The following is a 121896-nucleotide window of genomic DNA, read 5'->3' as shown; positions in this document are numbered from 1 at the left end:
TCTCCTCTTCACCATCTTGTTTAGCCGCAGAGGCTTGGCCAATACAGAAGAAAAGGCTCCCATATTGCTGCAGAGTTCTCACGGGGCCCTGGAGAAACACATAGCAGTAGACACGCAGGCAGCACGCTTTCCACGCGGGGCAGTCCACCACACACAGAAGTGGCCGTGGAGTCCCCCCTCCTTCCACGCGGGGCTGTCCACCGCAGGACAGAAGCGGCCCTGGAGTCCTCCCCTCCTGGCATCCCCTCTACCCCATGTGCAAATAAAAATCTCTCTTAAGACCATCTTCTGACGGCTGGGTATGCTGGCACTCGCCTTAATCCCAGCACTCTGGAGGCTGAGGCAGGACTGCTGGGAGGTCTAGGCCAGCCCAGGGCTACAGTGAATTGCAGGGGAGCCTGGGCGAGAGAGCGCTTCTGCCCGAGGGGGAATAAACAGGGCCAGGGCTCAGCTTACAGTTAGACCCCAGCCACAGTATTGCTTCTCTATGGCGGTCTCTGCCCTCTGGAACACCATGTGATTGATGTGTGGCCCCAGTGAGTCATGCAGGACATCTAAAGGACTTAATAATTTTTGTTACTGCCACATCAAGGACATTTGAGGTGAAATCACACAGAAGAACTTGTTGGTGTCCTGGGGCGACATGAAAACAAATGAGTACAGCTGGGTGAGAGCCACCATTGGCTTTGACTACCGATCATCTAGGCAAGTCTCAACAGTTGCTTCAGAATAAACCAGGAGATGTAAAAAAAAAAGGGGGGGGGGATAGGGGGTGGTGCTAGAGAGATGGCTTTGTAGTTAAGTGCTTGCTTGTGAAGCCTGAAGACCCTGGTTCAAGGCTCAATTTACCAGGACCCACGTAGTTGGCACACACATCTGGAGTTCATTTGCAGTGACTGGAGGCCCTGGTCTGACCATTCCCTCTCTTTCTCTGTTGTTCTCAAGTAAATAAATGCTTTATAAGCAATTTGTGTGTCTGCTTATATGTGGGTGTGCATGCACGTGTGCCTGTGGAAGCCAGAAATCAATGCCTGGTGTCTTCCTCAATTGCTCATGTCATGTTTTTCCTTTTCTAAAAAAATAAATAAATAAATAAAAGATCTAGCCGGGCGTGGTGGCGCATGCCTTTAATCCCAGCACTCGGGAGGCAGAGGTAGGAGGATCGCCGAGAGTTCGAGGCCACCCTGAGACTACAGAGTGAATTCCAGGTCAGCCTGAGCCAGAGTGAGAGCCTACCTCGAAAAACCAAAAAAAAAAAAATAAATAAAAAATAAAAAAAAATGATCTATACTTCTAAAAAATTTATTTGAAAATTTTATTGACAACTTCCATAGACAATAAACCGAGGATTGCCCCCCCCCATATCATTTTTTTGAGACAGGTCTCACTAATCTGAGCTCACCAATTTGGCTAGAATAGCTAGACCTCTGCTCCTCTGGCATGCTGTTTACAGAGGCACACCGTCTGGCTTTCACGAGGGCGCAGGGGGTCTGCGGTCAGGCCCTCGTGCTTGCGTGGCGGTGTCGGGCTGAGCCCCCGCCCCCACTGGACACCTGCAGCGCGCGCGTTGCCAGGCGCCACACAGAACGTCAAGCGCTCCTGACGAGGTTCCAGCAGCACGGGCCCGAGCAGCGCTGGGAGCCCGGGGCCCGGGGCAGCCCGCCCTCCAGCCCGGCAAGCGAGGGCGGGGGGCTTCTCCACCAGCTGGGCTCTGGGGGCAGCAAGGCGAGCTCCAGCTGGTGTTCCCGAACATCTCTGCCCGCATGTTCATGAAGCATGGCTATGGAATGCTGTGCTTACACTGAGCTGTGACGTGTGGGAATCCTGCATGTGAACAAGTCGGATGCCACACCCCTGACTCAAGGGCACTGCAGATGCCACCACTGCTTCCCTTGCTCTGGGGGTGGCTGCCCTCACAGGGGAAAATAGTGCATAGGTGGGCATGATCCCCAAATGCACCTTTCCAGTCCCAGCTTGGGGTCAGCAGGCCAGGTGGGGACAAACAAGCGCACGTCCCAGAGCTCAAACCCTGACACGTGTAAGGACCATGTAGACCGGGCTGGGCAGGTGGGTCTGAGGGCCGTGAAATCCTTGAGGCCTGGATAGGAAGTGGGGAAGGACCATCCCAAACCCCATGAACCCTATCTACAGCCTTAACTCAGCCTTTCCTGAGGAGGTTACAGAGCCTGGTGGATGTCAAGGATGCAGCGGAGGCCACGGAACTCCAGGAACAGAGCTGGGCATCAGACTTAAGGCTGGCAGCGCTATCTGCTGGCCATCAACTTCCAGCTCCAGGCAGCCTGCGGCCTCTAAGGGTCTCTGAGCTCACTCAGCTTAGCCCCAGGGCAGGGAGTGCACACACCAAGCACTCCTAGGGGTGGCTCTGCGCCTGGCCTCCCCACAACCTCAAGATGCTACCACCAGAGCAGTGACCATCTGCAGCTGTGAGCTGGGGACAGGCTGCATTAGCTGCTGCTGCCCTATGCAGATGACAGGGGAGGAAGGGAGCCTGGGAGGGCGCAGGAGGCCCGTGCGGAGCGCACACCATTTAAAGGGTCGTTACTGTGTGTCCCCCTGCCACCAAGCTGTCAGAAACAAGGACGAATGGAAACAGAGCAAGCGGCTTCTGTCCATCCCAGGACGACGCTTGTGGCCACGTAGCAGCTGTTCCAGGTTGAAGACTGCCGGCCACTGGGACAAGAGGAGACAAAATTCCAAAAGGCTGGGTGACCACAACCTCAGGGCCACGCGCACCCTCCACCTGGCCTCTCCTCCCACTTGTCTCTCATCACCTAAGCCTGTGCTCAGCCATAATGCTGAGCTGACACCTGAGCTCTTAATCCCCAACCAGTGTCCATGTGGTCACTGTCCCTTTAGCTGGGCAGAACACCGTCCTCCTTCTCCACCAGCTGGCTGACCATGCGCAGGGCCAGGGGCAGGGCTGTGTTGGTGTCACGGTGATAGCGAGGCTGGCACATGTCGGCACTGGATGTGAACACAAACTGGGCCACACTGGGCATCCTTAGCAGGGTCAGCAGCTCTGTGGCCCGGGAGCGGATGGCTCCTGCATCCTCCTCACTGTACACAGGGCTGGCGGCTGGACTCTGGCCCAGGGTCCTCAGCTTTGACAGGAAGAGGGAGACCCTGGGGATATGAAAGTCCCAGCTGGTGAGCTGCCAAGCACCAGCTCCCCGAAGCCCCTATCTAGTGTGGCTTTAGCTCAGGGTGGCGCCCACCCTGGGGGGACTCAGGCTCTGCGCTGTCGTGCTGGGTACCTGGGGATCAGGTCTTGGCTCCGAGAGGCAAGCTTGGTCAGTGTGGTCATGAGGGCAGTGACGAGCTGCGGGGGACACCTGGGCAGGTTGGCTGAGGGGCGGGACTGGGTGACTTCGAAGAGCAGAGCCTCCAGTGCTTCGAAGAACTTGTTGATCTGCTCCACGGTGCACCTCCGGTCGCAGGTCACCGACAGGTACTCGCCGATGGCCCATACCTGGGCCCAGAGCACAGGCTCAGTACATGCTGGGCTGCCTGCTGGGACCACGGAAGAAGAGGGCGTCCACTTACCACACAGGTGAACATGCTTGCTCCGCTGTGGACGCCACTCACACTGCCCATGAACTCCAGCAGCTCCCGGGACAGCTCCACCACCAGCGAGGGCTTCTGCTTACACAGGGCCAGGAACTGGGCGCTCAGCACCCTGCCGGAGAGCAGAGGCCGGGGCTGCGCACGTGCTGCAGGCCCTACCTCAGGCCACCCCATCTCGCCCCAGAGCCAGGAGCAGCTGGCTGAGGGCTGCACCCACACCAAATCAAAATGCTGTCCTGTCCCTAGAGGGGACAAGGCCAGGCCTATGCTGTCGCTGGTCTCTGAGTGGAAGAAAAGCCTGTGTGTGTGTCTTGCCTTTCAAAAGGATGGCTGGACATGGTGGCTCACGCCTTTAATCCCAGCATTCTGGTGGCAGATGTGGAAGGATCACTGGGACTACAGAGTGAATTCCAGGTCAGCCTGGGCTAGAATGAGGTTCTACCTCACAAAAACAAAAAGAATGACTCCAAGCCAGCCCAACTGCAGTCCTGAAGTCCTGTATGGCTGGAGCAGAAGGAGGACTTCAAGTCTCAGACCTGCCTGTACCTGGTCTGGAAGTTCATCTCAGCCACCTGAAGCTGTCTGCTACGTAACTTGGTACCAAGAGTGGGGTGAGATGAACCCGACCATGTGGATGCTGATCTTTTGGAACTTTTGTTTTGAAAGAATGGGCTTGGACTTGGTGCTTGCAACTGAAGATGTCTTCTGGAGTGGTAAGCCAAGTTTTATGGACTGTTCTGATGAGAGTTTGAGAATGCTAAGTACAGACACTATTGGAAATCGAGGCTTGGCCTATGAGCTTTCTAAGGGGAAGAAAAAACTACAGAGGACTTTGCTGGAACCGGGCTACTGGCATAAGGGCTAGCTGTGTTCTGCTGCTGAAGCCCAGAGTTTGATCAAGGTTAAATGTGTTATGGACTGATGTGCTTGGCTAGAGATATTTTACTGATAGATTTAAGATTTTTAAGCTGAAAACTTCACAACAAGTTACATTTATTGGCAGAGAGACTGGTTTTAGGTTACTAAAGCTGCTATTGTCAACACATTAGCAATCTTAAGGAAGATGGTCCAATTGGTTTACATTAAAACAATGAAAAGGATGCCTGAGGAAAAACTATCATAGAAATGCAAACTCTTTTGGAAAGAGTTGATTGGAGAAGGAGCCTACTTTTCAAGACTATGATTTTTGTCCCTGAATTAAGAATATGGCTGTGTCCTGCACAACTGGTATTGGTTTCAGAAGCATAAAAGATGTGAGGAGTGGTCGTGAATTGCACGTAGTTCCAGGAGCTGCTGCTGAGATGTGGCATGAGGGGGGGCATGAAGCCCTGATAGGCTGAAGGAGCCTCTGGAAGATGGACCATGGTTTGCATGGAGACCTGAAGACATTCTGGATATACCAGGAATGTACAAGGGCTACCATGGAGCGCACTGTTGGACTGGGATGGAAGTGTTCTCTGGCTACTCTGCCCAGCTAGAGGGGTGGAATTGGAAAATCTGGAGACTGTCAGTCTCTGGTTGTATTGAACTTGAACTGTAGAAGTTTGATGTTTGTTTGATGGTTGCTGAGTTTGCATTTTTTTAGTCTCTCCTTGCTATGCATTACAGCAGTTGAAAACGTTTACTCGGTGCCTTTATATGTTGGAAGTATTTAACTTGTTTGATTCTACAGGACTTACTATCTTAAATTGGTCAAGACTGTGGGGACCTTTGATACTGAACTGAGTACAATTTACAATGTGTGAAGGTTATAAATCTATTGGGAGCCAGTGGTGGAATGTGGTGGTTTCAGAATAGATGGCCCCCAATATATTCAGTGTTTTATTAGTTTGTAGTTTGCATCTGCAGCCAGTTGGCTGGAGGCAGTACCACTGGGCGGATCTTAAGGTGTGGTGGTGGGTTTCATATTTCAGGGTAAAGATATGCAAAGTGTGCCTAGCTGGAGTTCTTGAGGTGTGCTGTGGCGTTTGGCTTTTAGGCTTGTGCTTCTCTCTGCTTAGACTGTGAAGGCAGGCCAGCTTCTTCTACCATTATGAAACTTCCCCTGGATCTGTAAGCTTCAATATATCCCTTCCTACATAACTGTACCTGGTCTGGAAGTTCATCTCAGCAACATGAAGCTGTCCACTACAGGCAGTTTCAGTTAGAGGTTGAGGCCCAGAGAGAACCAGGAGATGACACCCCACATGCCAACTCACCCTGGCACAAGAACAGAACTCTCAGCAGAAATGGAACTCCTGTCTTATCAGACTGACCTACAGCAACCCCTGCTGCCCAGTCTAGCATGCTTCTAAGACAGACAGCCCAAGTGAGAGGGCTCTGGGATCCACCCTCCAAGTCTACAAACCAATCCCGTCTTCCGCTTGCCTATAAAGGCTGCTGTCTTCTTCCTGAGAATAGCTCCGCCTTGTTCTTATTTATATCTCTGAGAGAGAATTGGCATGCCAGGGCCTCTAGCCACTGCAATCCAACTCCAGACACGTGCACTTGCATGAACTTGTGTGCATGTGTCACCTTGTGCGTCTGGCTTACACAGGTTCTGGGGAGAGCAGCCTGGGTGCTTAGGCTTTGCAGGCAAGTGCCTTAACCACTAAGCCATCTCTCCAGCCCTCAGCTCTGCTTTGCGGGCTCCGCTGCACTCTGCCTGCCTCTCTTCACTCAGGCTGGGTGAGAGGGAGTTTTTTGGTCTGGGAGAACTTTTCCGCTTGCCTCTGCTTTATAGTTTGGGGTGACTTCTCACTTTGATTACGGGTCTGACTTTCCTCTGGTCTCTGAATCTACCACGTGTGTGTTTCCTTTACGCTGTAGACCTACCATGTGGGCACTTGTACTAACTCAAGGCCTGCTGCCGAGAAGATCAAATTTGCTCCAGTTTTATACCTAGGCCTAAGCTTTAGTTTCCCGGAGAGGCAGGCAAGACTTCTGGGAGAAACCACAAAGGACACCTCTGGGGGCTGAGTCACTTTCTAGAGACATGTCCCTTTCGCAACCCTTCGTGCCTTCTGCCCCAACCAGTCAGAGATGTACTGCTGCTGCTGGCCTAGCCAATCATTTTAAAAGACCACCTAACCCGCCTAAAATTCCCCTACTTGTGCTTAAAAGGGGCCTGCATGCTCCTCTTGGGGTCACCATTTTGTATGAATGGTTGACCCCGCATGCTGGCTGATTCTGCAGAATAAACGCTCTTTGTTTTTCCATACTATTTGAGTGTGGGGTCTTTCTCCAACGATATAATGTCTCTAAACTCAGGGTAACCATGAGTGTAACTCTCTTCATTACTCATTTCTCCTCTGAATTTCTTGGTCTGTTTTGATATTTTCCCTCGAGCTTTACTATTTGCCCTCTTAACTTTCCTCTGTAAGAAAGCACACAGTAGATGCCATGTGTATTCCTTACACAAGCTCCTAATTCCTACCCCCCATGTGCCTGGGGCTCTGCTCCTACGAGTCTACTCCAGTCTTCCCTTGAAAGCCTCGATTCCTCTTCAGTGAGCTTCACGAGCTGTCCTCCACGTGTTCAGGCTCCACTCGTCTGTTTTGTGAAACCCTCATCTTCTCTGAAGTGGACTTTATGAATTCCCTCCACCTGCTTGAGACTCTACCCCAGTCTTTCCCTTAAAAAAAAAAACAACCTATTTTTTGTTGTTTTGTTTTTCAAGGTAGGGTTTTCACTCTAGCCTAGGCTGATCTAGAATTCACTATGTAGTCTCAGGGTGGCCTTGAACTCACGGCAATCCTCCTACCTCTGCCTCCTGGGATTAAAGGCGTGTGCCACCACACCCGACTTGTTTTGTTTTCTGAGGTAGGGTGTCACCCTAGCTCAGGCTGACCTGGAATTCACTATGTAGTCTCAGGGTGGCCTTGAATGCACGGTGATCCACCTACCTCTCTGCCTGCTAAGTGCTCAGATTAAAGGCGTGTGCCAACACACCTGACTTTTAAAACTTCAATTTTTATTAAAAGGAACCTTATAAACTATGCAGTGTTTTCCACATGAGAGTCTGTTTCCTACTTCCAGCATGTTTATGACTGTTCCAGCCTTCCTTTCTAGATCCCAATCTCCTTTAAATAAACCCCGTAATTTGTGATTTCTCTCCTAAATAAACTTAATAATTCATAAGTTATCCTTTTTGAGTCTACCTTTATCAATTTTTGTTAAAGGTAGAACAGAACCCTAACTTGGGGTTCAGAAATTTGGAGGACCCCTCCTGAACCCCAAATCCTTCATCACTAGGTTTAATTCTGAGATAGAGGATAGGAACAACCCCTAAAATAGAGAAAACAATCTCAAGGGACAGCAGCCCTTGCAAGAGGGACTTGAGCCACCCCTGGAAAGAAGCTTAGGAGGAGGGAGGGACAAAGTGAGGTGGGATTCAGGCTGGGTACTGGCTGTGGGGCTCAAGTGACCGTGGCAGGATCCTAATCCTAGAGTGGGCTGGCTGGAGAAGGGACAGTGCTGAAGGCCCCAGCCTGTGGGCAGAGCAAGAACAGCGAAAGGCAGGGGTCTGAGCTGTTGGCATGGGCATGGTGACAAGTGCCAGGGCTGCACCCACCTGTGCACACGGGCCTCATACTGAGGGACCTGGAAGAGGGAGTCACTTCTTTCCAGGAACAGCAGCGCCAACTGATTGATCAGAGCCCCGTCAGCAAACTGGAGTCAAGGGCGAGAGACAGGCTCAGTCCACCCCATGCTGCCTGCGGCCGTCTATCACCCTCTGGGAGGTGAGGCCTCCAGGGGGGTGTCTGAAGGGGGTGGCGAGACCACCATGGTGGAGGGGGTGGGATGTTGAAAGATGAATTCCCGTATCTACTGCTACCTGACAGGCCTTCTGCGGTCCTTGGGGTAGTGAGGACGGTGGCAGGAGGGGAAAGGTCCCTGGTAGGGCAGCCCCATATTCCCTTGGCCTACTTCTGCCCCGTGGCTTCCCTGCTGTAGCTGGCTTTGCCAGGCCAGAGCAGTCTTGCCCAGCCCAGGGTGGCCAGATTGCTCTTCTGTCAGGGCCTAGAAATAGGGAACCGCTGCCCCATGGGAACTCTGGGGTACGGGGGTCCCACTGTCCTGGCTCTGGTTTGTGCTGCTGTCCTCGGGGCCACAGGCCCACCCTTGTGCTGATGACTGGAGTGTGAACAGCCCTTTCCCCGCCCCTGACTTTCAGAGCAACCATGCAGGAGGGTGCAGTGGGACGAGGTGCTCGAGGGAAGTCCACGTCTCACCTGAGTCACAGCCGAGAAGAACGCGTGGAGCAGGGTGGGCACTGCCTCAGCGCACTGGGCCACACGGGCGCAGCTGGCCATGGGCTGCAGCAGCTGGTGGAGAGATGTCAGCCTGGAGACACAGCGAGGCTACTGAGTACCTGCCCACTGGTCTCACCTGTGACTATCCACAACGGCTACCAGGAGGGGCCAGCCACAAAGACCACTGCTCACTGGCTCCTTGGGACTACATGGTCCGTGGGCTCGGTGAGGTGCGGAGACGTCAGCGGCAGGCCAGGCCTGTGTGAGCGGATCCTGATCTCCACCTCCCCACAGCCTGACAGGCCTGTTTCTCCGTCTGTAACACGTGCTCCCAGGGCCAGCTGAGGGGCACGCGAATGAACTGATCCTGGGCCCTGGGCCCAAGAAACCCTCCATACTTAACTCTAGGCCCCGGCACAGAAACGGACCAGGGCTGTCTTCCTATGCCTGGTGCACACACAGCCCTGTCTTGGACACAGGACACCCAGACCTCACCCTAGAGCCCCTTCCCTGGACTGTGCCTGGCTCACCGAGCCCCTGGAGATTCCTGGCCAAGGACCCTGACCTCTCGGCGGAGCCTCGGGCCTTGGTGCGCAGCAGGTACTGGAAGAGGTCCTGGAAGTGGGGGTCACGGAAGGCCTCCAGGCAGCTGGGGATCCTGAGGGAGACGTCCCAGAGCGGCCGTTCAGATGGGGTCTGTGAAGACCTGAAAGGACAAAGGCCAGGCTGGGGTGCAGCTGCTGGCACAGGCCAGCCACAGTCTGCTTTGGCCTCTGACACCAGGGACACCTGCTTGAACACCCCAGGGAAGGACTCAGTGGGCAAAATGGGAGGTTCTCCCTGCTGAACACACGCTCAGGCTGCAGAGCCCTGGGGTCCGGACTGCCCTGCAGTCTCCTCAGAGGCAAGGTTCCAAGGGGCGCCAGTCCTGGAAACTGGGTGTGGGAAAGAGACAGGAGGGGGTGCCTGGCGGGGCTGGAGCGAGCTCACCTGAGCTGCAGGTCCAGGGTGGCGGTCAGGCAGGGCAGGTCCAGCAGCGTGTGCAGCATCTCCACAGCGGTGCCCACATCCAGCAGAGCTGGGAGAAGCGTCACAAACTCGGCAGTAAGGGGAGGGCTGTTCCAGGCCAGAAACTGTGGGGGCATGTGGCAGCTCAGGCAGGGCAGGACAAAGTGCCCTGGCCACAAAGGTGTCCCCCCCCCCCCAGGAGGGGCGCCTGGCCGCTCCCCTTACGCTGTCATTTGTTCTTATGTTGGATTCGGCAGCCACTTTTGTGTCATCCAAGAAACTGATCATTTCCCAGTACTGAGTTTCCAAATGGATGCCTGTGTCTGTGTGCATGTGCAGGACAGAGGACAACCTGGGTACTGTTGCTCAGGAACACTGAGACAGGGTCTCTCACTGGCCTGGAGCTCACCAGTTAGGCTAGGCTGGCTGGCCAGTGATCTCCAGGGGTCTTCCTGTCTGCCTCCCCAGTGCTGGGTTACAAGCACATGCTACCATGCCTGTCTTTATACATGGGTTGTGAGGACTGAACTTAGGTCTTCATGCTAGCCTCTGAGACCCTGTCAGTGATTTGAAGAGGAACTGCCATGAAGTACCTGTTAAGATAAGAAGCATCAGGCTGGAGAGATGGCTTAGCAGTTAAGGCACTTGCTTGCAAAGCCTAAGGACCCAGATTCAATTCCCTAGAAGCCACGTAGGCCAGATGCACGCATTTGGAGTTCATTTGCAGTGGCTACAGGCCCATTCTCTCTCTCTCTGATAAGTAAATAAATAAAATGTAAAATACAAAAAAAGAGAAGCAGCATTGGATTGGTATGAATGGACTGAATGAAGCACATGTTCTGAGAAGTGTCGTGGACAATCCCAGCATTGCACACCCACCTGCAATCTCAGCAACAGCACCCAGGAGCCTGAGCCTGAGCCATGAGGCCAGGCATCTCACAAAGCCAGGCACACAGCTTCCTGCCTGCACAGGGTGTTTTCTGAGGTAACACTGTTTTTACGTTGTGATGTGTGGGCACTGCCGATCCTCACATCTCACCCTGCACCCTGACTAGGGATTGGGGAGCCCCTGGTCTCTCGCCCGAGGATGGCCACACATGCCTTGAAGAGGTTAGGGAAGCATGACTTGAGAAGGCGGAGGAAGTGGGAGTCGAACAGGGCCAGGTTGCTCGTGCAGAAGCGGAGGACCTCGACGGCCAGCACAGGGCTGTGGAAGTGCTCGGAGGGGAGCCTGGTCAACAGGTGCTGGTAGACAGTGTCTGAGTCCACAGCGGCCGCCTCTCCTGAAAGATACCAGAACCACCGGGCTCCCCAGCAGAGCTCTCTTGGTGATGTTCTGCCATGACAGGTCAAGGCCCGACATCTCTGCCAAGCTGGCAGGCTTGTATAAGTCTTCAGGATGCCACAGAGCTCTGGAGCGGTTCTGTGTGGGAACAGCTCATTGACCTCCCTGAGACCACAGAGCTCCCCAGGCACACAAACCACAAGCAACACTGCCAGGGAGGTACTGGTTCTCAACTGCTGGGTCTCATGGGCCCCAAACACAGCAAACAGGGCTCTGAGCTTGGCACAAGGTTTTCCCTCACTGTTTAAAGACGTCAAGGTGTGCTGAGCAGACCTGTAAAATTCTAGCTACTCAGGAAGTTGAAGGAGGACGACCACGATTAAGGCCTGCATGAGCCAAAGAGAAAGCTCAAGGCCATCCTGAGCAAATTTAGTAAGAGGCTCTCTCAAAGCAGTAAGAGGGCTAGAGACACAGCTCAGTGCTTGAGTGCCTGCCTAGAATCCCGTGAGGGATTGGGGGTAAGGTTCAGTGGTAGAGCTCCTGCCTAGAATCCCCCAGTGAGGGGCTGGGGGCGTGGCTCAGTGGTAGAGCTCCTGCCTAGAATCCCCAGTGAGGAGCTGGAGGCATGGCTCAGTGGTACAGCTCCTGCCTAGAATCCCCCAGTGAGGGGCTGGGGGCGTGGCTCAGTGGTAGAGCTCCTGCCTAGAATCCCCCAGTGAGGGGCTGGGGCGTGGCTCAGTGGTAGAGCTCCTGCCTAGAATCCCCCAGTGAGGGGCTGGGGCGTGGCTCAGTGGTAGAGCTCCTGCCTAGAATCCCCCAGTGAGGGGCTGGGGCGTGGCTCAGTGGTAGAGCTCCTGCCTAGAATCCCCCAGCGAGGGGCTGGGGCGTGGCTCAGTGGTAGAGCTCCTGCCTAGAATCCCCCAGTGAGGGGCTGGGGTGTGACTCAGTGGTAGAGCTCCTGCCTAGAATCCCCCAGTGAGGGGCTGGGGGCGTGGCTCAGTGGTAGAGCTCCTGCCTAGAATCCCCCAGTGAGGGGCTGGGGTGTGGCTCAGTGGTAGAGCTCCTGCCTAGAATCCCCCAGTGAGGGGCTGGGGGCATGGCTCAGTGGTAGAGCTCCTGCCTAGAATCCCCCAGTGAGGGGCTGGGGTGTGACTCAGTGGTAGAGCTCCTGCCTAGAATCCCCCAGTGAGGGGCTGGGGGCGTGGCTCAGTGGTAGAGCTCCTGCCTAGAATCCCCCAGTGAGGGGCTGGGTGTGGCTCAGTGGTAGAGCTCCTGCCTAGAATCCCCCAGTGAGGGGCTGGGGGCATGGCTCAGTGGTAGAGCTCCTGCCTAGAATCCCCCAGTGAGGGGCCGGGGGCGTGGCTCAGTGCTTATTTGGCACATGAAGGGTCTGGCTCACCTGCCAGTATTGCTAATTAACAAAGCAAATGATAATGCAAAGGCAACATCAACTAGCACAGACAATGCCAAAAAACAACACTCTGACCAGCGGGGTGACAGCTGCCTTTCATATGGTGAGCCTCCTCCATGCCTAAACTCACCATGGTTCAGGAAGAACTGGGCAAGGGGCACCAGCACACGCACACTGCCTGGGTCAGCACCCAGACGCGCCAGCACGGCCTTCAGGCAGGAAAGTGTGCGGTACAGGAGGGAGGGGTCCTGCAGGCACAGCACGTCCAGCAGGAGCACGGCTTCCACCAGGCACTGCGGGGACACTGGGGCTTGTCCAGGAGCCAGGCAGCGCCCAGCCCCAGCCCGCCGGCCCACCACTTACAGCTTTCTGCAGGTCGGAATCCCCCTTCCTCAGGGCTCCTGAGAAGGAAGAAAGTCCACCTGTTGTCTATGCGCTGCCTCCCAACCGCCTCCCGAGAGGGCAGCCTGTGTTCTGCAAGCTGCAGGCCAGGAGAGTGGGCGGTCACGTGAGAGGACATGAGGGGCAGACCTGTGCCGACTGGCGTGCAAAATGCGAAGGGGACGTACTAGGAGCACAGCGCTGGACTTGTCCTCAGATACAGAAAGGCTCCTGACACAACAGCCGGCTGGGACGTCTGGCTCCTCTAGGTGGCTACTCAGTGTGATCTGGGACCGCAACCCCACCCACAGGAGGGCTGTGCCTGGGGACCCAGGGGCCAGTCAGCCTGGGGACTTACGCCGGTTGCTCTGCTCAATGAGGCGCTGACAGTATTCGAAGGCCACCTCCCGGAGCCGCTCCCGAGGGGGCAGCAGGTGGCTGGCCATGGAGGCCGCGGAGAGCACGGACAGGGTAGAGCCCTCCAGCTCTGACTTGTCATCTGCAGGACAGAGTGGGCATGCTCAGTATCCTCATGTGGACAGGCAAGAGGGGCAGGGGACATGCTCCAACAGCCTCCCAGAGGCTAGGCGGCCTACTCAGTGTCTGAACCTTCCCCTGCAAAGGATGCACACAGTCTAGGATGCACTCAGTTTCTTGGTTTTACTTTTTGTTTATGAAGACAGGGTCTTAGTGCAGGTTGGTCTCAAAGTCACAGTGCTCCTGCCCCAAGTGCTAGCTGGCTGTTAGTTAATTTTACTGTCTTGTTGCTGGTTTCTTTTTCTCTTTTTTTTTTTTGGAGGTAGGGTCTCACTCTAGTGGAATTCACTGTGTAGTCTCAGGGTGGCCTCGAATTCACGGCAATCCTCCTACCTCTGCCTCCTGAGTGCTGGGATTAAAGGAATGCACCACCACGCCTGGCCATTTTTTTTGTTTTGTTTTGTTTTTGGTGTTTCCAAGGTAGTGTCTCACTCTAGCCCAAGCTGACCTAGAACTCACTCTATAAACCCAGGTTGGCCTCGAACTCACAGAAATCCCACCTCTGCCTCCTGAGAGCTATGATTAAAGGTGTGTGCCACCATAGCCTGACTACTGCCTTGTTCTGTGTGCTTTTGAGACAGAGCCTCAGACATCCCAGCCTGGCCTTTTAACATCTGATTTTCCAGCCTCTACACTCCAAGCGCTGGGATCACAAGCAGGCACCACCATGCTTGGCTCCATTTTAACTGTCTATAAGCCAACGTATACAGACAAGACAGAATGCAGTGAGGCTGCCTCCCATGGAGAGCTGTTTTGCACAGTCCCTCTGGCTTCTCTGGAAATGTGTGTGTGTGTTGTAGGGAGAAGGAGATGACATGACCTAAGGGCCACCAGAGCTAACTGAGCTCAGCCAAATCGCCCAAAAATGCCAGCCGTGTCTCAGCTCCGACCCAGGGCACCTGTGCCCGGCCCACGGCACCCTGCGCTGTGCATCTGGGGCACACCTGCCTCCCACCTGCCCCACCCTGGGCGCACCGGCCTCTGGGCTGCTTGGGTGTTCAGGGCCACTGTGTGACAGCCATGCCCGCAGCATGGAGAAGGCGTGCACGTTCAACCACTGGTCCTCTGTGAAGTGCTGGCACGTGCAGAGCACTGTGAAGAAGTCTGAAGCCACTGCTCCGTCCACCTCTGTGATGGGGCCAGGCTGTGGGGACAAGGACAGGGCTGGCGGGCTCTCGAGCTACTCAAGAGGGCAGGTAGAGAGGTCCCTCCACACGACCCTGAGCCCCGGCGTGGCCCGAGGACATGCACCACCCACCATGACCTGCAGAGACATGGCTCAGAACCCAGGTCACATACACGTCCTGTGTCCTTCACAGGCCTTGGACAATGGCCACACAAGCCGAGAACTGTGGCTGGACTGCCCAGAAGACCTCCTGATCTGGAGGCAGCAACTAAAGATGCTATTGGAACAAAGGTAACGACAGGCAGTGCAGTGACCCAAGGAACCTGCCTGCTAAGGCTGGTGGTGGTGGGGGAGGAGGCAGAAGCACGGCAGCTGGAACTCACCTGCCGGGTCCTCGGTGTGGAGAAGAAACCCCCCGAGTGTGGGAGCCCCTGCTGGACACTGGCGTAGCGTAGCCAGTCCACCAGCCTCTTGCTGAGCAGGTTGGTCTGGTCTGCAGGGAGGGGCTTCTGGTGAGGGATGTTAAGTCCTATGCACTCCTGCGCCCCACCTGATGCTCACTGAGCAGCGCTCGCTCAGAGCACAGGACTCTACAAAACCCCACGGCCCGGACACGAGCTATGCAAGCTGTGGAGGGCTCAGTAGGCAACCTGAGCCCCCCACCCCCAGCTCCCGCACCCCAGCCCATCTGTGAAGAAGGGCCTTTTGGGAAGGGGCTCCCCTTACCTTCCTGGAGAGCGCCCGGGGCAAGGCTCAGGACCTTGGACAGGACAGGGAGGAGGTGCCTGAGACTAGACCCCTCAGGTGGCCGGCTCTCAAGCACCGTGAAGATATGCTGGCCCACGCTTCTGACCTCTTCTCTTCTGTCACCCTTCAGAGCAAAACAGGGTCCATGCTGAAGCAAAGACTTGCCCCGGGTGGGAGTGAGACCCCAACATCAGAAGCTTGCAGGAAACTCCCTGGGAAACAGTCACTGTCTCCTTAAGAAAAACTTTTGCCGCTGGGTGTGGTGGTGCACACCTTTAAACCTAGCACTCTGGAGGTACAGGTAGGAGGATAGCTGAGAGTTCAAGGCCAGCCTGGAGCTAAAGAGTGAATTCTAGGTCAGCCTGAGCTACAGTGAGATGCTACCTCGAAAAGCCAAAAAAACACATTTTTTTTTTTTTTGGTCTATTCATTTGTTCATTCATTTACGAGACAGATGGGGTCCTGTGTAACCCAGGCTGACCTCAAAATCCTGACCCTCCGGCCAGTCTCCCTGGGATTGCACATATGGACTGTGACACTGGTTTTACGTGGAGTTAGAGAAACTTATCCTGGGCTTTGTGCATGCTAGGCAGGCACTTGACCCACTGAACCTCATTGCCAACCTGGAGACATTCATTCTCCAGACACCAGAGGGAGCTGTCCGTGTGCGGTGGTTTGAAAAATGTTCCCACAGGCTCCTAAGTTTTGAATCCATGGTCCCCAGCAGGTGGCAACTCAGCCTGGGCAAGTTCTCAGGCCTTCGGGAAGGGAAGCTTTTCTGGAGAAGGTGTGTTACTGATGGCTGACTTTGGGGTCACATAGCTCAGCCCCATACCCAGTACTCAGACCACTTCCTTCCCGTGATGTGCAGAAGTGACCCGGCTTCCTGCTCTGGCCTGTCACCATGCAACTTCCCAAATCGGAAAGCAGAAATCAACCCTTTCCTTCCAGCAGCTGCTGCTTCTGTTTGGGTGTTTTATCCTAGGGACGAGAACCACACCCTGTAGTTCAGGGGGGGCACTACCAGGTTGCTAATGTGACAATGAGTGAGCACCAGGCTGCTGAGGAGGAATCCGGGCCGGGCTGCCTCTCTTCTTTCAGGGCACCGCCCTCATGTGATACCTGCCTGCTTGACCAGATGTGCCCAGGCTTTGCGCCAGGTGTGCCCATCCTGGGATGAGTCCAGGTCCTAACGTTCTCCTTTCCCACCCAGAGGGTAGGGCCTGCGGCTCCATGAGTCTGTGTGTGAGGTTGTCAGAGCATTTTTAAAGTTGAGCAGATAAAATGGAGCTTTAGTCACAGGTGAAAGGCTAGTCTTTTTTTTTTTTTTTTAAACGAAAGAAAGAATTAGTGTACAAGGGCCTCCAGCCACTGCAATCAAACTCCAGACACGTGCACCACCTAGTGCACATGTGCAAATTTGCACACTTGACTCACCTTGTGCATCTGGCTTACATGGGACCTGAACAGACATAGGTCCTCAGGCTTCACAGGTAAGCACCTTCTTAACCACTAAAGGCTAGTCTTTATAAGGCAACAGATTACTGCACAAACTCAGCAAGGTATGTAATGCACATGCAGGTCCTCTCCACAGCGACAGGAGCTGCAGTCACTGAGGGAGGGGCATAGGTAGGCACAATGAGGAACACCATTATCTCTTCCAGGAAACATATATTTACAGATATCTTCTAGTGGATCTTTGTAGTTACTGAGGATTGATTGAATCTAGGGTCTTGAGTACTGTAGGCAAGCTCTCTTAAAAGCCATGTCCCCAGCACCTCACTGGGCGGTTCTAGGCAGGAGCTCTACCACTGGGCCATGCCCCCAACCCCTCACTGGAAGATTCTAAGCAGGTGGTCTACCACTGAGCCATGCCCCAGCCCCTCACTGGGGGGTTCTAGACAAGCACTCTATCACTGAGCCATATACCAGTTATCTCTGAGCCAACAGCTCATGAAGTTCCCAAGCTGGTCTTGAACACACTATGTGGTCCAGGCAAGCTTTGCACTTGGGACCTCCTGCCTCAGATTCCCAAGTAGCTGGGATTCACAGGCCTGCAATCCCAGGCCTGGAAGGCTGCTGGTTCTAGGCCAGAGCAGGAAGTGACAGGGTCACCTTGCACAGGAGCATCATTCATTGCCAGGTCATGCAAGGGCCCGGCTGTGCAGCCTGCAGGGCTTCGGAAGACCCAGAAGCACAGAACCAATATGTTGCCAGTGCAGGCTCCTCCTGTTCCCAAACCACAGCAACCACGGGCACCTGGAACCCAGAACTGTGGAGTGGCTGAGTCACCAGGTGTTAAGCTTCCTTCTGCCCTTGCTGCACCACTGGGTGCCCAAAAAGTAGTAACACCTCCTCTTTGAGGTCGAGGGACCAGTCCTGGAGATATTCAGTTCCCACAGGCACAAGCTCCACCTGTCACAGAGGCAAGGGTCAATGCAGAAACCCTCATTGCAGACTTGGAGAGTCCACCTGGCCAGGATGTGACGCAGCCCCTCCAGTAAGGATGGAGGGGGCTGGAGAGATGCTGCGCAGCTAAAGCTTGCCTGCACAGTTCAAGGGACCCAGGGTCAATTCCTCATAACCCACATAAGCCAGATGCACAAGGTGACACATGCATCTGGAGTTCTTTCGCCATGTTTGGAGACCCTGTTATGCCCATTTTCTCTCCCTCTAATAAGTAAATAATAATAATGATGATGATGATAAAAGGATGGAGGGATGGGTGTGGTGGTGCATACCTTTAATCCCAGCACTCGGGAGGCAGAAGTAGGAGGATCGTTGAGAGTTCAAGGCCACCCTGAGACTACATAGTGAATTCCAGGTCAGCCTGGACGAGAGTGAGACCCTCAAGAAACAAAACAAAACAAAACAAAAAGGCTGGAGGAACTGATGTCTCCACACTAAGGCCATCCAATCAGCCCAGGACTTGGGAACCACAGGAAGTGGACCCAATTTTTTCCCTAAGTATACTTCTGGGAAAGTAGAATAATCTTCTTGTCTTTGAGATTAATGCAGTGCTGCACTGACCCTCTCATTGGCGGGACAAAACCACCGACCAGAAGCAACGTGCGAGAGGAAAGGGCTTAGTTGTTTCATTCAGCCTACAGCTCTGAGAGGAAGTAGCAGCATGGCAGAGAAGGCATGGCAGGCCTGAGCAGGAAGCCTGGGTCACACTCCACATCAGCAGAAAAGAACCAGTCATCTATGGGGCTGGAAGCTGGCCTGTATTATAGCAAAGCCACTCAGCAAGATCCCACCGCTCTCTCAGGGAGCAGCTGGAGATCAAGCACTCAAAGCACAGGAGCCTATAGGGGACACTTCCTTCAAACAACCACACAGAGTGTTAAGCAGGTGAGAAAGTCCTATGCCTGCAATTTAACCTTAAATAACGGGGGGGGGGGGGGGAGGGAGGGAGGGAGGTTCCTTGTGCTGCTGTCCACTGCTAACAGGGGTGATGGCAAGTGTGGCAGAATCCAGAGCTGAAGGCAGGTAAGGCGCGTGGTGTGTATGACTGCTCTTGGTTATGGACCCGTCAGCCAGTGGCCTCCTAGTCACCAAATCACAAGGCTCCCTGGGTCTTCTGGCAGGTACAGCACAGGCCCAGTGGAAGCCCAGCTCTGGCCTGCTTGCCAACAGGGTTTTCTCTCTGGTGAGTCCCTCTTACAGTAGCAAGGGGTGGTGTGGAAACATGTGGAAGGCACACTGCTGTTGCTCTCTAAGAGTCACTGGCCCCGCCCTGGGGTATGTCTAGGAATGTCAGCCATGCAGCCCAGACCCCAGCACACCTGACTTAGCTGTCAGCAGGGGACTGGGGTGGATGGGTGTTCATTTAGATGTATCCCAGACCCCAGGCAGCAATTGGAACTGTCAGAAGGAATGGCCACCAAACATTCCCCAGATCCCTGAAGCATATGTACATGTGCAGGGGACCCAGGTCAGCCTGCCATACTCCCCAGACACCCCAGAACCACCCAGGACAGAACAGTCACTCTGAGTGGTGACCACTGTGTTACCTGGGCCAGGAGCACAGATGCCACGAGGCTGAGCTGCTGGGTGTTCTGAGCACGATCACAGGACAGGGCCAGGCTGTCTAAGGGTGACATCTCTCTCAGAATGGCAGCGCAGAGGACCTGGAGCTGCTCGGGGCACATGGGCAAGCAGAGGGTGGTTTGCAGCAGGTCCACACATGTCTTCTCCAGCCTGGAGAGTGAGGACCCAAGTAGAGGACATGTGAGGCCCATGGGAAGGGCACTGGCACCCCAGGAACGCCAGCCAGGGCTCATCTGGCAGGAGGACAAGGTTGTAGGTAGCAAGAGTACTGGCATTAACCTGCCACTGAAGAGGAGCCGTACCCATGGTCCACTGTACCCAGGCAGCCCAAAGCCCGCTTACCTGCGGGGGTACTTGGTGGCTGAGACAATCAGGAAGAGCCTCTGCAGGGCATCCACAGCTGCTGGACCCGGGTCCTCCTGCAGCAGCTTGCTGACCCGGAAGCAGAACCGCTGCAGCTCCTCGTCTTGGATCCCCCTGAGTAAGGGAAAGGTGTCGGCAACCAGCGGCGGTGCTGCCCTGAGCTGGCAGGACTGCCCAAGGCTGGGGGACTGTCCCTAGCCAGTAAAAGAAAGCTGGGAGCTGGAGAGAAGGGGATGCAATCCCCTCGACTTGCAAGGCCTTAAGGTGAATGCCAGAAGCGTCCAGGCAGGTTCCTCCAGAAGGATGAGCTGCACCTCCCCGTTTCCTACACCGGCACTTACGTGGGTCCGGGGGAACCGAACCTGGCAAGTGCCCTAAGCGCTGAGACATCTCTCCAGCACCACAAGTGTTTCCTGAGCCTGGGCAGGCACCACGGCCAAGACGATCTCCCCACATCACACACCCGAGCTGAGCTCCCCGAACCCTGGGAGCCGGGGGTCGACTTCAGCTGGGGGGACCAGCTCCCGGCCACCCCATCTCGCGCCACACGACGGGTCCTTTCGGCAGAGCGGACCTCCCCCCGTCCTCCCCCCACGCAACCCTGCCCGGGCCGCACCTGGCCTGCAGGATCAGACTCTCCGCGCCCGCGGGCCACATCCCGCGCGGGAGACCCGGCCGCCGAGCGCCCCGCCGCGACCAGGCACTTCCGGGAGCGAGCGCGTCCCGCGGCACGGCCACGCCTCCGAGACGCGTCACGTGGGAGAGCCCGGCCTCACGGGTGAGCAGCGGGCTTCCGGGTCGTCGTGACGCGCGAGGGGCGTGAGCAACGTGCTGCGTCACGTGGGAGGGCTCGCGTGATTAACGTGACACATCACGTGGGAGGGAGGCGGAGCCACTGCCTGCATCACGTGGTAGGGGCGTGACCATAGTGTTTGCGTCACGTGGGGCGGAACCGCCGCGCATGCGTCACACGGGAGGGGCGTGGCTACCGTGTTGCATCACGTGAGGGGCGGGCCACTGTCTGTGTCACGTGAGAGGGGCGTGGCCGCCGTGCCTCCGTCGCCTGCTGCGTCACGTGGGAGGCGTGGCCTCGCGGGCTGTTGGCGGGCTGGCGGCGCCGTGTCGCGGAGACCGATGGCGTGTGGCCCGTGGGCGGCGGACTCACCGTCTGCCCGGCCGGCTTCCTGCGTGGTACCAGGCCTGGGATCCTCGGACCGCGGCCCTAGCCACTTCTTCGCCCCCGCGCCTCCCCCGGGGCAGGTCACTGTGGACCTCGGCACCCGGCCAGGCGTCTCATGACCGCGAAGGGATCGTGCTTAAGTATGGCCCGGCTCGGAGCACAATCTAGGGTTTCTCCCTGGGAACCGCGTGGTAGTCGGTTTTTTTTTTTTGCTCTGGAAATCGAGCTTCGCCTGGTGCACGCTAGACAAGCGCTGTGCAAACCCACCTCCAAGCCCTTGAGGTTTTGAGACAAGATGAAGTCCAGACTGGCCGCAAATCCTTTGCGTCAAGGGCCTTTCTTTTTTTTTTTTTTTAAGTTATTTATGTGTGTTTAGCACCTATCATTTGTTATCATGCACTGCTTTAAAAAAAACAAATCTTGACTTAATCCTTACCATAATCGTAGACCGTCACTGTCTGGCAGACGGAGCAACTGGCTGAATCATTAACGAATTGTAGGTTGGGTGCCAAGGTTGTGCTGGACCCTGGTGATAGGACTGCGGACAGGTGGCGCTGACACTTCCAACCGTGAGGATCCCGTATGATAACGCGCTGTGCAGCCTACATTGGGCCTGAACCTACAGGAGTGAGACAATATGCAATCCTGTCTTCTGTTAGGGGCATGTACTTGCTTCTGTGGTACAGACCTCAGTTCCCAGGACAGCTCACAGAAGAGCACCTGCCTGGAATCCTCTGGTGAGGGGCTGGGGGTGAGGTTCAGTGGTAAAGCTGCCTAGAATCCCCCAGTGAGGGCTGGGGGTGTGGCTCAGTGGTAGAGCTCCTGCCTAGAACCCCCTAGTGAGGTGCTGGGGGCATGGCTAGGTGTTAAGAGAACCTACCTTGCCAGGCGTGGTGGCACACACCTTTAATCCCAGCACTCGGGAGGCAGATGTAGGAAGATCGCTGTGAGTTCGAGGCCACCCTGAGAATGCAGAGTGAATTCCAGGTCAGCCTGAGCTAGAGTGAGACCCTACCTTGAAAAACCAAAAAAAAAAAAAAAAACAGAGAGAGAAAAAGAGAACTTGCTTAGAATCCCCCAGTGAGGGGCTGGGGGGTGTGGCTCAGTGGTAGAGCTCCTGCCTAGAATCCCCCAGTGAGGGGCTGGGGGCGTGCTCAGTGGTAGAGCTCCTGCCTAGAATCCCCCAGTGAGGGGCTGGGGGGTGTGGCTCAGTGGTCGAGCTCCTGCCTAGAACATCCCAGTGAGGGGCTGGGGGCGTGGCTCAGTGGTAGAGCTCCTGCCTAGAATCCCCCAGTGAGGAGAAGGGGGTGTGGCTCAGTGGTAGAGCTCCTGCCTAGAATCCCCCAGTGAAGGGCTGGGGGTGTGGCTCACTGGTAGAGCTCCTGTCTAGAATCCCCCAATGAGGGGCTGGGGGCCATGGCTCAGTGGTAGAGCTCCTGCCTAGAATCCCCAGTGAGGGGCTGGGGTTGTGGCTCAGTGGTAGAGCTCCTGCCTAGAATCCCCCAGTGAGGGGCTGGGGGCGTGGTTAGTGGTAGAGTATCTGCTTATGGTGTGGGAGGTCTGGTTTCATCCCCAGGGCTGGGATTAAAGGTGTGTGCCACCATGCCTGGCCAATCTCCCTTTTTCTACACGTACACACACAAAGAAATTTTACCTGCAGTAATATTTGGCCCACTTCTTAAATGTTATCTGGAGGTCTCAAGCAAAAGCAAAAGCAGGGACTGGAGAGCTAGCTTAGCAGTTAAGGCGCTTTCCTTACGAAGCCTATGGACCCAGGTTGAGGCTATATTTCAGTGGCAAAGTGCTTGGCTAGCATGTAAGAGGCTCTGATCCAATTCCTAGCACTCCAGGGGGAAAACAAAAACAAAAAACAATCAAAACCAAAAAACAAAAGGATCTGTATCCCCTATCAGCTGGGGATGTTGACCAACACCCGGAGGTCTAGCACGCAGGAGGCAGGGCACAGGCAAGGAAGTTCCAGGCCACCCTCGGCTACAGAACGAGATCCAGGCCAGCCTGAGCGAAGTAGCAACAGCAGGGATTCTTACAGCAGACACGGAGTGGCCGGAGGAAGGCAAGGAAATGCACAAGCCTCGGCTGTGACTGCAGACCACGGTGAGGCTGGGAAACCGGGCGCGACCCGTCCGAATGTATGGCAAACGTGGGTGGGAAAGAGATGGCTCAGTTGTTAAAGGTACTTGCTTGCAAAGTCTGCAGGTTTGGGTTCGATTTCTCCAGTCCCTATGTAAAAGCCAGATGCACAAAGTGGCACATGCAGCTAGGGTTCGTTTACAGTGGCAAGAGGCCCTGGTGTGCCCATACTCACTCTAGCTGTCTGAATCTCTAAAATTTTTAAAAAGTATTTTTTATTTTTACTTATTTATTGAGAGGAGAGGGAGAAAAAGAGTGAGAATGGGCACGCCAGAGCCTCTAGCTACTGCAAATGAACTACAGATGCATGTGCCATCTTGTGTATCTGGCTTTTACATGGGGACTGGAGAACTGGAGTGCCTCAACTGCTAAGCCCTCTCCAGCCCAAAAAATCGTTTTCAAACTGGGCATGGGGGCTGGAGGGAATGGTTTAGCAGTTAAGGCATTTGCCTGCAAAGCTAAAGGACCCAGGTTCGATTCCCCAGGACCCATATTAGCCAGATACACAAGGGAGCGCATGCATCTGGAGTTCACTTACGGTGACTAGAGGTCCTGGCTTGCCCATTCTCTCTCTCTCTTCCCCTCTTTTTCTGTCAAATGAATAAATAAAATATTTTTTAAAAACCAGGCATGGTGGTACACACGTTTAATCCCAGCACTCAAGAGGCAGAGATAGGAGGATTGCTGTGAGTTTGAGGTCAGCCTGGGCTAGAGTGATAGCCTACCTTGAAAACCAAAAAAGAGAGTTAAATGTGTGAAGGACTTTTTAAAAATATTTTTTGTTCATTTTTATTTATTTATTTGAGAGTGACACAGAGAGAGGCAGATAGACAGAAAGAGAATGGGCGCGCCAGGGCTTCCAGCCACTGCAAACAAACTCCAGACGCATGCGCCCCCTTGTGCATCTGGCTAACGTGGGTCCTGGGGAATCGAGCCTCGAACCGGGGTCCTTAGGCTTCACAGGCAAGTGCATAACCGCTAAGCCATCTCTCCAGCCCATTTTTAAAAAATAAATCCTGTCAGAGGAAGTCTGCTGTAAAAATTGTCTTGTTGTCAAGGAGGGGTCCAGCTTCCTGCCAGGACCTGGCAACCCACACCCATCCTCATTGGGAGGTGGGTCCCACTTCTACATGCTGGGAAAAGTTGATGGCATCCTGGGGCTCTGCAGCTGGAAAGTTCCAGGGTGGGAACTCAGACCCAGGTCTGTCTGGCTTTGATCAGCATCTGCACACATGACCATTGATTACCTAGGACAAGCAAGGGCTCCTGCATACATACCCTGGCCCACCTGTGCCCAAGTAGGAAGAGGTCGGCTCCTTCCTGGCCTGATCTGAATCTATCCTCAGAGCTGCAAATATGGGCTTGGACATGGATGTGAACTTCCAAAACTTCTGGGGGCTGGCAGTCTCAAAAATCACAGACACCCACACAAGTTTCTTCCTTTGTCTGCCGAGGAAAAATAGGGCTGACCAAGCATGAGGCCTTGAGTTTGATCCTTAACACCCATGGAAAAAACAAAAAACAAACAAACAGAAAACCAGGAATGGGCTGAAGAGACGGCCCAGTGGTTAAGGCGCTTGCCCGCAAAGCCTAAGTACTGGAGTGCGTTCGATTCCCCAGGACCCACGTAAAGCCAGACACACAAGGTGGTGCGTGTGTCTGGAGTTCATTTGCGGTGGCTGGAGGCCCTGGTGCACCCATTCTCTCTCTCAAATGAATAAATATTTTAAAAAATCAAACCAGTCACCTAAAAAACTGTAACCCTAGTGTTGGGGGAAGGGCAGAGACTGAGACTTCCTGGCCAGCCAGACTGAGAAATGGGGAGTCCCAGGTTTGGGGAGATGTTGTCTTGGGGAAAGAAGGTGTACAGTTGATGAGGGTACACGCGTGCTCGCACAGGTGCCATGCACCAAGCAAGGAGAAAGAAGGCGGAAGCACAGCCCTCCAACTAGCTGCCTCTCACCATCCAGAGCACCGGGGGTCAGGTACCCTCATTCTAGGAAGCAGGGAGACGGTCTCAGCCACCTGTTGGCTCCTCTGCCTTCTGCTGTTGCCCACTTACAAGGACCACACAGCCCCTGGTGTCATTTCTTTAATATATAATTTTTATTTCTGGTTATAGAAACAAATGCTAAGAGGAGAAACAAAACTTTCCCATCAACATACAACAATTTGATAGATAAAGGAACAGTTAAAATAAATGAAAAAAAAAGTAGAAATTTTCAACTTTGTGATAGCTTTGAAGCATTTACGTCTGGTACAGTTAAAAATCACATTCAGATCGCAAACTTAAAAAAAGTATGGCTCCGTTATAAAAAAAAAAAATACTGTATCCCATTTGAAATGAAAACCCAGGTGGGGCTGCTTTTTTGATGTGGGTCGGTTGGTTTTTCTGATCCCAGAGCTTGCCCTTGTCCCCAGATGGGACCATCACCCACTGATGTGGGGCAAGCCCCACACCACAGAACCCAAATTCCCACTTTATAGGATACCACTGCTTTTTAAAGCACTGATGATTAAACATAATGTGAAAACACTTTAGACAGCCACTGTAAAAAAAAAAAAAAAAAAACACTCACCCACGCACACATACTCCCCAAGCAACACCCGCCCCCCTCCCCAAAATATTTTTACAGGAGAATTATCGTTCAGATAAGAAAATCTCAGTATTGGCTTTAGCCCCTCCCTCATGCGTGCAGAGCCACTGGCCTTCAGGGATGTGGCAACATTCAAGGCAAGACCTACTACATAGCTCGGCTCTCTCCTGTCCTCCCCACCACCTTTTCCTGGATCAGGAGTCAAGCTAAGGTATTCCAGACATCCAAAATGCCTCCCTGGAAAGGAAGTTAGGAAGGGAAAAAGTGAGAGAAGCCAAACTTAAAATATTAGACTTTAAATCCCCATGTTTTGAACCAATTCAAAAACAGATCTGGTCATCTAATCCAGACTTGAGCCACAGGCGCCGTCTGCAGCTGCAGGAGGTGGAGAGTCTGACAGGAGGCGACGAATACTGCTGAGCGGGGAGGGTCCTGGACAGGGCTGCAGGCTGCTCTGCTCGCGGCAAGTGCTTTGGGTGCAGGGGAAACCGTGAGGGAGCTGAGGCCCGGCCGAGGGCCACTGTCCTGACTCAGACGGCCCAGGGTCCCTGTGTGCTGTTTAATTTTGACACGTAAAGGGCAAATCAAATGAGCAAGTGATTTCAGAAACAAGATTCCAGACCAAAAGCAAAAGAAGGGTTCTTTCAGGCTCTCTGGTTTTCCTAGGGTACGTAGGGTAGAGGTGGAGGGTTCCTTGGAGGCCCCCAAATATTGCTGGATTATAAAGATCTTATTGTGGGAAGGGGTCCTGGGGTTCCTCCAGTTGCTAGTGACACGCAGGCAGAGTCAAGGAAGTCATCTGAGTGAGATGGCCACACATCAAATGTCTGCCCTTCAGGCCTTCCTACAACATGGAGAAGCCACCAGCCTCTAGGTGCTGAGGCTAGGAACATCCTGTGACTCCCAGTGGGAAGGAGAAAGCTTCGTTTCAGGCCTGCCTCAGTCTCCCACGAGTACCTGTCTCATCCTCTGGTCTTCCATTCCCCCCTCCAAGAACCTTTCTGCCACCTCCGGGGGAACCCTATGCCCGACTCGTGCCCAGATGGCAGAGGCCTGGGAGAAGGGAGCTCACAGCAGTGGGAAAGCAGAACAGAAAGCCTGAAAAGCAGCCTCCAGGGCCACGGAGGAGCCATTTTGCTTAACGTGAGTGTAGGACTATTCTCCCTAAGCAGGGTCAGCGAGTGGGTGTGCTTTTTCACTTCACGAGAAACGTCTGTGGTCATGTCGCAACACTCCGCTCTGCCAAGCAGCTGTGGCTTCAGGGACTGGCAACAGGGAGGACAGAGGGAAAGAAGCAGCAGTTTCCAAACAGGACCGTCCCTTCTACAGTCCCACACTCGGGTTGTTGCAACCGTGGGACGTTCGAGCCTAGCCTGGGCACATAAACAAGACCCTGTCTCAAAATACAAAGTCCAAAGACGGCTGGCGCTGTAACTCAGCAGCAGTGCTTGCCTAGCATGGCTCAAGGCCCTGGGTTCCATCCCCAGTACTGCACACAACTGAAACAAACCACTCGGGGCAGATGCGTTGGCCCAGACCGCAGTGTGAGCAGCAAGCACGTGGATGGCAGGCAGCGAGTCCTGAGCATTAAAGACCTACATGAGGACAAGCTCTGGGGAGGAACTGAGAAGGCAGGAGAACTGTACGGAGCAGGGTGTGAAATGGCAGGTGGAGACCAGTTATGCCCGCAACCTTGAGAGCCAAAGCACGTGTGAGGGAGCCTCCAAAGCTGAGCCCCGTCGAAAGGGCGACCCTGTCTTTGTAGCAGCGACTGGAACAACTTGAATTGTTCTTACAAATAAAATAATATTGCTTCTGAGCAGAGGTATTCTGAGCAGCCCCAGGCGAGGCTGTGGGTGAAATTTTGTTATCCTAAGCCACAAGGGTCTCCCCTGGCAGCATCTGTGGTGACGGCTCACTACCTGTGATGGCGATGCTCCCGTGCACCATGTAAGGTTCTTTTTTCCAGAAGAGAGACTCAGAGCTGCTTTCTGGCTTATTATAGAACACACAGTAAGCTAGCTATTCGAGGGGCAAGGGAAGGCCAGGGTCAAGTCAGGGTGCCCATCCTAGAGACAACTATGTCCCTTGGGCCAGTTAAGTCTTTCGGGTATAAAGGGGAAATTTGAGGGTTTCAGGGAAAGCAGAGTATTCCACCACCTATATTGGTTTGTATGAGAAAATCCTTTTCTAACAGTTTTCCAAATTGAATTAAGTTCTCCCCATCCCCATAGGAGGCCTGCCCTCTGTCTCTACAAAGGAGGCTGGCTGACCCCACCACCTGGTTTTGACCACTTCCAGCTCTCTGGAAACATTCTGAGGAGCTAGCTGAATGGCTCTTCAAACTAGCCTTTCGGCAGTGAGCGGGAGGCGGGGGGTTGGGAGGGTCGCAGCAGGGAGTGGTGAGGTGGTGAGGTCGTTAAAGGCTAAGACAGGGGTGCATCCAACAGAGTGACAAACTCAAGGTGCCACAGCTTCCGATGGCTACACTCTGTCCTCTGGATGTCAGGCTGGAAGCTGGAGAGAGCGAGAAAGGTCAGTTCACAGGATGTCTTCACCTCCCACATCAGCATCATCATGCCAACGTTGTGACTTACTTCCTAGCCAGGGGCACCAGCTGCCTCCGTGAGTCTTCAGTACCAACCAAGCAGAAGGAACGGATACATGGACAGCCAGGTCTCTGGTCTGCCAGGGGAGTGCAGGCCAGAACAGGGAAAGGCAGCAGCCATCGGCTGGGCCGTGAGCTACAACCGAGCCGGGAGACCCCGTGTGACCGAGGAGCAGGGCCCCCAGGCTCCGTATCTGTGCCGTTACTGGACCCCTAGGCCCGGGGTGGGGGTCAGCCCACCCACAGCAAGCCCATCCACACAGTGGAAATAACAGCCACCCTGGACCTTGTGCCCAGACTCTGGCTTCCATCAACAGCTTGGCTGAAACCACTGGTGACTCAGAACTCGTGGGGTGTTCTGGCTAGCTGAGTGTCCTCTCTGGGGGTTGGCCATTCTGAGTCTCTGGCTAAAGGTTCCAGCTCTGCTCCCTTCCCTTAGGCCCATGCTCATCCCAGGGACACGGGAGGTTCAAGTTAACACCAGGCACAAGGAATGGGGACACTGGACATAGCTCTTTGTCTCACTCCACGGGGCAGGCCAGCTCCACTTGGCATGAGTCAGATGTGCCACCCTGGCAGATAACAAACTGCTTTCCCAGCTCCTGGCCAGCCCACACTGCCTTAACCTGGGGCCACAAATTGTCCCCACAGCAGGAACGATGTGGGGGTCACGTCTCTGTCCTCCTCGCCTCCTGCTCTCTCCTCCCACTTCCTTCCACCTTTTTTCTTGGGCCAGTGTTAGCAGTGAGGACCCCTGACAGAGAGGAGAGCAGCTCAGGAGCCACGGCAAATGCGTCAGAGCTAGAGTGCTGGGACAGTGGCTCCACGCGGGGGGCCTCGCTGTGGCTCCTGTGGCCCACTAGGACAGTCAACGATCTTAATCCATCGTGACGATGGACCAAGGAGAAGAGTGACAGGTGACCCTTGCCAGGCAGGACTCTGGCCTGGGTGGCCTCTGCACAGGGGAGTAACTCAGACAGCAGCTCTGTTGCCATTCCCCAGGCCCATGCTCACACCAGGTACGGAGGCTGGGGATGTGGGAATAGAGCCCTTACCTCACTCCATGGGGCAGCTCTAACTGCAAAGGACCCCCAGCCTCTGAAACCTCCCAGGCAGAAGACAGGACTTCAAAAACAGAGCTTACTTTCTACTAGTATAGTGCTCTAGAAATGATCGGCTGCAGGGCTTGAAAACAACGCAAGAGGGCCGGCAGACACTCTGCCCTTGTCCCTGGTGCAAGGGACTTTAGTGACTGCAGATGGGGGACACGGCAGTGGAAGAATGGAGTGTGGGCTCATCGTATCTGACCGTCAACTCTGCTCACGAGCCTGGAGGCAGCCTCCAGGCCAATGAATGGAGTCCACTCCAGGGAAAAGCTGCGAGACTGGCCGCTCTCCCCTCATACACTGTCCAGGACCCCAGATCTCTGCGCTTCTCCACGGGGACCACACGGAGGAAGCTTCTGGCAGTGGGAGGACAGGCCATCCCTCCTGGGACTCTGTGTCCAAGGTGCTGTTGTTTCCTGTGGCCCACCCCCAGGAGGCCCAATACCTAGTGACTGGCCATCTTGAAGCCCATCTGCACCCGGCTGCCGTGTGTGGCTGCTTCCGGAAAGCCGTCTCCGGTGGGCACTAGGGCTCACGTCTCATGCCCAAACTAAGCTGAGCATTCAATGGCTGGGGCTTAGCTCCTGTGACTTGGCAAGTGTCCAAGTGACACAGGTAGGCTTCTCTGGGCATGTGAAGGGCTGTCCCTGGACACTCAGGTCGTGACTGGAGCAAACTGTCATTTTCTTCCCACTTTTGCAATCAAAGCTGGTGGAGCTGGCACGGCCCATCCATCGACTGCTGCCTGGGGAGGTAGTGTCCTTTCCATTAAATGGCTTCGGGCTGAAGAAACGGTTCCAATTTCAAACACTGGGCAGATTTTAGGGTGGTCAGGACACTGGAATGTGAAAGGGGGCAGTGCAAGTGCATGGCATCCCACGGACGTACCAGTGGCTGGGAACACAAGGCTTGTCCCGTCTTTCTTCAAGAGGCACGCTCACCGCAATGTCCTGCTTGCCAACCAAGCAGCTGACTTCCACCTGGGGCCACCCGGAGTTCTCTGGTCACGTGGGTGGAGGCTCTAGGCTGAGCTTCCCCTCAAAGCCTTTTGCACCATAGGAGCCACCGATTCTTCTTGCAGTTACCAGGCAGAGCAGCATGTCGGTTTGAGGCCAACTCGGGTGAGCGACCATCCTGTGGCTGCCCAAATGTCTACGGAAGGAAACCCCAAAGACACACGGCTCCTTTGGCGTTTGTCTTGGACGTCTGATGAGCCTGAATCCCACTTTTAAACATGACAAGACATACTTGAGGTCGAAAGCCAGACTAGATCTCCCTGATCCCAGTCACTGTCAAGACCTGACATGTCATTCTGAGGACAAAACCCTGCAAACACCAGCCTGCCTCCTGGAAGTTTCTGCCTTGCACCTGACCACTTCCGATCAGTTACAAACAGGAAGCTGTCCCCAGTCCTGGCTCCGGTGGGAAGTGTCACGGCTCCACACTGCTGCGCTTCTGCCCAGTGCTGGGGCGTGGACTCGTCCTCGTGGGGCCTGGTGGGGATGGGTTCCTGAGGTGCTGGGCTACACTTTCTCCCGATGCCCTCGTCCTAAGGGCCAAGGAGGGGCGATGGTGTGACAGAGGGGGAAATAAACACACAGAATCCCCAGAATCATACAATCAAGTTGTCTGAACGTGTTTATGTGTTTTGTTTCAAACCACGGGAGGACAGGAGATAAAAATGGAAAGTGTCCACATGTGGCGGCCACTCGCAAGGCGCGCGTGTTGCAGGCGGCGGCGAGCTTCTTGACTGGGTCCGCAAGTGCAGTGCGGCTGCTGGCTGCCTGGGCCCCTGGTGGCACGAGTCCCATTCCACCTTCCTACGCGTGAATTCACTCCCCTGTGCCCGGGCCCTGGGGGCCAGTGGCTGCCATTGGTGTGGCCTGTGTGGTCCCCGTCCCACTGGGCTCCTCTACCCGGGACCTCTTGACTTCAGGCTCCCCAGTGGAAGAGGCGGAGGCGGCGGTGGTGGTGCAGGAGGAGGTGGCTGGGCTGGGCGTGGAGCTGGCTGCCACTGAGATCGCTGCGGTTGACTCCTCGGGCCCCACCTCACACACGCGCGTGACGACCACCGGCGTGGATGAACTTGCCTGGGCCGCCAGAAGCTGCAGGGGGCTGGTGAGGGCTGGGAGGAGGAAGAGGAGGGTGCTTAAGGACTGCCACTGGTTCATCCGAGCAGTAAGGGCAGAGCCACAGGCCTGTCTCTATTCCTCCTTTGTCCAACACGAGCTGCTTGCCTGGCTCCTACTGAACTCAGCCCCCGCCCGCCTGCTGCTTCTGTCACTCTAGAGACACACCAGGGCCTCCTCTCTCTCTCCGGAAACACACAGAGGCCCACCCACCAGCACCCTGCCCTCCACGCCTGACTTAGTCCTCTGCCCTCTGCTATCACTCCAGGTGAGGGCAAGCTCTATAGCTGTTTCCCTACATGGCCACAGGGCTGCCTGGAGCTGACTGAACTGACCAGAGGAGATAGGTCTTTCATGGGCTACACTGCCCGTGGTTGGAGCCCCAGTGGCCAGGGCTGGGGCTGAGAATAAGCTGGAGCCTCACCGTAAGCGTTGCCAGTTAAGCTATTTGTGGGTACAGCATGCTTTCCATTCTGAGTGACGGCCCGGACCGGAAGATGGTGTTGCCCGATGGACACTGGTGTGGCAGGCTGTAAGATGGTGACTGTATGTCCAGGGACCCCTGGGGCCATCTGGCTGGCTACCGTCTGGATGACTCGGCTGGCTGCGGGGATCGTGGCAAATGCAATAGTGGGCTTTTCTTCCAAACCTGCAGAGAAAGCCCTGAGTCAGAGGCCACTGTCCCCCAAGCCTCGGCACAACTGCTTCTCAGGCCCAAACCCCACCACGGAAAACTGTTTCAAAAGAAAACCAGTCTGGGGCTCGAGAGATGGCTTAGCGGTTAAGGTGCTTGCCTGCAAAGCCAAAGAACCTCGGTTTGATTCCCCAGGATCCATGTAAGCCAGATGTGCAAGGAGGCACACGCATCTGGAGTTCGTTTACAGTGGCTGGAGGCCCTGGTGTGCCCATTCTCTTTCTCCCTCTCTTAAATAAATAAAACAAATATTTAAATAGAAGAAAACCAATTAGGGCTACAATCCTGGCAAGCCAAGCTCAGATCCCTGGAACCCACGTAGAGCTGGACTCGCAGCACGTCTGTATCCCAGCGTGCCTATGGTGAGAAGGGAGGCTGGACGGGAGCTGCAGGAAGCCTGCAGGCCAGCCAGCAAGGCACGTGCAGTGTGGTCACTAAGAAACACCGGGACTCAAGGTCGGACAGAAGTTGTCTGATGTCATTACACATGCCATGGCACGTCTGTGCCCACTCACATTAACACACACATTCATACCAGTACACACTGTATTTTTAAAAATATTTTATTTACTTATTTGAGAGAGAGAATAGGTGTACCAGGGACTCCAGCCACTGCAAACAAACTCCAGACACATGTGCCACCTTGTGCATCTAGCTTTATATGGGTACTGGGTAATCAAATCTGGGTCCTCAGGCTTCACAGGCCAGTGCCTTAGCTGCTAAGCCATCTCTCTAGGCCCCCCGCATACAATATTTTTTTTTTAAAAAGAAGGGACTATCCATTCCCCAGTACCCACATAAAGCCAGACACACAAAATGGCACCTGAAGCTGGACTTTGTTTGCAGTGGGTAGAGGCCCTGGCATGCCCATTCCCCCCCCCCTTTCCTCTGACTTTCTTCTCTATCTTTGCAAATAAAATAAAATGAAAAGAAAATTTAAAAAGAAGGTGCTATGAAGACGGCTCAGCAGTTAAGGCACGTGTATGGAAAGCCTGCGTGCCTGGGTTCAATTTCCAAGCCACTCACATAAGCCAGACGCAGAGTGGCGCAAGCATCTGGTGTGTCTGTAGCATCAAGAGAACACACACACCGCAAAAATAAATAAATAAATAAATAAAGGGAAGGAAGAAAACCCCAAAACTTTAGAAAAATGTAAAGCACGGCAGTGCACACACGAGGCCGCTTCTGTGATCATTTTGTTGTTTGTGGTAGTAGGAATCGAACCTAAGACCTTAGACAGGTGAGGCGAGCAACTCTAACACTGCGCTATATCCTTAGCTCTTTCATTTTTAAAAATATTTTTTAGTTATTTTTATTTATTTGAGAGCGAGAGAGAATGGGCACGCCATCCACTGCAAACAAACTCCAGACGCATGCACCGCCTTGTGTGTCCGGCTTATGCAGGTCCTAGGGAATTGAACCTGGGTCCATTAGCTTTGCAGGCAAATGCCTTACCTGTTAAGCCATCTCTCTAGCCCCTTTTAAAGACAAAGTCTTAATAAGTTATCTAGGCTGACCTTGAAGTTGTTCTGCAACCCTGGCAGGCCTCAAACTTGGAATCTTCCTATCTCTACTTCTTTAGCAGTTGCGATGACAGGCCTGGACCGAGCCCCCAACCCTTTTCAGTATGACGACTTTAAAACTTAAAGTCACTGCTGAGTATTGTCATAGAAGTAATTAGGTGTACTGTCCACCTTCAAGCTCCCCAGGGTCAGGTTCCTTTTAGGAGCTGGGTATGGTGGCTCATGCATATAATCCTGGTACTGATAAGGCCAGCCAGCCTAGATAACTTAGTAAGATTTTATTTATTTATTTATTATTTAAAAAAAAATTTTTTTTATTTATTTGAGAGCGACAGACATAGAGAGAAAGACAGATAGAGGGAGAGAGAGAGAATGGGCGCGCCAGGGCTTCCAGCCTCTGCAAACGAACTCCAGACGCGTGCGCCCCCTTGTGCATCTGGCTAATGTGGGACCTGGGGAAGCGAGCCTCGAACCAGGGTCCTTAGGCTTCACAGGCAAGCACTTAACTGCCAAGCCATCTCTCCAGCCCAAGATTTTATTTTAAAAAGAAAAAGGAACACATACCTGGGGACAGCCCTTGCTGGCCTTCAAAGGCCATGACCCAAGGAACAGTAGTACAAGACCCAAAACCCATGTCCCTTGACCCTCTGCCCTGTAAGGTGGCCTCTGAACCCACAGCCAAGGCTCACGGTACCCAGCGGTGACCTGTGTACTGGGTCCCAGCAGCCTGTGGCCACGTTACCTCTTGCATCGCTGCCCAGATCCAGCACAGCTGTGCCTCCTGCATCGTGGGAGCTGGCAGCAGAGCCCTGGCTGGCAAGGATGTACCCGTTGGCGGAGTTGGCAGAGGTGGTGACCACCCTCACCATGGTGACAGTGGGGGCTTGCTGCACCACGTGGATTGCGTGGCCCGAGGGCTGCTGTGAGGTTACTATGGAGGCCGGCATGTAGGCGACAGGCTTGGCCACTAAATTGGAAGGCCGGGGAGGCACAGCCATGATCACCGGCTGGGCACTGACAGGGGAGCCTGCAGGGAGGACATAGAGAGGATCGTGACTCAGGTGGCACAGTCTCAGTTCTGCCATGCTCAGGGAGGAAGGGTGGGATGCACCTTACCAGGGGCGCTCTGGGAATATCGGTACTCTGGAACAGAGGCTAACTTTGACCCCAAGTCGGGGTCATGTGGAATGGGGGAGCCCTCCCGAGACAGGCACTCTGGCGTCTGTAGGCCACTGGAACGAGGGGACATCAGCCCAGGGTGGGTGGGTGAAGCTGGAGCACTCCTGAAACAGACAAAGGGAAGGGACATACCATGGTGGCAAGTCACCACGCCGCACACGGAAGAGGACCTTAACCACGAGCAACACTCTCCATGTCCACCCCACATCCCTGTCCCACCCTTCCTGGGCTTCTCTGTCACCCCCCTCCCCCGCAGTCCCCCGAGGGTTTCCCAGCTTTAACATACTCGGCGACAAAGACCCAGCACGGCCAGCTGTGCTCGGTGTGGACTAGGAAGGGGAGCGGTGGCCACTTAAGCAGGGAGGGGCACACTACATCAGTTGCGCCTCCGCCTCCCAGCAAGTGCACACGGGGAGTCCGGCCAGCCTCCGCCAATGGCTTGGCCTGTGTTAAAAGGCAAAGCTAGTGGGCCACGGTGGCGCACTCCTTTAATCCCAGCACTCGGGATGCTGAAGGAGGAGGACTGATGTGAGTTCAGGGCCAGCCTGAGCTACACAGTGAGTTCCAGGCCAGCCTGGACTAGAGGGAGAACCTGCCTCAACACAGTAACAACAAGACAAAGCTTTTAGCCAGGCTCGATGGCAAAGGGTTGTTTGTCACCCTCATTACTCAGGAGGCTGAAACAGGAGGATTAAAAGTTAAGGGACTTCCTGGGCTACAGAATAAACGCAAGGCCAGCCTGAGTAATGTGACCCCAGCTAAAAATGAGAAGTAGGCCCAGGTTCAAAACCCCAACACACATGTAAAAGGCAGATGCACAAAAGTGGCACATGTGTCTGAAGTGTGTTGGCAATGGCAGGAGGTCGTGGCACACCCATACTCATTACTCATTCTCTCTTTTGTCTGCCCCTTTCTCTTTGTTTATCTGTCTCAAGTAAATACATAATTAATTAATAAATTAAAATTTTAAAAAATAAAAATGAATAGTAAAAAGGTCTGAAGATTTAGCACAGTGGTAGAGCTCCTGCCTAGAATCCCCAGTGAGGGGCGGGGGGCGTGGCTCAGTGGTAGCACCTGCCTAGAATCCCCCAGTGAGGGGCTGGGGCGTGGCTCAGTGGTAGAGCTCCTGCCTAGAATCCCCCAGTGAGGGGCTGGGGTGTGGCTCAGTGGTAGAGCTCCTGTCTAGAATGCCCCAGTGAGGGGCTGGGGCGTGGCTCAGTGGTAGAGCTCCTGTCTAGAATCCCCCAGTGAGGGGCTGGGGCGTGGCTCAGTGGTAGAGCCCCTGCCTAGAATCCCCCAGTGAGGGGCTGGGGTGTGGCTCAGTGGTAGAGCTCCTGCCTAGAATCCCCCAGTGAGGGGCGGGGGGGGCGTGGCTCAGTGGTAGAGCTCCTGCCTAGAATCCCCCAGTGAGGGGCTGGGGTGTGGCTCAGTGGTAGAGCGCCTGCCTAGAATCCCCCAGTGAGGGGCGGGGGGCGTGGCTCAGTGGTAGAGCGCCTGCCTAGAATCCCCCAGTGATGGGCTGGGGTTGTGGCTCAGTGGTAGAGCGCCTGCCTAGAATCCCCCAGTGAGGGGCTAGAAGTGTGTGTGGCTAAAGGGTAGAGGGTCTGCCTAGAGTCAGGAGTTGAAGGAAGAGGGCTAACCTAAAATCTGCAGGTAAGGGATTGGGCTTTAGCTCAGCAATATAGCATTTGCCTAGCATTCCCCAATGAGGGGACAGGGACATGGCTCAATGCTAGAATGCTCACCTAGAATCTGCAGGTGAGAAGTTGGGGATTTAGTCAGTGGTACAGTCTGTGTAGTAAGCGTGAGGGCCTTAGTCTGACCTCTAAGATTAACAACAACAAATAAGAGCAAGAACACAACCTTCTGTTGGCCCTTGTGACTGGGCGGGGGACGAGCTGAGTGCAGATGCAGTCGTCGCTCACAGCTCCTCCCCCGGCCCGGCTCAGTGCGACACGAGCTCCGAGACCACAGGCGTCAGGGCCCGGCTCAGTGCGACACGAGCTCCGAGACCACAGGCGTCAGGGCCCGGCTCAGTGCGACACGAGCTCCGAGACCACAGGCGTCAGGGCCAGGCTCAGTGTGACACGAGCTCTGAGACCACAGGCGTCAGGGCCCGGCTCAGTGCGACACGGAGCTCTGAGACCACAGGCGTCAGGGCCAGGCTCAGTGCGACACGAGCTCTGAGACCACAGGCGTCAGGGCCCGGCTCAGTGTGACACGAGCGTCAGGGCCCGGCTCAGTGCGACACGAGCTCTGAGACCACAGGCGTCAGGGCCCGGCTCAGTGCGACACGAGCTCTGAGACCACAGGCGTCAGGGCCAGGCTCAGTGCGACACGAGCTCTGAGACCACAGGCGTCAGGGCCCGGCTCAGTGCGACACGAGCTCTGAGACCACAGGCGTCAGGGCCAGGCTCAGTGCGACACGAGCTCTGAGACCACAGGCGTCAGGGCCAGGCTCAGTGCGACACGAGCTCTGAGACCACAGGCGTCAGGGCCCGGCTCAGTGCGACACGAGCTCTGAGACCACAGGCGTCAGGGCCCGGCTCAGTGTGACACGAGCTCTGAGACCACAGGCGTCAGGGCCCGGCTCAGTGTGACACGAGCTCTGAGACCACAGGCGTCAGGGCCCGGCTCAGTGCGACACGAGCTCTGAGACCACAGGCGTCAGGGCCCGGCTCAGTGCGACACGAGCTCTGAGACCACAGGCGTCAGGGCCCGGCTCAGTGCGACACGAGCTCTGAGACCACAGGCGTCAGGGCCCGGCTCAGTGCGACACGAGCTCTGAGACCACAGGCGTCAGGGCCCGGCTCAGTGCGACACGAGCTCTGAGACCACAGGCGTCAGGGCCCGGCTCAGTGTGACACCAGCTCTGAGACCACAGGCGTCAGGGCCCGGCTCAGTGTGACACCAGCTCTGAGACCACAGGCGTCAGGGCCCGGCTCAGTGTGACACGAGCTCTGAGACCACAGGCGTCAGGGCCCGGGACACGAGCTCCGAGACCACAGGCGTCAGGGCCCGGCTCAGTGCGACACGAGCTCCGAGACCACAGGCGTCAGGGCCCGGCTCAGTGCGACACGAGCTCCGAGACCACAGGCGTCAGGGCCCGGCTCAGTGCGACACGAGCTCCGAGACCACAGGCGTCAGGGCCCGGCTCAGTGCGACACGAGCTCCGAGACCACAGGCGTCAGGGCCAGGCTCAGTGCGACACGAGCTCTGAGACCACAGGCGTCAGGGCCCGGTTCTGCAGGTGCAGGGACTCCGGGGAGCTATGCATCCGACAGCCTGTAGCCAGGCTTCTATTTCTGGGAAGAAACCAGTGGTGGTCCAGGGCAGTACCTACGCCCCAGGACTACCTGTGGCAATGCAGGCCTCCCCCAGCTGTTGTTGCTCGTGGAGCCACCATGCTCCTAACCCCACCGCCAGCGGATGCCGGGCACCGCAACATCACTTTGTTACCAGTAGAGGTGGCTTTCAGCTCTGCCAGCGCCACTCCTTGCCTGCCCTTCAAGGCGCTGACATTTAGAGGAGCAGTGGGCTAGTCAACGGAAAGCTTAGGACCCTAGTATGTGCCATCACCTCGAAGGCCATGCCCATTGTGGAAGGCACCAGAGGAACAGTTGGCATCCTGCTCATTAACAACTCATGGTCTGAGAGCTAGGTGTGGTGGTTCACACCTGCAAGCCCAGCCCTGGGGAGGCTGAGGCAGGAGAATGGCCAAGAGTGTCCAGTTGGCTAGGTCTACCGAGTGAGATCTTGTCTCAAAAACCAAAACCTAAACCAGAAAAAGTTTAAGGGAAGGAAGCATTCTCCCAGAAAACAGGTGGCAAGGCCGATCCCGTGAGCCCGCGTCACCTGGGGCTTACCGTGAGGACAGAGGCCCGAAGGGGGTGCGGAAGCAGGAGACACCCCTTTGCCTCCGTTTCCGGAAGGCCTGCTCCACGAGCTTGGCTTCGGAGGCGGGGTCTATTCTCCAGAAAGAGCCTTTCCCAGGTTCCTCCTGGGACCGGGGGACTTTGATAAAGTAACGGTTCAGAGAGAGGTTGTGTCGGATAGAGTTCTGCAGGGAGAGAGAGAGAGACACGTGGGTCATGGCCCATCAGAGGCAGGGCCCAGCCCACAACCTGAGCGCCACAGTAGAAATGGCTGGCACCAATGATGGGCACCATGGCTGTGAGGTGTCTGTGCTTCACTGTGTGTGTGGGGGGGCATGGGGCATGAAGGGACTTCTATGAAAATGCTGCGGAGAAAACCCCAGCCTGCTACTTACAGCAAAGGACACAGCGCACAGGACGTGGCGCACAGAAAAGATGGAGGCTCACGGAGGGAGCTGAAGAGATGGCTCAACATGACCACCCAACTTCAATTCCCTAGCACCCATATAAACATCTGGCTGTGACCATGCATGTCTGTGACTCCAGTCCTGTGGGGAGGTGCGAGTAATGCTGGGGATCCCCAAAATCACTAGCTCTGGAATCAGAGAGAAACTCTGCCTTCAGAGAACATGGTGAAAAATGGAGCAAGACACCCGAAGCTCTCCTCTGACCTCTGCACACGTGTAAGTCTGCACATGCACATGACCTCTGCACACACGTGACCTCCACACATGTGTGAATATGCACATGAATGTGTGCATGACCTCTGCATGCACATGAATCTGCACACATGTCCATGTATTACACCTCATATATTACACATGCAAAAAAAAAAGTCTTGAAAGCTGGGTGTAATGGTGCACACCTCTAATCCCAGCACTTGGGAGACTAAGCCAGGAAGACTGCAAGTTCAAGGCAGCCTAGGCTACATGGAACACCCTGTCCTGCGTGGGGCTGTACAGCTCAGTGGCAGAGTGCCTGCTTAGCATACTTGATGCCCTGGGTTCAATGACCAGCACCAGCTATACACAACAAAACCCACAAAAATGGACCTCTTCTGAATAAACTAGCCACCAGAAAACAGTAACAACCGAGAGAAGAAAATGGAACAATGCTTGCCAGATATATACCAGAAGCTCTACAATCCTCGAAAGGACAAAATGCACGCCACTCATGAACGTGAACTGCTGCATGTAAGGATATATACAGGGTGTTACTGAAGACACGTGGGATTACTGCACCCAGTTAGCATTAAAAAAGTAAAAACCAGCATGGTGGGGCTGGAGAGCTGGCTCAGCAGTTAAGGCACTTGCCTAGACAGCCTAAGGACCCAGGTTTGATTCCCGAGTACCCATGTAAAGCCTGATGCACAAAGTGGCACATGTGTCTGGAGTTCACCTGCAGTGGCTAGAGGCCCTGGTGAGCCGATTCTCTCTCTCTCACTCTCTCTCAAATAAATAAACATTAAAAACAAAACAAGTCAGGTGTGGTGGTGCACACCTTTAATCCCAGCACTCAGGAGGCAGAGGCAGGAAGACTGCCATGGGTTTGAGGCCACCCTGAGACTACGTAGTAAATTCCAGGTCAGCCTGGGCCAGAGTGAGACCCTACCTCCAATAACCAAAACACTACCACCACCACCACCGCCGCCGCCCAGTGTGGTGCTCATGCCTGATATCCAAGCATGCCGGAAGCCGAGGCAGGACAATTTCCTTGAGTTCTAATCAGGATGGGATATAGTGAGAGACCTTGTCTCAGAACAAATGGAAAAAAATAAAAAAATAAAAAGACCATTTTAAAGCAGGGCAAGGTAGCACACACCTTTAATCCCAGCACTCTGGGGGTGGAGGTAGGAAGATGGCCATGAGTTCAAGGCTGGCCCGGACCTACAGAGCAAGCTCCAAGCCAGCCTGAGCTAGAGTGAAAGCCTACCTCAAAAGAGAGCTGGAGAGTTGGCTTAGTGGTTAAGGTGCTTGCTTGCAAAGCCAAAGGACCCAGGTTCGATTCCCCAGGACCCACATAAGCCATACACACATGGTGGCGCATACATGGAGTTTGTATACAGTGGCTGGAGGTCCTGGCATACCCATTCTTTCTCTCTCTCTCTCTCTCAAAGAAATAAAAATAAAATATTTTTTAAAACTGAGCCAGGCACAGTGGCACACACCTTTAATCCTGGCACTTGTGTGAGGATTGCTGTAAGTTTGAGGCCTACATCGTGAATTCCAGGTCAGCCTGGGCTAGAGTGAAGCCCTACCTCGAAAAACAACAACAACAACAAAACAACACAATAGGGCCTGGAGAGATGTCCCTTCTCTGTATCTGCTTCTTCTTGCCCTTTCTCTTAAATAAACAAACAAATAAAAATAAAACAAAACAGTGAGACGGCGTTGTGGACCTGACTTTGCCGAGGATCTGTAGGCTGTGTGTGCAAACGCTCTGTATCCCTTCCCGGCTTGTGTCCTGTGAGGTGCCAAGTCAGCCGAGTGCTACTCCTTCTGGTCACCAGTGCCTCACCTGCCAGCCCTTGTCAGCAGTCCTGTAGTAAGGGTAATGCTTGGTGATGTGGGCGTAGATGCCACTTAGCGTGAGCTGCCTGTCCTGGGCCGAGGAGATGGCCTGCACGATCAGCTGCGCGTAGGAGTATGGCGGCTTTGACTCGTCCTGGGGAGACGGGGCGCAGGGTGAGTGGGAGGCCCGGGCTCGAATCCTACCGCCCATGCCGCCTGGTCCCAACACAAGTGCCCATGCCTAGATTAAACCCATCCTGTGACCCGGCCTGGTCCATCCGGGGTGTGGCAGTACACGCTGGAATCCTAGCACCCTGCACTCAAGAGGCTGAGGCGGAAGGACTGTGGCCAGCCTGGGCTGCAGGGTGAGATCCTGTCTTGAACAACGCAGCGTGGGGCTGGAGAGATGGCTCAGCAGTTAAAGCTCTTGCCTGCAGAGCCTGAAGGCCAGGTTTCGGTTCCCCAGTACCCTTGTCAAACCACATCCACAAAGCAGCATGTGCATCTGGAGCTCATCTGCAGTGGCACAAGGCCCCAGCATAGCAATTCTCCCTTTCTCTTCTTGAAATAAGTAATTTTTTTTTTAAAGTAAAGCAGGGGCTGGAGAGATGGCTTAGCAGCTGAGCGCTTGCCTGTGAAGCCTAAGGACCCCAGTTTGAGGCTCGATTCCCCAGGACCCACATTAGCCAGATGCATAAGGAGGCGCATGCACCTGGAGTTCTTTTGCAGTGGCTGGAGGCCCTGGTGCACCCATTCTCTTTCTCTCTCTGTCTCTTTCTCTCTGTCTGTCGCTCTCAAATAAATAAAAATAAACAAAAATTAAAAAAAAAAAAAGCAAAGCAGCTGAGCATGGTGGCACACATCTTTAATCGCAGCAGAGGTAGGAAAATCGCTGTGAGCTCAAGGCTAACCTGAGACTACATGGTGAATTCCAGGTCAGCCAGGGCTAGAGTGAGACCCTGCCTCAGAAAAAAACAGAAACAAAAAACAACCAACCAACCAAAAAAACCCCAAGAGCTAAAAACCAAAAAACAAAAACAAAAACCAAAAAAAAAAAAAAAAAAAACCCACCAAAAACCAAAAAAACACAACAGCGAAGCATAACAGCAAAAAATAATTCAAGGGCTGGAGAGAGATAGCTCAGTGGTTAAGGCACTTGCCTGTGAAGTCTAAAGACCCAGGTTTGATTCCCCAGTGCCCTCATAATCAGGATAAACAAGGTGGCACAATCATCTGGAGTTCATATGCAGTAGTTAGAGGCCCTGATGCACCCATTCTCTCTCTCTCCTCTTCTCAAATAAATAAAATTATTTTTAAAATGATAATTCAGAGTAGCCACTTGTGGCCAGGTGTGATGGTGCATGCTTTATTCTTAAGACTTGGGAGGTTGAGGGACAAGGATAAAGAGTTCAAGATGTTTGAGGCCAGCCTGCGCTACAAACAAAACACACCTTATGCCTCATGGGAAGGGAAAATTTGTTCCTTTCTTTACTGTAATTCTGAAACTTCTTACTTCTCAACATATGAAGTCAGTTATCAGATGAAATGAGCAATGATACAAAATTACAAGAAAAACGTGGCTAGGCTGGGTGGTACAGGTCCATAATCAAAAGCGCTTCAGGAGGCAAGCGGGGAGGGGGTGTTCCAGTTTAGGGCCACCCTTGTGAGACCTTGTCTCCAAAAAAGTAACAAGAGGGCTGGGGTCATCAAAACTCTCATGTGGCTTCAGCAACAGCAGACAGAGTGAGGAGAAGCAAGGCCCATGACATGGCCGCAAGCCATGCTGAGAGTGGCCAAGCCCGTTCCCAGGGCAGGGAAGGAATGCAAAGCGGGAGTGCGGGAGGGTTGGTGGGGGTGGAGGGGAGGGGCGGGGAAGACTGACGAAGGGTCTCGGTCTCCACACGCGTGCTCATGAAGAAGCTCAGACCTTGGGGCTGTCCCCGCCAGACGTGTCTGCCTGCTGTTCAGAGGCGGCCTTCGCTGCAAACTCCGCGGCCAGCTGCAGGTCCGATGTCACGTTCTGGACCAATCGGTAACCCGAAGACCCAGCTCCACGGGGACTGGCTGGGCAGGAGTTGGGGACGCTAGGGAGAGGGAAGAATACACATCATCAGCTGGAGGACCAAGGGACACCCTGGGTGATGAGGGGAGGCGGTCTCGCCCCTCCCCCACTGGAGACATCGTCATCGCCCTGTGTGACCCTCTGTAAGACTGAGAAATATGCCAAGTTGTATTCCAGTGGTACCCTCTTCCCCAAGGCCAAGGCCAGGTGCCGAGTAGGGAGGAGTGCCACAGCCCCTTCGGCTCCAGCCAGGCAGCTCCCACCGGCCATCCCCACCCCATGAGCAGGGCCTGAGGACAGCACCTCAGCTCAGGCAAGAGAAGGAGTGTCGTCTCCATCTGTAGGTGCTGCTGGCTAGTGAGAAGGTGTCCACCAGATGGCACCCCAAGAACAGGCTTCAGCAATTAACTAACCACACAATAAGACCTCCAAGACAGGAAGTGATGCGGAGCACCAGGGCCCAAGCAGTGGGCTGGGAAATTCCAGCACAGTTGTGGAGGGAGCACCCAGCCAGCCCTTGTGGATGATGATAGGCCCTGGGTCACCCAACCAAAGATTTTTAGTGTTCTTGTTTCGGTTTTTCGAGGTAGAGTCTCACTCGAGCCACAGCTGACCTGGAATTCAGTGATCCTCCTACCTCTGCCTCCAGAGTGCTGGAAATAAAGGTGTGCACCACCATGCCCGGCTTTTTAAAATTTGAGAGAGAGAGAAAAAGAGGGAGAGAGAGAGAGAATATGAATATGGGAGTGCCAGGGTCTTCAGCTACTGCAAACAAACTCCAGATGCACGTGCCACTTTGTATATCTGGCTTGCGTGGCTCCTAGGGAATTGAACCTGGGTCCTTTGGCTTTGCAGGCAAACACCTTACCGTCTTACCATCTCTCCAGCCCACCCAACCACAGTTTTGTTTGAGAAATGATTTCTATTCAAAACCTTCAGAACATTGTAATGGCTGTGGGACTGACAACAAAAGCATTCCTGGTCTGAAGAGATGGCTCAGTGATTCAACGTGCTTGCCTGCAAAACATGAGCAGCTAGGTACCCATGTTAAAAGCCAGATGTACAAAGTGGCACATGCACCTAGAGTTTGCAGCAGCAAGAAGCCCTGGCATGCCCATTCATACTCTCTCTCTTTTTCTCCCTCCCTCCTTGTAATTAAATAAATAATATTCTTTTAAAGGAGGTGGGTATGCTGGTACAATCTTTAATCCAAGTACTCAGAGAGAGTAGAGGTAGGAGAACTGCTGTGAGTTCCAGGCCAGCCTGGAACTACAGAATAAATACCAGGCCAGAGTGAGATCGTGCCTCAAAAAACAAAATAAACGCATTCCTGTTGGTGTCCAGTCCACTGGGAGTCCAGACCAGACGTCACTACCTGGCCAGCCTGTGATGTCACCCTTGGCAAAGCCTGTGGTAGCAGGAGGCCCAGTCTTGGAGTGATCTTCCACCACCCTGAGGAACCATCTGGAAGGTTGCAGTATTCCATTCCTGCTGCACATGCTCCCCGCCCCTCCTCATCATGGAGCTGTCTCCCCTGCAGGGATGTCTCATGAAGCTCCAAAACTCAACCCTCAGGCCTAGGATGGAACCCAGGGGTTGCTGGCCTGTCTCCTTCCTGGGAGCTGCCTACAGTCATTGCTCAGGAAACTTGCACATGGGAGGAGCCAGGAACTACTCAACGGATGCACGGAAGGTGGATGAATTGCATCCTGGGTCATGACCGCTTTGTAGGATGGTGCCAGCCTAAACCACACAGAATTCTAAGAACTGCAGCCTGAGAATTCCTGTTACTTTTTCCACTGGACCCCTCCAGATGTGGTAGACATGGATAAGTTCTATGCATGTAGAATTTCTTCTCTGGCTGGCACATTCCAGTCCTTCCTTGTCCTGTGTCTGTAAGACCCAGATAAAGTCTAATTACATGCAAGATTTCTTTTTTTCTCTTTCTTTTTCTTTTTCAGTTTTTTCAAGTTAGGGCCTCACCCAGGCTGACCGTGAACTCACAGCAATCCTCCTACCTCTGCCTCCCAAATCCTGGGACTAACGGCATACACCACTATGCCTGGCTAGAAATTTATTTTTTAAAATTATTTTTTAATATTTTATTTGTTTATTTGCAAGGAGAGAGAGAATGAGAATATGAATGAGTGAGGGAATGGGTGGCCTTTTGCCACTCCAAATGAACTCCAGATGCATGCGCCACTTTGTGCCTGTGGCTTCATGGGGGTGCTGGGGAATGGAACCTGGTCCACTGCACTTTGCAAACAAGCACCTTTTTAAAAAAAATTCTTATTTTTTCTCAATTTTTAAAGACATTTTCCATGATTATAAAAAATATCCCATGGTAATACCCTCCCTCCCCCCACTTTCCCCTTTGAAATTCCATTCTCCATCATATTCCCTCCCCATCTCAATCAGTCTTTTATTTTGATGTCGTGATCTTTCCCTCCTCTTATGATGGTCTGCAAACAAGCACCTTTAACCACTGAGTCATTTCTCCAGCCAAATACATGAAGAAATTTTATTTCTTTTTATTCTTTTTATTTATTTCTTTTGGTTTTTTGAGGTAGGGTCTCACTCTAGCTCAGGCCAACCTGGAATTCCCTATGTAGTCTCAGGGTGGCCTCGAACTCATGGCAATCCTCCTACCTCTGCCTCCCAAGTGCTGGGATTAAAGGTGTGTGCCACCACGCCCGGCATGCAGAAATTTTAATCAGCAACCTGAATGAGGTTATGAGAGGAAAGAAACAACAATAACCTTTCCCTATCATTATTTTTTGTTCTCTCTCCTTCTGAGACAGCGTCACTATGCAATCCAAACTTGTCTTAAACTCACAGTACCCCTCCTGCTTCAGCCTCCCAAGTGCTGGGATTACAGGTGTAAACCACCATGCCTGCCTAAACTTAGTTCTGAGCCTAAAATACAAACTCAAGGGGGGAGGGAGATAGCTCAGTGTGTCAAGTGCTTGAAGGTGGTGGGGCATCTGACACCCTGTGATGTCTACAGAGGGTGTGTCCCCAGCAGCTTTGATGGCACGGGTGGCAAGGGAGGGCGGCAGAGGCCATGCTGCTGGCTCCCAGCAGGTATTGTGTAAGTGATGCCAGGAAACACTTGTTTTTGTTCCAGAGGGTGAAACCTAAAGCCGAGGTCATCCCGCCCTGCCGGACAGTTTATGCAGAAGTGAGACACAGGACTTGGGCAAAGGCAGACTTGGAATCAGGGAAGAGGCAAGAGCAAGGCCCAGCAGTGCAAGACTGTCCTGACAGCCGCTCGGGCAGTTAGGTGCGATCATGGTTCAAGGCCTGCCTGGGCTACAGAATGAGTTCAAAGCCAACTTGAGCACTTAAAATCAAAAAGTAAACAGAGGGCTGGAGATGGCTTGGTGGTTAAGGCGTTTGCCTGCAAAGTCAAAGGACCCAGGTTTGATTCCCCAGGTCCCACATTAACTAGATGTACAAGGGGGCGCATGCATCTGGAGTTCATTTGCAGTGGCTGGAGGTCCTGGAACAACCATTTTCTCTCTCTCTTTCCTTTTTTCTCTGTCAAATAAATAAATAGAGAGCTAGGGACATAGCTCAGCACTAGACAGCCTGCCTAGAATCCCCCAGTGAGGGGCTGGGGCGTGGCTCAGGGGTAGAGCTCCTGCCTAGAATCCCCCAGTGAGGGGCTGCAGTGTGGCTCAGTGGTAGAGCTCCTGCCTAGAATCCCCCAGTGAGGGGCTGGGGTGTGGCTCAGTGGTAGAGCTCCTGCCTAGAATCCCCCAGTGAGGGGCTGGGGCGTGGCTCAGTGGTAGAGCTCCTGCCTAGAATCCCCCAGTGAGGGGCTGGGGTGTGGCTCAGTGGTAGAGCTCCTGCCTAGAATCCCCCAGTGAGGGGCTGGGGGTGTGGCTCAGTGGTAGAGCTCCTGCCTAGAATCCCCCAGTGAGGAGCTGGGGTGCATGGCTCAGCGGTAGAGCTCCTGCCTAGAATCCCCCAGTGAGGAGCTGGGGGTGGGGCTCAGTGGTAGAGCTCCTGCCTAGAATCCCCCAGTGAGGGGCTGGGGGCGTGGCTCAGTGGTAGAGCTCCTGCCTAGAATCCCCCAGTGAGGGGCTGGGGGCGTGGCTCAGTGGTAGAGCTCCTGCCTAGAATCCCCCAGTGAGGGGCTGGGGGCGTGGCTCAGTGGTAGAGCTCCTGCCTAGAATCCCCCAGTGAGGAGCTGGGGCGTGGCTCAGTGGTAGAGCTCCTGCCTAGAATCCCCCAGTGAGGAGCTGGGGGCGTGGCTCCATGACAGAGCATCTGCCTAGAGTCCTTTGATGTGCCCACAGCCAGGACATGTACAATGCTACGGCCACCACTGCCCTAATGGCAAGGTTTCCCAGCAGCACATGGTCGGGGACAACAGGCCTCAACTCACTCAGCTTTTGAGTCCTGCAAGCATCTCATTTCTCAGTAAACCTTTCACCTGTCTTCCTGTGAGCTGGCAGGTGCAGGTGTGTGCCTGCCATCTGCCACTCTGCTTTCACCCAGGAAAGACTGCAGGCCTGCGCTCTGGAGGGCTCAGGGCTCTAAAATGGCCCAGGGGTAGTTAGGTAGAATGTCCTGGGCCAGCATGGGCTATAAAGTGAGTTCCAGGCCAGCTTGGGCTCGAGTGAGACCCTACTTCAGAAACAAAACAAACAGGCCAGGCATGGTGGCGCCCACTTTTAATCCCAGTACTTAATCTGAGAGGCAGAGGTAGGAGAATTGCCATGAGTTTGAGGCCGCCCTGAGATTACATAGTGAATTCCAGGTCAGGCTGGGTGAGAGTAAAATCCTACCTCACATGTACATGGTGGGGGGAGACAGGGCTGGAGAGATGGCTCAGTGGTTAAGGCACTTGTCTACAAAGCCTAAGGACCTGGGTTCCATTCCCAGTACCCACATAAAACCAGATGCACAAGGTGGCACAAGTGTCTGGAATTTGCAGTGTCTGGAGGCCCTGGTGTGTCCATTCTGTCTGTCTGCCCTTCCCTCTCTCTCTCTCTCTCTCTCTCAAATAAATAAATAAAATATTCAAATGACAGCAATAACAAAATAATAAACACATACACACCTAGTATCTGGAGGGGACCTCTGCTCCCAGCAGAGGCAGCCCTGGCTCTTCAGAGGCCCTGGGCATTGTGGGACATAGAGACCTGCTTCATCTTGGAGGCGCCCTAGGACTTGGCAGAGCGCAGGCTCTCCGCTGCCCACGTGTGTTGGAGCACGTTGTGTGGGGGGGGGAGGGGGCGAGCTGAAGAACGTATGGCAGTGCCCTTCTTGTGCAGGTGAATCCTGTCACTCCCGATTTACGGATGAGCGGGACTGGGATGCCACAGTCTTCCAGTCGCCTGGGAAGCAGCCTGGATCAGCGAGAGCTTGAAGACCTGAGCATCGGCTCCTGGAGGCTGGCTTGTCCCGGGCCTGTTTTGCTGCCACTTGAGCCAGGATAACACCGTGTTGGCCCCACGACAGCGTGGTCACACCCTAGAGCCAGGCCCTGGTGCTGCCTGTGTCTGCTCAGCCTGGTGCAGGTGTCCCGGGCTCCTGACAAGTATGGACAGCCCGTTAGCGCCCGTTTCACCATGAACTGAAGAAAACCAATCTGACTGGGGGCCCTGGCGCTCAAGATACGCCTTCTTGGAGCTGCAGGATGGCTGTTTCTCAGAACAGCTGTGCACAGGGCCCTGAGTGGTCACGCTGGATGGAAATCACCTTCCTCCATGCTGGCTCCGGTGGTCAAAGTGGAGCCCCTCAGACTGCAGCTTCAGGAGAACAGCCCTGACAGAGTAAGAGGGGGCGCGGCCACGGTCTGTAGGAAGCGCTCGCTGCAGCCGACTCTGCCGGCACCAACGCGAAATCCCCGCACTCGGGAAGCTGAGGCAGGAGGATCGCAAGCTCAAGGCCTGCCGGGGCAACTCAGTGTAAACAAACAGACAGACAAAAACAGCACAAAATCTCACACACAAAAATACAGCCAGATGTGGTGGCACACACCTTTAATCCCAGCACTCGGGAGGCAGAGGTAGGAGGACCGCCGTGAGTTCAAGGTGACCATGAGACTACACAGTGAATTCCAGGCCTGTGGTAGAGTGAGACTCTACCTCGAAAAACCAAAATAATAATAATAAAATACATGAGTATGTTAGCTCATATCTATGATTCCAGCATAACAGGAGGATCAGGAGCTCAAGGTCAGGATTGGAAAGATGTCTTAGCAGTTAAAAATACTTGCTTACAAAGCCTGATAGAGGGCTGGAGAGATGGCTTAGCGGTTAAGCGCTTGCCTGTGAAGCCTAAGGACCCCGGTTCAAGGCTCGGTTCCCCAGGTCCCACGTTAGCCAGATGCACAAGGGGGCGCACACGTCTGGAGTTCGTTTGCAGAGGCTGGAAGCCCTGGCGCGCCCATTCTCTCTCTCTCCCTCTATCTGTCTTTCTCTCTGTGTCTGTCGTTATCAAATTAAAAATTTAAAAAAAAAATAAATAAAGCCTGATAGACTGTGTTTAATTGCTCAGAACCCATGTAAAGCCAGATGCACAAAGTGGTATGTGTGTCTGGAGTTTGAGTTCAGTGGCAAAAGCTCTGGCAGGCCATTCTCTCTCAAATAAATGAATAAACATACATACATACATACAAAGCTGGAAAGATGGCTTACAGGTTAAGGCTCTTGCCTACAAAGCCACAGGATCCAGGTTCGATTCCCTAGGACCCACATAAAGCCAGATGCACAAAGTGGTGCATGTGTCTGGAGTTTGTTTATAGTGGCTAGAGGTCCTGGTACACCCATTCTCTCTGTCCCTCCCTCTCTCTCAAATAAGTAACAAATATATGTATGTATGTATGTATGTATGTATATGTATGTGTGTGTGTGTGTGTGTATATATATATATATATATATTTATTTATTTATTTATTTTCTCGAGGAATAGTCTCATTCTAGCTCAGGCTGACCTGGAAATCACTCTGTAGTCTCAGGGTGGCCTCGAACTCATGGCAATCCTCCTACCTCTGCCTCCCAAGTGCTGGGATTAAAGGCATGTACCACCATGCCCAGAAAAAGAAAATATTTTTTAAAATACAGAAAAGGGGCTGGAGAGATGGCTTAGCGGTTAAGCGCTCGCCTATGAAGCCTATGGACCCCGGTTCGAGGCTCGGTTCCCCAGGTCCCACGTTAGCCAGATGCACAAGGGGGCGCACGCGTCTGGAGTTCGTTTGCAGTGGCTGGAAGCCCTGGCGCGCCCATTCTCTCTCTCTCCCTCTATCTGTCTTTCTCTCTGTGTCTGTTGCTCTCAAATAAATAAATAAAAAATGAACAAAAAAAATTTAAAAAATAAAATACAGAAAAGATTTCAAGGTCAGTCTCAGCTACACAGGAACTCAAAGCCAGCCTGGGTATATACGAAACTGTCTCAAAAATAAGAGAATAGGGGCTGGAGAGATGGCTTAGCATTAAGGGTTTGCTTGTGAAGCCTAAGAATCCCAGTTTGAGGCTTGATTCCCCAGGACCCATGTAAGCCACATGCACAAGGTGGCGCAAGCATCTGGAGTTTGTTTGCAGTGGCTGGAGGCACTGGTGTGCTCATTCTCTCTCTCTTACTCTCTCTCTCTTTGCCTCTTTCCCTTTCTCTGTTGCTCTCAAATAAATAAATTTTAAAAAATAAGAGGATAGGGACAGGAGAAATGGCTTTGCAGTTAAGGTGTTTGCCTGCAAAGCCAAAGGACCCAGATTTGATTCCCCAGGGCCCATGTAAGCCAGATGTACAAGGTGGCACACATATCTGGAGTTCATTTGCAGTGGCTAGAGGCCCTGGCTTGCTCATTCTTTTTCTCTCTCCCAAATGAATAAAAATAAAATATTAGGGGGTTGGAGAAATGACTTAGAGGTTAAGGTGTTTGCCTGTGAAGCCTAAGGACCCAAGGTCAATTCCCCAGGACCCATGTTAGCCAGATGCACAAGGTGACACATGCATCTGGAGTTTGTCTGCAGTGGCTGGAAGCCTGGTGTACCCATTCTCCCTCCCTCCTTCTCCCCTCCTCTTTCTCTCTCTCCCTTGCTCCAATAAATAAAATATTTTTTAAACAGAATATTAAAAAAATAAGTGAACAGGGTAGAATAGATGACTAGCTCAGTGGTAGAACACTTGCCTCTGTGTTCAATCATCAGCACATCAACAATTTAAAAAATTAAACAAAACATAGTGAATATCCCCAAAGAGGAAAAGACATTTATCCTTGAGACAGTAAGAAGTGGAGTGTCAAGGAGACGCTCAGTGGTAAACACTAGCATGAGGACCAGCATCCACGTAAAACTGGACACAGTGGTGGGCATCTGTGATCCCAGCCCTCCTATGGCGAGATGGGAGATAGAGACAGAATACCCAGAAGTTTGCAGGCAGTGCCTGGCAAGTTCAGTAGTGAACAAGAGACCCTGATTTGAGAAATTGTCCTCTGACTGCCACATGGGCACCTGTGTGTGCACACACACACAAAGATAGTAACAATATTTACAGAAGATGAAAATACTCTGAAACAAAACCATGGGGGGGGGGGAACAATAAAACAGAGGAGTACTCACTACTGCAATATCTCTATCACACCTTCCAAGGCTCAGGGTCCATTGTGGAAGAGGTGGCAGAAAGAATGTAAGAGCCAAAGGAAGGGCAGGACTCCTTACAACGTGCTCCTCCAGACACAAAATGGCCTGGATATCCATGACCTCACAGTGCCTGACACTACCTACACAAGACCATCATAAGAGGAGGAAAAGATGACATCAAAATAAAAGAGAGACTAGGCTGGAGAGATGGCTTAGCAGTTAAGCGCTCGCCTGTGAAGTCTAAGGACCCCGGTTTGAGGCTCGATTCCCCAGGACCCATGTTAGCCAGATGCACAAGGGGGTGCACGCGTCTGGAGTTCGTTTGCAGTGGCTGGAGGCCCTGGTGTTCCCATTCTCTCTCTCCCCCTCTCTCTCGCTCTCAAATAAATAAAGATAAAAAAATAAATAAAGAGAGACTGATTGAGGGGGGGAAGGGGTATGATGGAGAGTGGAGTTTCAAAGGAGAAAGTAGGGGGAGGGAGGGTATTACCATAGGATATTGGTTACAATCATGGAAGTTGTTAATAAAACTTTTAAAAAATTTTTTGTTTATTTATTTGAGAGCAAGAGAAAGAGAGAGAGAGAAAATGGGTGCATCAGGGCCTCCAGCCATTGCAAACCAACTCCAGATGTGTGTGTCCCCTTGTACATCTGGCTAACGTAGGTCCTGGGGAATCGAGCCTCGAACCAGGGTCCTTAGGCTTCACAGGCAAGCGCTTAACTGCTAAGCCATCTCTCCAGCCCTAAAAAAAAAAAAAAAAAAAAAAAAAAAAAAAAAAAAAAATTAATGAAAAAAGCAATAAAAAGAGGAAAAAGAGACCATGTTACCAGGGTTTTTAGGGTCACAGCCTAGGCACTGGAGTTCCAACAAGCCAGATTCACTCACTCATCCTGACATGTTAATTAAGAGATGAGTTAACGGTGAAGAGAAGAGAAAGGAGATTTGCTTGGTGTGGCCACAGTGTGGGAAGAGGAACAAATGGTGACATCTAGTGCCCCTCAAGTCCATCTTCGGGATGAGGGTATAAGGTAGGCATAGCTAAGCATTCAAGGTGTGGTCCTGCCCATTGAAGTCTGGGCTCCAGTCTCTCCTGCAAGACAAGTTCCTGCTCTGGCTGGCATTGGGTTCAGTCTTTGCCTTCCCCCAGCATATCCCAGGGAAATGGTAAGAGGTTTCCTGCAAATGCCAGGAGCCAGTCTTCACACTGCAAGGGTCCACACCTGCTCAGCCCAGAGGAATGAAAGACCAATCAGCTGTCTCTCAGGCTCACCTGAGCCAGAAGGGCGGGCACAGCCCCATAAGGTTATAAATACATTTAAGAGGGGAAGACAAGCTCTCCTGAAGGCCAGCTCATCACTCCAGGTTCTGGTGAGCCTCCCCTCATGTCAGCCCGGCTGTCGGCTGTGCTCGAGCTGGCCTTGAACTCACAGAGATCCTCCCACCTCAACTTCCAGGGACTAAAGGTGTAAGTCGTAGCCCACCACACCCAGCTAGATCATCCTTTTAAAACACACACACACACACACACACACACACACACACACACACACACACACACAATTTATCTGTTGAGTGTGGGAATGGGCGCATCAGGGCCTCTTGCAAAGGAACTTCAGGCACAGGCACCACTTTGTACATCTGGTTTTACGTGGGTCTGGGGAACTGAACCCTGCTCATCGGGCTTTGCAAGCAAGCACCTTCAACTGCTGAGTCATCTTCCAGCCAGCCCTGGATCGTTTTTGTTTTTTTTTTTTAAACATACACTTCCCCAGGAAGATGAGGCATGTTCCCCAACAACACAAAGGAGCACATCAGGAAAGAGGAAGTCAAGTCAGGAAAGACACCCTCTCTCTCTGGGAATTCCCATGGAAGATAGAGAAGATAAGCCCCTGGGCATGGGGTAGAGGGGGCTCAGAGCCAAGGCCTGGCTGGAGGCGGCAGCATAGGAAGGCTTTGCTCTGTAGGTGCGCACCCACCAGCCAGAGGGTGCAGGGGACAACCAATCAAGCAGAAAAGAGGAGTTATGAACTCCGAGAAGAGGAAAGCAAGCCGAAGCACGAGGGAGGAAATGGCTGACATGGCAACATTCAGAAAACGCTGACACACACCCAACAAAGGATGATGTAATCTCACCAGGAGGATGTGGGGCAGGGGCTGAATCCTTAATTTCCAAATAGGAAATTCAAGTATGGTATCTAAAACCTCTTGTGAGGGACAGTCACCTATCCCTGTGACTCAGAAAGACGCAGGCATAGGGCAGAGAATGTGGTTGGAACTAAGGGGAGGGTGTGAATTTTTACTTTCTGAATTACGTAACACACACACACACTCACTCTCTCCCTCTACCTCTAAATCTGAACAAAATACAAGGACGGGAAAGAACACATTCACAGGCCAACTTTTAAAGCTTGTCTTCAAGAATGTCTGTGCTCTTTAGATAAATGCATTGGTGTTTATATCCTGGGGAGCTACTTCCAAAGATTAACTGTCTTCTCAGTTGGAAAATACTTAAACATGAGCTATTCCTAGACAGACGTAAGGTTAGAGAGTCCAGCAACAGTGTGGGCGTGAGCTGGCTTTCCAGCTTCCATTAGCCTCAAGCCCTCAAGAAGCCTACCGCTCCCTTGCTAAGAAATCTGGGGAGGGCTGTGCAGCGCACACACAGTGCACACACAGTGCACACGTGTCCACGCAGAAACCCATAGCAGGCCTGCCACATACAGTGCCAGTGACCCCATGCAGAAAATCCCACTGAGAACATATGAGACCTGGGGACTGCCCGACCAAGCTTCACTCAAAATAATTCGTCAGAGGGCTGGAGAGATGGCTGAGCAGTTAAGGCATTTGCCTGCAAAGCCAAAGGACCCAGGCTCGATTCCCCAGGACCCACGTCAGCCAGATGTACGAGGGGGCGCAGGCGTGGAGTTTGTGTGCGGTGGTTGGAGGCCCTGGTGCACGCACTTGCACGCTCTCCCCCCCTTCTCTGTCAAATAAATAAATAAATACAAATGATTTGTCAGAGATGTGAAAGGCTTCTGGAGTGCACGTAGACAGCAGACAAAACCAGAAAGGAACACAGAGGGTCACAACCTCCCAGTGCGGAGGAACCAATCTTCAATTCCTTCAGGTTTTCTGATGGGAAGGGAAACCAGGTGGGGCTGGGGCTGCAGAGGCTTGTGGGTGTGGACAGGAAACAGCAGAAAGCAGAAAGCACAGACGAAGAGACCTGAGTATTCACACGCTGTTCTTGAAGCTGCATTGAGATGCATGGGGGCTAGCCCTCCTGGAAGAGGACCCCGATGTCTGCCAGACAACCGGTCATACAGACAGAAGACCGCTCATCAGCAGGACATGGTCAGAGAGCACCCGGGAATGCCGCAGGCCTCACAGGACCCTAGGTTCACCGTTTCTTCCTGAACGCACTCATTCACCAGAGTCTCACCTCTTCATCTAAGGGACTTTGCAGCTTGTCTCTGGCATACTCGGCTGCCAACACCAACCATGTTTTGGGTGCAGGAACTTCAGGGCGTTGTGTGTGCTAGGCAAGGGCTCCACCATGGAGCCACACTAGCAGTCCCCAGACAGACCTGGCCATACAGCCAGGGTGGACATGCACACCCCACGGGCCAGGACTGCTCAGAATGGTGCTCATTTAAAACTTAAGGTTGGGCTGGGCCACACACCTTTAATCCCAGCACTCGGAATGCAGAGGTAGGAGAATTGCAGAATTCGAGACCAACCTGAGACTACATAGTAATTCCAAGTCAGCCTGAGCCACAGCGAGACCTTACCTCAAAACACAACAACAACAACAAAACAACGAAGACCTGTGGGCTAGAGAGATGGCTCAGTTAAGGTGCTTGCCTGAAAGGCCTAGTGACCTAGGTTTGATTCCCCAGTACCCATGTAAAGCCAGATGGACAAAATGGCCCGTGCATCTGAAGTTCATGTGCAGCCACTAGAAGTCTTGGCCCTCCCGTTCTCTCTCCTCTGTCTCTGCTTGCAAAGAAATAAAACAATTTTTTTCAGTAATTTAAAAAAAGACAGGGACCAGGTATGGTGGCATACGCCTTTAGTCCCAGCACTTGGGAGCCAGAAGTGGGAGGATTACTGTGAATTTGAGGCCACCCTGAGACTACATAGTGAATTCCAGGTCAGCCTGGGCTAGATGAGACCCTACCTGGGGAGAAAAAAAAAAAGACAGGGCTGGAGAAATGGCTCAGTGGTTAAAAGCTCATGCCTGCAAAGCCTGATGGCCCAGGTTTGATTCTTCAATATCCACGTAAAGCCAGATGCGCAAAGTGGCACAGTGGCCAGATGCCCTTCTCTTTGCAAAATACATAAATAAATAATTTTAAAAAGAACTGAAGACTTATTCATTTCTGGAATTTTCCATTTGATATTTCTGGACTGCAAGTAACTAAAGCCACAGTAAGTGCAACCGAGGATGGGAGGGAGGGCACGGCATGTCTAAGGCAGAGCAGACAACCTCCAAACTCAAGAGATCTCCAATGGCAACAAACTGCCATGAAGCAGAAAGAACTGTGCTTAAAATCAAAAACGTAATTTTAAAAGGTCAAGCCACTGCAGCTGGTAGCTTTCTTTTTCCCTCTTAACCTTTGCTGAAAATCACCAGACACTTTTTTTCTGTGTTCAATTTCTTTGTTTTTGGTTGTTTTTTTGAGGTAGGGTCTCACTGTAGCCCAGGCTGACCTGGAATCCACTATGTAGTTTCAGGGTGGCCTCGAACTCATGGTGATCCTCTTACCTCTGCCTCCTGAGTGCTGGGATTAAAAGTGTGCGCCACTACGCTGGTGATTTTTTTTTTTAACGATTTTTAAGAGGGGGATCTAACTATGCAGCCCAGGCTGGCTTGAACTTGCCATCCTCCTGCCTCTGGCTCCAGCATGCGGGGATTACAGGTGTGCCACACCTGCCTGCACAAGCCAGTTTCACTACACACAGCCACACCTGAGAAATCAAGACCAGCCTTGGGGACGCAGCTCCTAAAATCCCTGTCCTCAGGAGGGAGTGGATATAAGCTTGTTTTGGACTGTCTCTCAGTAACCCTAGTAGATGATTAACCCACTGCTTCTTTCCTAAAATCACCAGGTCTTTACAAGAAGAAAGGTCAACAGATTGCTAAAGGTCTCAGAATTTCTGTCAAAGAGCTCATTCATTTGCTGGGTGCAGCCCTACAGGGCGGGGACAACTGCCCCCACTAAAAACACACACACACAAAACAACACACACACACCGGCGGACCACAGCGGAACACCCACCCTGGGAAAGCGCCCGGGCGGGCCAGCCAAGCGGAGGCCCTGCGGGGGTGCGGACGCTGGGGACCGGCAGGGAAGGGGCGGCCAGGCACCGGGCAAGCCGCTCAGGGCGGGCTGCTGGCCAATGGGGACGGGCAAGCGGAGCCGGTCCTAAACTCCAAATTAGGACCTAGCCAAGGAAGGGCGCGGCGTGTTGGTAAACACGTGGGCCCCACCCCTCCGCAGAGACTCAGCCTGAGAAGTCATCTTGGCAAGCAAACCTCAAGGCCTCTGTGGTTTGAAAACGCTCAATGGAATTCCACGGCGCAAAGATAAACACACGGCAACAGAGGGCCTTTGTGGTGACAATTAAAGGCCCAGAGTCCAAGAGCTGGTCCCAGGACACTTCCTCACCCGGGGACCAGGATCCCCAAGGGGACAGGGGCTCGCCCAGTCCCGGCTGCATCAAGGACGCGAGTTAGGAACAAAACTCAAGGCTTTAAGGAAGCATGCCAGTTGTGACGGCTGCCACCTACTCGTCTTTCAAGGAACCTCTGTCCCTCCTGACCCGTAACCAACAGTGCAATGTACATAGTTTCACCCCAATATCGTTTTTTTTTGGTTGTTGTAGTTTTCTTTTTCCAAAGTAGGGTCTCACTCTAGCCCAGGCTGACCTATAACTATGTAGTCTAAGGGTGGCCTCGAACTCACGGCCATCCTCCTACCTCTGCCTCCCATGTGTGCCACCACACCAGGCTTCACCCCGTATCTTAACTAGGTACTGACTGTGTTTTTGTGGTTGTTGTTGTTTTGAGGTACGGTTCCACTCTAGCCCAGGCTGACCTGGAATTCACTATGTAGTCTCAGGGTAGACTTAAAACTCACAGCGATCCTCCTGCCTCTGCCTTTGGAGTGCTGGGATTGAAGGTGAGCTTTAAAGGCATATGCCTGGCTATAGCAACTTTTTTTTTATTACTGGGAAATATTCTATTAAGCCCTCCAAGCAAAAATCAAAACAATTTTTTCCTTTTCTTGCTTTATTTCATTACTCCCTCCCTCCCTCCTTTCTTCCATTGATTCTTTTCAGTGCTGGGTCTCGTCCATGCCAGGCAAGTATTCCACCACAGAGCTCATCCCTGGCCCTCTAGTTTTAAAATATTTTATTTATTTATTTGACAGAGAAAGAGGGAGAGAGAGAGAATGGGTGCGCCAGGGCTTCCAGCCAACGAACTCCAGATGTTTGCAGCCCCTTGTGCATCTGGCTACCATGGGTCGTAGGGAAATCGAACCTGCGTCCTTTGGCTTTGTAGGCAAACGCCTTAACCTCTAAGCCATCCGTCCAGCCCCCTGGCCCTCTATTTTGAGACAAGGTCTTACCAAGTTGCCTGGGCTGACCTTGAGCTTGACGCCTTCTTGGCATGAAGCTTTCCAGGTTCCTCTACCTGTATCAGGTCTGAGTCACGTGATTTCCTAACGTCAGTGGAACCGTCACAACATTCCTGGGCTTTCCCCTCTCCTGCCTTTTCATGGGCAAGGGCTCTTCATACTCTCGCCACTTTCCTTTCCTTATTTATTTTTTAACATATTTTATTTGGGTTGGAAAGATGGCTTAGAGGTTAAGGCACTTGCTTGCAAAGCCAAAGGACCCAGGTTCAATTCCCCAGGACCCACAAAAGCCAGATGCACAAGGTGGCGCATGCATGTGGAGTTTATTTCCAGTGGCTGAAGGCCCTGGTGCGCCCACTCTATCTGCCTTTCTCCCTCCCTCTCTCACAAACAAACAAAATAAAATAAAGTCAAAATATATTTTATATATTGAGCCGGGCGTGGTGGCGCACGCCTTTAATCCCAGCACTCGGGAGGCAGAGGTAGGAGGATTGCCATGAGTTCAAGGTCACCCTGAGATGACAGAGTTAATTCCAGGTCAGCCTGGACCACAGTGAGACCCTACCTCAAAAACCAAAAAAAAAAAGAAAAAAAAATTTTATATATTTACAGGGAATGGGCATCTCAGGGCCTCTAGGCACCGTAAAGGGAATCCAAATGCATGTGCCACTTTGTGCATCTAGCTTATGTGGGTACTAGGGAATCAAATCTGGGCAGTGAAGCTTTGCAAGCAAGCACCTTTAACCACTGAGCCATCTCTCCAGCCCCACTTTCTTTTGCTTAATCCAATGAAACCTCTTGAAACCTTTATAAAATAAAATAAAATACTTCCATTAGCAAATCTGGAGAGGTGGGAATGTATAACCTTTAGCCTTCAGAGCCCATGTGAGGATGTCCACAGGAGCCACCCATGCCTGGGGCTAAGTATGGCACAAGCCTAGCCTGGTGGAAGAAGGGTTCTCGGGTCTCCAGCTGCCCCTGCAGGGCCATGCCAGGCCGACGCCACTGCCACAGCAGTGCTGGTCACCATCTGCCTGCTCCACTGGGTTGGTCTCTGCTGGTAAGGCATGAGGAGGGGAGAAGCTTTGGGGTCAGAGGGCACCATGGCCTCAGCACCCGACTCAGCATGGCCCTTGCAAACCACTTACCAAAGTCTCCCAAGTGTTGGGACGACAGGCAGGAGCCATCATACCTGGGTTCACCTCTTGCTTTTATTTTGTTTTTTGGGGGGTAATGTGTATGAGTGTGTGTGATATGCATGTGTGTGCATGTAGAGGCTGAGGTTGATGTCAGTTATCTTCCTCCATCACTCTGTATACTAGTGTTTAAGACAGTGTCTTTCACTGATCACATAGCTAACCAATTAGGCTAGACTGGCTCTCTTGTCCAATCCAGGGACCCTCCTGTCTCTCTGCCTTCTCCAAAGTGGCATTACAGGTACGCACCTCCAAAGCTGGCTTTTACGTGAGTGCTGGGGACCTGAACTCAGGTCCTCATGCTGGCTTGGCAATCACTTTACCCACTGAGCCATCATTCCAGCCCCTACTTCTTTCTTTCTGGGGAATACTGACTTGGATTTTCTGTTGTATCTAGAGTGTTCTGGGCCTTTCCTTAGTGGGTTCTGACCAGGCTGTCTGAAAGCCTCATGCCCAGGTTTTTGTAGTATCTTGCGTGAGGTGATGGGAAACTGCAGGAGAGCCCAGGCTGTCCCAGAAGCACTTATGCAGTAGCAGGAGGGGCTCTGCATGGTGCTGTGGCCACCTGTGTCCCCTGACATCTTCCCATGGGCCTCTCCTTCCCCCTAATAAAATCTAGTAAGAATTAGGTCAACTCTGAACACGCCACAAAATTTGTATGGCTTCAAGTGAGAGAAGCCGTGCCAGACACAGGTACCTTCTATGTGTCTGGCTCTACGTGGGTGTTGAGGAATTGAACCTGGGTCAGCAAGCTTTGCAAGCAAGTGCCTTAGACTGTTGAACCAAGTGCTCGGCCCCCTTGTTTTCCTTTTTTTTTCTTTTTTGAGGCAGTGTCTCACTCTAACCCAGCCTGGTCTTGAACTCCTTGTGTTATCCAGGCTGGTTTCCTAAAGGCCTCCTGCTTTAGCCTGCAGAGCTGGGGTTGTGGGGGGTGAGTCACCATGCCGCGCCCAGTGCTTGTGTTCTCAGGCCCTAACATACAACCCTCTGCCTGGACAGGCATCGATCGCATGGTGGTGGCGCTCCCTCACAGGACACCCCAACCCAAAGTCTGGTTAGGTCCTGTGCCCTCAGAAGGGCTGGCAGGGGACACTGCTTACCTGATGGTGCCAGTGGGGGAGGGGATGGGGCTGACCAGGCTCCGGAGATCTGGCTCCGGAATGTGGATCTTCAGCGGGGAGATCTGAGGATAGAGTGGCCGGAGAGGAGAGGCCGGAGCTTCCTCCTTGTGGTACAGGGACGTGAACTGGATCTTTATGGCTGTGCTGGGGAACCGGAAGGTGCATCTGAAATGAGAGGAGAGCGGCCAGTTAGGCCAGAGGCCACCATGGAAGAAAGAGCCAAGGTCTCGGTCACCCACCTCAGTTTTTCCTGCTTGAGCATGTGCACAGGAGGTGAAAACATGGCCAGACAGGCTCAGAGGCTGCCTCATGAGGCGCCACGCAGACATGGCACTTTGGGTCTAGAATGGCAGTGGCTGTGTGCAGTTCATGAAGTCAAGCACAAAACTACACAAGCTTCATTCATTCACTCACCCATCTGCCTATGTATCCACTCATTCACTCAGAGACGGGGTGTGGAGGGAGGCGCTCCCTATATAGCCTAGGCTAGCCCGGAACTCCAGCTCCTCCTGCTTCTGCTTGTGAGTTCTAGGATCACAGCTATATGCCACCACAACCAACTTACACAGAGATTTTAAGTATTTTTATTCATTTTTGATGGGGAGGGTTAACGGAGAGTGAATATGGGCATGGCAGGGCCTCTTTATACAGAGATTTTAAAGGAAACTTCGGGCTAGAGAGATGGCTTAGCAGTTAAGGGCGGTTACCTACAAATCCTAAGAACATAAGTTCGAGCCTCCAGGTCCTACACAGCCAGACGCAGTGACAGGTATGCAATGTCACACATGCGCCACATAGGGGCACATGTATCTGGAGTTTGTTCACAGCGGCTGAAAGGCTCTGGTGTGCCCATTCTATCCCCCCCTCACTCAAAAATAATTTTTTTTAAAAGTTAGTTTCAAAGTATAAGCAAACACTACAAGACAAAAGTAGAGACATGGCCCATAAACAGGTAGGAAAGAGTCTCAGAAAGTAAAGTATCATGAACTAGCAGTCTGGCTTCTCATGACACTTGGGGCTGAACAGCCTCGAGTCAAGCTTTCCAACTGGAGATGGCAATAGGTAAACACACCTGACCCTGGGCCAGTCAGTGTGAGGCATTTCCCACATCAAGGACATGTCAATCTGACCATGGGCCAGTCAGTGTGAGGCATTTCCCACAAGGACATGTCAGTATGGTCAAATGAGCCGGGGGCAAGATGTACAAACTTCTTCCAACTTCAAGAAACTTCGCGCTGGAGAGATGGCTTAGCAGTTAAGGTACTTGCCTGCAAAGCCAAAGGACCCAAGTCTGCTTCCCTAGGACCCATGTAAGCCAGATGCACAAGGTGGCACATGTGTTTGGAGTTCATTTGCAGTGGCTAGAGGCCCTGGAGTGACAATTCTCTCTCATACTCTCTCATAAATAAATAAAAATAATTTTAAAAACTAAAAACCTCCTAAATTGATTGGGGACATCCACTTAAGCTATTGCACCACACTCCTCCCTGTCCCCCAAAACCACACACACACAAAAGAAGTTTGTATCTAACACAGTTTGGACTTTATTTATCAAACACATTTTCTAATTTTTTTAAAAAATATTTACTTATTTGAGAAGAGAGAAAGAGGCAGAGAGCACACCACGGCCACTAGCCACTGCAAACAAACTCCACATGTTTGCAACCCCTTGTACATCTGGCTTACGTGGGTCCTGGAGAATCAAACTGGGATCTTTTGGCTTTGCAGGCAAACACGTTAACCACTAAGCCATCTCTCCGGCCCTCTAATTTTTTTTTTAATTTTTTAAAAAATTATTTATTTATTTATTTGAGAGCGACAGACACAGAGAGAAAGACAGATAGAGGGAGAGAGAATGGGCGCGCCAGGGCTTCCAGCCTCTGCAAACGAACTCCAGACGCGTGCACCCCCTTGTGCATCTGGCTAACGTGGGACCTAGGGAACCGAGTCTCGAACCAGGGTCCTTAGGCTTCACAGGCAAGCGCTTAACTGCTAAACCATCTCTCCAGCCCCGGCCCTCTAATTTTTAAACGGAGAAATTATCAACCGACTAAACAACCAAACCAAATAAGCAAACAAAGATGGGTGTTGTAGTGAACGCCTATAATCCCAGCACTTGGGAGGCTAAGGCAGGATTATCACAAGGTTTGCATGAGCTACGTAAGTAGTGAGACTGTCTCAAAAAACCGAGGGCTGGGCTGTAGTTCAGTGATACAGCTCCTGCCTAGAATCCTGGGGGCTGGTGCACTTACCTCAGTGGTCGAGGGCTCACCTCACATCTTCAAGGCCCCAGTTTTGATACCCAGTAATCTTACTCTCTCCCTCAAAAAGCCACAACACAAACAAAAGCAGGCTGCCCACAGACAGGCAGTGCCAGCTGCGTGGAGCATCTGCTTGGAAAGGTTCTTTGTTTCGGGCGGGTGGGGAGGTTAGGCGAGTTGTACGCACCACCTACAGCACATGGCATCAGGTCAGAGAGGCACTGGGTCCTGCGATGACTCACACCTGAGACGCTCCGGGCATGCGACGTCCCAGCTGCAGGAGGAGGCATGCAGCGGCTCCCTGGGACTGCTGCCTCGCTCTACACACACACACACACACACACACACACACACACACACACGAGCAAAGAGCCCCTTTCAGTCCAACGTCCACTGCTCTCTGTAGAAGGGGCTGGGGAGACGGCACAGTAGACAGAGCGCTCGGATCCGGAGAACTCGCGTAAAGCCAGAGGCAGTGACGGAAGCAGCCCTGGAGGAGGCTCGAGGGCCAGCCAGACCGGTGTGTGTGGCAGCAAACAAGAGACCCTGCCCCACACAAGGTGACAGGTTAGGCCTGGCACCCGAGCTCAGGACACTCTGGCCTCCACATGCACGCCGTGACACACTGGACCTGCACTCGCACATAGGAACACGCACACGCACACACACACACATACAAGATGGGTCACACGCATTCTGTGATCACGAAAACTAGTTCTTTATATCCTTCCCAGAGAACCCCCCTCTTTTTTTTTGTTTTTTTGAGGTAGGGGCTCACTCTAGCCCAGGCTGACCTGGAATTCACTATGGAGTCTCAGGGTGGCCTCGAACTCATGGCGATCCTCCTACCTCTGCCTTCTGAGTGCGGGGATTAAAGGTGTGTGCCACTACGCCTGGTTCCCAGAGAATGTTTTAGAGGCCACGTGAGGCTCACGTGACGTGCAGTCCCACACTGGTTAAGGACATCCCACCAGCCACAACCAGCAGAGAGGACTGGATGCCACGCAAGCTGAGGGTCACTGCTGATGTGGGCACTGTGTTCATATTCTCACACGTAACGCCAAGGGCACAAGGCATTCTGAAGACACAGGCCAGCTACCCGGGCAGTGTAGCCAATGTCATTCCTGTGGTTCTGCAGGCAGGATGGCAGAGGCCCTTGGAAGCATGCTACAGCATTCTGTCCAGCTGACAAACTGAAAGGAATGTTAGAAGTTGAGTGGCTGAGGCAGGAGGATTATGAAGTTGAGGTGAACCTGGGATACATTAAAAAAACAAGCATTAAAAACGCGGGAGACATCCAGGTCCATACCTTTAATTACAGCACTTGGGAGGCAGAGGTAGGATGATTTCCGTGAGTTCGAGGCCACCCTGAGCCTACATAGTGAATTCCAGGTCAGCATGAGCTACAGTGAGACCCTACTTCAAAAAACAAAAAACAAACAAAAACAGTGGGAGGTTGGGAAGATGGTTCAGGAGTCAAAGGCACTTACTTGCTTATAAAGCCTGGCAGTCTGGGTTCAATTCTTCAGGACCCACGTAAAACTAGATGCAAAAGAGGTGTGTGGGGCTGGAGAATTCACTTACTGGTCAAGGGGGCTTGCCTGTTGGCCTGTGAAGCCTAAGGACTGAGGTGTTTTGTTTTATTTTTATTTATTTATTTTTTAATTTGAGAGCGACAGACACAGAGAGAAAGACAGGTAGAGGGAGAGAGAATGGGCGCACCAGGGCTCCCAGCCTCTGCAAACGAACTCAAGACGCGTGCGCCCCCTTGTGCATCTGGCTAACGTGGGACCTGGGGAACCGAGCCTCGAACCAGGGTCCTTAGGCTTCACAGGCAAGCGCTTAACCGCTACGCCATCTCTCCAGCCCATATTTTTATTTGAGAGAGAAACAGGCAGGAAGGGTGGGGGAGGGAGAGAATGGGCGTGCCAGGGCCTCCAGCCACTGCAAACGAACTCCGGATGTGTGTGCCCCCTTGTGCACCTGGCTTACCCATGATTCCTGGGGAATCTAACCTGAGTCCTTTGGCTTTGCAGTGTTTTGATTTTTCAAGGCAGGGTCTCTACCTAGCCTAGGCTGACCTGGAATACACTCCGTTAGTCCCAGGCTGGCAATGAACTCATGGCGATCTCCTACCTCTGCATCCCAAGTGCTGGGATTAAAGGCGTGCGCCATCACACCCAGGTTCAATTCCCCAGGACCTACGTTAAGCCAGATGCAGAAGTTTGTTTGCAGTGACTGGAGGCTCTGGTGCCCCCATTCTCTCTCTATATATCTGTCTCTTTCTTTATCTCTCAAATAAATAAAACATTTTTAAAAAAAAATTTTTTTTTGTTTGTTTTTATTTATTTATTTGAGAGAGACAGGCAGAGAGAGAGAGACAGAGAGAGAGAGAATGGGCATGCCAGGGCTTCCAGCCTCTGCAAACGAACTCCAGACGCGTGCGCCCCCTTGTGCATCTGGCTAACGTGGGGCCTGGGGAACCGAGCCTCGAACCGGGGTCCTTAGGCTTCACAGGCAAGCGCTTAACCGCTACGCCATCTCTCCAGCCCAATAAAACATTTTTTAAGTGGTTCTTGCCTCTGGAGAGCCCTGAAGCAGTAAGAGGTCCTGCAATTGGTGTGTGTGCAAATGAATACAAACATTTACACAAACACTCTCTGAAAACAAGGAGGACATCTGAACTTTCACTTCTACTGTCTTTAGAATCCCCACACAGTGACAGGAATTTCTTCTATCAACATTTTAGTTTCAAAGACTCTTCAGTTGTTTCTCTAAAGTCTTTCTGAAGTGTGTGGGTCTGTCTATCCCATAGGCTTCTGAGCTTTCACAAATCACACAGCTGATGCCCTTTTGCTCTCACATGCTGTGGATGGCCAAGCTGGGGACCAGGACTGGCTGAAGTGAGGCTGTGAATGCCAGTACTGAAGGAACAGGGTACGTGTGTGTGTGCACGTTTGTGGGTGACATGCCTGGCACTCTGACATTGTACATGAAGTCAAATGTGGTGATAAGAGTTTCTCTTGTCCTCTGCCAGGTGTGTCTCTCTCTCTTTTATTTATTTATTTATTTATTTATTTATTTATTTATTTTATTTTTTCCTCAGGCCTCTAAGGTGACCCATTCAATTTTATTTATTTTTTAATAAAGTATTTTTAGGAGTTTCAAAAGGGAAAGTGGGGGGAGGGAGGGCATTACCATGGGATATTTTTTATAATCATGTAAGTTGCTAATAAAAAAAAATTTGAAAGGGAAAACATGGTATTTTTATTTAGTTGCAGGAGGCAGTGTGAGAGGAAGGGCGCACCAGGGCCTCTTGTACCACTCTGTGCATCTGGCTTTGCCAGGGTACTGGGGAATCAAACCTGGGCCAGCAGGTTTAGCAACCAAATGCCTTAAACCCCTGAGCCAACCTCCCAATCCCCCAGGTGTCTCTTGTTCTGGATCCACTCACTTCTGACAGGTAGCGCATGCTACACCTGGCTGGCCAGGAGATCCAGCCAGATCTCTGAGCTGCTGAACGGCATGTGTCAGTATGAGACCCAGTCACAGGAGAACCACCAAGGCAATGACACAGGATGAGGCTGTGGCCCAGACCTGTGGCCACATGCTGAGCAGGAATTCTAGAGAGTGGTTTTCTGTGGAGCCTTTGACCTGGGCCCAGCTGACCAAAGACTGAACTACAGACTGATTCCAGGTTTAAAGGGCTTGCCCTGAATCTTTCTGAACACAAATGAGAGCTAGATGCCAAGTATGGGGCACTGCAGGGGAGGCTGCTAGAAAAGATGAGGGCAGAACTTGATCCTCTGCACTCTCCTTGCTCTTCACCAACATGGTGACAGGGCTTGAGATACGGCTCAGTGGTCGAGCTCCCGCCTAGAATCCCCCAGTGAGGGGCTGGGGGCGTGGCTCAGTGGTGGAGCTCCCGCCTAGAATCCCCCAGTGAGGGGCTGGGGGTGTGGCTCAGTGGTGGAGCTCCCGCCTAGAATCCCCCAGTGAGGGGCTGGGGGTGTGGCTCAGTGGTAGAGCTCCCGCCTAGAATCCCCCAGTGAGGGGCTGGGGGCGTGGCTCAGTGGTAGAGCTCCCGCCTAGAATCCCCCAGTGAGGGGCTGGGGGCGTGGCTCAGTGGTAGAGCTCCTGCCTAGAATCCCCCAGTGAGGGGCTGGGGGCGTGGCTCAGTGGTGGAGCTCCTGCCTAGAATCCCCCAGTGAGGAGCTGGGGGCGTGGCTCAGTGGTGGAGCTCCTGCCTAGAATCCCCCAGTGAGGGGCTGGGGGCGTGGCTCAGTGGTAGAGAACCTGCCTAGAATCCCCCAGTGAGGGGCTGGGGGCGTGGCTCAGTGGTCGAGCTCCCGCCTAGAATCCCCCAGTGAGGAGCTGGGGGCGTGGCTCAGTGGTGGAGCTCCCGCCTAGAATCCCCCAGTGAGGGGCTGGGGGCGTGGCTCAGTGGTAGAGCTCCTGCCTAGAATCCCCCAGTGAGGGGCTGGGGATGTGGCTCAGTGGTAGAGCTCCTGCCTAGAATCCCCCAGTGAGGGGCTGGGGATGTGGCTCAGTGGTAGAGCTCCTGCCTAGAATACCCCAGTGAGGGGCTGGGGGCGTGGCTCAGTGGTAGAGCTCCTGCCTAGAATCCCCCAGTGAGGGGCTGGGGGCGTGGCTCAGTGGTAGAGCTCCTGCCTAGAATCCCCCAGTGAGGGGCTGGGGGCGTGGCTCAGTGGTAGAGCTCCTGCCTAGAATCCCCCAGTGAGGGGCTGGGGGCGTGGCTCAGTGGTAGAGCTCCTGCCTAGAGTTCCCCAGTGAGGGGCTGGAGGCGTGGCTCAGTAGTAGAGCTCCTGCCTAGAATCCCCCAGTGAGGGGGTGGGCGTGGCTCAGTGGCAGAGCACTTTCACAGAATGCACTAGATCATAGATTCAAAGCACAGTACTATAAAAACAAAACCCAAGATTCTAGACATGCAATGTTCTTTTTCCTCCCATCCCCTCTCCTCCCTCCCCCCCCCCTGCTCAAGCACACACAGTAGTGGTTCAAGCTAAATGTTCTGTACGACAGGGACATTGATGTCACTAGTAGTCCAACCTCATCCCACAGTGACTGATAGTCACCAGCATGAGCTCTGACTGCGAAGCCAATCCAAAGAGGGTTGTTTGATAAACATCTCTCGATTACGTGCTGTAACAGCTATTTTGAGATTAGCTTTTGACACTCTCTTCCAAAACTCATCTCAAGACAGCCACTTAGTCACCAGGAATAGGAGGAGAAAGTGTCAGAAACTGCGGCCAACTGTCTTCTGTCCAGGGTGCTTGTGGTGCTTGCCACTGGGCCGCCCTGTAGTGTAGGTTAGGCTGGGACCTTGGCTTTACTTATTCCTTTTCTTTTTTAACTTTTAAAAATATTTATTTATGGGGCTGGAGGGATGGCTAGCAGTTAAAGTGTTAGCCAGCAAAGCCAAAGGACACAGGTTCGATTCCCTAGGACTCACGAATGCTAGACGCACAAGGTGGTGCATGCTTCTGGAGTTCGTCTGCAACAGCTGAAGGCCATGGCATGCTCATTCTCTTCACTACCCTCTCTCCTAAGTCAATAAACAATTAAGTTAAAAACGATACTATTTATGGGCCAGGCATGGTGGTGCATGCCTTTAATCCCAGCACTCAGAAGGCAGAGGTAGGAGGACCACTGTGAGTTCGAGGCCACCCTGAGACTACATAGTGAATTCCAGGTCAGCCTGAGCTAGAGTGAGACCCTACCTTGAAACACACACACACACACACACACACACACAATTATGTGGCTGGAGAGACGGCTCAGGGTCAAGGTGCTTGCCTGCAAAGCCTAAGGACCCAGGGTCAAGTCCCCAGTATCCACGTAAAACCAGAAGCACAAAGCAGCACGTACTTCTGGAGTTTGTTTGCAGTGGCTGGAGATGCTGGTGTGCCATTCGTGTTCTCTCTCTCTTCTCTTTCTCTCTTAAATAAATATTTTCTAAAATATTATTTATGGGCTGGAGAGATGGCTTAGCAGTTAAGGCGCTAGCCTGTGAAGCCAAGGACCCAGGTTCGATTCCCCAGGACCCACATAAGCCAGATGCACAAGGTGGTGCACGCGACTGGAGTTTGTTTGCAGTGCCTGGAGGCCCTGCATGCCCATTCTCTCTATCTGCCTGCCTCTCTCTCCCTCCCTCCTCTCTTTCTCTCTCTCTCTCTCTAATAAAAATATTCACACTCAGGAGGCTGCGTGGGACCCACCCACAGGCCTGTGGCGTTGGCAACAGCTGCCTGTCTCCTTCTGCAAGTCAGCATTTGGTGCAGGCCAAGTTTAGAGCTCATGCATGACAGCTAACCACTGCCAGCGTGATCAGATTTAGAATCGCTATGGAAACACACCTCTGAGAGTGAGAGGCTGAACCGAAGTGAGAGACCCACCCAGAATGCAGGCAGTGTCATCTGCGTGGGCTAGGGCTGGACAGACCAACAGGAGGGAGCGGGCTGAGCATCGGCGCTCGTCTGTCTGCTTCCTGACTCTATGCAGCCGACGCACACTCCTGCCGCCATGCCTGCCCCCACCCAAGACAGGCTGTACCCCCATAACCACAAACCAAAATGAATCCAATCTTCGTTTAAGATGTTGCAAGGAAAAAGTATCAACACACTGGGCATGGCTTCCTGCTACAGAGGTCCGTGGTCTCTGGGACAATTTACCACACAATAACCAATGAATACTGAAAATTTGGGCATGGACACATACACACTTGTAATCACAGAACTCAAGTGGCCAAGGCAGGAAGATCCCTGGGGCCGGCCTGGGCTACACAGTGAGTTCAATGCTAGCCTGAGGTACAGAATGAGATGCTGTTTCCAAAAATAAATAAATAAAACAAAATTACAGACTAAATCTGGCAGAGAAACAATAAGCATGCCAGGGATAGATGACGTATTGGAAGCTTGCCCAAGATCCTCCTTGATTGGGGCATTTTCAGAACACATCTTCTTCCTTCAGTGTGACTTCAGAGAGAAGAGAGGTGGACACAAGCTCTCTTGAAGGACTGCGGGAGGCTGGGGAGATGGCTCTGTTCAAGTAAGATTTTGGATTCCCCACCACCCACGTAAAATGCCATGCTTGAAGTCCCGGCTCTCAGGAAGCAGAGAGAGGAGGCTCCCTGGTGCTTGCCGGCCAGTCAAGGCCAAACACTGAGCTCCAGGTTCCATGAGAGACCCTGTCTCAAAACACGGGGCAGAGAGTGACTGGCAGAGACAGCCAGTGTCCACCCCGGGCCTCCTCCACATGTATGTGGAACATGCACATACAAACACGTGCACACGCACACACACACCTAAACTGCTCTGGGCCCCTGTGCAGACGGACGGCTGCCAACGTACGAGCGTTCTAGAGGGTACCGTGTGCTGTGTTGACACGCAGGAAAACCGGGTTAACCGTGACGGGGGTTATACAGGGCTCTTGGGAGGGTGAAGGACACTGCACTGAGGGGAGAGCAGAGTTTAACACACAGATGCTCGCTCTGAGCCCCGGACCACGGAGGAACAGGCGAGCTGCTCCGGCTATGCTGACGACTGGAACCCGAAGCCAAGTGCCACACCTGACGCCCCGGGACCTGAGGTTCCCGTACCACAGACATCAGCCCTGAGTGTTGGTTAATGAGTGTCCGTGTCCTTTACTTGTGCTTTGTGACAAGGACAGGGAGGGTCACTGGATGGCCTGCCGTGCAGCCGTCCCAGAGGCCTCTGCTGCCATATCTCGTCTTCCAGATGCTGTTTTTGGTCGGAAATGAAAGACTCATGCTGGGACAAAGTAATCACACGCTTGGTGACAGGTGCTCTTGGGTTCTGTGTTTTTGACCCCAGTGAAGCATAGGTCTGGCCCAGTTCTGTGTGGCATCAGGCTAAATGCTGGGAGGGAGGAAAGCCCCCTCTCCCCCCCGAGCCCAGACTTGACTGAGAGGTTCCAGTGACCCTGAAGAGGAAGGGGGCCGGGGCACAGTGGACATGGCTCAGGAGTCCCCTGCACTTCCTGTAGCCACCGAGTTCCACACTCGCCACAGGGCCTTTCCCAAGTGGTCCCTGGCCGGGAGGTCTGCAGCCGGAGTGCTGGCGGTGTGGAAGCCCTGCATTCTGTCCGTGCCAAAGAAAACCACAACTGGCTCAGGAAATGGCTTTGTGTTTGAAATATATATCTGAGAAAAGACGGAGGGAGAGAGAGAAAGAATGGGCCAGGGCCACGGCCTCCAGCCACTGTAAACCAAGTCCAGATGCATGCGCTTCCTTGTGCATCTAGCTTACGTGGGTCCTGGGGAATTGAACCACTTTGCAGGCAAACGCTTTGACCACTCGGCCATCTTCTCCAGCCCGACTTCGTATTTTTTTGTTTGGGGGACAGTCTCGTGAATCCCAGGCTGGATTCAACCCCCCATACAGCCAAGGATGAGTCTGAGCGCTTCACGTTCCCCCCTCCCCCTCCCAAGTGCGGCGACTACAGTGTCATTACCACAGCGGCTGCATGAGGCGCTGCGCAGCCGACCTGGGGACCTGTGCTTGCTTGTAAAGTGGGCAGCTCAGCCAACGGAGCCATAGCGCCTGCTCCAAAGAATGGCTTGTAAAGAAGCCGCCCAAGCTCGCCTGCAAAATCCCAGCAGAACGAAACCTCACGAACTCATCCACCTAAAATGCCTCTATTGAGGGTGGGGGTGCACAGGGCGGGAGAGATGGCTCAGCAGTTAAGGCACTTGCCTGCAAAGCCAAAGGACCCAGGTTTGATTTCCCAGTAACCACATAAGCCAAGTGCACAAGGTGGTGTATGCATCTGGAGTTTGTTTGCAATGGCTAGAGGCCCTGGCACATTCATGTTCTCTCTCTCTCTCCCTCTAATAAACAAACAAATAAAAATATTTAGGGCTGGGGACATGGCTTAGTGGTTAAGGTGTTTGCCTGCAAAGCCAAGGGACCCTGATTCAATTCCCCAGGACCCATTTATAAGCCAGATGCACAAGGGGGCCCATGCATCTAGAGTTCATTTGCAGTGGCTGGAAGCCCTGGTATGCCCATTCTTTCTGTCTGTCTGCCTCTTCCTCTCTCTCTCAAATAAATAAATATTTTAAAAATATTCTTTAAAAAGGGGGGGTGGATACCCTTCACCGGAACACCCTCGGGATGAGCCAGGTGGATGTAGCTGTGGCGGGTATGGGCCACTGTGCTGAGAAGCGGCACAAAAGGGTACAGGAGGGCAACGCCAAAGTGACCTGTGTGGCAAGAGTGACCGTAAAACATTCACACAGGGAGGAGGGGTGCTCCAGGAGGGTGGCCCCTGCTGCACCTGATCACAGATCTCAGTGGGTCGGCAGCCAGCTCTGCAAGATCACATCGACATACTGTGCCCTCTCTGGAAGCCCACACCAGGGCTGGTCATGCGCAGGCAGCGAAGCTGCACACCTGTGCCCAAGGAGCAGCTCTACCACGGGTGACTGAGGGCGCTCAGCTCCAGGCTCGAGGCGTGTTGCACAGCACGGCGGAGGGGGTCTGTACTAACATCAGCAGCTTTACTCTTTTTGTTTTATTTGAGAGAGAGGCAGATGGGGGGGGGAGAGAATGGGCGCGCCAGAGCCTTCAGCCACTGCAAACAAACTCCAGAAGCACGTGCCACCTCGTGCATCTGGCTTACATGGGTCCTGGGGAATCCAACCTGGGTCGCCTGGCTTCACAAGCCAGCGCCTTAACTGCTAAGCCATCTCTCCAGGCCAGCAGCTTTACTCTTGATGCCATGGAATTCCCAGGTGAGGTGCTAGGAATCTGCATTTTTAGCAGATCCTTCCCCCACCTCCATCAAAACAGCGCATCAGAGAGCGCACTCTCGGAAGGTTTGCAAACTGCTGCCAAAGACCCTGGTGAAATCTGGGTGTCATGGTTCATGCCTGTAGTTCTGGCTCTGGGGCAGTCGGGCCGGGGGGTGGCCGCAAGATCGCAGCTAGCGTGGGACGCCCAGCGAGGCGCTAGGGCAACAGGCCGGTGGTGAAGAGCTTGCTGCAGCAGCGCTGAGGACGTGTGCTCACTGCCCGGAATACTTGTGAAGCCAGATGCAGTGGCGTGTGCTTATAATCTGGGCACGAATACAGAGAGAAGGGAGGGGAAGCCAAGAGAATCCCCGGAAGTTTGTGGGCCAGCTAGCTACAAACAAGAGGCTCTGCTGCAAGGCAGAAGGCAAGGACCGACCCTGAAGATGGTCCTCTGTCCGACCTCCACATGTGCACTGTGCTACACAGACAGAGAGAAAAGACAGAAAGTCTGCCCGCCCCCCAAACAAGTCAGCATACCACAAAGACACCTGTACCTCCATGTTTACTATAGATGATCCACAGCAGTCAAGATAAAGGTGCCATGGACAGATGAACAGATAAAGAATGTGGCATATCTACAATGGTGGGATTTTAGCCATAAAGAAAAATGAAATGATGTTATCTGCAGGAAAATGAATGCAGCTAGAGGTTATATTAAGCCAAAAAAAAAAAAAAAAGCCAGAATTAGAAAGACAAACATGGCATGTTTTCTCCACACACACTAAATCTGTACTACAGTGTTGCATGGTGTGTGAGCACAGGTGCACACGTGAGTGTAACGTGGAAGGAGGAAAGGGCCCAGCAGAGGGGACGGGAGGAGGTGATGGGGTGAGTATGGGCATGTGTGAGAGTGTCACAATGAGATGATCCGTGTGGACAATGAAAAATATATATAGTTATATATATTTATTTATATTTATACATATATATATAGTATTACATTTAATAATATATAATGTATCACATATTATGTTCTACTTACTATACACATATACATACACACACCTGGTACTGTGAACTAAGCACTTTAAATCTGTTAACTTCCCTAACTTTCCATTCTCTGGACTCCTTAGTTATAGGTAAATATGTGTTTAAAAATATTATAGAAAGGGTTGTGCAAAAGACACTGCTCCCATGGAGCCAGGCAGGCAGAAGGGCCCAGCACAAAGCAGGGGTGAGGCCTTGGGGAGGGAGGAGACCCGGGCCAACAGGCGTCCTCTCCATTCTGGAAACTAACTTCCAAAGGGTCAGTCCCAACTTTGTCAGATTTGGCTGGGAATATGCTTCTGGTAGCTCCAGGCAGAGCCAGGAAGGGCCTGCCGGAAAGGACCTGGTGGTGTCCCCAGCACGGCCAGCCCACAGGGGCGTCGGGAATGACAGCAAGAATGTTCCTGGCGGGACACGTGACCACCCCAGCCCTCACCTCCCAATTACAGTCTAGACACCCAGTGAATCTTGGTGGAGCCTCATGAAGAAGAGGACTTTGCTACTTAAACAAACAAAACTTCCACTGTCCAAACAAGTGGCTGGCAGAATCCAATGCTCCCACAGTCTTCCGGGCAGCCCCAGCCCGCCCTGCTCCCTTCCTCATATGGAAAGCCCACAGCAGGCGCATGCTGCACAGGAGCTGCAGACAGGGCTGGAGGGCGGGGCAGGGCTGGCTGCTACAGGCAGCCACTGATCTCCACCCACCACCACACCCAGGCCTATCTGGGCATCAGTGGGCACAGTCTGCCAAGTCCAGCCACACGGAGGAAACTGGGTCTCGGCTGCACCGCAGGGCAGCAGTTGGAAGCAGGCGCCTGGCCCTTGGCCCCGTGGGCCGTGCAGGGGAGGCAGCACGGCTCTGATGGCCATGTTTGTACTCGCCAGACAGTAAGCAAACATGGCTTCATTCTGTTGAAAGCTGAACCCCATCCACCCTCCACCCGCTGCTGTCCCAGAGGCACCAGCTGTCGTCCTGGGAGGCCAAAGCTGCCACTATCCCTTTGCACTTCCTGCTCTACTGCAAGGTGAGGCAGGGCAGCTGCCATCCTCCAGCAGGGTCGCAGCTCTAAGCAGAAGGAAACTCAGTCACAGAGCGAGCACGAATCCCAGCACTGGTGGAGGCAAGCCAAGTCACGTGGCAAGCACGTTAGTGCTTCACAGGGGGAGAGAGCCACACCAAGGCCACGCCGGGAGCCCAGCTCTTGGTGGGCGAAACGAGGCATGGAAGATGCGCATGGCCCTTGATCCCATCCTTCAACCAGGGAAACTGAGTCAAAGAACTCACATGTTCTCATCAGAGTCAGTGATAAAGAGATGGCTCAGTGGTTAAAGGTACTTGCTTGCAAAGCCTGACAGCCTGGGTTTGATCCCCCAGTTCCCACATAAAAGGCAGACGCACAAAGAGGCGCATGTGTCTGGAGCTTGTATGCAGTGGCCAGAGGCCTGGCACAACCATTCTCATATTTGTATTCTCTACCTCTGTCTCCTCGTAAATAAACAAAAATATTTTTTTGAAAAGCCAATGAAGGAAGGCTGGAGAGATGGCTTAGCAGTTAAGGCACTTGCCTGCAAAGCCAAAGGACCCACGTTCAATTCCCCAGTACCCACATAAAGCCAGGTACACAAGATGGCACATGCATCTGGAGTTCATTTGCAGGGGCTCTCTCTCAATTCACACACACACACACACACACACACACACACAAACTTTTTTTTAAACGCAAGTCTGTGAGGGGGGCTGGGGAGATGCCTTAGTGGGTAAGGACTTGCTTCACAAGCACGAGGACCTGAGTTCAGGTTTCCAGCGCACGTGTCAGAGCCTGGCATGGGGGTGCATGCCTGCAACAGAGACGGGGGATCCCTGGAGTGTGCAGGCCAGCTAGTTTCACTGCTATCAGTGAACTTGAGTTCAGTGAGAGACCCTGTCTCAAGAAATAAAGGGGAGATGGCCGGGAGAGACAGATGGCTTAGTGGCTAAAGTATTTGCCTGTAAAGCCAAAGGACCCAGGTTCGATTCCCCAGGACCCACGTAAGCCAGATGTACAAGGTGGTGCATGTGTCTGGAGTTCATCTGCAGTGGCTGAAGGTCCTGGCACACCTATACTCTATCTCTCTCTTACTCACTCTCAAAAAAAGTTAAAAAAAGAAAAAAAAGAAAGGGGAGAGTGACTGAGGAAGACACCCAACATAGACCACTTGCATGTATATGAACATGCAAACACACACACACACACAGCAAAGAAAGGTCAAGGAAAAGCCAAACATGACTGTGCATGCCTGTGATCTCAGCACTCGGGAGGTAGAGACAAGATCATGAGTTCAAGGTCAGCCTTAGCTACATGGAAAGTTGGAGGCCAGCCTGGGCTACATGAGACTGTCTTGGCGGGGGGGTAAGGGAGAGAAAGAATAGCAAGAATATGAATGAGAATATGATGGAAGAAGGTAGGGGAACTTACAAGCCCCACTGACCACTTGCCCGTCTTTAGTGACCACTTCTCCAGTCTCTGTCCCGTTTCATCCCTGCCAGTGTCACAGACTGTTGTCTATAACAGGTCTCCTGGTCCTCCTCTACTGATACCCAGTCCCTTCTCCAGGCCCGTGCCACCCTCTGTGGACACACGGAGCTGTGTCTTTTACCTCCATCTTGTCCTTGGACTTGATCATTCACCAGCACAAGGGTCAGACCTTCACCACCCCAGGGCTCATGAGACTGTAATGGAATGACCTCTTCCATCCATGGTTCTTGTAGGTGGAAGGCTAAAACTATGCCCTTCCTCAACATTTAAGAAAAACATTTTTGCTAGGTGTGGTGACTCAAGCCCATCACCCCAGCACTTGGGAGGCTAAGGCAGGAAGATAGCTAGGATTTTGAAGCCAGTTTGGGCTACAGAGTGAGTTCCCAAGGTCAGGCTGGGCTACAGGGAGACCCTGCTTCAAAAACAAAGCAAAACAACAACAGTAGAAGTTGGGACTGATGGTACATACCTGTCAATCCAGCTATTCAGTAGAATCACAGGTTGCCTGGCCAACAAAGTGAGTTCAAACCCAGCCTGAGCCAAAATGAAAAGACAAGAGAGGGCTGGGAAGATGGCTTAGAGGCTAAGGCACTTGCCTGTGAAGCCTAAGGACTCATGTTCGACTCCAGGTCCCACATAAGCCAGATGCACAATTACAATTGCAGTGGCTGGAGGCCCAGGTGCAATAATTCTCTCCCTCAATCTTGCGCTCCAGCATTAAAAAAAAAAAAAAAAAAGGCCAAGTATGTTGGGCTTGCCTCAAGGAAAAGAAAGAAAGAAAAGAAAGAAACAAAAGAGAGCTAAGGATGTAGTTCACTAGTGGAGTATTTGCCTACAACTTCCCAGAGAGGGGCTGGGGGCGTGGCTTAGCAGTAGCGCTCTGGCCAAGAAACCCTCAGCTCGCAGCTAGAGGTGCGCCCCGTGTCGAAGCAGCTGGGGGGAGATGGGAGGGAGGCATGGGGGAGGCCTCGGTCTCAATTCCTAACCCTGCGAACACACAAGGAGGGTGCATGCCTAGCCACACCGCGCCCTTTCAGGGCGAATCCTTACAACTTGCTGAAGGCTCTGGCCATGAGGAGGAAGGACCCTGAGAGAAACAGACGTGGGGAAGCTGCGGGTGGCGCTGAGCCCTTGGACCAGCAGCAGAGCAAAGGCTGGAAAGACTGGACAGGGTTGCAGAGACGAGTCACTGCGGGCACACGGGAGGAAGTGCGTGGCAGGGAAGCCTGCTGAAACACAAGATTCAACGGGGGTGAAAGGCTTACACTCTCACCGCTCACCCGTCTTGAGAAGGAGAAAGACGGACCTTGCAGGAGGAGAGGGCTCGACGGCAGATGTTGCCTGGGTGACGCTGCTGTCAGGAGATGGGACAGGATCTCAAAGCAGCTGCTGCCAACTCTGCCAAGGACAATTACCAATGTACTTGAAAGGGGAGGGAGGGACAAAACATCTCAGGGGAGAAAGAGAAGACCTAAAGGAAAGCTAGAAATTTTACCAATAAAAATTAAGAGTAACTGAAATCAAACCTCCAACAATGAAAAGACCGGGATCTAAGGATAGCCAGGGATAGAGCTCAATGGGAAAGGCTGGCCTAGCTAAGCAAGATCCTGGACTCCAGCAGAGGTGTGCGTGTCTATGTGTGTACACAGGCGCACACGCACACAGGAAAGGAAGAGGTGAGCAAAGTTAGCCAGCCCCAAACACAGAGGGAAGAATCTGAAATAAGCAACAAGAGTCCCAGGGGCAAATGAACAGGCTGTCACTCCAGAGACCTGGATGTAACTAATTCCAGAGACCTAGATGTAACCCCAAATTCACACGTCACATTCCAGCATAACTGAAAGTGGGGGGGGGGGGCTGGAGAGATGGCTTAGTAGTTAAGGAGTTTGCCTGCAAAGCCAAAGGATCCCAGTTTGATTCCTAGGATCTATGTAAGCCAGATGCACAAGGGAGCACATGCATCTGGAGTTTGTTTGTAGTGGCTAGAGGCCCTGGCACGACCATTCTCTCTCCCTCTCTCTGCCTCTTTCTATTTTTCAAATAATTTCTTTTAAGTGGGTCATGAAAAAGTAGTCTAAGAAATGAAGGTTAAACTTTTTCCAAATCTGGAGCCAGGCATGGTGGCACATACCTTTAATCTGAACATTTGGGGAGGTAGAGGTGGGAGACTACATAGTGAATTCCAGGTTAGCCTGGGATAGAGTGAAACCCTACCTTGAAAAAATAAAATAAAATAAAATAAATTTCCAAATCTAGCTGGGTTTGGTGGCACACATCTTTAATCCCATCACTTGGGAGGCAGAGGTAGGAGGATTTCCTTGAGTTCAAGGCCACCCAGAGACTACACAGTGAATTCTAGTCCAGGTCAGCCTGGACTAGAGTGAGACCCTACCTCGAAAAAAATTTTTTTTCCCAAATCTGACTTAAACATACAGACTGAAGATGAGTGAACCCTACACAGGACGGACCCCAAGTAATCCAGCCAGGCTCTGGAAAACCAAAGGTAGGGCAGCCAGTGACATGTCCAACCCCCCCCCCCCCCCGCCCAAACCTCCTCAGAACATGGAAGAGAAGGAAAGGGAGGAAGGAAAGAAAAGGAAGAGAGAGAAAAAAGAAGGAAGCAAGTCAGTCAGTTAGTTGTGGTGGTGGACACACGTAATCCCCAAACCTGAGAACCAGAGGCAGGACTGCCACAAATTCAAGACAGCCTGGGTTACATAGCTCGTTCCAGGCAGGCCAGCCAGGGCTGCAGAGGGAGACCCTGTCTCCAAAATGAAAAAGAAAGGGAATTGGGGGGGAACCTCACCCACGAAACAAAAACTGAAAGTGTGGTGTGTGGAAGGAATAAAACTACAGGAACAGGGCTGGAGAGATGGCTTAGCAGTTAAGCGCTTGCCTGTGAAGCCTGAGGACCTCGGTTCAAGGCTCGATTCCCCAGGACCCACATTAGCCAGATGCACAAGGGGGCGCACACATCTGGAGTTAATTTGCAGTGGCTGGAAGCCCTGGCGCACCCATTCTCTCTTCTTCTTCTCTCTCTGCGTCTCTGTCTGTGGCTCTCAAATAAAAACAAACAAACGGCAGGTACAGCATCCACAGGCACCTATCAGGATCAGTGCAGAGGCTCGGTCATTAACCAGCCTGCTGTTTTTACAAAGACTCAGTGGGGGCTAGAGACATGGCCCAGTAGTTACAGGTGCTTGCTTGCCTGAAAGCCCAACTACCTGGGTTTGATTCTCCAGTACCCACACAGCTTGTTTACAGTGGCAGGAGGCCTCTTACTCTCTCTCAAATAAACAATTTTAAAAAAAAACAAAACAAACAACAACAACAAAGAACAAGCTAGCCTGACGTGACGAAACCGGAGACAAGAAGAGAGGTGAGCAAGCACTCCCTCACAGCTGTGGTCTCCGCCCCGTGAGAGCTTAGTTAGAGGCTGTGGGCGCCCAGAGACAGGTGCTTGGAGGGCTGCCGCTGCTGCAGCCTGCCTCCCCTCCCCAGCAACACAGCCATAGTTGGTCTGAATTTTTATGAGAGAGAGAAATCTAGCAAACTGCCTAAAATAATTAAAGGATCAGAACTGCAGCCGTATGTGTGGTGGGCCTGTGAGCAACCTCCTGATGTGAGAGATGAGAGACCTCGGCCCCACCAGCCCCAAAGACAGGTCCCAGCCCCTGCACACATATCCATCCCTTCTCGAAGGACGGGGGACTGACCGCATACAGGGCTGTCCTGGAGAAGCCAGCTCCTCCCTCTGGAGGACACTGGCACTGGCACTGGCAGCCCGGCAGGGAGGGGGAGACACAGCTGGACCTGCCCAGGGACTTGGTGGAGAGCCACACAGGCCACAGCAGGCTTCCTGCCCAGCCCACTACTACCAACACCCCCACGGGGCCGATTTCTACTTCGAATCTTGAATTTCAGATTCCAGATGTGAAGGCCGGTGCTGAGGTCTGGCCCCTCCTAACCTCTGAGAACACCGTTTGGTTTTTTTTTCTCACTTTTCCCACGGTTGTGCATCCAAAGAGCCAGCACAGGTCTGCACACGGGTGGGGTGGCTGTGAGAGGCCCTAAGGGAGGTGGCAGTCTGGCTATGACACTGATTTAATACAAGGCCCCAGGGCGGCCTGGGGAAACCCTACTCTTGCCACCACTGGCACAGTGAGAGACCAGGAAGGTAGCCCAGGAGATAGCGTTCGTGTCCCCAGCACCAGAGGCCTTACCAACCCACCTGCTTGCTCATTATACAGCTCTCCTGACCACTGTGTGGTTTCTCGGGGCAGGCATTTGCTCTAGCCTCAGCCGTCGGCCGCAAAGAGGCCCAGCCTGGAGTGGCAGAGCTGTCCTGGAGCTATCCTCCTCAGGAGCCCCAACACTCATGCCCTACCCCCCAGCTCTGCTCTTGGAAATGAGGTGGCTGGACAACATGTCACAATGTCATCTACGCTGGCTCCGGCTCTGAATGATTCCTGCACCAGTGAGGAGCCTTATCTCAACAGAAATGCTGCCCCACCCCCGTAAAGAAGAGTGGGGGCCAGGTGTGGTGGAGCACGCCTTTAATCCCAGCACTCGGGAGGCAGAGGTAGGAGGATCTCCATGAGTTCAAGGCCACCCTGAGACTACATAGTGAATTCCAGGTCAGCCTGGGCCAGAGTGAAACCCTACCTCGACAAACCAAAAAAAAAAAAAAAAAAAGAGTGGGGGGCTGAGGAAACAGCCTGGTGGATAGATAAAGCACTTGCCATGAAAGAGTAAGGACCTGGCTCTGATCCCCCAGCAGCCCCGTAAGGGAAGATGCTGTGGTGTGCAGACCTGTAACCCCAGCACCCATGATTAAGAAGGGAGGCAGACATGGGAGAACCTCCTGGAAGTTCACGGGCCAGCTAGCCTAGAAAATGCAGTGGCGAGCAATGAGACCCTGCCTCAAACACGGTGGGAGGCGAGGAGGGACACCTGAAGTCCCCTTCTGACCGCACACACACACACACCTTGGCAGGACTGCATCCGTGGCAGGCATGTGCCTGTACACACATGTGAACACACATATCACACATCGTTCATGCACACACAGAAAGAACCAGACTACAGCTGGGAGAGGGGCTTTGGTTCAAGACTAAGCGTACTGGGGACAAGCAGAAGTGCCTGGACGCGTGCCTCAGGCCACCTCCTCCGGCTGGCCCTGGGCTCTCAGGCTGGGAAAGAGCTTGCATTTCATTCCTTCCTGAAGCGGGAACCTGATTTTCTGGACAGGGAAGCCAGGATAAGAGGGAAAAGGTTCTTCCTGCACGTGAGTTTTGAGAGGCAGGAATGTGTTACCTACTTAGAAATGTTCTTGTCAAAATCCTTGAGCATGCCTTGTGAAAGCAAAACAAGGTGTGGTGGGGCAGGCTTGTCAGCCCAGCACTCCCAAGGCAGAGACAGGAGGGTGTGAAAGTCACCGGCCAGTCTGGGCTAGAGTGTGACCCTGCCTCAAAAAAGAAACAAAAGCAGGCCCGGGGAGAGAACTCGGGTTAAGGCGCTTGCCTTGCACACCCGAGGACTCTCAGAATCCCTGCGGGGGGAGGCGCAGGCAGGAGGATCCCTGGGGCTCGCCGACCAAGCCAGGTTAGCCTACTTGGCAGATTTGGGCCAAAGAGATCTTGTCTCAAAAAGAGGTAGTCTCCATGTCTGTCCTTCCTGTGGGTGTGCAGCACATACACTTGCACACACACGCACACCCTCCCACCTACACACACACAAACACCAAACAAACCAGAGGCATGTCTTTTCTGAGGGAGAATTCAAGATGAGCTCGGGTCTTATCATTGACCTGAACTAAGCTTTTACCTCAAAGCTAAAGGGAGGTCAGGTGGACCAGATAATCCTCATTCACGTCCAGACACTGTCCTGTGATGGGGATGAAGCCTGGGGGAGGGGTGGGTCACAAGGCAAGTTCTTCTCAGTGCGAAAACACACGGAAGGCCTGGAGAGATGGCTTAGTGGTTAAGGCACTTGCCTGCAAAACCAAAGGACTCAGACTCGATTCCCCAGGACCCACGTAAAGCCGGATACAGAAGTGGCACAGGCATCCTGAGTTCGTTTGCAGTGGCTGGAGGTCCTGGAGTGCCCACTCTCTATCTGCCTGCCTTTCTCTAATACATAAAATATTTCTGTTTGCTTTTTGTTTGTTTGTTTGAGGTAGGGTCTCACTCTAGCCCTAAAAATGCTGGGTGTGGCAGTGTGTACCTATAATTCCAGGGCAGCAGGGAAAGTGGAGACAGGAGGATCCTTGGAGTTTTGCTGGCTAGCTAGACTACCGAAATTGGGGAGCTCTGGTTAAGTTGAGTGAGAGACCCTGTCTCAAAAAATAAGGTGGAGTCAGGCGTGGTGGCACATGCGTTTAATCCCAGCACTTGGGAGGCAGAGGTAGAAGGATCACTGTGAGTTCAAGGCAACCCTGAGACTACACAGTGAATTCCAGGTCAGCCTGGACTACAGTGAGACCCTACCTTGAAAAACCAAAACAAACAAACAAAAAAATAACTAAGGTAGAGAGAAATTGAGGAAGATACCTAATGTCAACCTCTGGCTTCTACACGCATGTTCACACGCATCTTCACACATGTACATTCACAAATATGGACACGGAAGCATGCCACATACATGGGGGGAAACCTGCCGTAAGGAAGTGTAAGCGTCAGAAGGACAGTGGCCTGGAGAATCTTCTCTGGGGAGCTAGCCTTTCATGGCTTCCTAGAAGCAGCAGTCCGGTGGGCTCCATAGACTCTAACTTCTCACTGTGGAGCCCCGGCTGGCCTCAAACTTGGCCTCTCAAGTGAGTGCGTCTATTGCAGGCCTGCACCACCAGGCCCAGCTCTGGACTACTCTTTCTGCCTTTATTTCCCCCTTACACCAGCGTGGACGCCAGCCTGTCACAGCACCGGAGTCATCATACAACAGAAACACTTAAACCAGTGGTGGTGGCTCATGCCTGTCACCCCAGCACCAGTAAGGATAACAGAGGAGGAATGAAGTAAATTTGAGACTAGACTAGGCTGCAGAGTAAGACCTTGTCTCAAAAATCATAGGAAAGCCGCGCGTGGTGATGCACGCCTTTAATCCCAGCACTTGGGAGGCAGAGGTAGAAGGATCACCGTGAGTTCAAGGCCACCCTGAGACTACACAGTGAATTCCAGGTCAGCCTGAGCTAGAGTGAGACCCTACCTCAAAAAACAAAGAAACAAACAAACAAACAAAAAAAAAAAATCACAGGAGAGCTGGAGAGCTGGCTTAGTGGTTAAGGCACTTGCCTGCAATGCCGAAGGACCCAGGTTCAATTCTCCAGGACCCAGGTAAGACAGATGCACAAGGTGTCACATGCATCTAGAGTTTGTTTTCAGTGGCTGAAGGCCCTGGTCTGCCCATTTTCTCTCTGCCTCTTTCTCTCTCTGAAAAAATAAAGTATAAGAAACACAACAAGAAAGCTGGGCATGGTGGCACATACCTTTAATCCCAGCACTCGGGAAGCAGAGGCAGGAGGATTGCTGAGAGTTTGAGGCCACCCTGAGACTATATGGTGAATTCCAGGTCAGCCTGAGTTAGAGTGAGACCCTACCTTGAAAAACAAACAAACCAAAAAAATAACCCAAAAAACAAGAAACCATCTTCATTTTTCAAAATTACACGATCAATTTTATACTGTTAATTTTCGTGGTCAACTTGACTGGATTAAGAAACACCCACAGGGCTGGAGAGACGGCTCCACAGGTGGGTAACGCGCTGACTGCAGAACCTGTGTTCAGAGTCCCAGACTGGACCCAGAGCCAGATGTGGTCGAGCACCTGGAGGCCCAGTGCACCTGCAGCGGATGGGGGTAAAGACAGGGCACTACGTGACGCTCTCGGGCCAGCTAGCTGGAGTACAGGGCTCTGAACAAGAGACTGTCCAGAAAAAGGTTGGAAGGTGAAAGTCCTCGATACACACACCACGGCACGTGTGTGCCCACAGCCACGCATGAACTCACCAGTTCATGTGCGTGCATACACACATGTGCAAAGATGAAAAAAACAAGACGACGAGGGTATTGCTGAGGCACGCCTTTGGGTGCGTGTTGGTGAGGCCTTTCCAGAGAGGAATTCTGCTTTGTTTGAAGTAGGTCTTACCAGGTTGTCCCGGCTGGCCTCAAACTCAGCAATGCCCCTGTCTCAGTCTCTGGAGGCTTGAGCCTCCGTGCCTGGCTGCAGAGAGAGGATGAACTGTGAGCGGGAGAGCCCACCCTGAATGTGGGTAACAGCACCCCATGAGGTGGGGGCCTGGGCTGAACAAAAGGGCAACGGAGGAAGGCGGCGGAGCCTCTGCCCAGCCTTCTCCGAGCTCGCCGAACCCTGGACATGTAGCGGGGGCTGCGAAAGCCTCCGTTTGCGCCGGTGCCTCACCTCCGGGGCCACGGAACCGCGAGCTAACATGAACCCTGCTTCCCTCCTGAGTGCCCGCTTGGCAAGTGCTTGATCACAGTAATGAGAAGAGTAACTTGAACAGGCCCAAGTTACCAAACTCCGCTGACCACCTCACAGCGGACTGACACATCGGGGAGGGAAGAGGACTACGTGTCCAGCCACAAACTCACAGGGATGAGTTCATGAGCCGCGAGGACCTATTAGGCGTCCCGAACAAGAATGAAGTTTGCCAGTTGAGGGACTGGGGGTGGCTGTGCCCCTCAGAAGCACTGGCTCTGGATGGGTGTGGTGGTACACCCCTCTAATCCCAGCACTTGGGAAGTAGCGGTAGGAAGATTGCCGTGAGTTCAAGGCTAATGTGGGACTACAGAGAGTTCAGGTCAGCCTAGGCTAGAATGAGACTCTAACTCAGAAAACAAGATAGCAACAAAATATAAGCTCTGGTTCCCTTCCTGGCCATATTTTAAAACTTCTTTCTTTCCTTCCTTTTTATTTTTGAGGCAAGCCCAATAGATTGGCCTCTGTTTTTATGTGAGAGAGTGAGAGTGAGCGAGCAAGAGAGAGAACTGGTACGCCAGGGCGTCCAGCCACGAACTCCAGACATGTGCATCACCTTGTGCCCATGTGCAACCTTGTGCACCTACGTCACCTTGTGCATCTGGCTTACATGGTGTGGTGGTTTGATTCAGGTGTCCCCCATAAACTTAGGTGTTCTGAATGCTAGGTTCCCAGCTGATGGATATTTGGGAATTAATGCCTCCTGGAGGGAGTGTATTGTTGGGGGCGGGCTTATGGGCTTTATAGCCAGTTTCCCCTTGCCAGTGTTTGGCACACCCTCCTGTTGCTGTGGTCCATCTTATGTTGGCCAGGGGGTGATGTCCACCTTCTGCTCATGCCATCGATTTCCCCTGCCATCGTGGAGCTTCCCCTCGAGCCTATAAGCCAAAATAAATCTCTTTTTCCCAGAAGCTGCTCTTGGTTGGGTGATTTCTAACAGCAATGCGAACCGGACTGCAACACATGGGATCTGAAAAGTTGAACATGGGTCCTTAGGCTTCGCAGGCAATTCTCCACCATTTTTTTTTTTTTTTTTTTGAGATGGTCTCCTATTGCCCATTCTGGTCACTAACTTGCTATGGAGTTGAAGATTATCTGAAATTTCTGATGTTCCTGTCTCCACCTCCCAAATGCTGGAATCAGAATCACAGGTGAGGGGCACCAACCCGGTTTTATGCAGTGTTGGGGATGGAACCCAAGGCCATATGCATGCTAGGTGGGCAGTCTACCAACTGAGCTACATCTTTAGCCCATTTTCTTTCTCTCTCCCTCTCTTTCTCTCTTTCCTTCCTTCTTTCTTTTTCTTTTTCCCAGAAAGGGTTTCACTTTGTAACCTGCCTGGCCTTGAACCTGCAATAGGACTGCCTCAGCCTCCTGAGTGCTGTGACCACAGGCAAGTATTGCCACACCTGGCTCCAAATGCCATTTCTCATTGGCTGGAAGTAAGCAGAAGGGACAGATCTGCCAGCCGCACTCTCAGACCCTGGGCAGCCTCGCCTCTGAGGGTGTCGGCGATCCTGCCCAGCTGTCTGTACAGTGTTTAATCATCAATGAATCCAAGGAGCTCAGAAGTACAAACAGAGCGAAGTCCCCAGCCTAAGGGCGACAGGTCAGTTAAGCGAGGGCAGCCCTGGAGCTGCATTGTGAGAGGTGGAGGACCAGCGCATTTGAGTCAAAGGCACACGACCATGCCAAAGGCCACAGCAATGAGCCAGGAATCCCAGGAGCAGCGAGGCCCACTGGCACTGCCTGGCCTGTCAGCCTCCTTACTCAGGAGCTGAGGCAAGAGGAAAACAAGTTCAAGACCTGCAGGAGCTACAGAGTGAGTTCAAGGCCAGCTTGGGCAATGTAGTTAAGAACCTAAGTTAAAAGTAAGAGGAGGAGGTGAGAGATGGCTCAATGGTTAAGGCTCTTGCCTGCAAAGTTTAACCACCCAGGTTCAATCCCCCAGTAAACATGTAAAGCGAGATGCAAAGGAGTTCACTTGCAGTGGCTTAGAGGCCCTGGTGTGGCCATTCTCTGTCTATCTCTGCCTCTTTCTCTTTCATATAAATAAAAAAAAGATAAAATATTTTTTAAAGTAAAAACAGAGCTGGGGATGTGGCCCAGTGGTAGAGCACCTGCCTAGAATCCCCCAGTGAGGGGCTGGGGGCGTTGCTCAGTGGTAGAGGTCCTGCCTAGAATCCCCCAGTGAGGGGCTGGGGACGTGGCTCAGTGGTAGAGCTCCTGCCTAGAATCCCCCAGTGAGGGGCGGGGGGCGTGGCTCAGTGGTAGAGCGCCTGCCTAGAATCCCCCAGTGAGGGCTGGGGTGTGGCTCGGTGGTAGAGCTCCTGCCTAGAATCCCCCAGTGAGGGGCTGGGGACGTGGCTCAGTGGTAGAGCTCCTGCCCAGAATCTCCCAGTGAGGGGTTAGGGTGAGGCTCAGTGGTAGAGCTCCTGCCTGGCATGAGCGAACTCTGGCTTCCATCCTCAACACTATACAAAGACAACAGAAAAGCAGGGGAGGCAGAACAATGGCCTACTTACCTCTTAGAAATGTTTGCTCCCGATAGTAAATAATCAGACTGAACCCAACACATCTCCTTCACAGTTCCAGCACACTGGGCACTGGGTAGAGCCAGTCAGCAAGGAGTGCTATAGACCCAGCCTGGCCACTAGTGAGGATCAAGTCACCAAAACCTTTGCCAACCTCCAGATGTCCTCCAGAGCCCCACACCTTTCATCTTTATGCAGTGGCTAACGCCACTCATGCGCAGCTCTAACTACACAGAGCCACGTGGCGCCAGGATGGAGTAAGTTAGTATTACGGCAAGTGACAGAAAAAAAGAAGTGGAAGAAATCCAAGCCGTGGTCCATGCAAGGGCGCTGGGCCCACGGATCCAGTGTCTGTCAAAAGCAGCCTTGCCTGCCTATAAAACTTAACATCCCAGGTTTGATTTCCCAGTATCCATGTATAGCCAGATGCACGAAGTGGCACAATTGTCTGGAGTATGCAGCAGCTGGAGGCCCTGACACGCCCATTCTGTCTGTCTCTCTTCTCTATCTCTCTCTGCTTGCAAATAAATAAATAAAAATAAACTTTAAAAAAAAAAGCAGCCTTGGCTGGGCTGGGGAGATGGCTCCATGTACAAGGGCCTGCAATGCAGGCATGAGGACCCAAGTTTGGGTTCCCCAGCACCCACATAAAATGCTTGGTGTGGTAGTACATGTCTGTAATTCCAGTGCTTGGGAAGAGACAGGAGGATTCCTGGGACTCGCTGGCTGGTCAAATCAGTGAGCTCCAGGTTCAGTGAGAGACCCTGTATCCAAAAATAAGGTAGAAGGGCTGGAAGATAGCTCAAGGATTAGAGATGCTTGCTTGTAAAGCCCGTGGGCTGGGGTTTAATTCCCCACCCACCCACATAAGCCAGACACAAAGAATGACATTGAAAGCATTTTCATTTGCAGCAGCAAGAAGCCCTGGCATGCTCATGCTCACGCGTTTCTCTCTCTCTCCCCTTCTCTCTCTCTCTCTCTCTCACACACACACACAAATAAATGAATAAAAATTTTTAAAATAAGGTGGAGTATGATTGAGGAAGGTACCCAACATCAACCCGACTACCACGTGCATACACCTGCCTGTGCACCCATACACACATGCCATACACAAATGAGCATACACATGCAAAAAGACATTTATTATTTTTATTACTGTTACTATTTTTGACTTTCCGGGGTAGGGTCTTGCTCTAGCTCAGGCTGACCTGGGAGTCACTATATAGTCTCAGGCTGGCCCTGAACTCATGGCAATCCTCCTACCTCTGCCTCGCGAATGTGGTGTGCGCCACAGGGCTGGAGAGATGGCTTGGTGGTTAAGCGCTTGCCTGTGAAGCCTAAGGACCCCGGTTTGAGGCTCCATTCCCCAAGAAGACCCACGTTAGCCAGATGCACAAGGGGCGCACGCATCTGGAGTTCCTTTGCAATGGCTAGAGGCCCTGGCATGCCCATTCTCTCTCTCTCTGTCTCTGTCTCTCTCTCTCTCTCTATCTATCTATCTCTTTCTCTCTCTGTCTGTTGCTCTCAAATAAATAAAGAAGAGAAAAAACAATTTTAAAAAGAATGTCCATACTTGCATATGGGTTTTCTTTTTTAGGAAAAAAAAAAGCAGACTTGGTCTGTTCGGAGCGTGGGGGCATCACTGGTGCTGCCATGCAGCTCAGGCCCCTGGTGGCTCTCCCTCCTTCCCAGGTAGGCTGCGGGGCACAGAGCCCGGCCCTGGCAGTGCTGTTTTTCTGAAGTTCAAGAACAGAATGAGCCTGTCTATAAATTCTCCAAACTCCACTCCAACTCAAGTCCCCACTACACGGGGATGTCTGCTGTCGGATCTGAGGTCACGGCAGGCAGCGGGCCTGCCGACCCCGACTGGGCTCCAGCTGTTTCCCCCAGACCCCCTCACTGCGCAGCGGAAGTCACATTTACGCTGGCTTAGGGGAGATAAAGCGATGACCCAAAGTTAGCAGTGGCAGGGAAGCAAATGACACATTCTGTCTAGCTGTCACCCCCACCCTCCTCAAGGGGAAGCAAAGAAGCTAACTTGAACCTGTGTTTGCTTTCTCGAGCCTGAGTCCCACGGTGCTAAGTAGCCCAGGCTGACCCGGAAAACTTACCCTGTAGCCCAGGCTCCTCCTGCCTCAGTCCTCGGAACCTGCCCATGAGGCCTGGTTACAATATCACCTATTTGTGGAGTTGGGGTTACTTTTAATATACTTCACCAGGAGAGACTTGGCTTTGCCCCACGCAGACAACCCCCACCAGCAGCCATTGATAAAAGTAGATCAAAGACAGGAAGCCTCCAGATCTCGGGAGGAAGGGGACAGCAGCTGACAGCCAGAGGGTCACAAAGCAGCAGGGACTCCCTTTTAGAGACCTCCCCAGCAGCCTCCATAAAAACCCAAACAAAACAAGGTGGTCTCTTATCAGCACCAGAGGGATTTGAGAGCCTTTCTTTGGTTTGAACCTCCCTCTTTGAGAGCATTCCAAAGCACCTGGGACCTTCAGCTGGTCCTAGATGGGAACAGGACCAGATCGGCTCTCCACTTACACCTCCCCAATTGCCACTTTCATGTGTACCCAAATTTCAAAAGTGTGTGAGACCAAAAAGGGCAGGTTGTCACAGGGGCACCACCCCACCTAGAAAGACCTGGCAAGGCAAATGAGTGGTATAGAGAGACACAAGAAATAAATGTGGCTAGTTGTGGTGGGAAGCTGAGGCAGGAGGACTGCAGGGATTATGAGGCTAACCCGGCTCCAGAGTTCCAGGTCAGTCTGGGGTACCTCAAAAGATAAATAAAATCAAGCCAGGGGTGGTGGTGCACACCTTTAATGCCAGCACTCAGGAGGCAGAGATTGGAGGATTGCCTTAAGTTCAAGGCCACCCTGAGACTACACAGTAAATTCCAGGTCACACTGGGCTACAGTGAAACCCTACCTCGAAAAACCGAAATTAAATAAATAAATAAAAATAATAAAAATGAATAAAATCAATTATGGCTGAATGCTGGGGAGCCACTCCCCCCTCTTCAGGTACCCAAGTTCCTATCCACACAGATTTTAATACTAGAAGGAGCAATTACCCATTTGAGGAGATTGGGCCATAAAACAGATTAATGGCGAAGAATCGTCCAGGGAGAAGCTGGCTCCAGGCGCTTCAAGACACACTGTTAACTGCTCATGTTTTAACTGGTGTAACTGTTATGTAAATGGCATCCTTGGTTGGTGATCTATCCCTGGTGACCCATTCATCAGCACGGTTTGCTCTGGAATAAAAACTGAGATAGATACCTGCAGGCCACTAATCTCAGCTACTCAGGAAGCTGGGGCAAGTGGACAAAGAACTGCAAGGCCAGCTTGGACTACACAGTAAGATCTGGTCTCAAAATAAAAAGCAAAAGCTGGGCACAGCGGTTCATGCCTATAATCCTAGGAGCCAGAAGTCAGACGCTCACCTGTGCTTGACAACAGCCTGGACTTCTTAAGTTCAAGTCAGCCTAAGCTGGGGTGAGACCCTATCTAAAAATAAACAAGGAAAAAAATAAAATGGCAGTGGGTAGGTGGGACAGTTTGGGATGAGGCTCAGTGGAAGGGCACCTGCCTAGAATCCCCCAGTGAGGGGCTGGGGCATGGCTCAGTGGTAGAGCTCCTGCCTAGAATCCCCCAGTGAGGGGCTGGGGTGTGGCTCAGTGGTAGAGCTCCTGCCTAGAATCCCCCAGTGAGGGGCTGGGGTGTGGCTCAGTGGTAGAGCTCCTGCCTAGAATCCCCCAGTGAGGGGCTGGGGCGTGGCTCAGTGGCAGAGCTCCTGCCTAGAATCCCCCAGTGAGGGGCTGGGGCGTGGCTCAGTGGTAGAGCTCCTGCCTAGAATCCCCCAGTGAGGGGCTGGGGGCGTGGCTCAGTGGTAGAGCTCCTGCCTAGAATCCCCCAGTGAGGGGCTGGGGCGTGGCTCAGTGGTAGAGCTCCTGCCTAGAATCCCCCAGTGAGGGGCTGGGGCGTGGCTCAGTGGTAGAGCTCCTGCCTAGAATCCCCCAGTGAGGGGCTGGGGCGTGGCTCAGTGGTAGAGCTCCTGCCTAGAATCCCCCAGTGAGTGGCTGGGGCGTGGCTCAGTGGCAGAGCACTGGCTGGGTGCACAAGGCCCTGGGTTTCATCCTAGTATGGGAGGAGGGAATGGAACTAGAACTGAGCCAGACACTGTCTACCACCCCCACAACCCTCCCCAGTCATCTTACGTACCCATCGACTGACTCGTCCCTCAGAGCCTGTCCTCCACTACACCAGGCAGTCCTGCATGAATACATACGGCCTCGCAGGAAGACATAATTTCTCTGGCTGTCCAGGTCCTTCAGCTCCTCCTGTCCCTTAGAGATCCCAGGGCTCCACATGGCATGTTTCTACATGGGTGGCTTTCTGCTCTTTGTTTTAAGCAGAAAGGGAAACAGAGGCTGGGTGGCCTGAGAAGCAGCTGGGTTCTTCCTCTGGGGATTCTCCCCAAGAACCGTGAAGTGGGGCAGCAGCACGCCAGGGCCTGGGCACGGGGGACAGAGGCAAGAAGAGAACTGGAGCTGGGGCTGGTCGCACATGCTTGTAATCCTGGCAACTGGGGAGACACATGCGTGCGGGCTGTGAGTTGTTCCAGGTCAGCCTGGGCTACGCTGAGACCCTGTCCGAAAAGCCAGAGGCCATTTAAGTCAGTCAGAGAAGAATCAATGGCCTCTGGGGCCAAACGTGACTCAGTGGCTATTCCCAGGACAGGAAATGATCCCTACCTGAATTCAGCCCTCAAGTTAACTTCAGTAGCCACCAGCATGAAGCTGATTTAGAAAGACCCAGGTGCCGGGCAGGGTTGTGCACGTCTTTCATCCCAGCACCCGGGAGGCAGAGGTAGGAGGATCGCTGTGAGTTGGAGGACACCCTGACACTACATAGTGAATTCCAGGTGTGGGGAAGGGACAAAACAAAACAAAAAAACTCTTTGGGGAGGTACTAGGGACTGAATTCAGGGCTTCATGCATGTTAGTACTCTACCGCTGAGCCACGCCCTCAGCCCCTCACTGGAGGATTCTAGGCAGGAGCTCTACCACTGAGCCACACCCCAGCCCCTCACTGGGGGATTCTAGGCAGGTTCTCTACCACTGAGCCACGTCCCCAGTCCCTCACTGGGGGGTTCTAGGCAGGTTCTCTACCACTGAGCCACGCCCCCAGTCCCTCACTGGGGGATTCTAGGCAGGAGCTCTACCACTGAGCCACACCCCAGCCCCTCACTGGGGGATTCTAGGCAGGAGCTCTACCACTGAACCACACCCCAGCCCCTCACTGGAGGACTCTAGGCAGGAGCTCTACCACTGAGCCACACCCCCAGCCCCTCACTGGGGGATTCTAGGCAGGAGCTCTACCACTGAGCCACACCCCAGCCCCTCACTGGGGGATTCTAGGCAGGAGCTCTACCACTGAGCCACACCCCAGCCCCTCACTAAGGGATTTTTGGGAAACCCAACCCTCCCCCCAAAAATGAGGTATAGAGTGACTGAAGAAGACATCCCCTCCCATTAACCTCTGGCTTCCACACCCATACCCACATTTGTCAAAAAAAAAAAAAAAAAAACATGCAGAGGTAAACGTTGGATTATCCTAATATATCTTCGGGCCTTGAGTGTGAGACAGGACCAGGGCTAAGCCCTGAAGGGAGCTGCCAAAGCAGGGATAGGCAGGGGGAGGTTAGGGGTCTCAACTTCAGCTGCAGGGTAGGTTTATCCTACTTTAAAAGTAAGATCAATGAGCTGGAGAGATGGCTTAGTGGTTGAGGTGTTTGCCTGCAAAGCCAAACGACCTCGGTTTGATTCCCTAGGACCTGTGTAAACCAGATGTACAAGGTAGCACAGGCGTCTGGAGTTTGTTTGCAGGGTTGGAGACCCTGGCACACCCATTCTCTCGCTTTCACTCTGCTTCTTTCTCTCTCAAATAAATAAAGTAAAATAAAATAATAAATAAATAAAATAAAATACAAAAATAAGGATCAACTCTGCCTGGAGAAGTCCATTTCCACACTTGGGCACATGACTCTTTGAGAAGCCCACAATGCTTCTGGATATGTCTTTCTGCCTGGGCACTTCTCTCCTTTTCTTAACTCTCATACTTAAGAATATATGATGGGCTGGAGGGATGGCTTAGCAGTTAAGGAGCTTGCCTGGAAAGCCAAAGGACCCAGGTTCAATTCCCCAGGACTCACAACATATGCTAGACACACAAGATGGTGCATGTGTCTGGAGTTCATCTGCAGTGGCTGGTGGCCCTTGGGTGCCCATTTTCTCTCTTGCTCTATCAAATAAATAAATATAAATTTTTTTTTTTTTAAAAAGAGTGTATGAAAATATTCTTGTAAAAGCCCAACTTTAAAGTGCTGAGGATGTAGCCTGGTTGGCAGAAGACTTGCTTAGCATGCACAAAGGCCTGGGCTTCTATCCCTACACCTCACATACCAGGTGTGGTGGCACAAGACATGCCTGTCATGCCCTCACTTGAGTGGTACAGGCAAGAGAATCCTGAACTTGAGGTAAGTCTAAGCTACACAAGACTCTGTCTCTATGGCTCCCCTCCCAAAAAGGGGCTGGACAAAGGATACCAAAATGCAAACAGGAATAAGATTGCATTTTGCTGTGTTAAAAAAAAAAATCTTTTTCAAGGTAGGGTCTCACTCTAGCCCAGGCTGAACTGGGTTCATCATACAGTGGCCCCAAACTCACAGTGATCCTCCTGTCCCTGCCTCCTCTGGAATTAAAGGTGTGTGCTACCACGACCAGCTAAAATATTTTTTTTTAAATTTGTTTGCAAGTAGAGAGAGACAGAGAGAAGGCAAGACAGAATTGGTGCTCCAGGGACTCTGGCTGCTGCAAACAAACTCCAGACACAGGTTCCACTGTGTACACAGGTACTGGGGAACTGAACCTGGGTCATCAGGTTTCACAGGCAGGAGGAGCCTTAACCACTGTGATTTAACAATGCCTTAGGATACATGGGAACTCACAACTCACCTTCATGATCTAGGCTTTCCAGCCAGACCCGTCAGGATAAAGTGGCTGGCCTGGGCACCGGCCTCCATCCCCTCAGCATCTTGCCCAGGCTCCAGACAGTCAGCGCACCCTCTAAAGGTCATTAGGCGCACTCACGGTAAATCTCCTGCACTCTGACTGACTGCAACGCTGAGGAGCGAACACCTGCTTGCCGGTCCTGCTCCCGTAACACATGCCTGGGAGCCACCAGGGTGGGGACATGGAGGGCCCCATGCTCCAGCTAGCCCAAGAATGCGACCTGACCCAGGACTCTGTCAGCCGGCTGGCCCCTCTGCTGCAGCAGCTGGGACCGAGGGGGCTGGTGTCCCCCACTGTGACCCGCTCTGAGCACTCCCTTATTCCAGACTAGACCTCACTGCTGCTCACACCCAGAGCCACGCTAAGGCAGCCCCGTGCATGACTAACAAAGATGGTGATGTCAGCACGCACGTGGACAGGGGCGACTAGGAGGAACGCTCTCCATGCCAACCACTGACGTTAGTACTTCTTAAAAAAAATTATCTGTGAGAGAGAGAGAGAGAGAGAGAGAATGGGCGTGCCACAGCCTGCAGTCACTGCAAACAAACTCCAGATGCACGTGTCCCCTTGTGCATCTGGCTGACGTGGATCCTGAGGAATCGAACTAGGGTCCTTACGCTTCACAGGCAAACACCTTAACTGCTAAGCCATTTCCCCAGCCCTGGCATGAATACTGCTAACATACCTCTTGCAATTCTTGTCAGCCCCTTGACAGTGGGTGGGTTAGAGGTTAGCACACTTGTCCAAGGGCACCCAACAAGGCTGGATATTTCAAATTTTTGGTATTTTTGGACACAGGGTTTTGTTCTAGCACAGTTGGCCTTGAACTCATGCTCCTCCCACCTCAGCGCCCCCCCCCCCCATGAAGGCTGGCTTGTAGGCATGTACCAGCATGCCTGGCTTTAAGCTGATCTTTAAAAGCTAAATGAGTTATGGGGGTACGGCAATACATCCCTGTAATCCCAGCACTTGGAAGGCTGAGGTGATCTGGAATTCAAGGCTAGCTTGGCCTACATGAGACTTTGTCTCAAACAACAAACAGAACCAGATTCTTAACCACCCCCCCCATTAAATAAATAAGGTAGGTGAACTGGCCTCCCAGATCATTCCTGCATTTACCTCTTCCCTGCTTGTTTATTCACCGATTACTCTTCCAGGGCACGCAGGTGCACGCCGGGCCACAGCAGCCATCAAGCACGACGCTGAACAATGACCAGAAGTCCTCAGTATGGGGCTGGGGAGACGGCCAGTGGGGAAAAGAGTCTGACATGCCAGCAGGAGGTCTACCCCCAACACCCACACAGCCAGCCAGCCATGGCCACACAAGCCTGTGACTCCAGTGCTGAGTGGAGCAGAGATGCATCTCTGAGGCTCACTCACTGGTTGGCCAGCCTAACTGAAAAATATGAACCTGGGCTAGAGAGATGGCTTAGCAGTTAAGTCATTTGCCTGCAAAGCCAAAGGATCCCGGTTCAATTCTCTAGGACCCACGTAAGCCAGATGCACAAGGGGGCACATGTATCTGAAGTTCCTTTGCAGTGGCTGGAGGACCTGGCATGCCCATTCTCTCTCAAATAAATAAATAAATTTTTTTTTTTTAAAAGAAAAATATGAAGCTTCGGGTTCACCAAGAGACTCCTGTCTCAGGGAAGTAAGGAGGAAGAGCAATAGGAGATCACCCAACGTCTTCCTCTGACTTCTGCACACGTGTGTGTGGGTGTGCACATCTGCTTACATGGGTATACACTGTGCACACACCAGTGTGTAGTAACATTACAAATACCCCATCAGCCACCATGGGGCTTGGCTGAGTGCCAAGGGACCTAACCAAGGGCTTCCTAAAGGAAATGGCTATTGATTTATTGAGACAGGGTCTTGACATGTAGCCCTAGTTAACCTTGAGACTCTGGGATCAGGCAATCTTCCTGCCTCAATCTCAATGAGTTGTTAGGGCAACAGATAGGTTCTATAGGGACTGGGAAGCGGTATGTGCATGTGTGATGTGCATGTGTATGCGCTCACATGCATGTGGGTCCATGCGTGTACATGGGTGTGTGCGTGCTGCAGAGGCCAGAGGACAGCATCAGACGTCTTACTTACTCACTTGTTCTCCACCTCATTTTTTTGTTTTTTGAAGGGAGGGTCTTGCTTGCTCTAGGCCAGACTGACCTGGAATTCACTCTGTCATCTCAGGGTGGCCTCGAATTCACAGCACTTCCCCTACCTCTGCCTCCTGACTGCTGGGATTAAAGCCGTGTGCCACCTTGCCCGGCTCCACCTTATTATTTGAGAAAGGGTGTCTTACTGAACCTGGGGAGCTCCAAGCATCCTCTTGCCTCTGCCTCTCCAGAGCAGGGATTAAGGTGTACTCGACCACACCTGGCATTTATATGGGCGCTGGAGATCCAAACTCAGTCCTCGGGCTAGGGCAGCAGGCCCGTCCGAGCGGTGGGAGAGTGCAGAAGTACACCCACCGTCTATGCGCAAGCAGAGGCCAGAGGGGAACACGGGATGGCCTCCTCTATGGCTTGGCCACAGATTTCCTTCCGCCGGAGGCGCTCTCTGAACCCGGAGCTGCAGTGTCCGTGAGCCCGAGCACCTCTGCAGTCTCCCAGCGCTCCCCGCGGGGCTGCGAACAGGACAAGCATGGCCACATCCGGCTGTCCACGTAGGTACAGGGGGCCGAGCCCCGCTGTCCACGTAGGTACAGGGGCCTGAACTCACAGTCTCTGGCCCCCATGCGTGCGCAGTTAGCACTCAGAACTGCTGTGCCATCTTCCCACTCCCCAGGAAAGCAGTTCTTAAACAGTGAAATCTAGATCGACTGTTGAATGACTGCTAAGCATTCTTCCCCCAGTTAGCTTCAGGAATTAGCCCCCTAGCCGGGCTTTTTCCCAGCACTCGGGAGGCAGAGGTAGGAGGATCCCTGTGAATTCGAGGCCACCCTGAGACGGTATAGTAAATTCCAGGTCAGCCTGAGCTAGAGTGAAACCCTACCTGGAAAAAAAAAAAAAAAAATTAGTCCCTTATCAACAATGTTTACACAATGCTAGCTGGTCTAGCCAATTCAAAGAGACTGCCAAAAGAAAGGAGATAGGAAACAGTGGAAGAAAGAGACAAAACAATCTTTTTTTTTGTTTTGGTGGCAGATAAGGGTTATGACCTAGGAAATGCAGGCACGTGAATTGTAAAAGTGTTACTAGAAATGGCAGATGTGACTAGATGGATACAAAGTAACTTGTACCTGTGTGCTGGATCCCAAGCACTACTTATTAACCTCTAAGAGAGACACGGTAAAGACTTGGTGGAAAAGCCAGGTCAGTCCTGCAGCCAGGGCTGACACCCTTTCCAGGATCCCAGGCAAAGATGCCTCCTCTGATTTTAATCAGGGTCTTATCAACCAAGACTGCTATTTTCTTTAAAAAGCCAAGACCCTATTTTCTTTAAAAATGTCCAGGTCAATGAAGATAAGGAAAGACTGAGGGCCAGCTCCGGGTTAAGGCCTACCAGTACACGTGGTGTTCAGGCAGGCAGGCCGGTGGGGCAGGCCTGTCATCCAAGCTCCTCGGGAGGCTCAAGCAGGAAGATCGGGAGGAAGACCGTGAGTCCGGGGCTTGCCTGGGCCACAGTGATTCCAGGCCAGTCTGGTAGCTCAATGGCACAGCCCTTGCCTGGTATGCATGAGGCCAGGGCTTAACCTCCAGCAGCACAAGTAAATAGACCAACACTCGGTTCTGGACCTGGTCCCACAGCAGGGACAGGACACTCTGAAGGATGTTACTGGAACAACTGACAAAATGAATGTAAGGTCTCATCAGACAGCAGGTTCCGGTCAGCGTTAAACTTCCCAAGGCCCTATACAATATCGTCACTTGACCAGCAAGGAAGCCCTCCTGGAAAGAAAAGATCAGGAGGGTCTAGATGACCTGAGGTGGTGGAGATGGAGTCCACCAGAAAGCTCTGGATGTGGTAAGTGAAAGAGGAGCTAGAACTGTGGTTTTACAAGAATGAGCTTTGAGATCAAAAGCTGCCAATGAGAACTGAGACTCAGCATGCGACAGGTCCTACGTTCAATCCACAGCGCCAGAGACAGGCTGCCCACAAGAGCCCCACCTTGTGAATTTGGACACATTGCTTAACCCTTTGAGACACCAGTTTCCTGATCTGTATGCTTGAGAAAACAGTGGTTAGGAGGCTCATGGGAGCTACCATGACTATGAGATGGTGGATGTTCAAAAACCAGCAGCATTGCTATGACAGAGAGAAAGCCAAGGACAGCCTTGTACCAGCACTGAGTGGCTGGGTGGTAGAGATGCCACCCCTGATGGGAGAGCAGAAAGGCTCAGGGCGCTTCCAGAGAGAGTACGGCCACCCACAGGTGCCGATTCCATCGTCAGTCCTGGCTTTGCTCACTACACAACCCACTGCAGTTTTTTGGTTTTTCAAAGCAGGGTCTCACTCTAGCTCAGGCTGACCTGGAACCCACAATGTAGTCTCAGGATGGCCTTGAAGTCATGTGATCCTCCTACCTCTGCTGGGATTAAAGGCGTGCACCACCACGCCCGGCTAAAAATTTATTTTGTAAAGAGGTATAAAATAATGTCAGGTGTGGTGGTACATATCTGTAATCCCAACACTCAGGAGGCAGAGGTAGGAGGATCACTGTGAGCTCAAGGCCAGCCTGAGACTACATAGTGAATTCCAGACCATCCTGGGTGAGAGAGTAAGATCCTACCTCAGGAAAGAAAGAAAAAGAAAAAGAAAAAAGAGGCGTAAAATATATACCTCCTTGACATAAAGGGAAGAGAAAGGAAGGGAGGAGGATACTTAATAGGTTGGTATTGTATATATGTAAGTACAATGATTGTAATGGGGAGGTAATATGATGGAGAATGTAATTTCAAACGGGAAAGTGTGGGGGTGGGGACGGAGGGAATTACCATGGGATTTTTTTTATAATCATGGAAAATGTTAATAAAAATTAAAAAAAAATAAAAAAATACTATATATATATATATATATATATATATATATATATATATATATATCCTTCTTTAAACACACAAGTGTTCAAGTGAATATGGCAGTGCATGCAAAGTGAGATCCCAGGGCAGAGGAGACATGGGGAAGGGCTGGTACGATCCTACAACCTTCTTGGAAGCTCAAAACACTTTCAAAATCTCAAATGTCAAAAATAAATTAGTGGGGCTGGAGAGATGGCTTAGCAGTAAGACACTTGCCTACGAAGCCTAAGGACACAGGTTTGTTTCCCCAGCACCCACATAAGCCACATAAATGGCCTCGGTGTCTGGAGTCTTTGCACTGGCTGAGGTTCTGGCATGTCCATTCTCTCTCCTGTTCTCACTGTCTCTCTAAAATTAAATAAATATTTTAAAATAAAAAAATTCTTTAAAAAATATTAGCGGGCTGGAGAGATGGCTCCGCAGTTAAGGCTCTTGCCTGCAAAGCTTAACAACCCAGGTTCAATTTCCCAGCACCCAAGTAAAAGCCGGATGCACACGTGCCACATGTATTTGGAGTCTGTCTGCAGTGGCTGGAGGCCCTGGCACGCCCATGCTCTCCATCTCTCTTCTATCCCTCTTTACTTGCAAGTAAACACATTAAAATAATTTTTAAAAACAAATAAATAAATTAGTGTCGGGCATGGTGGTACATGCCTTTAATCCAGACTGGCCTAGAGTGAGGCCCTACCTCGAAACTAAACAAAATAAAATAAAAATAAGCTAGTATTATAAGACTCACACCAAAGAAACACACACATACAGCACCTGCCTTTCCTCCAGACACACAAGCACTAACGCTTGAGAAAACAATGAGGGGAAGCCTGGGGGAAATGCTATGTGGTACAGCACTTGCCTAGAAAATAATGAGGGAAGAAAGATTCATTCATATCCCCCAAATATATAAAACACCTGTGAGTAAACACAAGATAAATAGGGGCTATGGGTAAAACATAAAACAAAAACCAGAAAGCAGTACCTTGGGCTGTGAGATGGCTCAGCTGGCACGGCACTGGCTGTATGAGCTTGAGTCTGGGTCCCTAGTAAAGGCTGGGTGGGTGTGGGTGGCATGTGTCTGTCACCCCAGAGCTCAGGAAGCCGAGACAGCAGATCCCTGGAGCACGCTGGCTCGCTAGATAGAGTAGCCGAATCGGCTAGCTTGGAGTTCAACTTGTGACAGACCATGTCTCAGTGAATAAGACGAAGACTGAGAAAAACATCTAATGTCGACCTCTGGTCTTCACACACATGTACACACACATGTGCACGGACTCCCCCCTGCCATACACATGCACACACATAGGACAAGCAAAAAAGAAAGAAAGAAAGAAAGCCAGTGCCTCGAGGGTAGTGAGGGTCTCAGTGAAACGGGCTGCCCTGGAAGACGGTCTAGTGTGAGGGCAGAGGTAAGGAACACCGTGCACAGCTGGGCCTGCGCGGCCACTGGGCACCTCTCAGCTAAGCAGCTACAGGCAGGTCGGAAACGTGTGGGTGCAGTGTGTGCTCGTAAAACTCTCTTCTTCTTGAACCAAGGTCTATGTATCCCAGATTGGACTTGAACGTACTAGGTAGAGAGCATAACCTTGAATTTCTGACTCTCCTGCCTCCGCCTTCCAAAGTCTGAGATTACAGGTGGATGCCACCATGCCCAGTCCATGGGGTGCTGGGGATGGAACCCAGGGCTTCATGCATGCTAGATAAGCACTCTAACACTGAGCTACATCCCCAGCACTGTTTGTCTTTAAAAAAAAAAAAAAAAAAAAAAAAACAGGGTCTTGCTCTGTAGCCCAGCCCGGCTTCAAATTCACGGCACTCCTCCTGCCTCAGTTTCCACATGCTGAGATTAGCAGTGTGCACCACTGCACACAGCTTTTCAACTTTACAAAAATAAGCAGCTGCTCATGACTCGCTGACCCCTATTGCTTGCATTTCCTTGGAGAGGCCAGACACTGAGCTCTGGTCAATGCCGTGAGTGGAGTGAGACTGGCTGCTTCCAGCCACATGCAGATCCTTCTCCAGTCTGCAGAGCCAAGCTGGGACCAGCCCCTGCCCTCACAGGACAGTCAGGTAATTGCCAAGATTCACCCTAACTAACACCTGGTGCCATGGCAGGTCCCTCAAGCCAAAAGCAGGGACATCATGAAAGCCTGTTAGGTGTCTGTGTGTGGCAGGGCACACCTATAATCCCAACACTTGCAGTATCATGAGTTCAAGGCCAGCCTGAGCTACACAGCAAGACCCTGTCTAAAAATACAAGTGGGGTGGGGTCAGCTGGAGAAATGGCTAAGTGAAAGCACTTGTCTGCAAAGCTTAATGATCTGGATTTGATTCCCCAGTGACTATGTAAAGCCAGATGCACAAAGTAGTGTATGCATCTGGAGTTTGTTTGCAGTGTGGCTAGAGGCCCTGGCATGCCCATTCTTTCTCTCACTCCCTCTCTCTCTCTTTCTCCTCCCCCCCACCCCCCTTTCTCTCTGCTTGAAATAAATTTAAGCAGGGCTAGGGAGATGACTCAGTTGGGAAAGTCCTTGGCTCTCAGGTATGAGAACCTGACTTTGATCTCCAGAACCCACATAAATGTTGGGCATGGTGAGGTGCGCTGGGGGGGGGGGGGGGCAGAAGAATCCCTGCAGCTCACGGGCCAGCCAGTCCAGTCTTCCAGTAAGCTTGAGGCTACTGAGGGGCCTTGCCTCACATTCTTTTTTTTAACTTTTTTTATTGACAATTTCCATAATTATAGACAATAAACCATGATAATTATCTCCTCTCCCCACTTTCCCCTTCACTAATCCACTATCAGATCCTCCCCTCCCCCTCAATTAAGCTCTCTCTTACTTTCTTTGTTTGTTTGTTTGGTTGGTTTTCCGAGATAGGGTCTCACTCTAGCCCAGGCTGATCACTATGTAGTCTCAGGGTAGCCTCAAACTCATGGAGATTCTCCTACCTCTGCCTCCCAAGTACTGAGATACAATCATCTTTTCCACCTATTAAGAGGGTTTTGTGTAGTTAGTACCAGGCATTGCAAGGTCATAAATATTCAGGCCATTTTGTGTTTGGAAGATTGTATTGTAAGCAGTCCTACCCTTCCTTTGGCTCTTACATTCTTCCTGCCACCTATTCCACAATGAACCCTGAGCCTTGGAAGGTGTTGTCTCACATTCTTGACAATGACATCTGAGGTTGTCCTCTGGCCTCCACATATATACATATACACATGTAGTCCTCACACAAACATAAACATGAACACACGCACACATACCTAAAACTTCTTAATGTCACCTGTTGTGACCACAAACCATGCAGACAGCTTCTAGGAACAGGCAGATATGCCACACCCCTCTATCAAAACATTTCACCATCTACAAGGACAGGAATGAAGAGCTCAGGAGCTGGACTCACACGAAGTCACAATAACCAAGATACACAGTCACCCCATTAGAAAGCAAACAATTCCCCCAAGGGATCCGTGCTTTTCCTCTAGTCTCCACAGCAACCGATCATCTCTCAGAGGGCTCAATTTCTCCCAGGGCTTTAAGAAGTAGGGTGATAAGGGGACCTCTCTACCTATTCGTCAATGACAGTCCAGGACAGACTTTCTAAAAGCCAACAGGCCAGCAGGCTGGGTCTAGTCACAGTGGGCCACCCGAGCCCATGCCTGGACCACACCTCCAGATCCTTCTCACCACCTCCCACACTACAGAAAACCTCTACTGTAAGTCAGGTAAACTAAGGCAGCGGCCATACCCAGCAGCCTGGGGGAAACCGTGGCCCTGTGACTGTGTCAAGGATGTCTGCTGGGGAGCGGCGGCATGTGTGGCTGCATGAATTTAACTGAAGATCTGACTGCAATAAACAACTCAGTGCAGCTGGGGAAAGTTCTAGAATCTCCATGGCACCCCTTGCTGGCCAATCCATGGATATGCGGGCCTGGTAAAAATATGCCCATGCTGATTTACAGAGGGGGGGAAAAACCCACACACGCAAAGGCAGCCAAACATGAAGAGAATCTTCGAGCGGGTCAGGGCCAAACAAGGCTCTGCACTCTGCTTGACTGATGAAGCGGAAATCAGGGAAGGCTGGATACTCCCAGACACTCCCGGATGCTCCTACGGGAAGGATGTTTTCCTCAAGTGGCAGAGAGTCACGGATCACGCCCAGCTGCGGGGAGGCACCTGTGTGGCAGGCTGGATCCGGAGGGGGGAAAGCCCTTACCACCGTAAGGCTCCGTTTCCTGCAACCTCAGCTTTGACACCAGCAGCACCAGCCTCCGGCTTCCCAATTCCCAGACCAGCTTCCCAGTGCTACAGAGTCTACAAGTCACTCTCAAATCACTGCTTTCTTGGTGACACATGGAGGCTTCTCATGTGCTAGTCACGTGATGGAGGTGGCACTTCTGGGAAAGACGTGCGTTGCCTTGGAGCAGGCCTCACCTGGAGCCCACAACGGAGCAGGAACCCAGCATTCACGTGCTGCTCACCATACTGTGGAGGGACCCACGGGTGCCCCACACAACAGGCACAACCTCCACCCAGGACCACAGGGCCCCTACAGAGAAGGCTGCACACAGCTCCAACTATACACCAGGAGGTCACTTTTGATCCTGGAAGCTGCAAACTCCATCCTCAGGCCCAGGGCATCTGAGCTGGAGGGATGTTCATCCAGGTAAGGGCCAGGGAGACACCTTCATTACCACATCTGCATGTGGGAAACAGCAGGGACCCTGTGTCTTTGTGACACACTGCCAACAGCAAAGCTTTCTGGGGTTGACAGAAAAACCACTTTAGGGCTGGCAAGATGGCTCAGCAGTTAAGACACCTGCCTACGAAGCCTAAGAACTTATGCTCGAATCTCCAGGTCCCATATAAGCCAGACGCACAGTGACGCAAGCACGCAATGTTGCGCATGCGCACAAGGGGCCACACGTGTCTGGAGTCTGTTCGTAGCAGCTGAAGGCCCTGGAGCACCCACTCTTTCTCTCTCTGCCTCTTTCTCTCAAAAATGAATAAATACAACAGAAAAACAGCCTATGTAGTAGAGTTACTCTGCCCTGCACTCCAGCCCTGTATAAACTGATGCACACCCATAATCCCAGCACTTGGGAGGTAGAGGCTGGAAGATCACAAGTCCAAGGTCATCCTCAGCTACACAGCAAGTTCCAGGCTAGCCTGGAAGGAAGGCAGGCAGGGAGGAAAGGAAGGAGGGAGAGGGAGGAGAATAAAAAAAAAAAAATAAGAGAGGGTGAGAGGGAGGAAAAGGGGGAGGGGAGAGAAAAGAAAAAGAGAAGTGAGAAAAGCAAAGTAAACCGGCTCCTATTATTTGTTATTATTGTCTTTTTATTTATTTATTGGTCTTTTGAGACAGGATCTTGCTCTAGCCCAGGCTAACCTGGAATTTATTATGTAGTCTCAGGGTGGCCTCGAACTCATGGCAATCCTCCTATCTCTGCCGCCCGAGTGCTGGAATTAAAGGTGTGCCACCACACCTGGCTGGTTTTATTATTATTATTATTATTTTTGTTTTGTTTTGTTTTGTTTTTACAATGTAGGGTCTCACGCTAGCCCAGGCTGACAGGGAATTAAGTCACTATGTAGTCTTAGGGTGGCCTAGAACCCATGGCGATCCTCCTACCTACCTCTGCCTCCCGAGTGCTGGGATTAAAGGCGTGCTTCTATTTGTTATTTTTTTAAGATGGGATCTCACTGCAGCCCAGGCTGACCTATTCTCATAGCAATCCTACTTCCACCACCTAGGTGCTGGGATTAAAGGCAAGCGCCACCATGTCTAACCTATTCCTATTAAAAAAGTAAATAAAGGCCGGGCGTGGTGGCGCACGCCTTTAATCCCAGCACTCGGGCGGCAGAGGTAGGAGAATCGCCATGAGTTCGAGGCCACCCTGAGACTCCATAGTGCATTCCAGGTCAGCCTGGGCTAGAGTAAGACCCTACCTCAAAAAAAAAAAAAAAAAAGTAAATAAATAAAAAAGAAACATGATTAGTTGGGCTTGGGGAGATCAAGTTTAAGTATGCACAGAACCCAAGGATTTTTCTTTGTCTAGTAAGATGCATGGATGTGACCAGGGTTGCTTAACTCAGTCAATATTCTCTTCCCTACAGCCCATGCCTGGTGTGGTTTGCAATGCAAACAGAGCGATGGGAATGACATGAGCAGTCCCGCCTGGCCATAGGCACTTAGATCTATACTAACCTCCAAGAAACCCACGCCTGCTGAGTACCCGAGAGATATGTGAGCGTGCAGTTATCTGGGAAGGACACTCACAGGCTCCTCCTGCTTCTGGCTGTATGTCTGTGGGGTGGAATCTTATTCCCATTCTTGAGCCAAAATCACATCACAACCTACTAGAAGTAGACACAGCTATAAGTCTACTCATAGCTCTACTAAGCCAGATACTGCAGAGGTTTACAAAAAACAGCCACGTGCCTGTTATGTCCAGCGCTTGGGAGGCTGAGGTGGTAGGATCGCTGTTGAGTTTGAGGACAGCCTGGGACTACAGAGCGAGTTCTAGGTTGGCCTGGGCTGGGGGGAAAAAGAAATAACAACAACAAAACCGACACATCTTATTCTCACTATATTCTCACTGAAGCAAGGTCTTCCTGTGTAGCCAGGGAAACCTCAAACTCCAGATCCGCCTGCCTCAACCTCTCAAGTGACAGGGTTACAGGACTGCAACACCAAGCCTGGCCAAATATAAGTGGGTTTTTTGGTATGTGTTTCTCTCTCTCTATATATTTTTTAATAGAATGAGGTTCTTTTGTTGTTGTCGAGATAGGGTTTCGTGTAGCCCAGGCAGGCCTCAGACTGCTAAGTAGGCAAGGATGACCTCGAATCCTGATCATCCTACTTCTCCTACCAAATGCTGGGATTATAGGCAGGCGCTGGCTAGGAAAAGTTATTTTTGTTTTTTGTTTTGTTTTGTTTTGCAAGGTAGGGTCTCACTGTAGCTCAGGCTGACCTGGAATTCACTATGTAGTCTCAGGGTGGCCTCGAACTCATGGCAATCCTCCTACCTCTGCCTCCCAAGTGCTGGGATTAAAGGTGTATGCCACCACGCCCAGTGTTATTTTTGAAATAGGCTTGTTACTTCTTTTTTTAAGTATGCTTATTTATTTGAAAGAGGCAAAGAGAAAGTGAGGGAGAGAGAGAGAGAATGGATGGGCGCACCAGAGCCTCCAGCCACTGCAAATGAACTCCAGATATATGTGTCACCTTGTGCATCTGGCTTACATGGGTCCTGGGGAATAGAACCTGGGTCCCTTTGGCTTTGCAGGCAAGCACTTTAACCACTAAGCCATACCTCCGGTCCCAGGGTTGTTACTTCTACTTTGAGTAGATTAATAAATGTGTCAATAACTCATGGCAAATGCCAACAGATGAATCCCACCTTCAGTGGGCCTTCCACGTAGGAATGTGGAAGGGCCCTGAGACCAGAGATCTGAGAACTACCATGAAACATGCATGCCCAAAGGCAGTGCTCCCCAGAAGAACATCGAGGTTTATGCCTTAGGTACAAGAAACAGCTTAAGCCACGCCGGGCAGACTCCCAAGCACTGGAGAGCCACTGAGTTGCTGAACACAGAACAAATGAGCAGAACCCCACTCTGAAGTACAAGTGATGAACTCTTCTGCACCCTTGAAAAAACAAACAGGAGAGAGCTTAAGCATTCCAAACAAGGTTAACCCTTGACTGATGATAAAGCAAACAAATTGTGACCCCCCCCCCCCCATACTGGGGACTGAACCTAGAACCTCACATATGCTAAGCAGGTGCTCTACCACTGAGCCACACCCCAGCCCTCTCTGGGGGATTCTAGGCAGGAGCTCTACTGAGAAGCTATATCCCCAGAGCTTTCACTTACTTTTCATTTTGAGACAGCCTTGTTAAGCTACCTAAACTGGTCTTTTTAAAAAAAAATTTTTGTTTATTATTTATTTATTTGAGAGTGACAGACAGAGAAAGAGGGGGGGGGGGGAGAGAGAGAGAGAGAGAATGGGTGTGCCAGGGCCTCCAGCCACTACAAACGAACTCCAGGCGCGTGCACCCCCTTGTGCATCTGGCTAACGTGGGTCCTAGGGAATCAAGCCTTGAACCGGGGTCCTTAGGCTTCACAGGCAAGCGCTTAACTGCTAAGCCATCTCTCCGGCCCCCAAACTGGTCTTAAACTCACTCTGCAGCCTTGAACTTGCAATCCTTGTACCTCTGCTGCCTGAGCTGTTGGGATGATAGGCCTGGGACATATTCCCGGCGAAGATTCTTCTTAGTGAACCAGGAAAAAAATGTCACCTGTTTTCTGTCTGCAGACTCACTTTGTCAACCTGCCAGAAATCATTCGTAGGAGACAAAATCCTCACATGTGCAAGCAGTTGGAACTGTGTGTCTAAATAAAGCAAGACATGCCTTCACCCACCTTCACAGTGTCTGCAGGAGCAGATACTGTCCACATTCTAGAAAAGACCAAGCAAGGAAAGTGGTCCTAGACTCCCAGCAGCACACAGCAAACCTGCTTGGCTTCCCTTCCCAAGTTCAGTCTGCATTTATCTTATTTGTTTGGGGGGGACAGGGTCTCACTCTAGTCTACAATGACCTGGAACTCATTCTGTAGCTCAGGCAGGCTTCAAACTCACAACTCACAAAAATCCTCCAAACTTAGCTGGAATTGCACACTCGGCCCTTCCTTCATTCCTTCCTTTTGTCTCCATCTTCTTTCTTTTTCTTTCTTTCTCTTTCAGACAGGGGCTCACTGTAGCCCAGACTGGCCTCAAACCCACTCACTATGTGGCTGAGGTTGGCTACCTCTACCTTCCCAGTGCCAGGATTCTTCCCAGTTCCTGCACCCCACCAGGCTCTTTTTCAATTTACTGGCAACATTTAACCAGGAAGCTGGAAACTCAGAAAAGACAGTGACAGTGAAAATGAACAGTGAAATCTCCTAAAGACAATCTCTTCACAAGTGAGCTGCAGTGTGAGGGCCAATTTCCAGGAAATCCAAATAAAAGCATGTTATATAATTCTCTCATTTTAATATGAAATGCTTTAAATGTAGGGTAATTATGGAAATGAGGCGTGAATGCAATTTGAGTTGTCATTAATTTAGCAAGTTTATCCGCTGACATTCACAAGATGAAAAAAAAAAAAAAAAAAGGCAAATAGCAAATTACTGAATCTCAACCAAACACTCAGGTTTCATTTTTCACACGTTTTAAGCATAGCAGTGCCTTTTTGGAAAGTATCAAATCAAACACACAAGTCCATTATGGCTGCATACCATGTATCAGCATGACGCCAGCTTCCTCACATACAGTGTGAGTTCAGCTTAATACTCCCTGCACGAGAAATAACACCTTTCTTACGGTATGAGCTCTAAAGGTCTATAAAAGGAAAAATTCTGGCTGGGCGTGGTGGTGCACGCCTTTAATCCCAGCACCTGGGAGGCAGAAGGAGGAGGACTGCTATGAGTTCAAGGCCACCTTGAGACTAATTCCAGGTTCAGCCTGGGCTACAGCAAGACCTTCCTTTGGGGGTGGGGGAAATGAACAACAAAAATTCTACAAAAACTTTCTTCCTCTAGAGCTGGAGGGATGCCTCAGCGATTAAAGGCACTTACTTGCAAAGCCTGACGGCCTGCATTCGATTCTCCAGGACTCACACAGAGCCAGGTAGACGACGTGCACAGCTCATGCTTCTGGAGTTTGCTTGCAACAGCAAGAGGCCCTGGTGTGCCCATTCTCCCCACCCTGTCCTCTCTCCTTGCAAACAAATAAACATATAATAATATTTTTAGATATATGTATATTGTGCATGGATGTCTGTGTGTGCGTGCGCGCGCGCATGTAGAGGCCAGAGGACCATCTCGGGGTGTCATCATCCACCTTCTTTGAGACAGGATCTCTGGCCGGCCAAAGGCGCCCCAGGGATCCCCCGTCTCCGTCTCTTCCAGGCCTGGCATTTTCAGGTGGGTTCTGGGGTGGAAGTCAGGTGCTCATGCTTAAGAGGCGTGCACTTTACCAACTGAGCCATTTCCCCAGATGCTGGCCCCCCAATCTTTCGGAGGGTGACTCTGTAAGCAGATGACAGTCTCAGAGAACAAGCACCTGGCCATGGATGTGCAACAGTAGGATTTCTATGCGGCTGAGGCCCCAGCTCTCTGCACCCCTCCTCCACCCAGCGGACTCAGCCTCCTCCCTCCTGGTCCCCGTTCAGGTCTTTCACCTGAACCCGCCTCTTCCCTTTCCCCTGGACAGCCCTGGAGCCCCTCCAAGAGGACAACGTTTTTGCATCAGCCAGCTTTGGTCCCTAGCTTGACCGGAAGACACCCCCTCTCTCCCAAGGGTACATGGAGTTTCTACACCCAGGCTCACTTCTGCCCAGCCACTCCTGGGGGAAGGGAGAGGGTGGAGGACCGCAGGAGAAGATGAATGCCTGGACTGTCCCCTGGAGATACTGGGCAATGGGCACTCAGCAGAACTGGCTGTCGTTTCATTTTCCAGTTGGTTTCAAAATAACGTCCACCTGCTCAAGTGTTGCACTATGGCCAATGGCAAGAGAGACACCTATTACCTGACCAGCAGGAGACAGTAAGAGGAACTATCAGGTAGACTGTGTTCTTGAGTTCCTAGGAGTGTGTGTACCTGTCACCTAACCAGTGAGGCCTGGGGATCCGCCTGTCCCTACCTCCTGGGCCTCTCTGGGGATTACAGGCATGAGCCACCTGTAAACAAGAGTCCCGGAGATCAAACTTAAGTCCTCATGCCTGCAGGCCAGCACTTTACTGCCTGAGTTATCTCCCGGTCTATTCTGTATGTCCTCACTGAGTCTGAAACAATTCCTTTATGTAGCAAAGTGGTAGTTACAACTCGTTACTTTTTATCTTGATACAACAGCTACAACATCCACCACTCACCCTGAGTTCCAGGCAGCCCCTATGTACCTGGTGCTAGGCCAGACAAGCCAGGAGAAATGCAGGTCATGACCAAGGGGGCGGGGGAGGGGCCTCAGGCATGAGCATCAAAGGCCGAGAGACTGGGGAGATGGCTCAGCGGTTAAAGGCGCTTGCTTGTGAAGTGAAGCTGCTGGACTGGGTTTCATTCCCCAGGACCCACTTAAAGGAGGCAGATGCACAAAGTGGCACATGCATCTGGAGTTTGTCTGCAGTGACAGGAGGCTCTGGAGCGCCCATACTCATTCTTTCTCTCCCTGCTTGCAAATAAATAAATGCAATTTTTTGTTTGTTTGTTTTTCGAGGTAGAGTCTCACTCTAGACCAGGCTGACCTAGAATTTACTATGTAGTCTCAGGGTGGCATCAGAATCACAGTGATCCTCCTACTTCTGCCTCCCGAGTGCTGGTATTAAAAGTGTGTACCACTACGCCCAGCGGGGGAAAAAAATTTTTTTTTAACTGCTAAGGGGAGCTGGAGAGATGGCTTAACAGTTAAGGGGCTTGCCTACAAAGACTAAGGACCCAGATTAGATCTTTCTCCAGATCTCACATAACCAGACACACAAAAGGTGAGGTAAGTGTGAGGTTGCACATGCCCACTAGGTGGCAAAAGCATCTGGAGTTCAACTGCAGGGCTGAGGCACTGGTACGCCAACTCCCTCCCTCCTCTCTCTCTCTCTAAAAAATAATCTAAAAAAAAAAAAAAAGCTGCTAAAGGGCTGGAGAGATGGCTCAGGGGTTAAGATGCTTGCCCGTGAAGCCTAAGGACCCACATCGAACTCTCCAGATCCTATGAAAGCAAAATGCAAAAGGTGACGCAAGCATGCAAGGTTGCAAATTAAAAAAAAAAAAAAAAAAAAAAAAGCTGCTAAGGCCAAGCATTGTGGTGCATGTCTTAAATCCCAGTACTCAGAAGGCAGGGGTGGGAAGATTGCTGTGAGTTCAAGGCCAGCCTAAGGCTACATAGTGAATTCCAGGTCAGCCACAGAGAGATCACTCAGTGATTAAAGGAGTTTGCTTGCAAAGCTTGACAGCCTGGGTTTGGTTCCCCTTTACCCACATAAAGCCAAATACAGAAAGTGGTGCATGGGTCTGGAGTTCTTTTGCAGTGTCAAGAGGCCCTGACATGCCCACTCTCACTCTCATTCATATTCTCTCTCACACATTCTATCCATCCCCTTCTTTCCTCAAATAAATCACTACTTTTTAAAGGCTGCGAGGAGCAGGCTGGCAGGATGGCTCAGTGGTAAGAGCCCTTCATATACAGGAATGAGGGCCTCAGACTGAATCTCCAGAACTCGCGTGAACAGATGGATGTGGGCACACTTAGCCCTACGGGGAAGCAGACACAGAAGAATCGCTGGGGCTTTTAAAAAAGTTAAGTTCCACAATCAGTAAGAGACTTGGTTTCAAAGAAACAGGCAGATGAGCAGCGGTGAAAGACAGCCAATGTTCTCCCCTGGACTGTACACTCATGTGCACAAGACATGTACATCTACACACATGTATACACCACACTACACAAGGCCACATTTACTACACACATGTACATGCCCCCCCAAAACAACCTGCTAAGGTCAAGACAGTACATATCTGCAATCCCAGCTATCAGTATTACAAAAATGGAGGCCAAGCACACATTTTTTTTTTAAAGTTGGGCATGGTGACATATGCCTTTATTTTTTTTTAATTTTATTTATTTATTTATTTGAGAGTGACAGACACAGAGAGAAAGACAGGTAGAGGGAGAGAGAGAGAATGGGCGCGCCAGGGCTTCCAGCCTCTGCAAACGAACTCCAGACGCGTGCGCCCCCTTGTGCATCTGGCTAACGTGGGACCTGGGGAACCGAGCCTCCAACCGGGGTCCTTAGGCTTCACAGGCAAGCGCTTAACCGCTACGCCATCTCCAGCCCACATTTTTTTTCTTAACTTCTGTTAGCCACATACAATACCATCCATGAGGCAGTGTTGGGGGAAAAAAAATGAAAATAAATCAAGCTAGAGTTTGCTCAAATCTTTGGGTGACAAAAAAAAAAAGCCCTTTTGTAGGAATGACTGGAGGAAGGACGTGCTAGATGGATGCATCCAGATCCTGACCTGTAACAGGAGCTATGCAGACAGGGGCAATGGCTCAGTGGGTCAAGTGTTTGCCCACACAAGCATGATGACCCCAGTTTAGATGCCCCATGTCCATTTAACAGCTGGGCATGACAGCGTACACCTGTTCCCCAGCACTGGGGAAGGAGATAGGAAGATCTCTGGGGCTTATTGGCTATGGAATATGTGAGAGACTCAAAAAACAAGGTGGAGAGTGACTGAGGAAGACACCTGACTTCCTCCTCTTGCTTCTACACACATATCCACGAGGAGCCGTGACCCTGTCAGAGACAAATGACCTGTTCCTCTGAAGAATAAACTCAGCGAGAAGAAAGAATGATGGAGCCTGAAGATTATGATTGTGTCAGGAGACACATCAGGCAGCCAGTGTCTGGATCTCTTTTGGACTTTTAATTCAAATAAACCCATGGCGAGATAAGAAAATTCTGCTGTCCATCAGGGGACCCACAGTGGGTGGGTACTGGGTGATAGGAGCAACTTACTATGCATTTGTTGGTGAGATAGTGCCAATGTGGTTAAATTTTTTTTTTTTTTTTTAAGGATCCTTAACTGTGATTTGCCTCTGTATAACGGGACAGGAGGAAAGCTAAGAGAGGTGGTGGGGAGGGGGCACAGATCAGCTTGGCTGACTCCTGTGGAAGCAAGGTGACAGGCACACTGTCTGGGCTGGGGAGATGGCTCAGTAGGTAAAGCGCTGGCCATCCAAGCAGGAGCGTCTGAGTTCAATACACAGAACCTATGTGAAAATGCTGGGTGTGGTGATGTGTGCCTATAGTCCTAGAACCAGAGAGGGGGAGACAGGCAGATCCCTGCGGCTGGCTGGCCAGTCTATCTAGACTAACTGGGGAGCTCCAGGCCACTGAGACCTCCCCCCCCCCACACACACACGAGGCCTGGAGAGATGGCTCAGTAGGTAAATTGTGTGCTCTACAAGCTTGCTGACCAGGCTTCAGACCCCCAGCCCCTACACAAACAGGCCAAGGCAATAGAAGGCAGAGTCAGGAGAGTCCTGAAGCTTGCAGCCAGCTACTCTGGCCTTCCCAAAGGAGAGAGACTCTGTCTCAAAGGTGAAAGGAAAGGACCAGTCCTCAGAGGCAGTCTTCTAAACACACACACACACACACACACACACACACACACACACACACACACAACACAGTAATAATAAAGAGCAGACAACATTCCTGAATGACATCTGAAGTTATCTTCTAACCACCACATGCACCTGCACGTGCACAGAGGCTCATTACTTTGTTGCTTTTATTTTTGAGGTAGGGTCTCACTCTAGCCAAGGCTGACCCAGAATTCGTTTTTTGTTTTTGTTTTTTTTGCAGTGCTGGGAATCAAACTCAGGGCCTTGCACATGCTAGGCAAGAGCTCTGCTATGAAGCTACATTCCCCCACACTCTTTCTGCTTCTTACTTTGAGACAGGGTGTCACTTAAAATTACTCGGGGGCTGGAGAGATGGCTTAGCGGTTAAGTGCTTGCCTGTGAAGCCTAAGGACACCGGTTCGAGGCTCAGTGCCCCAGGTCCCACGTTAGCCAGATGCACAAGGGGGCGCACACGTCTGGAGTTCGTTTGCAGTGGCTGGAAGCCCTGGCACGCCCATTCTCTCTCTCTCCCTCTATCTGTCTTTCTCTCTGTGTCTGTCGCTCTCAAATAAATAAATAAATAAAATTAAAAAAAAAATTACTCGGACTGGCTTGGAAGTCACCCTGTATCTCAGGCAGACTTTGTATTTGTGATCCTCCTGCCTCAGCCTCCCAAGGAGATGGAACTGTAGGCTTGAACCACCAGACCCGGCTTCTTTCACCTCTCTCTCTCTCTCTCTCTCTCCACACACACACACACACACACACACACGCGCGCGCGCGCGCGCGTGTATTTTCACCAAAGAAGGCTATCGCATCTTGGGAACCAAGCCCAATCCACGGCACTGTTGTTCTCCTACGGAAGCTGCAACTTCATTTAATTTGTTCATTCTACAAAATAACTCAGCCGCTGTGACCTGCTGTCCCCCAATTCCTGCACTGTGGCTAATCAGAATAGAGTAGCTGGGCGTGGGGGCGCATGCCTTGAATCCCAGCACTCAGGAGGCAGAGGCAGGAGGATTGCTGTGAGTTTGAGGCCACCCTGAGACTACGCAGTGAATTCCAGGTCAGCCTGAGCTAGAGTGAGACCCTACCTGGAAAAACAAAACAAACAAACAAAAAAAAAGAATAGAGTCTAGGGCTGGAGAGATGGCTTAGCGGTTAAGCGCTTGCCTGTGAAGCCTAAGGACCCCGGTTCGAGGCTCGGTTCCCCAGGTCCCACGTTAGCCAGATGCACAAGGGGGCGCACGCGTCTGGAGTTCGTTTGCAGAGGCTGGAAGCCCTGGCGTGTCCATTCTCTCTCTCTCTCTCTCTCTGTCTTGCTCTCTGTGTCTGTTGCTCTCAAAAAATAAAAAAAAAAAAAAAGAATAGCGTCTAAGAGACCCAAGCGTCAAGAAACAGTGCTGTCCCATATAGACCAACGTGGTCCTGCGAGTGCGCGCAAACTTCAAGAGACTGGGTCAGAGCCGAGACGCAGGCCTGTCATCCCAGCCACTCAGGAGGCTGAGGCAGGAGGACTGAATATTCAAAGCCAGCCTAGGCAACTAGGCGAGATCCTGTCTCAAAATAAAGAGAGAGAGAGACCCAAAGATGGAGCTCAGTGGTAGGACACTTGCTCAGCATGTGGAAAGCAATGGCGGAACGCACCCAACGTCAACCTCTTTCCTCCTTAAGCACACACATGAGCACCAAACCTGTGAACATGTATACACACATGCTCATGCACACGGTTCACATACAAAAAAAAAAGCTGTGGCACAAGTCATTTTCTCCCCTTTAATAATTAAAAATACTGAAGACATTGGCTGAGCATGGTAGCCCACACCTTTAATCCCAGCACTTCAGAGGCAGAGGAGGGAGGATCGCTGTGAGTTCAAGGCCAGCCTGGGACTACAGGGTGAGTTCCAGGTCAGCCTGAGCTAGAGTGAGACCCTACCTTGAAAAGAAAACAAAAACCAAAAGTTAAAAATAAAACACATACACACACAGAGATCCTAAAGATTATAAAAGACACACTTCTAGTAATGAACAGGTGAATTCTGGGTTCCCTCCCAAATGGGGGTTGCCTAAGAAAGTGCACAGTGGGCACAAATGTCATCCACAGGAGTGTCCAGTATTCTGATGGTGGGGAGAAGGTTGACTAAGGACGGGACTGCTTTTGGAACCCGTGTAGGCATCAACGGGGCACAAAAACCACCAAGCCACTGGAGCCCACTGAACCCAAGCATATTCAAGTCAATGGAATTCCCGTGCAGGGGGCTGAGGAAATGGCTCGGTGTTTATACACACCTGCTCTGAGAGCGCAGTTCCCCAGCACCCACATAAAGCCACACGGGCAATGGTACACACGTCTGTAATCCCAGCAGGCCTACAACAATGGGAGACCAGAATCAAGAGAATCCTGAAGCCCATGGGCCAGCAATTCTGGCCTTCCCAGCACAGAAGAAAAACAAGAGACCTTGTCTCAAAAGTGGAAGGAGAGGATCAACACCGGAGGTCGTCCTGACAGCCACACAGGCTCCAGAGCAGGAGCCTGTGTTCACCCCCCCCCAAACTGATCACTCACACACACACACACACACACACACACACACACACGCACACGCACACACAAATTAAAAAAGAGGGGGCTAGGAAGATAGCTCAGTGGTTAAAGGCACTTGCTTGCAAAGCCTGCTGGCCAGAGTTCAATTCCCAAGTCGCCCACATAAGCCTGACACAGAAAGTGGTGCATGCATTTGGCATTCAACTATAGAGGCAAGAGCCTTACACACAGACATGTAAATAAATATATTAAATTTAAAAAAAAGAAACCCTATGCAACAGAAGAATTCACTGCTATGGTAATCTGTACATTCAAATTTTGGTTTGTTTCTTGCGAGAGAGTTTCTCTATACAGCCCAGACCTGCCTCAGCCTCCTGAGGGCTGGGCCTTCTGCTACGTGCCACCACACTCAGCCCTGGAGATTCATTTTTTTTTTTTAAAGATAGAATATTTAAGGCACAAGATGGCCTTGATTCCTCTATGCAAATGAGGCTTCCCTCGAACCTGCTACCATCCCTCAAGTGCTGGAATTACTGACATGCATCACCATGCCTCAAATATTAGTATCAAAGCTAGGGGACAAGACAGGCATCGTGGCACATGTCTTTAGTCCCAGCACTTTGGAGGACAATGTCGGAGGACTGCAGTGAGTTCAAGACTGGCCCAGAGCTACAGAATGAATGAGTTCCAGGCCAGCCTAGAACTAGATCAAGGCTAGAGTGAGACTCTACCTCCAGAAACAAAACAGCAACAACAAAACTGACAAAGCCGGAGAAGAGCACCATAGAATAAAGACTGCTGTTGTTTTCAAGTCAGCAATGAACTTTCCATTTCAAGGTGATGAAAACGTCCCCCTCCAACGAGCTCTGAGTTCTCTGAGATTTCTGCACTCTTTTCAAATACAAGCCTAAAAACCCCAGCCTTAAATCCAAGGCTGAACTTCACAACATCCTCTCCAGTGTGTGTGAGTGCTTCATTTTGAGATTGCCACAGTCAAAAATCGAACTCAAGACCCCCTCAAACACTGCTCAGCCTGCTTAGATTTTTTTTTCCCCATACACATATCTGGCCCTCTTCCTGAACAGTTTACAAGGTCAGATGCTGAAGTCAAAAGCACACAGTGGGGCAGAGCACTTTGCATACATCTAAAGGACCAACTGAGGGCTGGGGGGGGGGGGGGCGTGGCTCAATGACAAATCATTGGGGCTGACAGGGGGAAGGCCCTGGGCTCCATTCCCAGCACAGCAAAAGTAAACAAACAAATACCAAAGCATCCTCTTAGCAGGCCAGTGAGTGTTCCCTGCCAGCTAAGCCACCAGGCTTGGACACCCCACCACACACACCAGCTCCCTGGAGATTGATTTCAGGGCAACATAAACACCAATTACTTTCCATAGACGATAGACTTGGCCTATTCAATAGATGTGCAGGACCCTGCTGGCCGTAACTTTTCCTCGTAGCTGGGAGACAACCTACTGTGAAAGAAAACTTCATTCAAAAAGGTAGTAGGCTGGGTAGCGTCAGGGGAAGCTGGGACAGAAACCCCAAAAAGAGGGTTGTATGTTGGCGTACTCCCTGAACCTGAGTTAAAGGAAAGGGCAGAGACTGGCCTCAGTGACAGAAGGAACTGTTCCTCCAGGCACCCTGATTATTTTTGGGGTCCAGGGGTGAAACTCAGGGCTTTGCCATGTCAGGCATCTCTCTCCCACACTGTATCCTAACTTCCCCAAGTGCATACCTATCAGATTTGGAGAATGAAGGTCACTTTCCCTCTCACACCCTAACAGGATGAGTCATCAGGCGCTGAAAGTTATTCCGTTTGGTATCTATAACAAGCCCAGACCATAGGAAGGCAAGCCGTTTACAGAAAGGAATTCCAGGCCTACAAATGATCCCCAGAAAAAAAAAATAAAAAAATTCCCAGGCTGGAGGGATGGCTTAGCGGTTAAGATGGCTTGTCTGCAAAGCCAGAGAACTCGGGTTTGATTCCCCAGGACTCACGTAAGCCAGATGCACAAGGTGGCACATGTGTCTGCAGTTCATTTGCAGTGGCTGGAGGCTCTGGCACACCCATTCCCCTCCCCTCTCTCCCCCCCACCTTCTCTTCTCTCAAACAAATAAATAAATAAAATAAAATAAAATTCCCTCCACTTAGGGTGCTCGGAAAAGCAAGCAATGAGACTCCTGACCACGAGCCACGCGGAAGAAACAGCAGTGAGGGTTCAAAGCAATTACTACATAGAAAAAGAAAGTACCGCTGAGGAAGTGAACAGCTTTCCCCTGGAGAGCAGACCTCGATGTTCAGACCGCTGGTGTGGTAAGGAGGAAGGGCTGGAAGGAGGCCAGGGGAGGGAGGATGCTGAGGCACCCTTGGGCAGCCTCCTGGAGACTGAGGACACCAACAATGCCAAATGGAAGCTGAGCTAGGAGCATTATTCCCACAGAGGTAAGGCACTTCCTGTCCTGCCCCTCATGAGGTGCCTCTGCCTTGACCTGACCCCTAAGGCATGAACTGCCTAGCCTCCCCCATTCCCTATCCACGGCCACTCCACTCCACACACCTCCCTGGGGACACGCTCCAGAGCAGGGCTAAGGAAGTCCACGGGGTCAGGCTGGACAGGCTGAGGTCCAGAGTCTTGGGGGTCAGGGATAGGAAGGGGCAGGATGCGGGGGGGGGGGGCGGCGGAGAGGAGCAGAGTTCAGTCTGTGGAGTGTCAGGCTGTGAGGCAGGAGTGAAGAGAACCCCAGGGGCTCAGGCCTGAGAGGGTCCAGGGTCACCCAGGGAGTCCAGAGTGATGAAGTGGAGGTTCAGGCCGTCAGGGGTTGCGGATGACCCTGCCAGTTCAGGACTGATGGGATCAGGGTCAGAGGTGGGCCCCTCCAGGGGGAGTTCTCAGAAAGAAGGGTTAGAGAGAACTGGTACTGGCTGGGTGGGGCACGGGGTCTAGGATGACCCAGGCTGTTGAGGCCAGGCTGGGTCAGGGCTAAACCTGGGATGCCAGGATGGCAAACAAATATTAGGGGGCAAAAGGGTGGGGAGTGAGAGCGAGTAAGGCCTGGAGGAGTCAAGGACGGGGTATGTCTGTTAGGTCAGCCGGGGTCAGAGTAGACCTAAGGTTCAGGCTTGGTGTGGTCTGACTGGGAACCAAGGGAGTTTAGCTGTGTGTAGAGGGACCGGGTCAAGGCTGACCTGGGAGCTCAGACGGGGCGGCCATCATAGACAAGGAGGTATGTGTGGGGGCGGGATGGGGGTCAGGATGAGGTGCGTTTGAGATTGGGAGCGACTAGGGGCTCAGACAGGGTAGGAATAGAGATTGGAGGCAATCAGGGGGTCAGGCTAGGGGGGGTAAGGACTGGGAATGACCAGGTGAAGGTAGGGATAGGAAGTAATGAAGGGGTGAGGAGGAGGTAGAGATGGGGGGCACTGACTTAGAAGTGAGGTCGGGGTAAGGTCGTTTGACCAGGGGGTCCGAGCGGATAGGGCAGAGAAAGATCTGAAGTAACCAGGGGGGGTCGGGCTGAGTGGGAAGATGGAGGGAGGGAGGGAGGGAGGGAGTGACCAGGGGGTCAGGCTGAGTGTGAAGATGGAAGAAGGGAGGTGGGATTGGTAGATTTGGGGGAAGAGAGGGGGTAGGTGACCAGGAGGTCCAGCCCCGGCAGAGCCGATGGGTGTGGGGTGGGGGGGACGGGGCGGAACTCACTGCTGGGGGAGCTGCAGGGCGGGCGCGCCCCGCCTCTGGAAGGCTCCGTCCACGAAGACGCCGTTCTTGCCCAGGCAGCGCAGGTAGAAGAACGGCTCCTGGAAGCTGAGCTGCAGGTGGCGCCGCGAGATGAAGCTCGACAGGCCCATGCTCAGGTCCACGGAGCCCTGAGACGAGTTGCGGCCGATGGTGACGCTGGGCTGGCGCATCAGGAACTCGAACTCACGACCTTCCAGACGCGCCAGAGCCGGCCCGGGACTCTGGCGCACGGAGGCGGCGGCCGCGGCCACCAGCGCGGGTGCAGCGGGCGTGGAGGCGGCGGCGGCGGCGGCGGCGGAGGCGGCCGTGGAGGTGGTGGAGGGGACCGGGCCGGAGCCGGGGCCGGGCACCGGAGGCAGCGCGGCGGGTCCGGGCGGAGGCTGCGCGGGCGGCGGCGGCGGGGAGCCGGCGGCCGGGAAGGCGGTGGCGGCGGCGGCGGCGGCGGCGCACAGCACGGGGCTGCAGGGGGCCGAGCGCAGCGCCAGCAGGGCGCGGGCGCCGCTGTCCTCGCCGACTTCGGCCATGTTCGCGCAGCTCCGAGCGGCTCCGAGCGGCTCCGGCGGCGGCGGCGGCGCGGCGCGGCGCGGGGCGGGGCGGGGCGGGGCGGGGCGGGGCTGCCGGCCGGGGCGGCGCGCGCGGAAACCCGGGCCGGATCGCGGCGCCGCGGAGCGGAGCGGAGGCTCTGCAGCCCCGCGGGAGGGCCCGGCGCCCACGCCTCCCGTCCCGCGCGCGCCCCTCGCCCCTCGCCCCTCGCCCCGTCGCTCTCGGCTCACCGGCACCCCGAAACAACGGGAGGATGCCTCCAAAGGCCTTCCCCCCTAAGGAATGCTTGCCATCACCTCCGCACCTCTATTCCCTCCCCCCTTTTTGAAATTTACTTATTTGAGAGATAGAGGAAGAGACCGAGAGAGAGAATGTGCGCGCCAGGGCCTCCAGCCACTGCAAACGAACTCCAGATGCATGCGCCCCTTGTGCATCTGCCTTACGTGGGTCCTGGGGAATCGAAGCAGGGTCCTTAGGCTCCGCAGGCAAATGCCTTAACCGCTAAGCCATTTCCCCGGCCTTTGTTGTGTTTTTTTCTTTCTTTTTTTCTTTAAAAAATTATTATTATTATTTTGCAGGCAGAGAGAAATAGAAGAAGGAGAGAAAACAGGCGCGCCAGGGCCTCCAGCCACTGCTAACGAACTCCAGATTATGGATGTGCCCCTTGTGCATCTGGCTTACGTGGGTCCTGGGGAATTGAACCTGCGTCCTTTCGCTTCTCAGGCAAAAGCCTTAACCAGTAAGCCATCTCTTCAGCACCCCCCCCTTTTTTTTTGAGACAGGGTTTCATGTAGCCCAGGCGGGCCTCTTGAGTGGTGGTGGATGGTGACCTTGAACTTCTGACTCTAGCCTCCACCTCCTCAGTAGTGGGATGACAGGTGTGCACACCACCACTGTCGATTTTATGGAGTGTCAAGGATCAAACCCCGGGCTTAGTGCAAGCTCTAGGAATGGAGCCACATTCCAAACCCTCCTCTTTCTCTTTCTTTCCTTTCCTTTCCTTTATTTTATTTTTTTATTTTTTAGGAGGAGGTCTTAAGGAATCCAGACTGGCTTCTACCTCACTGTGTAGCCCAGGCTGACCTTGGACTTCTGATCCTCCTGCCTCTGCCTCCTTAGTGCTGGGATTACAGATGTGTGCTACCATAACTAGGTTTTATACAGGGTGCCTAGGATCGAACCCAAGGCTCCCTGCTTGCTAGGCAAGTGCTCAACCATGCCTCTGGTTTTCTTTTGTTTTTTGTTTGAGACGTGGTCTTATATAGCCCAGGTTGGT

The 121896-nt window shown here is 52.2% G+C and overlaps 2 protein-coding genes across 3 annotated transcripts; both read right to left on the bottom strand.

The window, feature by feature from the left end:
• Positions 1–1952: 1952 nt before the first annotated feature.
• Ap5z1 (adaptor related protein complex 5 subunit zeta 1) lies at positions 1953–20449 on the bottom strand. 2 transcript variants are annotated; one of them, XM_004671323.2, is made up of 17 exons: positions 20347–20449; positions 19710–19844; positions 19331–19517; positions 15294–15438; positions 14951–15060; positions 14417–14585; positions 13263–13403; positions 12887–12924; positions 12654–12816; positions 10929–11110; positions 9810–9952; positions 9385–9525; positions 8799–8910; positions 8138–8235; positions 3565–3697; positions 3276–3490; positions 1953–3144 (listed from the first exon to the last, which is right to left on the bottom strand). In XM_004671323.2, the coding sequence occupies exons 1-17, from the start codon at positions 20385–20387 to the stop codon at positions 2874–2876; spliced, it is 2424 nt and encodes an 807-aa protein (XP_004671380.1). In that variant the 5' UTR covers positions 20388–20449; the 3' UTR covers positions 1953–2873. The 2 variants fall into 2 exon arrangements, with proteins under 2 accessions (XP_004671380.1, XP_044999900.1); XM_045143965.1 differs by lacking the exon at positions 20347–20449 and having other exon boundaries at positions 19331–19453; positions 19710–19837.
• An 8957-nt stretch (positions 20450–29406) lies between these two features.
• On the bottom strand, positions 29407–120601 carry Foxk1 (forkhead box K1). The gene is made up of 9 exons (XM_004671311.2): positions 120039–120601; positions 60880–61065; positions 43210–43366; positions 41290–41436; positions 38764–38957; positions 34835–35001; positions 34461–34745; positions 31926–32150; positions 29407–31497 (listed from the first exon to the last, which is right to left on the bottom strand). The coding sequence occupies exons 1-9, from the start codon at positions 120599–120601 to the stop codon at positions 31205–31207; spliced, it is 2217 nt and encodes a 738-aa protein (XP_004671368.2). The 3' UTR covers positions 29407–31204.
• Positions 120602–121896: the final 1295 nt, after the last annotated feature.

Source organism: Jaculus jaculus, chromosome 2 (genome assembly GCF_020740685.1).
Source record: "Jaculus jaculus isolate mJacJac1 chromosome 2, mJacJac1.mat.Y.cur, whole genome shotgun sequence".
Lineage (NCBI taxonomy): Eukaryota > Metazoa > Chordata > Mammalia > Rodentia > Dipodidae > Jaculus > Jaculus jaculus.
Note: the sequence above shows the minus strand (reverse complement) of the source record. Positions and strands in the feature narration are given on the sequence as shown.

What these genes read in the sequence shown, in the direction of transcription:
- Ap5z1 (XM_004671323.2), bottom strand. Translation starts at nt 20,387, where the DNA reads ATGTGGCCCGCGGGCGCGGAGAGTCTGATCCTGCAGGCCAG. An exon ending in ACCCTGGACCTGCAGCTCAG is followed by an intron (nt 9,526 to 9,809) that starts GTGAGCTCGCTC and finishes TTGTCCTTTCAG; the next exon opens with GTCTTCACAGACCCCATCTG. An exon ending in AGCCAAGACCTGATCCCCAG is followed by an intron (nt 3,145 to 3,275) that starts GTACCCAGCACG and finishes TCATATCCCCAG; the next exon opens with GGTCTCCCTCTTCCTGTCAA.
- Foxk1 (XM_004671311.2), bottom strand. Translation starts at nt 120,601, where the DNA reads ATGGCCGAAGTCGGCGAGGACAGCGGCGCCCGCGCCCTGCTGGCGCTG. An exon ending in CTGGCGGGGACAGCCCCAAG is followed by an intron (nt 41,437 to 43,209) that starts GTCTGAGCTTCT and finishes CCGTCTCCCCAG; the next exon opens with GACGAGTCAAAGCCGCCATA. An exon ending in TCTGGGCAGCGATGCAAGAG is followed by an intron (nt 32,151 to 34,460) that starts GTAACGTGGCCA and finishes CTTTCTCTGCAG; the next exon opens with GTTTGGAAGAAAAGCCCACT.